The sequence below is a fragment of the Strix aluco genome, chromosome 25, assembly GCF_031877795.1.
Source record: "Strix aluco isolate bStrAlu1 chromosome 25, bStrAlu1.hap1, whole genome shotgun sequence".
NCBI classification, from domain to species: Eukaryota; Metazoa; Chordata; class Aves; order Strigiformes; family Strigidae; genus Strix; species Strix aluco.
In genome coordinates this window covers 1,524,211-1,662,990 of record NC_133955.1, presented here as the reverse complement: position 1 = coordinate 1,662,990, position 138,780 = coordinate 1,524,211, and the positions used below count along the sequence as shown (strand labels likewise).

The 138,780-nt window shown below is 56.5% G+C and overlaps 4 protein-coding genes across 9 annotated transcripts; all 4 read right to left on the bottom strand.

The window, feature by feature from the left end:
* Positions 1-11,794: 11,794 nt before the first annotated feature.
* Positions 11,795-16,786, bottom strand: ELF3 (E74 like ETS transcription factor 3). Its single transcript, XM_074850406.1, has 9 exons — positions 16,685-16,786; positions 15,737-15,905; positions 15,017-15,238; positions 14,675-14,761; positions 14,463-14,582; positions 14,176-14,265; positions 13,413-13,529; positions 13,037-13,232; positions 11,795-12,892 (listed from the first exon to the last, which is right to left on the bottom strand). The coding sequence occupies exons 2-9, from the start codon at positions 15,897-15,899 to the stop codon at positions 12,772-12,774; spliced, it is 1,116 nt and encodes a 371-aa protein (XP_074706507.1). The 5' UTR covers positions 15,900-15,905; positions 16,685-16,786; the 3' UTR covers positions 11,795-12,771.
* A 4,402-nt stretch (positions 16,787-21,188) lies between these two features.
* KIF21B (kinesin family member 21B) lies at positions 21,189-64,224 on the bottom strand. 2 transcript variants are annotated; one of them, XM_074850157.1, is made up of 35 exons: positions 64,150-64,224; positions 49,547-49,769; positions 49,004-49,186; positions 45,833-45,982; positions 45,477-45,611; positions 44,927-45,094; positions 44,308-44,423; positions 43,494-43,689; positions 42,899-43,088; positions 42,717-42,780; positions 42,016-42,240; positions 41,633-41,714; positions 41,019-41,136; positions 40,527-40,718; positions 39,698-39,897; positions 39,414-39,521; positions 38,914-38,982; positions 38,303-38,532; positions 37,743-37,890; positions 37,451-37,645; positions 36,518-36,619; positions 36,215-36,380; positions 35,855-35,915; positions 35,478-35,535; positions 34,754-34,959; positions 34,212-34,286; positions 33,931-34,044; positions 33,230-33,268; positions 31,320-31,456; positions 30,845-31,025; positions 29,779-29,943; positions 29,113-29,230; positions 28,192-28,362; positions 27,494-27,693; positions 21,189-26,217 (listed from the first exon to the last, which is right to left on the bottom strand). In XM_074850157.1, the coding sequence occupies exons 1-35, from the start codon at positions 64,185-64,187 to the stop codon at positions 26,163-26,165; spliced, it is 4,878 nt and encodes a 1,625-aa protein (XP_074706258.1). In that variant the 5' UTR covers positions 64,188-64,224; the 3' UTR covers positions 21,189-26,162. The 2 variants fall into 2 exon arrangements, with proteins under 2 accessions (XP_074706258.1, XP_074706259.1); XM_074850158.1 differs by lacking the exon at positions 33,230-33,268.
* Positions 64,225-68,632: 4,408 nt separating this feature from the next.
* Positions 68,633-120,369, bottom strand: CACNA1S (calcium voltage-gated channel subunit alpha1 S). Of its 5 annotated transcripts, none has more exons than XM_074850512.1 (45): positions 119,921-120,369; positions 117,844-118,160; positions 112,633-112,738; positions 103,574-103,713; positions 102,898-103,031; positions 102,156-102,308; positions 101,665-101,870; positions 101,010-101,113; positions 99,147-99,295; positions 98,062-98,143; positions 97,412-97,572; positions 96,462-96,687; positions 95,740-95,947; positions 95,303-95,423; positions 94,697-94,811; positions 94,479-94,572; positions 93,633-93,702; positions 93,292-93,424; positions 92,881-93,010; positions 92,065-92,124; positions 91,353-91,459; positions 90,834-90,921; positions 90,474-90,581; positions 89,588-89,640; positions 88,476-88,622; positions 87,994-88,195; positions 86,450-86,608; positions 85,993-86,103; positions 85,420-85,503; positions 81,961-82,017; positions 79,863-79,991; positions 79,185-79,250; positions 78,572-78,663; positions 77,927-78,086; positions 77,272-77,381; positions 76,731-76,827; positions 75,269-75,371; positions 74,114-74,215; positions 73,874-73,998; positions 72,376-72,504; positions 71,436-71,635; positions 70,653-70,717; positions 70,086-70,195; positions 69,330-69,446; positions 68,633-69,093 (listed from the first exon to the last, which is right to left on the bottom strand). In XM_074850512.1, exons 2-45 carry the CDS (start codon positions 118,002-118,004, stop codon positions 68,845-68,847), a joined length of 5,523 nt encoding a protein of 1,840 aa, XP_074706613.1. In that variant the 5' UTR covers positions 118,005-118,160; positions 119,921-120,369; the 3' UTR covers positions 68,633-68,844. The 5 variants fall into 5 exon arrangements, with proteins under 5 accessions (XP_074706613.1, XP_074706612.1, XP_074706614.1 ...); XM_074850511.1 differs by having other exon boundaries at positions 77,254-77,381; positions 119,921-120,336; XM_074850513.1 differs by lacking the exon at positions 81,961-82,017 and having other exon boundaries at positions 77,254-77,381; positions 119,921-120,335.
* A 2,794-nt stretch (positions 120,370-123,163) lies between these two features.
* On the bottom strand, positions 123,164-124,593 carry LYZ (lysozyme). Its single transcript, XM_074850424.1, has 4 exons — positions 124,440-124,593; positions 123,940-124,098; positions 123,625-123,700; positions 123,164-123,224 (listed from the first exon to the last, which is right to left on the bottom strand). The coding sequence occupies exons 1-4, from the start codon at positions 124,591-124,593 to the stop codon at positions 123,164-123,166; spliced, it is 450 nt and encodes a 149-aa protein (XP_074706525.1).
* Positions 124,594-138,780: the final 14,187 nt, after the last annotated feature.

Here is a 138,780-nt window from a genome sequence, read left to right as displayed (position 1 = left end):
AGGAAGGAGGTCCTGTCCCAGGCAGCGGAGGGATGCTTTCATGCTGCAAAACCCATCACAGAGGGTTTCTGTTGATCCCATCCAGGTCATGTCTCCTGATCTGACCCAAATGTGACCCATCCTGACCCTAACCCGCCTTTTCCGGCCTTGATGATAATTATGCCCTGCAGACTGTTCAGCCTCTCTGCCGCACCTTGTAGGCGGGGGCAAAGTCTACCGCTCCCCCAGTCCATGCCCCATGGCTATAGAGCAGTGCCTGGTGCTGGATTCCCCAGTCCCCACCTCCCTGGAGCTCCTGTGGGAAGAGGAGGGGGCTGCACCCTGCCCGACTGCCCTGCTCACACAACCCCAGACACCCAGCTCCCGCGCTCATCTGTGCTTGCTCTGGGCCCCCGCAGACCTTGAATAACCTGTTCCCACTCCTCCTCTTGCCTCATGACAAAGCACCTGGCATGCAGCAAGGAGGGTAACGACAGCAAAATGAGCTCATCGCCACCCGAGGGACAGTGTGGGACAATCACAGGGTCATGGGAGCTGCAGCCAAGGGCCCCTTCCCCATCCAGTTTTCTCTGTGGCACACCCTCTGTTATGTGCCCGTTTCCTCACGATAGAATGGGATTTGCTCTCACTGTTTGGGGACAGGGGGACATCAAGATAGAGATTGTTGTAGGCTCTGCATCTAGATTCCCAAAGTGCTGGTGTAGATCCAGGGTGAGCATCTGGTCTCCGCACTGCCCTGGATGTCTGCATGGTGCCAAGCGACTTCTCGCTGTGCTGCACCCTCAGCCTTCCTCAACTCCCAGCTGCAGTCATTTACTTTGAACCCTGGCCAACGTGTCTGCCTCATGGCAGACCTGATCGCTGCTTTCATTCAAGTGAACTCCATCACCCTACCCCTCCTTTCTGGGACCCACATGTCCTGCTCACCCCACAGCCCTGGGGATGCCTGGGCAAACTGAGATAAATAGCAGTAGGTTGGTCTGGTGTGTGAACACCAGCTGTAGTTGGTTTGGCTGGAGCAGAGGGGTGCCCACCTACCTCTCTGCCTGGGCAGCTGCATGGCATTGTCACCCCAGCCTGTGGGGCACCCAGGGAGCTGAAACAGCTTTGGCAGCACCCCATGGGCAGAGAAGGTGCAGTGCCAAGCAGGGGCCCCATGGGATCTTTGGGTTACATCTCACAGGCAGGAGCAGCAAGAGGACACGGGACCCTCCCTCTGCCTGGTGGAGAGAGGCAGAGCCCACACCTCTGCTTTGTTTGCAAGGGGGTTGAGATGCCTGCAGCCAGTCTGGGAGACCTTGAGCTGTTTGGCTTGTTTGCAAGTGGCTGGGCAAGATGCTGAGGCTTGTCACCTGGGGCTGGAGCAGCCTGGCTGGATTCTGGAGGTTGTTTGTGACCTTCAGTTAGCTGCTGAGATGCTGTCAGTGCTGGAGGTCTCTGACCCCAGGCGAGTCTGTCCCTGCAGCTCCTACGTCAGGTCACCAATAGGTCCCTGTGGACTGAAACTAGGAAAATAAACAGTGTGGGATCACACACCCCTTGGACACTGCCCAGCCATGCCCCGAATGGGCCCTCGTGGTCTCTGCTGGGGCCACACTGGGTGGATGGGTGCCAGAGCAGTCAGGGTGCTGGCCAGAACTCCCACAGGTACAGTCCTGGCATTGCCACTTCTTGCCAAAGTACCAGGGATGGGTGAGAGTCCACCCATAGTCTGCTTGCACCTTCACCAGGCAGGGGTGGGGGCTGGGTCCCTGCTGCCCCAAAACAGGGAGCACTTGCCCTGTATCCTCAGGTGCCCTTGCCTGTTGCTTCCAGCTGGCCTAGGGCTGGAGTAGGGCATGACACACCACCGTGAGTCCTTGGCCCCATTAGCACCCCGCAGGGGTTTCTGCCCATCCCAAAGTCCTTCCCAACCCAGGGAGCTGGGAGCAAGAAGACGGGCTGGGGCGTGAGTGGCCGGCCACAGTGGGGCTAGGGCCTGGGGACACCTGGGCACCTCTTCTGCGGGTGGTGGGAATGGGACACAAGTGTGACTTGGGTGACCACTATGCTGGGTGCGACCTGTCTGAGGGGGTGTGTGTGACCATGGGTGAGGAGTTGTGTGGGGGCTTGTGTGAGTAACTGCATGTGAGTAACCATGTGTGTAACTGCTCACATACCTGAGTAATGCAGTGTGTAACTCTGCGTGTATCTGTGTGCATGCCTTCAGCCCCCACACTGTGCATATCTGTGTGTAACTGAGCATGTCCATAACTCTGCATCTGTCGTGTGTCTGCACTTGTGACTGTTCACCAGTGTAACGCACTCTGCACCTATCTGTAGCTGGATGGCTGCAAGTGTCTGTCGCTGTGTTACCTACTGCATGTGCGGCCACGCGTGTGCAACTGAGTGTGCTTGTGGGTGCAGGATTTCCCCATGCAGCGGTGTGTTGCCTCCCGATTTCCCTCTGTGCCAGGGGCAGAGCTGTGCTGTCCCTGCAGGGTGGCACTGCTGGCCAGGGGCACCGCTCCTCATCCCTGGCAGGGCCACGGCAGGTTGGGGCAGGCATGCAGGCAGGCGTGTAGGCAGCGGGTGCCAGCAGCTGCCCCCACCCTTGCTCTACCTGTCAGACAGGTGGGGCTGGCTGCCTGCCACCGCCACCGTCACTTCTGGGAAGGGAGGATGCGGGAGGGATGGGTTTCGGCACAAAGGCTGGGGACCTGCCCATAGCCAGAGCGACCCTTGGGACCTGCTCCCTGGGATGACTTGAGAAGGGCTCCCAGCACCAGCGACCCTGGAAAACCTCATGGCTGGAGGGTGCCCAAGGAGAGGGGACTGCAGCCCACAGGCACTCAGCCCTTCTGTGTGCCCATCTCCTCTCCTGCTGTGCTCAAAGAACCCCTAAGGCACATCCCAGGACCCCCTTCCTCCCAGTCCCATGGCTGGAGTGGGGTCACCTGCGCTTGTGTCCCACCACTCTGTTGGGATGGGAAGGTGAAGGGCTTCCCCTGTGTGTCCCAGGGAAGTCAGTGCCCATCTGTCCCTATAGATCCAGCCAGACCATCCTAGCCACTGGTAGAAGCTGATTTGGGGACAGACACTTTCTGTCCATCCTTGTGGATCTGCCACCCACCGTGACCCTGGCTCCTAACGAGGGCAGCACGCCAGAAAGGCACCAGTTGGAGGCTGATGTCTTCCTGTGCTCAGCTGGACACGCTGGGAATTTCCAGGGAAGAAAACTGGGATACCCAGCAGCTCTGGCACCTCCACATCTGGAAGCCTGAGTAAATTACCTGATGGGCACTAGCCACACTGTGGCCACTGTATCAGATGCTGCTCATGCACCAGCAAGTGCTTGGTGCCACTAACGCAGATGCTGTCCTTAGTGCAGGTGCAGATTGTCCTGGTGGGGTACAGCGCTGGGGCATGCAGATCTCACTGGGACAGTGCAGCTGGTGAACATACTCTATGGTCTCATCCTGCAGGACCTGGCCTCAAAGTCCTTGTCTCCCCTCAAGCTCAGCAGCACCTCTCTATAGCTCAGGCACTGGGTTCTTATCAGTTCAGCCTGCTGGCACCCTAAAACTTGTCTTATGTAATGGCAGTGGTGAAGGTGGGTCCCACAAAGCGTGCTCTGAAACTCAGCTCATTTTGGAAAGGCCTGGAGCAATGAGATCCTCTTGTAGGACCCACCCTTCGCCTGAAAGCAGACTCAGGCCTGGACTTGCTCACCTACAGTCCTGAAGGCAAAAAACTAGAGGAGTGCCAGCTCTCTGGAGAGCCTGAAGATCTCACAGGAGCTGCCACCACATTACTCCATGATGACGGCACCTTAGCCAGCTGGATGTGCCCCAGCTGAGACTGGTGTCTGTGGCCTGGACACCATGGCCACTGGAGCTTGCCAGCAGATGGGGGTCATCTTGCCCTGGGATGTGTTGTGACAGCAAAGACTCTGCCACCCTAGGTGTCAGTCCCCTGAATGAAGAAAACCTAGATAAGGGGATTTGTCCCCCAGACAGATCAATGTGAAGGAACATCCTCAAAGGCTTTGTGTTGGGATGACCAGGACTAGATTCTCAGCTCATCTCAGCCAAGATCTTCCTGACGCACCCCATCCTTCGGAGACGGGAGCTCTGCCACCGCCACCCCAAGCAGACCTTTGCCCTGGGGCTCTGGAGGAGAGCACAGCTGACGCAAGAGCGTGTCTCGTGCTCAGCGGGTGTGCCCACAGTTCAGCAGAGCACTGCCACCCCTGTCTCTGCCGTACAGACACACCACGCAGCTGGAAATTTGATGTTTGTGGCCAATGACGGGATACATCACTTGGGCTGGCGGGGGTCACTCTGCCCTGCAGCACAGCTATGCTCTCTGGTGCTGTAGTACAGCAGCTTTGGAAGAGGTTGAGCTAGGTCATGTCCCCACTGTCCCAGCCATCAACTTCAGGGGCCAGCAGGCTGCAAAATCTGGCAAATACCATACAGCAGGCTAGACATTTCATTATACATGTCTTCCATCTCTGCTCACTGACACCTTGAGCCCTGACAGAAATAGAGACAGGAGGTGTGAGATGCTCCCGTCCATTGCCATGGCAGTCCTGACCTCCCTGGACCACCACAGCGTGACATGTGACTGTGTGATGGTTTCCATGTCCCTCCCAGGTGCTCTTGCAACATTGCTGACCATTGTCAGCTCTCATGCCACACCTGGTGCTGGAGGCCAGGAACACCCCAGAACTCTTCTTGGACCACTCAGAGAGAGATTCCACTCTCCATCCAGGCCTGATGGGCACAGTAAAATGCTCAGCAAATGGTTCCCCATGTGTCTGGCTTCTGTAGGCACCCAGGAATGTGGCATTGCAGCAGGGTGGTCAGCTCCTGTCTTCCAGCTGCCACCACTCCCTTGCATCTTCTCTCAGGTGTTTCGGACACCAGTGCTCCCCATCTTCCTTCCCTCTCCACCACCTCATTCCCCTCTTCCTTCCTCTCTGACTGCATGCGTTCCTGTGCTCTGTCACAGGGTGCTGGGGTGCTTCAGCAGGAGAAGGCGGGGAGCTGTGACAGCCTTGCTCATACACCTCCATGCTGCAGCAAGGCAGGTCAGGCCAGGAGTGTCCTGGCCACTCTGGATTTCTAAACTGTGGCTTTTGAGGAGTAGCTCAATGACCAGTGACTTCAGCAAGTCACTGAACTGGGGCCAGAATGTACCCAAAGTGGTTTGGTGGGCTCAGACACCTTAATTTACTACCTGGATTCTCAGATGAAAACTTAAAGGTGAGCACATAGCCATGGCAGGGTGGGAGGGTGAACAATGAATGGAGGAGATCAGGGCTACTGGAGACCTCACCGTGAAATGAATCTGCACAAGCTGGAGGAAAGAAAATATCAGCTGGGAGCTGCAGCCCATGAGTTAACACAGCTCTGTCCCCCATATCCCAGAGCTGGTGTCTGCAGCTGTCCCCATCCCCATGTGCTCACAGGGCTTTCAGGACCACACATTCTGATGGTTTGACAGAGGGTTTCTGGGTTTGTTTCCACAGGAAAGGAGATCCCAGATTTCCACAGGCAGGAGATCTCAGGAGGCATCGGTCCACTGAAGTGAAATGTATCTGTGATGAGAGTTGGGCTGCAGTAACCCTGGGCAGCTTCTTCAGCATCTGCCAATCTGCTGCTGATGCCGTGAGCTCGGTCGGGACCTTCAGTTCATGCCCTCTCATTCCTGGACTTTCCAGCTTGCGCTCTCTGCCCAGTGACTCCGTTTGCAAGCTGGTGCAGTGCCAGGCTCTTTGCCGTGTTTGGTGGATAACAAAGGGTAGAGTTGGCCAGGAAACAAGAATGTGATTAACATTTCTTTTTGTTTCACAATAAAACAGGACTGGGATTTTTGGTAGTAGTGGTGGAGGGAGGGGAAGGGAGGAAGCTGGGAGACATCCACCCGAGAAGACCCACCAATGCCACTGTTTTGAGGATGCCAGAGACCAAGGGCTGAACATCTGTCCTGACCTGGGCAGTCCAGGAGCTGGCAGGAGGGGAAACATCTGCACAGGGTAGACAAGCTGGGGAGGATGCAGAGATGCAGCTTTGTCAGACCTGAGTAAGAATAAAGCTTTGGGCTGGAAGCAGGTCCCCAGGTCTGTTCCTGAGGAGCAGGGACCAGCCAATGCGGCCAGCAGGAGCCACACATGTGCAGCATGGCTGAGCCACATGCAGAGCCCTGGTCCCAGAGAAGCAGCAAGCACAGCACAGGACAGATGGGGCTGGCATGATACCTCCCCATGGGTGACAGGGCAGCTTCTGCCTTGCCATGCCTGTACCATGGGGTCAACCAGGACCCAACTGTTTGGGGAGCCCAAACCCTCCAGCTGTATGCTGGATGTGCTGCAGTGCCAGGGAGGCAAGCAGAGGACCTCCTAGTACAGACCCCTGGGAGCTCAGGCTAGAGGCAAAGGATGGGTGGGATGCAGACACTTGGATGCAGTGCTGACCATGGGGAAAGGGGTAGATGGGCATGGGCAGGAGGAGGCATGTAGGTGGTACCCCCATGCCCTGGGGCTGCTCCCCAGCATGCCCGGCCTCTGGCCACCTGCTGTCTCTGGTTCCAGGCAGCCACCACAGCGGCTTCCCCGTTCCTACAGCAGGAACAGCCTCTCTCTTGTTTAACAACCAAACAGCCCAGGGTTTTAACAGATGAGTTACCATCAGTGGGTAGCTCTCCTGAACGAGCCAGACACCCCCGGGGCGGCTACTTCTGGAAGCAATTAGCAAAGAAACTGTTGGTTTGCAAGGCAGGGGGGAGCGTTGTCTGGGAGCCCAGGTAACTGCTGTTACCCTGGGGAAGAGGGACGCAGCCCTGGGGGGCCTGCCCAGCCCCGGGCATGCCTGCCCAGCCCTGAAACCAGGCTGGGCTTGAGCCTGCCGTGACAGCACCCTGCTACAAACCCCTGGCAGCACTATCCTTCCCAGCTTCTATAGATATATATCCCCTGGGCAATAACTCTGCCCTCCCTATCACACCTGAGCAACAACCCTCCCCTCATATTACTCAGCTTCCAGAAGGTACAGAACACCCCCATCTCTTACAGCATGTCCCCCAGCAGCATTCGCCTTCCTGCCCCCAGCACATCCCCTAAAGCTCCATCCACAAGACCCCTCCCAGGACCGCAACCTGCCACGCATCCTTCACTCCCCCCATAAATGCAGAGATCCCTTCCCATGCAATGCCCTTGGTCCTCAAGGTGTACCTTGTTCCCAGCTCAGTGGACGTCTGTCCACAGAGCACAGCCCCTCCTGTGACCGTGGCTGCCCTGCTCTGCCACCCCTGTGCACTAACCTCAGCTGCTCACAGGCCCACTCAGGGGTCTGCAGATGGGCTGCCCCACCAGGAGGATGCTTCTCCAGGCATATTTATGCCAGCTGATTGTTAATCTGGCCCACTGTTGGAAAAGCACCCAAAACAGTTGGGCAGTCCAAACTGCCTGACACTTTTGCTCTCTAACAACTTCCATGGCAGACTCTGGGTACTCTGGATCCTGGTTTTGTCCATGTCAAATCCTGCACACCTCCTCCAGGTACAGGCAGTCCTGAAACCTGGGATATATTAGCCTGGGTGGCATGAAGCAAACCTGGGGCTGGTCAGGGACTGGCAAGGTCAGTGCCAGGTGAAATCCAGCAGGGAGAGGGTTTCTTGTAACAGCTGCAGAACAATGCTGCAATAAATGTCTCCCACAGGCTTCCAAGACTTTTTCCACCTGGATGTTTTTAGGAGGACCAGACCCAAAAATTCACACACCTTTCTTTCTTTCTGTAAGCTTCTTCCCAGAGTCTGAAGGGCTGATTCCCACCTTGACCAGGTACCCCAGGGAGAAACACAGCAAAGAAATGTCCAACCAAAGAAATGTTTCCCCTGAGGAAAGAAGACACTGGATATTTTGAGTCAACCTTCCTTTTGGGTCAGGTGCTGCCTTGATCCCAGACCTGGGCTCTGTCTTCCTGCCCTCTCTGTGAAACTAGGGCTAGTCTCCATTCTTGTGCTACTGGGAGCTCCCTTACACAGGACAGTGGGAAGGCAGCTGGGACCCCACATCCCCAGTCACTCCCAGTAGGGGGTTCAGTCGTGGTCCCCCACTGTACTGAGCCAGAGGCAGGAGGGTAAGAAAGGGTGAAAGCCCGTAGGGACAGCAGGGAGCTTGAAGAAAAGGCAGTGGGAGTGTAAGGGAGAGTGGGGCATCCCAGGGAGGTGGTCTCTGCCTCCTGCAGGCTGCCCCTGTTCCCACCCCATTCCTGTCCAGCCTGGTCCGCTGCAAGGATGGCCACAGTCCTGCTCAGCTGGAAAATCAGGTCATGCTGTTGTGCTCAGGGGCAGTTCATGATCTGACATGTGGGATATTGGACACCTTCTTGCTGGCCCAGTCAAAACCTCTCCCCTTGCCCCATTTCTCTGCTCCCATGTTTGACACGTTTCAGCTGCAGCAGCTTTCTTTGGGTCCACGGGTCACAGACAAGCACTGGCCAGGGCAAACTGCCCTCCTCTTCCCTAACTGGGACCAGGGATCAGCAATGGCCCCTGTGTCCCTGAAGGGGGGGGGGGGGGTCTTGAGGGACAGAAAACCCACTTTAATGCTCAGACTTGAAAGGCGACCAAAATATTTCCATGGGAACTGTGTACCAGAAATATGTTCAGCCTGGGATCACCCAGTGGGGAAAGTCCCCCAGCAGACCCCAGTGTATGTGTCTTAAGGGAGGTTGTTTTTGAAGAAAATCCTCTTTTTCTCCATTTTCTATTATCACTTGCCACAGCCATAAAATCCAGGCACCTTCAGGGAGATTAAAAAACCAATTAAATCATCTCTTTTTTGTGCCAGCATGCTGGGAGGCTCTGCTGGATTGGCTTAATACAGGCCTGGAGGTCACTGTAGGGGTTACCCTGAGTGTGTGTCGACGTGTGCACATGTGCATGTGTGTGTGTCTGGCCTTGCTTGCCCTCCTTCAGCCCTCCCTGGCTCTTCGTGCCACAGACCCACGCAGACTCCATGGAAGGCTGCAGGATCTGGTCCCCCAGCCCATGCCTGCACACCCCTACCTCTTTCTCCTCCTCTGGCCCAGGGTGCCCATACAGCTGAGGGGTCTATGGACTGCACACCTCTGCCCCAAGCCTCCCAGCTGGTGTGCCCCCCACTTGGCAATGGCAGTGGGGTGGTAGTAGCGGGTGCTGGGAACACCAGGGGCATGGGAGAAGAGGCAGACAGGTTCCCTGCTGCTGCCGGAGCTGGTTAAACATTGTCCCAGGCCAGTTAAGTAACACAAACCACAGCGAGAAAGAAATTAAACTGCTTGAGCAAACAAGGTGCGCTTGGCAGGGCAGCAGGCTGCGTGACAAAGTGCTCCCCTCTCCCTGCCAACCTGCCAGGTTTATCTATTGATGAAGAATAAACACCTCGCCCACAACCCCAAAGTTGGAAGCACAGCAGCCAGAAGAACAGACCACTCCTGTGAGACCTAGGCTTGTCCTGCTCAGTGTCCTCTCCCTGGACATGCTGATTGCCACCAAGCACTCTCCCAGCCCCCTGCCACATATGCTTCTTCCATGGGCAGCCTGAGAACCTGGGCCTTGTCCCTCCTGCCAGCTGTCCAGGTCCAGCCTGCTCCTTGCAGCAGCTCCAGGAGGTCGGGGATGGACCTGGAGCACTCTCCACCCGCTGGAGCCAGCAGACGCCAGCTGGGAAAACCTGTTCCCTGGGGAAGGTTATGCAAGGAACGTGACGGAGATCTGGCTGCAGCCCAGACCACGGACTAGCTCCTGGTTCACACCCAGGGACTGGGACCTCTTCTTGCACCACAGGGCAACCTTGATGGCCTTATCTCAGCAGGTGGATCTGGGAGCAGTACAACTTCATCCCAGCACACTAGAAGGCAAGAGATGGAGGTCTTCCATATGATTTTGTCATCCCTGGGATTCTGCATGACTGCAGACCCCCTCTTATGTCTTGCTGAATTGCAAGGGTGAGCATGGCAAGGGATGGCATGGCATGGCATGACCACAGGAGACCAGGCATCCCAGCTGGACCAGCAAGGCAACTCCTCATATAAACAGCAGTTGAACCCAGAAGAGGTTGGATCTGGCCCATGGCAAGGCAAGGGGGCCATGCCCTTGATGCTACTGCAGCGTCTCCAGGAGGTCCTTCAGCCTCCACTAAGTCCACAACTTGGGTGCTGCTGGCAGAGAAGTAGGGTGCCCAGGGCCATGGCCACTGGGAGTTTGAAAGCAAGATGGGAGACTTGAAGCAGGGTCTGTGGTTCCCCCAGCCCTTGGACCCATCTCTTGTTATCCACATCCTGGTGAAGCAGGAGCCTGGGCTTCCCCCAGCAGCATAGTGGCTCGGCAGTGGGGATGCTCTAAGCCACCAGCCTCACCCTCAAGTTGGGGCCAGGCAGACTGTGGGTAATTCCAGCTGTTGCAGCCAGGACAGCTCAGGGGAGACAGCACAGATGGTCCATGTGAGACCTTGCTTTGAAGGACTTCTATTTCTCTCTTTTGCATCAGGTCACTCTTGCAAGTGTGGGATGGGTGATTGTTAACTGCACCATGTCTCCGGCACTAATGAAGGGCAGTCAGGGAACAATACCTGGGTCCTCCTGCCAAAAAATCATCTCAGGCTTTGCAAGGCACCCTTATTGCCTAGGGGCATTCCAAAAACTCCCCTCACCCCCACCACTGGTGGGCTGGCTCCCCTCCTTAGTCACTCCAGAAGGATATGGCATTGCTTTAGCCTGGGCATCCCAGACCTGGTCAAACTCCCAGCTCAGAGCATGAATAGGAGCTGAGCAGTGCTCCCCCTGCATGGCCACATTCAGCAGGGTCCTGTACACCAGCAAGAGGTTGGGGTGGCAACAAGACCCTCTGGTGCCCAGCAGCATTGAGAAAGACTCGTCATGAAATGCAGGTGATGCATGCCAACTGGGAGCGATGCATGGACCACTGCTTGCCAAGCTCATGGTAGGAACATACCTGAGCACCTGCTTGGCCCCCAACCCCATGAATTCCCTCTTGCAACCCCACAGACATCCTGTGGGTCAGAGGTATCCTCCCAGCACCCCTGGGGCACCCTCCCTGCCTCCTCATGGCTGGGCTAGCTGGGGAAGTCTGGTGTTGCTGTTGAGCAAGAAGGGGCAGATGGTGTGTTTGGGCTGTCCACACTGTCAGGCCTTAGCAGTCCCCCCTCCTGAAGATGTGGTCTTTGAGAGGCACCCAGGTCCTAGGAGAGGCTCCCAAATAGCCAGACTGGAAGATGAGCAAGCCTTAAACATATTGTAGTGACTGTGCTATTTCTTTATGTCCCTTCACGCCTCAGAAGAGAGCACTGGCCAGACGGGGGCTGGAGGTCCTACCGCAGCCTGTGATCCCCAGCCAGTCTGGGGACCTTAATGTGGAAGGAGCTGAGAGACCTGCCCCCACCAGACCACAGCAGACTGGGCTCTGGGACCAGGAATTTGCTTCTGGCTTGGAGCTGGTGCTCCAGGAAAACCCTCCTGCAAAGATGAGTGCCATGGCTGAATTTCTGGAGGGTCCTCAGGAGGACCAGGGTTTGAGAGTGGGTGTAAGATGCCCCTGCATGGCTGGCTTTGAGACAAGGCCTCCAGACCTCACTCCCACCAGCCCAGGGACAAGCAGCCCACCTCATCCAAAGGAAGATCCTGTGACCCCGTACCAGGATGACCAGGCAAGTCCAGGCCACAGCAGGCAGGAGGGATGGTAGCAGATGGGGTTCCCGCATGAGTTTGGTCCCCACTATGTCTTTAAGAACAAGCAAAATGACAGGAGGTACAAAAAACCCAACCAAACAACAATTTATTCCTCTTATGTTCCCATTTGAAAAGGAGGAAACCACATGCACCTGCTGGGTGCGTGGCTGGGCTGGCATCCCCCTCCTGTGGCTGACACAGAGCCAGTCTGTGCCCCTGTGACACTGCTTCAGTCCAGCTGAGCATCACCACCTGCTATGAGACACGTGCGTGCCCTACAATGCACATTCTCACACGGGAACATCTTACAAATGAAAAAATATATCTGTACATTCATTCTGTGGTTTTTTTTGGTCTTACATAAATTAGAAGCTACTTTTGGGGAAAAGGCCTGTTTTCAGATACAGGCAGCTGGGCTGGAAATGCAGAGCGGTCCTGCTGTCCCTGGTCCCCTCCCCCCTGAGGGCTCTCCAGGGCCAGGTGAAGCTCCACAATGTTCCCGTCTTCTCTCAGCAGGTGCCAAACTGAGAAGCTGCTGCATGGGGGGGGCTCACCCATCGCACGCAGAGCAAACAGGACGGTGGGCACCTTCAGCACGGTGCAAGCAGTGACAGGGGAGGACCCCATAGCTGGGACAAGGTCCGTCCGATCACAGGTGAGACGGTGGTGCTGCCCCTCTGCCCAGGCAGTAGGTGGGTGACAGCAGGAGACCTGCTGGGCTCTCCCTGCCGTGCCAGCTGCCAGTCGAACTTCTCTTCCCCTTTCTGTTTGTCCAGGCTTTGAAACAGCCAAAGTCACTGCGACTCCAGTCGGAGGTACAAATCCAGCGAGGGAAATAATGGTTTACAATAACCTACTGGAGCCAAAATATTAGCTTTAAACAGCTCTGTGACGGCAGTCACCATCACGCACGAGTGTGCCCATGCAAGGGTCAGCATTTCACACGCTGCACAGGGCATCAGCTTCCAGATACAGCTGCAGGCAAAGTTTCTTGCCAAGGAGCCCAGCTTGGGGCTGGCCCCAAGGGGCTTGTCAGTCCCTGGCTCATCCAGATGTCCTACAGCTCCTTGTTCCGGTTGAGCACCTCTTCCTCCTTCCAGCCACTGGAGTTCTTCCCAAACTTGTACACCAGCCGTCGCCCATCGACTCTCTCCAGGATCTCTCGTTTGTAATAATATCTGGAGGAGTTGGAGGTGGAATCAGGGCTCTGGATGCAGCCCCACATGCTGGGGAGCTGCTGTGGGGGATTGAGGGTGAGCCCTGGTGGGTCTGACCCAGCCCTGTGGGGCAGGTCCCCTTTGGGGGCAGGGGAGGGCACTTACCGCATGGCTCGGCTCAGCTTCTCATAGGTCATGCTGCTGTTTTTCTTCTTCTGCCCCCAGAGCTGAGCAACCGCCTCTGAGCGCAGGAACTTGAAAACGCCCTCCCGTCGGTCCTCCCACTTCATCAGCCCCTCGTTCAGCTCGGGGTGGATCAGGATGTCTCGGATGAACTCCCACAGGTGGGTACCTCTTGGGGCTGGAAGAGGAAAGCAAGCTGTATAGCAGGGAAGATGCTGTGGGTCCCTGCACTTTGGACCTCCCTAAACCCCCCTGCCAAGGGGCATGGCCAGTGGACATGGCCCTTCCTCCCATTTCCCCACCACGGAGCCAAGCTGGTGGAGGCAGTCCCCGCTCCTGGGCTGGAGGGTCCACGTACAGTGCTTGCTCTTCCGGCTCTCCAGGCAGTCTCTGCTCTCCTTGCTGAGTTTTCGGGGCCGTCCCCGTTTCCGCTTGCCATGTTTGCTGTCCCCTTTCTTGCTCCCTGCAAAGCCATCTGTGCACACAGACAAGGGGACATGTTATGGTCTGCCGAGCCTGCTGGGTTGCAGCTCCCCTCTCCCTGGGCACAGAGATGTTGACCTCAGGAGCAGCACAGGGGAGAGCTGGCTGGGGCATGGGGAGAGATCAGGGGCTGCACCCTCTTTTGAGGCCCAGGTACCAGCGAATGATCCCCCTGTGAGCAAGGTCTCCCCATTCCCTCCAGCCTCATCCCACCCTCATCCGTGCCACCACGCTTAGGGCAGCAGCATGCTGTTTGTTCCCCAAACCTTGCTGCTTCTTTGCATCCCCAACATCCCCAGTATCATCACCAGCTGAGATCAAAACTGAAAACACAGCTTTCAGTGCCCAGGATCTCTGGCTGCAGCCTTCACCCTACCACTTACCCCTTCCCACCAAGCTCCCTGCTGCCCTGCCTACCCCAGCTCTGCCCCAGAGCCTGCACCATTGCCATGTTCAACAGAGAGAAACAGACCCACGGTGCACAGAAAATCAACGCCCCCCCCTCCTTGACAGCATGGGGATGGGTGTTCGGGTGTTGTCCCTAAATCACTGCCAGACAGGATGTTCTCTGCAGTTGCTGGAAGTGCCTGGGAGCAAGCCCTCCTTTCCCAGCTCCCAGTGGGAAGCCAACAACTCACCATCAGGGAAAAGCTTTGCTTCTGTTGGATCGAGGTCGAGGTCACTTCCACCGGAGTCCTGGGAGTTGGGGCTGTGGGACATCACAGGCCCTAGGAGGCAAAGGGACAGGGCTCGGGCCACCATCCGCTGGAATCTGGAAATGCTTCCCCCGGGTTCCCCCCTGCCCCCCTGCCCCAGGCCCTGCAGGTAGTCTGCTGCAAACCTGCCCTTAGTGGTGGGGCAGTTCCCCACTGATCTCCCAGATCAGGGCAAGCAAAGGGAGCTTGTTGCAGGGCAAAACACTGACCTGAGACATCAGAGCTGCCTGGGGACATGGCACCAGGCAAGCAGGTGAAGTCTGTGGATAGGAAAGGGTTTGTGGGCTTCATGTCCTCAAGGAATTCCTTGGCACAGGGATTTCCCAGCTCTGGAAGGGGCAGAGAAGGGAAGAAGGGGTTAGCCCAGCCTGCCCAGCACGTGGTCCCTGGCGAAAAGGCTTGGCTGGAGCCTCTCTCTTACCCAGGTGGCTGGAGTCCAGGAAGGTCTCTTGGGAAGTCGCATCCTCTTTTTCCAGCAAGTCAATGATCCAGTTCAGCTCATCAGAGGCTGCAGGGGTGGGGGGACTGGGATTAGCGATGCTTATTCAGTATGGAGGGGAATGGTGCATACTGGGAGCTGAGCCCAGCCCTGCCCTGGACTCTGGTCTGTGCCCTCACATCCCTCTGCACAGTCTTCCCAGTGCAGCCTTCCCCGGGCAGCCTCTGCAGTGCCCTGGAAGCACGGGGTCCTGGGCTGGGGAGGTCCCAGCCTCAAGCTTCAAGTTGCCAGGCCTGGAGCTGAAGGGGACTTTGGGACACTCACTGATCTCATGCAGGCGGTCATAGAGCTCGTCCCCCAGGGGCCCGAAAATGAGGCGCATCTGGTCCCTGGTGCAGTGGCAGAGTGCGTGCCCGTCCATGTTGCAGCAGGAGAAGTCAATGGAGCTGGCATCGTACTTATTCTTCTCCACGTGGTAGCTGATCCATTCCAGCACCTGCACCTTGGTCCAGAAGTACGGGAGCTCACTGAACCACTCCGGCTTGTCTGCAAGAGACAGAGAGCAGGGCTGAGGGACAGGGCGGCCGTGCCAACGCTGTGTGCCGTGTGCTGGTTTTGGTGCAATTTGTCCCCTCTGTGCTGGCATTCACCCTGCTCTGCTGGTGTGTTCCCCCGTGCCTCCCCTGGGGCCATCCCATGACGGTCCCACTGGCAGAGGGAGACCCCCGGCACAAGGACTGTACTTCCGAAATGCTCTCCTGGTGAGCCCGGGCAGCCCATCCCCTGGGGTGTGCTTGAGGAGGAGGGCAAGGAGTCCCTCATCCCCCATATGCATCCAAGAAGCTGCACCTTGTGCCACTCAGGGTCTCCTCCAGCAGCCTTTTAGCCAACACACCCCTTGGGAAGCTGAGGCATGGTGCAAGCTGTTGAACTGCCCCAGTGGCACCTGGACCTTACAGTGCTCACCCAAGCCAGCGGCACTGCCTTGCTGCTGCCCTGCATGCTGCCTCCCCTGCGCAGTCACCACCTCTCCCCCAGCCCTACCTGTGCTCTGTGCCGGGGGCTGGCTGGCGGGGAGGCTCAGCCCCAGGGCACTGTCATCCTCAAGGTGTCCCAGCACATCCAGGGTCGGCTGTGCCTCGTCTGGCTGGTACATGGCGCTGATGTAGTTAGAGAAGATGTTGCTGATCTCACAAGATCCCGCCATCAAGCTCTGTGCCAAGAGACCACAGTGAGCCCCGGCCCGAGGAGGCGGCGGGGGACCTGAGCCCGCAGCACCTGCAGCATCCCTGGGGCTGGGCTGGGTGAGGCCAGGCTCTCCCTCCCTCCACCCATCGTCACCTCTCAGGTCACTTCTGCAGAAACACCTACCCAGCACCCGCCGGCCGGGGCTGGGGCCTGACTCACCACCGCCCCGGGGGCCGGGAGCGAGGGAGGCTGAGCTGGAGCAAACCGGGGACACAGCGTCAAGGTGCTTGCAGAGAAGCCCCAGTCCCCAGCAGCCTGGCCTCACCAGCCAACACAAAGGGACAGCAAGTGGGTGGCTGGCAGAGAATGGTGTTGCAGGGCACCCAGCCGCCGAGCACTCCCCAGCCCCACGGCCAGCAGTGCTGGGGCTGGCACACCCGCTGCCCCACCGCCCGCTGCAGGGACTGTGGCGCTGGCAGCTCCAGTCCTCTCAACCAGTCGCAAGAAGCACATCCCAGTAACTCTGCAGCCAGGAGGGGACCAAGTCCCTGCCTGGCCCTCGTGGAAGAGCCAAATCTTGCTGTTCGCTTGACAAAACCTGGGGGCTGGAGCGAGGGAGGGCCTCCAGACGGCTGTCTCGCTGGGCCCCTGAAAGGGTGCGCAGCTGCGGTGCGAGAACAGGCGCGCAGTGAGGAACGACCAAGCGCATCCCCCGGTGAGAGCAAAGATGCACAGGGAGGGGAGCAAAGCAGCCGTCCTGGGCTGGCGGACATCAACAGGCCCCGGACGAAAAAGCTTTGGTACCTTCTGCGATGGCAATCCTGGGGGGGGGCAGCTAATCCAGAGAGCAGCGAGGGGAGACGAAGTGCACCCTGCCCGGCCGCTAGCCACTGCTCATGGGCCCGGGGAGGCTGGTGCCGATGGGCAAGCCCAGCGCGTCTCCTCTTTTATAGAGCGGGCGGGGTAACGCGATCTGGCGGCCCGAGGGGAATTCCAGCCCGAAACGTTCATGCTTCCAGATCCAGGTGATTTGCATAATATGAACCACCGGGTCCCAGCCCAGCACTGCCTTGCCGGGAAATCTGGGTTGGCCAGTTTAATCATTGTCAGAGCCCTTGCCCTGCTGGTGCCCAGAGTTTCACCCACACCAGCTTCGTGGGGTGTTTTCTTCACTGCTGTTTGCCCGGCTCGTGTTTGTTTGCTCGCAGCAGCAGGTTCACTCGGCTGCCGCTGCCAAGCAAACACACCCAGCAAGTCCAGAGCGGGCCCCGGGGGCTGTGCATCCCTCCCTGGGGCTCTGCCCGCGGCAAAGGGGCCAGGAGTGCTGCCGTGGGTGCCCACCCCGCCGTGTGGCATCCCCCTGCTGCGGAGGGCAGCCCAGCCCTCATACGGAGCGACTGCTCGCATGGGTGCCCTGGCCACGTTTGGAGAACAGGCTCAGTTGCTCCCCAGTCTGGCACAGGCCCAGCTTCTCCCAGAGGGGGAGGAAGGACCCAGTGACCAAGCCAGGCAGATGCTGGAAGCAGCACTCAGGTGTGGATGGGTGGTCTGTGTGGGGATGGAGCAAAGACCAGGCAGATGCCTGAATATTGCTGCTCCCTCTGTTAGGATGGGTCTATTTTTGCCTGTGGGGAGGTCTGGGACAGTCTGCAGAGCTGTGACGGCCCATTCCTTGCCATTTCACAAGCGCCTGGCACAGGCAGACACGTACACTCACCAGGGACACGTGCCAAGGGGACAAGGCAAGGTTGTGGGATGCATTTGGGGAATTACCTTCTGGTGGCTCTCACCCCTCTGGCTCTTGGGCAGGGGTACTTGGGACCCTGTCTGGATAGGTTCATGCTGGTTTTAGCCCTGTGCTGGCACAGAAGCCCCAGGCCAGTCCAAGTCAACAACTTGGCACCCATTTGCCTGGTGCTGGTGCTTCGCCAAGCCAGTAACATCCATGCCACAGACGAGCTGGCGCAAACCCAGGGCACTGTGTGAGCAGGGCAGACCCTGGCACCACACAGCCACCTCTAGGTCCTTGTCACTTCAAACCGGTGCCTGGTAGCAAACCATCCTGTGACAAGGTGGTGACAGACTGTCACAAACATGGATGCTCTAGCTCAGCCCATGGGACAGCAAGGGTAGGGTGGCTGTGGGCCCCATCCCCCTTGTCACGTCACCCTGGCTGCCATGCCGTGCTGTGGCCCCAGGGCAGGCAGGGCCAGCGTGCCAGCCAGGAGGCACCAGGTCACGCTAGCTGATCACCTGCCCCAGCTTCATTCCTCCACGGCACAGTCACGAGTGCTGGGTGCTGCCAGGCCCTTTTGTTTCCCGGGCACAGCATCCCACAGCGCATAGGGACGTCCCCACACCCAGGAGCAGCCCCTGCCATGTCTCCCACAGGGCAAGCCAAGACCATGGGGGGAAACATGGGTGCCGGGCAGACATAGAGCCTTAAGCCTGTGTTCAGGCGGGAACTGAGCCCAGGGCTCCACTGTGCCTGGGGACTTGGCTGCCTGACTGGACTTCCAGTGCTTGTGGTTAGAAACCTGCCCCTGGGGAAGCATTTTCCACCCACTGCTGAAATGCAGGTGTCTCTGGAGCAGAGTGGGACATGGCAGCTCTGCACCATGCCCTGGACCACAGGCTAAGGAGTCTCCTGCCCAAGGCCTGCCCAGCCCGCCCACAGCTTTCCCCACCCTGGGGGATCTGATGGCGCTCTCTGGCATGGACCACACTGAGCATCCCCTGTCCCAGGTGTCCCTTCTTTGCAGGCCCATAGCAGACCCTGGGGAAGTGCCACAGTCAGTCCACGCACCTGGGCTATGGCACCGATGGGAGAGGTGACCTCAGCAGGTGACATCCCCCATGTGTGCCTGACATACTGGGAGCCCTCTGAGTCCTCCTGGGGCCCAGCCTGCCCCCTTCCTTCTGCTTGTGTTTGGGAGCCAGGAGGTCAGCAGAACCTGAGCAATCCTTCCCAACACCCTGCAGGCACCCTCTGCTTTTCTGACCTGGAGAAATGGCCTTCCCTGCCCATCTGCTCAACTGATGTGCCACAACCCAGGCCCTATAACAGGCCGTGGGTAGAAGATGACAGTGGGGGAGTGTCCACCAGGGACAGGGACATGGGAGAGCATAAGCTTCTCTTGGGGTGTCCCCATGCCCTCCCCAGAGCCGCAGGGCAGCATCAAGCTGCTGGACAGTGCCCGTGGGACCCTCCACTGCTGAGGAGCAGCTGCAGCACTGATGGGCTCAGGGTAACTTCTCCTGGCTGGCAGAGGGCTGCCACAATCTCCTTGCCAGAGCTGGTGGCTCCCAGGGATGTGTCCCTGCTGACCCCTTGCTGCTTGTCCAAGCTGCCAGGGCACCTTCAGGCATGTGGGAAGCATGGCACAGGGTGCTGCCAGCCTAGGCTTGGTGTCTTGCCTCAGTGAGAAAGAGGTGATCGTGAGTTTGAAGTGAGTTGATGACACAAGAACCAGCAAGAAAAAGTGCCTGTGGTGCAGAGAGTGGCTGGGACATCAGATGGGAGGGGGATGCTACTGCTGTTACCTGCCCATGTAATTTGGCCCATGATAACACCATATTTGTTGCCCCACAGATCCTGTTTGCCCTTGCAGCACCGTGGTGCGGCTGTGGGTATGGAGATTCACACCAAGATAAGCCATGACACGGGCTGAGGGTGACACAGGATGCGGTGCTGGGGACAGGTGTGGCTCCAGGTGCCACCAGCCCTCCACAGACACCGTTAGGGCCGGGCTGGTCCTGCGCTCGGGATGAGCACCCCAAGGTGTGTTTTGAGCCCAGGGCTGGGGGGCCCCCAGCTCTCACCCTGCGGCGGCAGCAGGGTGTGGGGTGCCCCACATGTGGGGCGGGGTGTGTGCCTGGAGGAACCACATCCGGGGTGGTCAGTGAGGACACGGCCCCTGGCTGGCAGCTCCCTGCTCAGCTGCTCCGTCCAACCAGTTTAACCAGTGCTGGCTGAATGGGAAAGAGAAAGTGGAGGTTGCTGGGGCCGAGGCCCTGCCCTGCGGAGTTGGGGGTACAGCTTGCTGCCCCCGTCCGCGCCCTGCAGCACCTGGGGCTGAGGCAGGTGAGTGTCCAGTGTCTTGGGGGGCACAGGCCGGTGCCTACACAGGTCACCTCTGGGTGCGCAGCGAGCACCACACGCTGGCACCGGGTCCCCCCCGCCCTGGCCAGCGCGGGGGGGGGTCCCTGCTGCCCCCCAGCCCCAGCAGCTCTGCCGAGCCCCGGGCACCGCCGTGCCGCGGCCGCCGCTGCCACCTGCCGGCTGTCCCCAGGGCCGCCACCCGGCCCCTGCGCCCCCGAGCCCGGCCCGGGGGATCCGGCTGCCCCCCGAGCCCGGGCAGGGCTGTGGGCAACCGACCCCCTGCCCCGCAGCACCTCCCGCAGCCCAGGGCGCTGCCAGCGCGGGGACATGGGGACGCCTCGGGGGAGCGATGCGATGCTGCGGGAGGGGGATGCTCTGAGTTCTGCGGGGGGTGGCGGCCACTCTGGCTTGAACTACCTGGTTGGACCCTTCCTCCCCTCCTCCTCCTCGGCAGGAGAGATGGGCAGAGCCAGGCGGGCTGGGTCTATGCTTCCTCCACCTCAGCCCCTTAAGTACGCCCCTGCGGACTCAGGGCCTGTGAGGATTGTGTCCGGTTCTGGGCACCTCAATATGAGAGATCTCGAGGGGCTGGAGCGAGGGCAGAGGAGGGCAACGAGGTGGGGAAGGGCCTGGAGAATAAATCCTGTGAGGAGCCATTGAAGGAGCTGGGACTGTTCAGTGTGAGGAGGAGAAGGCTGAGGGGAGACCTCATCACTCTCTACAGCTCCCTGAAAGGACGTTGTGGAGAGGTTGGTGCTGGTCTCTTCTCACAGGGAATTAGTGACAGAACAAGAGGGAACGGCTTTAAACTGCAACAGGGGAGGTTCAGACTGGACATGAGGAACAAATGTTTCCCAGCAAGAGTGGTCAGAGAGTGGAATAGGCTGCCCAGGGAGGGGGTGGAGTCCCCATCCCTGGGTGTGTTTAAGGGCCGTTTGGATGAGCTGTGGGGGGATGTGGGGTAGGGGAGAACTTTGTAGAGTCGGGCTGAGGGTTGGACTTGATGATCGCGAGCGTCTTTTCCAACCTGAATGAAAAAAAAGAAAAAAGAAAAGAAAGAAAGGATGCAGGCCACCTTCTCACAACACCTGGGCTGCAGCAGCATCGGCTCACCCAGCCTTTCCCCGAGCCCCACTGCCACCAGGATGGGATGGGCGGTTCCCAGCTGTGCTCTTCCCCTCTCCAAAGCCATCACCACTCAGTCACTTCATCTCAGTACATTTTATTTGTGAAGACAAAAAGGCAAAGAACAAACACAGCCATTGAAAAAACATGTACATCATGAGACCAAAATAACTTACACTATTTACAGGAACACATCGAGGTATAAAATATACGTACACACCTTGTCCTCTGACAAACCCAGACCGTGGGGCTGGGCTGCACAACCCAGCAGAGAAAAAAAAAGCCTTCACAAGAGCTGGCCTCTAGAAAACAGCTCCGAGCAAGAAAAGGCACCTGCTATTTGCGATACTTGTGCAGCGGGAAGGGGTGACGGAGCAGGTGACGCAACGCTGCAGCTGCCCAAGCCCTGCCACAGGGCTGGACTGGAGGGTACTGGGTGGTTCAAAGATGTGGGGGATGCAGAACAGCTGGCAGGTACCGGGGCAGAGCTGGTATGGACAAGGGGACAAGCCCTTGGGGGCAGGAGGAAGGTGCAGGCCTGTGCTTTTCTGGGTATGGGGTCCAGGCAGCCAGAACAGGCCTGGGGGGTCAGGGCTGTGCTGGGCTCCCTCCCAGTTTCAGCTGGAGCACCATGCAGCATGTGGAGGGGCCAGGGCCCCCATTCCCTCCCCAGAAGGGTGAAGGGGGGTCCGGAGGGCGTGCAGCCTGTGGAATGGAGTAAAGCTCCAGTGAGCTTGTGAAAAGCAAGTGGGAGCCCTGTGCTCTGCAGGGTTTGTACCTGGACCCCATCCAGCATGGGGCAGGGGAAGGACTGGGACAGGGGCTCTGGGCAAGCGCCTGGGGGAGCAGCACCAAGGTAGGAGGCAGCATCCCAGACCCCACAGCAGCTGAGCTCGAAGGTGCTGGGGAGGAACAACGTACCTGGCGGAGACAGGCCCCTGGTGCTCCGGCTCCTTGCAGCTGGCCAGGCTGAGAGGCACCGCCAGCCCGTCCTTTTGTGCCGTGAGAGCTGGGGGTGCCAGGGCGCGGGCAGTGCCCAGCTCCCTGGGGGGGCTCACAGTGGTTTGAGGGCCCAGTGCTTTTGGGCTCCTGAGTCATCTCCACCCCTTGTGTGCAAAGCTCAGCTCTGGGCCAGCACTACGCCCTCAGCAGAGGCTGGAGCTGGCCCCTGTGTGCCGGAGGGAGGAGACCCACGGAGCAAGAGTCAGGACCCAGGGACAAAAGCATCACCCAGCGATCTGAGGAAGGGAAGGACCTCCCTGGACTGCAGGTACCATCACACCCTTGGCACAAACCAAGGCACCCAAGGGTGAAGGAAAACGAGGTGCATGGTGTGAAGGCAGCTCCAAACTGCCCCTGCAATGGAGGGGCTGGCCAAGGGGCTCAGAGACCACAAGAAGGGACTTAAGCTATGCAGCAGTGCAAGTCCTGAGCCCCAAGGGAGCAGCCCAGCTCAGTGCAAAAGGATGAAACAGCTCACCTGCTTCCTCCAGCAAACAGCCCTCACCATCATCCCCAGCCCCACCTCCACCTTGGTTGTCCAAGCCCACAGCCCCAGTCTGAGCTCTGAAGGACCAGAGTCCAAGGGGCCACCCTTGCCAGACCACCCACATGTTGGGACCTTGTGCTTTAATGTTTGGGGGAACCTGCCCCTCCAAACTGACAGCGTGGCTCAGAGCTGTGAACCCCCTCCCAAACCCCACTGTGCCAGGGGAGCAGGGTACAGCCCTGTGTCACCTCCCCAGCCCCGAGCAGGGGGGTAAAGTGGGGGGTCCAGTGTTACCCTGGTTTCTGTTCAGTGCCTAGGACAGGATTTAGATTCAACTACATTTTGGGGGTGAAAAATCAAACATCACACACAAGAATCAGCTTCTCTCACAGACTACCCCCACCCTGGACGGAGGCTTTTACAGCACCAGTTCCCTGCTGCTTCAGGCTGCCACCGAATTACAGCAGGGTCTGGAAAATGGGGCCTAGGACCAGCCCATTCCAGCGATGTGCTTTGCATGGACATTACTCAGACAAGAAGGGCTTCATTGCATCCACAGAGAGTATCTGTGAGAGCAGAAGCAGGAATACAAGCTGAGCTGAGCCTTTCAGAGGTCCCTTTCTATCCTTCAAAGGGACAAGAGGGACCAATGCCAGGCTGCAAATCAACCCAATAGCTAACGGCAACAACGCCGAGCCTCAGTCCAAGCATCCCACCAGCAATGGGAGCAAAATACCAGTGTTGTGACAGCTGGGGGATGTGACTCACCACTGCAAAGGTGAGAGCTGGGAGCACAGGGGAGAGCAGGATGCTGGTCCTGTTGCACTACCCAGGAGGAGGCGGGGAGGGGGACACAAGGGGCGGCTCAGACATGCAGTGAGGTGGGGGTGAGGCCACGTGTCCCCAGGACGAATTCAAGTGTCAAAACCATAACAATAATTAAGAGAAGAAAAAACTAAAAACATAAACTCCCCAAAACAAAACCCAATGATGACAGCACCCAGCTTGCACCGTGAGGTAGCTAAACCAGATCAACACTTGAGAAACGCTCTCCAGTATGGGAAATACCAACCCACACAGATACTAAGACATACACACAGACACAGAGGGATCACAGTCACCCCTTGCTTCAAAGACCCCCCCCCTCTCTGGACACTTGCTGCTCCCTCCACCTGCAGGCTGTGAAAGCCTTGAAGCCACCGCAATGTGCTGCTGGATGTAGCACTGAGGGGGATGCTCAGCATCATCCCAACACTGGCCACTCAGCCCTGGGAAATTAAGGAGGACTTGTGGCCTACACACAGGAAGAAACTGGTGGCAAAAGGCAAGTCAGGTCTGACCCCAACCCCCCCAAGAGCAGGTCCCTTCACCGACTTCAGCAGGGAGCAGCGAGAGGTTTCAGGTCAGGCACTGGAGATCTTGGTGCAGACACAGATGCACATGGTACACCTGGCTACAGACAAACACGCCCCCACCTCCAGGCAAGCAAAGGTTAAATTGGCTGAGGAATGAGCAGGGAAACCCTCTCCAAGACAGGCTTGGAGGGCAACACCTCCTCCAGCCCCTACATCTGTGCGTTACTCTGGCAGACGTGGTGCCCTGTGCAGTTTTGTTTCCCCCTCCAGTCCCGCCGGGCACGCAGCCCAGAGCTGCCAGCACTGGCACCACTTCTCCACCGTCCTGGGTGGATCACAAGGGACCGGTCACTGTCCTGGGCAGTGTCACACCCACACACGCCATCATGCCCTCCACCAAGGCAAGCCAGTAGGATCGTTTTTTTCCCCCTCAAAAGGCAATCCCCCCCCATCAAATCAATAGCGATACTCCTGTCTTTCAGGATGCAGAGGCATTCTCACACTCCGCTTGGAATGGTTTTAACAAGGGCTGGTGGCAAATGATCTGGGGCTGGTCCACGAGTCACCATGGTTGGAGAAAGCAAAGGGAAACTGGTCTGTGCTTTATGGGACAGGTCCCAGAGCCTCTGGCCATTGAGATTCCAGTTCAGTGCTGGTGGGATCATGTGGAGAAATCCTTATATTTGAGTTCAAACGCTGCTGCTTCTGTGACAGAGGGGAAGTGAGAGTGTGTGAGGCAAGAGCACCAATCCCAGGGTCTCCTTGGTCATCCCACGAGAAGCCCTGCCTGGCCCAGGGCAGGACAGAGCCAGGGATGGTCCAACAGGCCACAGGAGAGATGGAGGAAAGCTTCAGTGTGAGACCAGGGCCTTGCCAGCCCCTTGAATAGGAGAGAGGGAGGAGGGACCCTGGAGAAGCTGCATCCTTGTGGAAACACTCCTGGACGAAGCCCCCAGCCTTTCATGGAGATTGGACTGTGCGAGATCTTCCACTGCAGGATTGTCCTTCAAACACGGGGTGAATCAGGGGACTTGTGCAAGACCAGTGTGTGCAACCCCTTCCTCACCCTGCTCCTGACATAGCTGACTCCAACCTGGTCCGTCCTCCGGCTCCTCCAGGCCTTGCTGGGCCCTCTCGGCTCCTGGATCCACAGGGGCTGACGGGCCAAACCTGAGCTACCCCCTCCCAGGTAGAGGGCTGAGAGCAGAGCCTGGGGGAAGGATTTACAGCTTCCAGCTCCCAGTGATGGCAAAACAAGATGGGCCACAGGGGTGGGGGTGACAAATCCAGCCTTGGCTTCTTTGCCCTGAACCTCTGTTCTTGCTTCATTTCTCCATCTGAAGGGGGTTAACATGCTGCAGGAACCCACCACAACACCCTGCTGAGGGCCAAGGTGTCAAGAGCAGGGTTAAGCAGCCCTTCCCTTCCCCACTGCAGAGCAGGGTGGGCACACAGGGAAGAGCCTGAGAGCCATGGGTCAGCTGTGTTTATGACTGGGGTTTGGAGAATGTCCAAGGGAACTGCAGTGGGTTTGTCTGAAAGCTGCTGGACAGAGATCTTCCCAGGCTTGCCATGCCTCCAGAGTTGGGATATGGCAAAGGAGCTCAGAGGTGCACACCGCCAACCACTGGGAACAGCCAGACAGAGGATGGGAAACAATGGGATTACCTGGAAATCCTTCTGCAGACCCTCCACAGCAGAGAGGCTGTCCCACGAGTAACATCTCCAAAGAAGCAGCAGACACCAAATGTTCTTGTGGCCATGGAGTGGAGAAAGACTCCTGCAGGAACCAGCCCCGGAGCCAACAGGAACAGAAGCAGCACATCTCGGTGGAGGCCACATGAGCCCATGGTGGCAGGAGGGAGTTGGGTGTCTCAGAAGGAGCCAAGGAGCATTGACCCCCAGAAGTCCTGGCAGGTGTTACAGCAGTGTGGGTGAGAAGAAAGATGAAACGTTTCCTGGTCACTGGAAAACCATCAAGAAACCTCAGCAGGAGGGAAGGTGGAGCTGTCGGTGCTCCACAGAGCTGCCTCCTCACAGGAGCTGGCAGTGCTCAAAGTACCAGATGGGACATCATCCACCCCGTTGGGTCAGGCACAAAGAAATCCCTATCCCTGGGCTGAGCTCCTGTAGATGACCAAGTCTTGATAGCGAGGGAGAGGTACCCTGACCTTCACCCTCCTGTCATGTCTTCCCATCTTTTTGCAGTTCCTAGTTTGACCCCGCGGGTAGCCTCCTACCGCTCCAGAGCTTCACGGTCAAGTCGCTGAGAAACAAAGGTGAGAGGGACGGCATGACCCAGGGGTTCCCGCAGGAGCCCTGCAGACACGCTGCAGAGAGGGACTGCAAGGAGAAACACTCCCCACCCCCAGCCCATGGCAGCATGCAGCCCACAAGACTCCCCGGCCCTTTTCTCTTGTCAGGAGGTTGCCCAATCCGTTCTGGGGAGCAGGCAGGCCCAATGGGGCTCAGCCTCCAGCTCACCCCACCAGCAGCAGCTGGGGACAAAGGGAAATGGTGACCTCCAGGGCTGACCCTGACAACAGGACTCTTGTACCCCTTGAATGAGCTCTAACTAGGTCAAAGCAGTGATACCACAGGGAGCTGCTCTGCTTGGTCTCCCCAGAGCATGGGCTGCTTCAGGGGTGGCTGCTGACTCCCGCCCCACCATCCATGCAAGGGTGCGGGCAGGCCATGGCTTCCACAGTAGATGTGGGCACTTGGCAAGGAAAAAAAAAAGGCAAACCAAAACAATGCAGGGGTATGGCTGGGACAAAGGGGCAAGTCACTTCTAGCAAAGTTTTATCAAGTGAGGAAAAACGCAAAATAGTTTCATACCGTGAAGAAGCAGCTCAGACCAGAGAAAAAGAAAGAAAAAGAGAGGAGCAAAAGCAAGCAACAGAGAGAAAGACAGAGGGAGAAAGAGATGGAGAGAAAGAGACAAGGAAAGAAAAGACAGAAGAAGAGTGCATGAGCAAGAGAGTCAGAAAGAGCAGAAGGGTCAAGGCAGACTAGTAGCACGGCCCTTTATGGCAAGGACGCGTCGTGGAAGGCAAGGGGTGAGCCCAGGCACGTAATTCCATAACTTTACCCGGCAGTCACTGTGGCACAGATGGGAGGTGGGGAGGAGGAGAGACAGAGAGAGACAGAGAAAAAGGAAGGGAGAAAAGGGACATGGTGGAAAAGAGGATATCAGAGTCTTGCTGCCAAAGAGCTCCCCAAGAGCAGCAGAGGATGCCCAGCCCCAGGGGAGAGGGGTCCCTGCATGGGGAATAACCCGGGGCATCACCGGAGTGTGGGCAGGGGACAGCCGGGGGAACAGCTCTTGGCACTGCAGGGGCAGGCCGTGTCACGGGGCAGGCTAAGGTGGGCAAGATGAGATGAAGGAGAGGAGGGACTAGAACACTGTGAGATTCCCCCCTTCCCTCCCTCCCTGCTCCCTGTCCACTCAGCACAAACCCACCCAGGCCCAGGGATGACTGTTCAATCCAGGGGTCTCCCACCTCCCAGGGGCTCTGGGGAGCAGAAAGCCCAGGGCTCACCTGGAGGCGGTGAAGATGTGCTTTGAGTTGGTGCAGATGGCGTTGATGGGGCTGTCATGCCCTTTGATCTCCCCAACCGGGGTGAAGGTGTCCACGTTCCAAACTTTGATCATGCCTCCTCGGCAAGCACTCAGCACCATGGGGCGGCCGGGGATGAAAGCCAGGGCACAGACCCAGTCTTTGTGGGCATTGGGGATTTGCTGTAGGTATGAACACAGAGCAGAGCTGATCACCAACCTCATCTGCAGCACCACCAGCAGCCTCAGGCACCCAACCTGGGAGGCTCAGATTCTCACTGTCACCCCAGGGCTGATCTGGACTGTGGGGCTAGTGATGCAAAGTTGGGAGGCCAAGGGGATGGATTCAGAAGTTGCGGCTTGGTTTGTCCCCTGGGCAGGAGACAACAATCCTGTCTTTAGAGAGGAACACAACACCCAGCACTGCAATTGGTGCTGCAGCAGGCTGTGTGCCCAGAGGAGCTGGCAATCCTGAGTGCCGTACAGCACGAACTTACAGGGGTACAGAGCCACCTCACACAGGCACTGCCAGATTCCCAGGAATGGGAGTGCCCTCCCTGGTTAGCTCGACGCAGAACATGGGCACCAGCTCCCTGAACAAAGGTCCCCCCACACCCCCAGCAGCAACACTTTTCTGCCCCATGTTACCCCGAGGACCTGTGCTCTATCTCCCCTTCAGACCTGGATAAGTTCCTGCTGCTCCAGATCCCACTTCTTTATGCCGTTGTCCCTGGAGCCACTGAAGAGGATGTCTCCCTGGATGGCCAGGCACTCGATGCCATCATAGTGAGGGGGCTCAAAGTTGTGAGTGGGGCCAATATTGCCCACCGTGCCCTCAGCAATCTCAAACACCTGGGGGAAAAACAGTGAGTGGAAGACCCCAGATGGCACTGGAAACAGAGTTGACCCTCCCTTGGAGAACTTGGACATCACCCTCTGTTTTCTAGGCCCAGGGGACCCAGAGTGATCCTGGAAAGGGGAGTGGGCATTGGCCAGTGGAGGCTTTCTTGGGGCTGAGGTCTCTCCAGGGGTCCTGCCACCATCAGGGGAGGTCTGCCAGCAGAGGCAGCCCCCATTCTGCTGCATTTTACTCATGGTGAGCTTTCGCACACCTCCATGAGCCAAGCTAACAGCTTGCAGCTGTCAGAAGAGTGGGATCCTGCCTCCCTCATTATCTCACCATCCCTCTTCACTCCCCCTGGTGCCAGCTTCAATTTAACCTGCTAAAAATCAACAAAAAACTAAAAGGAAGGAACAAGCTCTTGCTCTGCTGGAGCTGTGAACAAGCAGGTGCAAAGCATCTGTATCGGGGAGGAGAATTGAGCAGAACAGGGTAAGCTGCTCATCTGGGTCAGCCATAACATGCACGTACCACCAGAGCCTGAGGGATGAGAAATGCAAATCCATCTCCAAAGGTGCATTTGTATTGTGGATCAAGCAAAAGGCAAGATCTGGGGTGAGGAGATATGCAAAAACCTCACATGCAGAGGTGAAAACAGAATCTGGGCTCAGATTTCAGGAGGAGAGAAGAGACCTTAGGGGTCGCTAACATCTGGGCTTCCCTATAGGACACAGAGCTTTGCCCTCCCCAGGGGAGAGTACCTTGACGTAGTGATCTTTGGAGCCTGTGACCACCAGGTCGTGGTTGCTCGCCGTCTGGTTTACCGTGAGACACATCACAGGTCCGATGTGGCCACTCAGCTTCCCGATGGGCTGCAACCTGAGGTCAATATCATGGGTCAGCCAGCCCCTTCCCAGGTGGCCAAAGCTCCTCCAAGGGACTCCCCCAGGCAAAGACCCCCACAGCCCTGGAGCACCCCAGTAGGGATTGTTCCCTCCTTTGAGGGATTGTGAGCAGGGACACCCCTCTTCTTAGTGATGCCAGGAGAGGAAGGCAGCCTTGGGGCACGCCAGCATCTGGCTACAGAGCCTAGGCTGCAGCAAGGGGTCAGCAGCACAGTGCCCGCCCAGCAAGGAGGGGGGCAAGGGCAAAAGCAGGGGGGTACTGCTGCTCATCACACATGTCTTCCCTCTCCTTCTAAGCTCTTCCCAGCTCACAGACAATCCCCCCATCCCAAGTAGTTCCATTGCTCCTCATCACCCCTTGAGACGAATAGGAAAGGGTCCTGAAAGTCCTTACTCCAGGCAACTTCCATTGCTAAAAAGGCTTTCACTTTCCCTAGGAGGTGTCTTTCAGGCCCCTCTGAGCCAACAGTGTCCAATCAACATCTGTAAGCTGTCCTGCCCACCCCAGTACTACCCACTCACCTGCTCAGCTCCCAGATGCGGACAGAGTTACCAGTGGCAGCGTAGAGCATGGTGCCAGTGGGGTTGAGAGCAATCTGGTTGATCTGGTGTTCCCCCTGCACACTGGTGACAGTGCGGGTGGTGGTCCCGGCACATGCATCCCCAGAGATCACCTGTCCAGAAGATCTACGGGAGAGAGAGGTCAAGGGGGGAGGATGAGCAGAGATCAGAGCCACTGAGGCCACACGGGTGAACCTCGTGGGGCTGTTGGCTCCAGGCTGGCCCAGGTGGGTCTCACATCAGGGAAAGGCCATAGAGTTATCACCATCTCTCTGGCCCCAATGGGATCAACAAGACCTCTGTGCCCTAGGCCAGTGCCCTGCTTGCAGAGGGAGCCAAGGATGTCAGGTGTGTGCCTGACACAGGAGCACCCTGCCCTGGTTTCCATTTGAGAGCTGCTCTTCTCTCCTCCCATTCCTCTTTGCTTCCTGCAGGAAGAGCTGGCTAGTGCTGGCAGTCACCACAGGGAGCCAGAAGTATTTGGCCTCTGCACCAAGGAAGAAGCACCTTCAGGCCAAGGCAGATGAGCCAAGGCTGGATGGAGAAAGGAGCTGTATGCTGGATCAAGCTGGTAACCCTGCCCTGCCATATTCCCCTAACATTCGAGCCCTGCTCCAGACTGGCAGACCACAGCCAGCCTGTCCCATGCTCCTTTCTGGTCCTCAAAGTCCTCATAATGATCCAAGTTTCCCACTGGAAAGCCTGTGCTTTACTCAGCCATGATGCTGTTAGGGGCTGTGCCTCCTCTACGGAGCTGCTAGCGCTCTTGGCCACCCCCAGAAGGAGCTGCAAATCTCTTCAAAGCTCTTTATCCTGAGCTTTTGCTGCAGGAGGTCCCCAGGGGTCCACTCACCCCAAGCTCTCTCCCAACTCTCCAGTCTAAGGATGTAGTACTGCAAACTGGCACTAAAGCAGCTGGTACTTGGCCCTGTCCCCAGCCCCAGCAGGTCCTGGGACTGGCTTCCGCAAAGCCAGAGATGCCCAAAGTGCCCAGGTTCCCCCACAACTGCTCCTGCCTGCCACGTACGTGAGGGTGCGGATGCACCGGGCTGAGTCCCGGATGTCCCACACTTTGATGTATGATGTCGACACAGTGAACACCAGCCCTGTGTGGCTGCAGTACTTGATGGAAACCACGTTGTTTGGGTGACCCTTGAGGGAAGCAATTTCTTGGCCCGTCACCAGGTTCCACATTTTGCAGCTCCGGTCTACGGGAGAAAGAACACGCGCAAGAGTGTCAGGCTGGGGCAGCGGTGGGCACGGTGGCTTGTGGGCCATACCCCTTCTGAGCATTGCCTCCCACCACCCACAGGGCCAGCGGAAAGGAGCCAGCCAGCCCCACCACCAGGGCAGTGCAGGACAAGGCTCAACACTGAGGACAGAAAAGAGGCCCAGGAGGAACCATCCCCATGGTGCCCAGCACTTCACGTATTCCCCCGTGCCGACCTGCTCCCATAGCGTCTGCAGGCCAGCGATCCCCACATCCTCTGTCCATCACACACCTTTGGACCCAGTGAAAAGCAGCTCATCGGTGGCATCCAGGCAGAGCACAGGCTTGGTGTGTCCTTCTGCCACAGAGACACACTGCAGCGGGGCTGTCCGGGCATTCTTGGTGCCACCCACCGGGTTAATGATGCCCCTTGCGTGGGAAAGAAAGAACAAGCACGGTGGGGTGTGTGTGGAAAGGTACCACGCTACAGTCTCAGGGGCATGGGAGAGCAAGAGCTGCCTCACCCCAACCATCTTCCACCGCCTGGCAGTGTGATGGCCCCTCCATCTGAAGCTGGCATGTCTGAGCACAGGTCTTCATGGAAACCCCAGGAATCTCCCCAGGAGCAGTCCCTGCCTACTGCCTCTGCCCCAGCAGTACGGACTGGGAAAGGGGGTCTGCCCAGTGGCCTCTGCTCTCCTGCTGAACCTCTCATGCTTGGCCAGCAGACCCAAGGAGCCAGCTTATCGGTCCTCAGGTCAGTTTGGGACAAACCGCACCTTCTCCAGCCTTAAGCTCTGCCGGGATAAATGTTTCAGGGTACCAATATCCAGCACCCCAGTTCCTTGGGGGCTGTCAACCTGTGGCTGGTGACATTTGGAGACAGGGCCCTACCCCTTCACATAAGACCAGAAGGGTGACAAAGGACAGCACAGGCATTTGCACCCAGCATCCCTGTGGAAGCCCTGCACCCACCGCTGGCTCTGGGCAGGAGAGGACCTATCCCTGCCAAACCTCCCTCCAAGGGACGTCTGCTGCCTGTCCCTCTGGACACAGCATCTGTCAGTCCCCTCCACTTCAGCAGCGCTCGGGGTGCTGAGGACCAACCGCCCAGCCCTATCCACCCAGTGTGCATGGCCACCAACAGCTCTCCCCAGCTGGCATCCCAAAGCACAGCCTCCCCATGGCCATGGGGCCCTGGGTTGTACTAGCCTCTTCTTATAGGCAGGGAAACTGAGGCACAGGGCTGGAGAAGGGCACGCCCAAGGCCACATAAGGTCGCATTAGTCATGAGGACAAACACAGGCTCATTAATTTGGGTTTGGAAATCACATGCATGTGAGCTTTCTTTCTCAGTAAGCAAACTCAAATTAAACAGCCCTCCCCTGACCCCTAGTGTTCTAATCTAAATGGGAACCCTGGCTCCTCGGGGCGAGATGTTATCGATGGACTTTGTGTTGCTGCCTGACTGCAAAGTGCCCAAGGTGATACAGCACAGACTTGTCTGGTGCCACCTCCCCAGTGACTGGGTGCCTGCGGGATCTCAGGGCATGGTCAAGGGAGGGACAACCAGGTGCTGGAGGGCTGATGTTCCTCAAGGATGGGGGAAAGGTGGCCTTCATGTTGGGAAACCTCTGCAGGCGGGATGGTGCAGTGGGACAAGCCCAGGAGCACCTTAACCCCAAGGCTGAGCTCTGCACCACAATCTGACTTGGTTTCTTTGGGAGAGAGATCTACCTACCCACAGGGAAGCACAACCAGGTGTGGGGAGCACCTGGAGATATCTGCCTGGAAGATGCTTGCAAGAAGGACACACTGGGAGTGCCCAGGGTTGCTTGCCCCCTTCCTCAGCATCACACCATCCTGCTGGAGAGCTGGGCAACGGGATGGGACATGGTGGCATCATACTGACGAGAACCCATCAGAGGTGGAGGAGAACATGCTGCCACCCCAAATCAGCCAGTGCCCATAGGTGAGCCCAGCATCACGCTTCCAAGGGCTAATCAGAGAAGGAACAAACTTGCAACCGAGGGGACAGCATCAGACACCAGAGGTGGCATGCCAACAGAGGACAGCACACACAAGCTGGGAGTTGGGGGAGAGCAGCAAGGTGCGGGTGGAGCATGCAGGGACAAGGGAGAGAGGACTTGTGAGACAGAGAGGAGGAGGAGAAAGGGATAATAAATAGAAAGTTGTCTATACCTCAGCACCTCCGAGACAGAGGAATCGCTGTCATCAGACCTAGGGGCAGAAAATTAGCAGGATTATGGGAGAGAAAACCCAGACTAGGAGAGGCAGCAGAGGAGTCAGAGATGGAGGATTGTTATTGCATCCAAGCCAGTGTAGGACAGAGAGGAGGAAGGGAGAGAGGGAGAAAGAGAAGCACACATGGACAACCAGGGGAGAGAGCAGAGGAGCAGGAGGGCATGTGAGGATCAGACAGCAGGTCTCCATCAGGGAACGTCAGCGCTGCTAGCAATGCTCCGAGCTGAGGGCAGCTGCCTGACCTGCTGCAGGGGGAGGCTGGGAGGCTGGAGCAGCATTTGTGGGTTGGTGCCAGTCTGTCGGCATCCCACTTCATCCCATTCTGCTCCATAGCTTTTTCCAGTGGTCTGTCTGGCACCGCTCTTTCTCCCAGTAGGGCTTAGCCAGAGGCCAGGACTGCGAGCTCCTGCAAGTGGCCAGGTTGGAGGGGACACACAGCAGGCAGGGTCCAGCATAGCCCTTGAAGAGCATCTGCTCCCTCACAGAAAAGAGCAGGGAGTGAAAATGGTGGCAGAAGGCTGGCTGGAGCCGACCCAGGTCCTGTGCTCCTACACCCCACTGTGGAACCCAGTACATGCCATTTGCTGTTATGTTATGGGTCCCCCTCACTCCGACCCTCCCACCCCACCAGGACTTACTTATCCAAGGCAGACCCCTGGCTCTGGTTGCTTGTGAGACGGGAGAAGACATTGCGGTCGTTGCGTGGACGGGTGGGGGGGGATGAGGGAGGTGTGAAGCCAACATCTGGAGGCCTGAAACAGGAAGGATTAGAGGGACACATGATTTGGGAACTGCTCACCTGGCAGCTGCCTGGCACAGCAGGGCCCAGCAAGAGCTGGTCCAGCCAGCACTGGACCACTTGTCTGGGCCACCCAGTTTCCCCCTGCCCATGTTGCCATTTCTCCAGCTTCAAGCTCACCTGGCAGGTTGCCCACGGTCATAGGATTTCCTCCTTGTCAGAGGCGAAGTGTCTGAGCCACGAGATTGCCTGGGACTAAAGCAAGTGAAACAGAGCACAGCTGGGATCCCTCCGTGATGAACACCCACATCCTTCCCCAGGAGAGGAAATGGAGAAGTTGGGCTGCCCTGGAGTCACAATCACAAGATCAGAGGATGCCTCAAGTCATCGCATGAGCGCGGAGGCTTTTGACAACTCAAGAAGCCTTCAAGAAGGCCGATAACCCAGGGCAGTGAGTCAGGGAACCTTGCATGCCCCCCTTCTTTCCCTCCTTCTGAAGTACCCTTCTCTTAATCTGCAGGGGATACCAACACACTCCTAGACACTCTCCAAGTCCCGCTGGAGAAATCCACCACTGCTTGCTGCAAACAAGTCTGGATAGATGCAGGATTGGGCTCACCCTCACTGCTCTGCAAGTCCACAGCCAGAGCACAGCTTCCCACCTGATGGCCCATGACTCCATGAGCCTCCCAATGCCCAGAGACCCATCACCCCATGCTCACAAGGTACTTCCTCGCGTGGGCAGGCTGATGGTGCGTGACACCTTCTCCTTGTAATAGGGGTCTCGGATGGAGAAGCTGATCCCATCCTCTTTGATCTCCATGAGGGATGCCAAGGACTTGGTGATGTTCTTGGTGGAGACGTCCAGTGTGGGTCCTAGACACTCAGCCGACACTGCCTTCATCTGCCCTGAGAGCTTGGGCTCTCCCTAGAGCAGGGCAGAGTGCTCAGGCACAGGCAGCACAGGGGGAGGACAGCAGCAGCAGCCAGAGAGCTGTGGGGTGGAAGAGCTCATGCTCTCTGGCCACAGGAGGTTGAGTTCCCCCTGTATCATGCTGGGATGCTCATCACAGTGCCAGCTCTCCATACTCTAAGCAGATGTGACAGCCTGTGCAGAACAACAGACATTTTCCTCCACCTTTGCCCACAATGGATGCAGCATTGCACAAGGACCTCCTTGGTGCCCACTCAAATCTGCAGGGTATTAGCTGATGTGGTGGATGTTTCCCAAGTTTTTGGTGCTTCAGAGGACCACAGCACCAGCAGGCCTTGGTTCCCCCTTGCCTAGAGTAGCCCCACCCAGAGACTAGCCATACTGCCTTATGCCAGTCCTGGCTCTGCAAGAGTCAGATTACAGAGCAGAGGCCTGGAGCATCACTGAACAACATGCCCCTCCATCCCTCCTCCCATTCCCTGTGACGAGGCCACACAGAAAAGCCAACTAACCTTGAACTTAAAGTCATCCTGGCTTGCTGAGCCCTTCATGGTGAAAGACTGGGAGATACTGCAAGGAGAAGGGAGCAAAGATGGATCTTCAGTGCCAAACTCCTTTCAAAGAGCTGATTGCCACCAGCCCACCAGACTCCTTGGGTCGCTCCCTGCTTCCCAGCACCCTTTCTCCAAGGGATGACCTAGTCTTCACTCCCTGCTGGAGTCTAAGAGACATCTCTGCTTCCCTCCCCAAGGGCTGGGCACCACAGGAAAGCTTAGGCTTGTCCATCCATGTCCATCTGCGAGGTCCCACAGGTGGCACCAGACATCCTACCCCACCCCTGGCCTCCTCAGCCACCACCAGCTCAGGCAGGGCTGGACTGGGTGCTCACCTCCCATCTGAAGCCAGGCTGAACTCTGAGACCTCCTCGTCCGTGCTCGTGTAGCCATTCTCTGTGCAGGGGGAGACAGTGCATCAGCAGTGCAGAGGGGACCCCATCGTGCCAAGCCCTGTCTGAACTGGTGGCAGAGGGGGCAGCCCAGGCAGTTGGCAGGGGGGACCCAGTCCTTGTCCCTGTTGTGTGGTGGCTAGAGCACACATCCCACCCCTGTCATCGCCCTCAGGGCAGCCCTGAGCATGCAGGTCCCAGCTATGGCACCTCCAGGTGCTCCTTGGGGGGCTGGCATGAGTGGGGCACCTTGCCCTGCAGGCAGCATGCCTTGTCTGAGGATGCACCAGCCCACGGTCCCACCTTGCTGGACATTGTGGATCAGGGCCTGCAGCTCAGGGTGCAACTCGGCCTTCTCCCGCAGGGCATCCAGAATAGCGTGGTTCTGCGAGGAGCTGGTCATGTCCGTCTGCCTCAGGCGCCCCTCCAGCAGGCGGATCTGGGCCTCCTTCTGTGCCACCTGCAGCCCCTGGGGAAGGATGGCCATGCCGGGCCTCAGGCGGGTGCTTCGGGTCCCCGCCACCATGTCTCTACCCTGGCACCCTGCTCCCCTCCCCAGCTGCGAGAAATCCTGTCACGCATCTGGGTCCCGACGTGGCCCCGCACCTTGTCAATGGAGGCCTTCAGGAAGTTGTCCAGCAGGAGTCGGGCTTCAGCCAGGGAGCAGGAGCTGATCACCACTGAGGTGTCCGTGGAGTCCAGCTCCTCCTGAAATGTGGAGGGACGGGCATTGGATGCAGTGGGGAAGCTTTGCCGTTTGGGGTAGGACGGGTTCTGTGGCCAGCTCAGCACACCCACTGCCCTGCCCGCACTGCCCAGTGCTGACGCTCGCCCTCCTCAGTCTGCCCAAGTGACTACTGGGGAGATCTGGCCATGGAGATGGCCAACGCAACCTGAAGGGCTCCTGTGTTGCTACAGAAATCCTGGTGCCAACACTTAATTAGACACCAATCTGCAGACACCAGCCTCACCCAAATCCACAGCAGATCAAGTCACTGTCCCAAAGGTTAGTGTGAACTAACAACAGCCCCTTCTTCCCCATCAATCTACGTGACAGCTAGGGACAAGCCAGGGACAGTACACAGCCTCCAGCCCAGGCCGCAGCCACTAGAGGGGAGTTGGGAGCTGCACGGCATCTCTGCAACATGCCCAGTGTCAAAACTGGACACAAAACCTGCAGGATTTCTGTTGGAAGAAAAGCCAGTCCTCTCTGAGATGTTACCACCACACAAAACTCCCACAGGGACAAGTGACCGCCAGCCCCACGGGCCAGACAGGGGATGCAGCTTCCCTGCAATCCGAGGGTGGTGAGGTGCAGGGCACCGGCAGCCTGTCCATGGACATGCAAGAACCTGGCAGCACTCTGCTCCACAATTAACCACCTAATGAGAAGTGACTATGCAGGTGCAGCCCCATCGAGTGTGTGACACAGCTCAGAGGACTGCGGGACACCCAGCCTGGCCGTATCCAAAGCCACTCTCACCTCCCAGGGATGCTCCTGCTCTCTCCCTGCCAGCTGGGCCCAGTCCAGCCACCTACCTTGGTCTCCTCGATCTGCATGATGGTGGCCTGGCAGTCAGAAATGCTGTCGTTGATATAGTCAATGTTGGCTCCCAGCACCTCAATCTCTTCGTTCAGCTCCTGCAGCCCCTTCTGCTCCTTGGGGCTCTCTGCCTGCAGTTTCGCCCTCTTGCCCAGCAATGCTTCCTGCAGTAGCGCCAGCTCCTCGCGTTTCTGGGGGAAAAGGGAGGGGGATTGGCACTGTTGGCATGGCAGTCCCCCTGCCCCGCACCCACCACCCAGCACTTTCTGTCCCAAGTGCCATGGTCACCTTGATGAGCCGCTCCATGTCAGCCTCCAGGTTGACGATGGTCATCCTCTGCATGACAATGTCAAAGATGCGCCGCTCCAGCGACTGCCACTTGAGGCGGGCGGCTTTGCTGAAGGTCTGGCTTGTCCCCTTCTTGGGGAACTTCTTCCTACAGCCAGAGGGGAGAAGAGGCACATATGGGCAACTGGCCACACCACGCCTGGAAAGCTGTGCTTGCTCCAAAAGGATGCCTGGTCTCTGGCTGGCCAGGAGCGGAGGAGGCATCTGCACCATTTCTGGATTGGCCAACTTTTCCATTGCCCCTTAGCAAAAAGAGGAACGAAAGATGAGCCCAGCAGGGTTTGTGCTGTGGCATTTAACACTAATGGAAGGCCAGCACTGGGCTCAAGCCCAGGTGACAGTCAGTCACACGCTGCCAGCACAGCCTGTCACTGGTCAGTGATTTAACACCGGCCAAACGCACAATAAGAAGCTGGCCTTCAAACTCCGCCACCAGCCAAAAGCCAGACGTGGGAGTCCTGGGATGCCTCATCACTCATCCACACAGTCCCTGCCCTGACCTGGTGGGCCGAGCCCCATTCACGGAGGACGAGGGGTCTCCCAGGAAGTTGTTGATTTTCCTGTTCCACTGGCGCACGATGCTGGAGACGGACCGAGCACCAGACTCAGGCTCGGAGGAGGTGGTGCTGGCCGAGACCTCTGCGCCTGAATCCAGCATGGCCGACTTCTGGCTCGTCCTGCCGGCAACCCGGTCTGACATGGGCTTGGCGAGACGGCGCAGTGCTGAGACCTGCCCAGGGAAGGGGCGGAGGAAGGGGTGTCAGACGGGTGTCCCCAGTCCAAACCTGTCGCAGTCACCCCCAGGTCCCTGTGGGACCAAGAGCAGGAGCTCTGGAGATCCAAAGCCCCAGGTCATTTGTGCCTCATGGGTTTCCCCCTTCTCCCTCACAGCCGCCGGGCTCAGCTATCCCAGGAGATGGGTAATTCCTCTGCTGCCTGCAACCATCTCCCACCAGGTTACTGAGCTGTAAAAATCCTCCCACCCTTTTGGAAAACCCACTCCCAGAGCTGGCTCTGTCTGGAGCACAGGGTGTCTCTGAGCCAAGCACTGGGGCCAGGACCCCCACGGGGACTGGAGGCTACATGGAAGCAAATCCCCCCCGCCTCTCACCTCCTGGGTTTTCCTCCTCAGCACTATTTCCTGCTGCCGCTTCTGAGACTCCAGAGCCCGGATCTGAAACTGCATGAGAGAGAGATCCCTGGGGTCCTGCCCAGACACCCCAGCGATGGTTGGAGTCCTGGGGCTCCCACCACCAAAGTCTGGGGCAGTTAATTTGGCACTAACAGTCTCACTCCTGATTTTAACAGTGAGCAGGTTTCCAGCCTCGAGGCTGGCCCTGATGGCACATTGCCCCTTACGCACGGTGGGGAGCTCCCAGCATCTCCCACAGCCACGCTGGGAGCTGTGGGAAGCCCTTGGGAGCCATTCAGCCAGGTGTGCTCTGCTGGGGCTGCACAGCCCCTGGCCAGGCCATGGCTGCAGCAGGGCCCCAAGCTTCACCAACTGATATTTATGAGCACCTCAGAGCAGGACAAACATCCATTCCCAGCCAGCCCAGTTTCCGTCTGCACAGGGACATCCAGCAGCACGTGTGTGGGCTGGGCTCTCACCTCCTGCCGGCGCTGCTCCTTCTTGAGCTGTGCAATCTCCCGATTCCTCTTTGTCTCTGCCAGCCGCCTCCGCTGCTGCTCCTCCCGCATCTGCTTCATCAGCGCAACCTGGAACGGGAAGGTACCGCACGTCAGTGCGGGCACCCAACTGTCCCAGGGCACCCACCCACCCGACAGAGAGACAGATGTCCTGCACTTGCCACCAGGAGTGGGAAACATCACTTCTGAGCAGAGAGACAGACTTGACCAGGGGATGTCCTCCCTGCCCTGGCATGTCCAGGTACCTTTGCCTTCTTCATCTCGGCCACCTCCGCCTGCAGCTTCCTCAGCTCCCGCTCGTAGCGGGACTGGTTCTTGAGCAGGCGAGCATGCTCCTTCTGGGCTGCCTGGAGCTTCTGCAGGTCCCGGTTCATCTCTTTCAGCCGCTTCTCGTAGTCTGCTTTGATCTTGTTGGCTTTCTCCTCCGTGTAGCACTCCATAGTGCCTGGGGGAGAGAGAAGAGGACTTGAGATGGCCACGCACCCCGGGCTCCTCCTTCACCTACACACCCTGCCTGGAGGCACCCACCACTCCTCCCTCCCCATCCCACCAGACCTCTCCCTCACCCCTCTGCTTTGACCCCATCACAGCCGGGGGACTGTCTGGGGGAACCTGCTGGAAGAGATGAGTTAGGGCTCAGCGCAGGGTGGGGACAGTGGGTTAAAGCACAGTCGCTGGGCTGAGAGGAGCTGCAGATCTAGATCTACAGCCATGTGCATGGGTGATCCTGCCCTGCTGAGCCTAGAGATCAGCTATAACACCCGGTTTTTGGGGTCTTCATGTGCCACTCAGCACATCAGTTTCCCCAAGTACTCCCACATCTCATGTTCTGTTCACCACTTCAAGGTTAGAAGAGGCTTTGCCTCAGCATCCTTTCCAGCCATGTCTCCAGCTGACTAGTCCCGCTCCCATGGTAAGACAAGAAGGGTCTTGCGGGTCCCAGGGGCTCAAGCAGAGACAGAGAGATGGCAAAGCTCTACCAGGGCAAGTGTGGCGTGCAGGGGGTGGATGCTTTAACTCTGAGTCAGCTGGGCAGGAGAAGGGACTGGGGCCCAACACTGCGGGGATTCTCACTGAGGTTCTGCAGGACCCGGTCCCGCTCCAGCTGTGTGTCCCGAATCTTGTTCTGCAGCAGGATCAGCTTCTCCTCGTACTGGTGCTTGAGGGTCTGCAGGCGCCGCTGGCTGTTCTCCAGCTCATCAATCAGCTTCTGCTTGATCTCTATCTCACAAGTCAGATCTGCCAGGTCGGCCTGGAAATTCACAGCTGGAGGCAGGTGGGGGACAGTCAGGCTGGGAGGGATGGGGGACCATCTCTCTTATGGCCTCACTGAGCCACAGCACAAGCAGAGGGAGCCAATGGGAACCCACATCGCTGGGGAGTGGCAGCACCCCAAAAAGTGTTGGAGACTCCCTGCAGCAACCCTCATGCTTTTCCAAGCCCCCCAGAGGAGATGTGGCTGCAGCATCCCAGCGGATCCCTTCCCAGGACCAGAGCTCAGTGCCAGGAGACACCAGCAAATACACCCCCATACCCTGGGGCTGCACATGTAGCTCCACACTTTACCCTTCTCCTCTGCATCCGAGTCCGAGTCCACCAGGCTCTCTTCACTGCCTGAGTCCTCATCTTCATCCTCACGTCCATCCTCTTCCTCACAGCCACTCTCATCCTGTTCCTCCTCCTCCTAAGACACAAGTGCCTAACCTCAGCTTGCAGCATGGCCTTGCCCTTCTCTCTGCAGCTCTTCCCTCCTCTAAACCTGAGTTCACCCCACAGTGATGGACTGTAGCCCCCACAACAGGACTCAGCCTCCCACACAGGATGTCCAGGGGCTGCAGCACCATTTCTGGACGCCCAGCGTACACTATTGAAAGGAGCAGCTCTGTGCCCCATCTATACTTGCATTCATCCCCTCCCAGCTGACCAGCAACTGCATCACCCAACCCCCTTTCACCTACACTTATTGAAACCAAGCGCAAAAAGATGTGGGCTCCTCGCTCCACAGCAGGGCTGGCTGGGGAGCATCCAGCTCCCTGCTCCTGCAGCATAGAGTCCTCAGCTCCATGACCTCTCCAGCCTGCTTGCAGCGCTAGGCTGGGCTTGGTCCCTCTCCCACATGGGGCGATGATAATGCTCCACACCCAAACACCCTGCTCGGTATAAGCACGAAGCCCGCTCACCTCTTCCACCTCATTTTCATCTGTCTCCTCCCCATTGTCCTGCTGCAGTTTCTGCCGCTTCTTAAATGCTTCCTTCTCTGGGCTGGGGGAGAACAGGGTGCTGGTGAGTCCCAGTGTGGGGGAGCCCAGGGATGGGTCCTTCCAGGGCCCCCCTTGCCTCCTGCTTTTGGACCCTTTGGGAAAAACAGCCTCCAGGATTGTGTGGTTGGGGAAAAGGAGACCAAGGGCAAGGCAGTGTTGGGAAGGGAACCCAGGCATCTGGGTTCTGCCTTGGTGCTCTGACTTTAGCATGGATGGGGGAGTCAGGATACCTGATCCCACAAGGACAGATGGACCAACATGCAGCCTCCCCCTTCCCAACACTGCACAGCAGCTGCCTTCACCTTTTCCTCCGTTGCCTCCTCTCTTTCTTTTTCAGGCGCTCCAGGTCCTGCTTGGCCCGTCGGAGGACATCAGAGGCCTCCGTCTCCACTGGAGCAGCAGGGCTGCACAGGCCAGCCAAGCCAGATGCTGGGGATGAGCCCATGGAGTACGGGGGACGGGCAGAGACACGCGAGAGGCTGCGGCGCAGAGACTCGTTCATGGACTCACTCTCCAGGAGCTTCGTCCTAGGGAGTGGAGATGGGATGTGGTCAAAGAGGAGACATCCCACTGTCCCCAGAGGGTTTTAGGATGGTGTGAGCCAGGGACAGAGTCACCACAAAACCATTCCCATTCATACTGGGTCAGAATGTCAGGATGCTGCAAGACAGGGTCCCAGGATCACACAAGAGATTGGGATGAATGCAGCTCTGGGGGGCCAGCAGTCCCTAGGAGACACTAGGCACTCCCGCCAAGATCTCCCCCTCCATCAGTGGCCACACAAAGCATGACAACGGCCAAAGCACTGTCTGGCACCAAGGCCAGGACTCCTACAGCCCCAGTGTAGCAGCAGTGTAGTCAGCTGCTACTCCATCAGGGCTTACAACTCACCCCAGTGATGCTGGAGGCATGGAGCTGTGAGCCACACCTGGGCTCAGATCCAACCACAGCACCCACCAGCCCAGGAACCCAGGTGACTTACCAGCTCCCATGCCCAGCTCACCTCAGCTCTTCAATCTCCCGGATGTAGTTCTGGATGAGAGCACCAATGGCTTCGTTACCATCACCTGGAGGAGCAGAGGCGCAGGTGGATCAAGGCAAGACATGGGCTGTACCACAGCACCAATCCCAGCTACGCTGGCTGGGCTGACCCGCCGTGCCATGCACTCGCTAACCCAGCCTCACCTGCCTTGGCCAGCATCAGATTGGCCTCCTGGCTCATGAGGTGGGTGACCCTGCTGTTGATAGCATCGATAGCCTCCTGCATGGCCTTCACCCGCATGCGCAGAGCGCTATTCTCCTTCTGCAGCATGGCGTTCTCACGAAAAAGGTCGCTGTAGCCCTCTGTGCCATCCTCCCCAATGACCCGCTTGCCCTGTGGGGACAGGAGGGGAGTCCCTGAGTGCAGAGCGAGCTGGGATATGGGGGCCCACGACTGCATCCTGGGGGGGAAGCCTCAGCCACCAAAGCAGGGGCAGGGACAAATCTAAGGACCAGGAAGGCCTGAGCTCAACAGGCAGGGGGTGAGAGATGCTTCAAGGCTTCTCCCTGCATTAGCATCCCCAAGAGACTTGCCCAAGGTCCTGCCTGTGGCAGGGCAGGAGCTGAGCTCCCATCTCTTAAGCCTCCTGACCTCTCCTAGCAATCACGCCTATCAATAGGGGCAGAGCATGGTAGGCAGGAGGGTCTTTCCCACTAAAATCACCCCAATTCAAACACAAGGAGGTGGCTTTCTTCTCCTGCCTCCATCACACCTCTGCAGGCTCGCTCAACCACTCACCGCCTTGTACTCCATCAGTTCCATCTGCAGGCGGGCGATCTCAGCCCGCAGCGCACTGATCTGCTGACTTGTCTTGTCCTGGTTCACCACCACCTTGTTCTTGATGTTGCGAGCCCGGTTGGCATACTTGAGCGTGTTCAGGGTCTCCATGAAGTCCCGGTCAGATGGGCTCACGCAGGCAATCATGATGGTTTGGCTTGGGGAGGTGAAGTTCAGGGTGAAAGGACAGTTTCCCTCACCCTGTGCCAACTCAGCAACTGGAAACCTGGGACCCAGCACAGGCCACGTGCCCCCAGACACCCATCCTAGGCCCTTCTGTGATTTATAACCAAGGTATAAAATGGGTTCAGTCCCTCCCAGAGCCAGAGCACCAGCAAGACCACACGAGCAACACATCACACAGCACGGAGCAAAGCCACCCTCCGCCAGCCAGCCCACACATGCCAGGATTGCTGAGGAAGAATGGGCTCTTGGGAGAAATACCCCCAAAGCAGGCAGGGAATTCAATCCATCCCATACTGGGCAACACCACCTGCCAAGTCCCAGATCTGCAAGGGCTCCAGAGAGTTTTGCACCAGCTAATTCTGCCAAAGCTGGATAATTGTGTCTGGGACTCTTGAGGAGCCAAGGTCTTTACATCTGCAAAGTCACGCACTGCCTGCCAAGAGGCATCCCCTCGCCACCGGGCAAGACACGGGGCATTTGAGTCCTGAAATAGCTCCTCCATGGCTTCACAGACCTTCGGCCCTATTTGCAGGGGGACAGCCCCTGCAGTCCTCTCCCAGGGCTCAGCCCCCACCTTGGACCCCCTTACCTGTTGCCCCCAAGTGAATCCTGCAGCAGGCGGGTGAGCTTGGAGTCACGGTAGGGCACATGCACAACTTTCTTGCTCTGGTCTCCAAGAGCACTAATGACGTTCCCCAAGGCCAGCTACCAACACAAAGGAAAGCCCCCCCCCAATTCAGCCCCTACTGAGAATACAGTTGTCACATAGCCAGCACATCAGGCCTAGGGCATGTGCTGTGGCACAGGTCTGGGGTGCAAGAGGTTGAGGCATGGAGCTTCCCTTGGCAGTCTCAGCATTCGCCCCCCTTCCCTGGGTTGTGCCTCTCTCCCACATGCACTGAGGAACACGAGCCCTGGAGTTTTTTTTAAGCTCAAGTGAACAGACTTTGACCTTTTGGGGACTTGCACCCTTGTGCCCAGCTGTACCCCTCCCCACAGTCCTGCCCTCACAGAGCTGTGCCCTCACCACTGGCATTTTGGATTGGGCATATTCCTGCCCACAGGGCCAGGTAGCATGAATGCCAGCAGAGACAGCAGCAACCCCAAAAGCCCAGAGCAGCTCCAAGCAGGACCCAAAGATGTTGCAGGCTCCCCTAGGCAGGCCCTGCCTCCCCCCTCCCCTTGCACGCGGGTGCCCGGGGCCGTACCAGCCCACAGTTGATGGAGATGCCTTCCTTTGCTCTCTCGCCGGTAGCACCCGTTCTCTTCAGCCTCTCCGAGCCAGCCAGGTCTACGAAGTGAAACTTGGCCGTGAGGGTCTCATACTCGGTAGTGGGCTGGGCTCCATCCAGGAGGCTGGTCACCTCCCCGTTTACCTGCAGCCAGGCACACATGGAGAGGGTCAATGCCACAGATCCAGAGCGAGCAGGAGCCCCCTTGACCATGCTCAGACATCAGCAAAAGCCTGAGCGTTCACCCTCCGCATCCCGCCCCTAAGTATGGGGGAGAGGATCCTAACAGCACCTTGGTCTGGGCCACTCCTTGGGCCAGACCATTCCTGCCTTGGATGGGGCTGCTCCAGGGCAGACCTCAGCTCCCATTAAATGCTAATGCTTGGCTATGACTGGAAAGAAGAAAGACAAAGCCCTGCCTCTCTTTGCAAGACTTCAAACCCTCTCCCTTTCCAAGGGACCCGCACACATTGCCTGGGTATCAGATCCAGAAACAGCCCAGCCACGAGGCAGGAGCACATCTCACCAGCTCTGGACGGGTGCACACTCTCATCTGGCACAGGTGAATGGTGAAGATGGCGTGGGACCGGGAGCTCTGCACATTCATCTGAGTGCTGGCAGTGGTGCGGGAAAGAGCCCCCTGTTTTAGGCACTGGATCAGCTACAATGACATGGGGCAGGGAAGAAAAAAACCTTGAAGGACCCTTCTAGGGAGCCAGGAGAGCACCCTGCCGCAGCCCAGTGGGCACAGCAACCTCTCCCTGCATCACCCCGGGACTGCTCTGTCCCATCCTGGGTGAGATCCCCACCTCGCCTGGCTGTCCCCAGGTAGAACATCCCAGCTGCCATCCCTCCTCCATGTCTGCCCTGTCCTGCACCCACCTCGTCCTGTGAGTTGATGAGGCGTGACGTGACCCCCGTGGTGTAGATGCCTCCACTGGCATCCTCGTGGATTTTGATGTTGGATTTGCGGTGGCGTGCGTCAGGGTCGCGGGCACTGTCAAACAGGTCCAGGATCTCCTCGTTGTAGAGCTGAGTGGGGCAGAAGCAAGTACAGGGTGAGTAATAGGAAGCAGGAGGCTGCTAGATCCTGGCACAGTGGGACTGACATCCCGCTGCTGCAGTCCTGAGAGCCAGGAGGCCAGGCCGCACCGCTGGGGGTGCGCAGGTGCTCACACATACATGTGCTCACACATGTATGCTTAGGCAAGGTTGACCAGGAGAGCCGGTGTGCCTGCAAGTGTCAGACAGGACACACAAGCAGATGGATAATGTACAGGCAAGCTCCAACCTGCAGGTGTGGGTACCCAGCCAGGACAGGACACCCAGAAGGAACGGTGCGTGTGCGCAGGTGTGTGCGCAGGCACGGATACTTGTGCCTGTCTGTCGCGCGAAGCTCTGAGCTGCAGTCTGGGTTGGTTCCCGCTGCCCGACCCTGTCCTGGCCCTGGCCCACACAAGCAGCTGTGCGTGAACCAGGACACTTTCAGAGCCCTGTCCCCAGAGTCTGAGTGGACACCTGGGAGCTACGTGTCCCCCCAGCCTTCCCTGCTTACCCAGGGAGCCCCTGGCCACACGAGCCAGCAGAGCCCCTCTCCCACCACAGCTCCTTGAGGTCACTGCTGCTGGGTGGAAAGGGGACAAGGGGGACCAGGGAGTGCAGGACAAGCAGGAAAAACCCTGAGGACCCAGAGCTGACAGAGGATGGCCCCATTCATATCTTGACAGCATTCTCTCTCACCCTGGGGTGGAGGGACACCCCTGCCTGTCTGTCCCCCTGTCACCAGCACTCAATGCCACGTCACCCTCATCCCAGCGCAGAGAGCAGGGTCACCCAAGGACCACAGGCTCCTGGCCAGCAGAGCGGATCAGTCTAATCCATCCCAGGCCGCCCCAGGTGCAGACGGGCTCCCCAAGGGCTAAAACCCTGCTCTGACAGCCTGTTCCCAGGACGAGAGTCACAGGACAGGGATCAGCAAGGCCAAATCCTGTACCACTGCTGGCACAGCAGGGTTGGTAACCAGCACCTGATGTGGCCATGTGCCCACGTTGGCACAGGAGATCCATTATCTCCCCAAAACGTTCCCTGGGTTGCCTGGATAAGGGTGGCTGTAGACAGGTCTTGGCACAGTGGCACAAGAGCTTTTGGTTTGATGTCTATGCCTGCATGGTGGACTAGTGGGCAAAGCCCTCGACAAGCTCCAACAATGGCCTTGGTCACCGGGCCATCAGGCAACGGGTTTTTACTCTCCCCGCCATGTAACAGGGCCCTTGGAAAGCCTTCAATCCCCTCACTGTGGGGCTGGCAGTGTCCCACTGGGCACAGCTAGCCTGGGAAGCACGACCATGAGCAGCTCTGAAACACAGCAGAGGAAGCCTTGTTCCCATCCTCCACTGCAGTCACCGGAAAAACATCTCTGAGTCTATTTTGAGAGTCAAAACCACCAGGGGTCAGAGGTGGTGAAGAGAGAGAAAGACTACAGGAAATCCCCAGGGCAGCTGGTGTGACCCCATACAGGACCACCGCTCTGTCACCCCCAGGTGCCCCTGGGGTCGCACTGGAACTCTTGGTCTGCAGAGACGCTTCCAGGATCGCCTGGGACAGAAGCAGCACAGCTGTCCCCTCCCCAGGGTTCACATGTTCCAACCCCAGGTAACAGGTCACCCAGCTCCTTGGGGCAGCGTTGTGTCATCCCAAACTGGGAGAAACTGAGGCAAGGAAAACTATAGCTGGACAGCAGAGGATCTCCTAGAGGGCAGATATGGGGGGCTGAAAGAGAAGGGAAAGTGTGTTGCATGGGGTGAGGGGACACATGTTGGGCTGAAGGCCAGTATCCAATCCTATAGCCCAGGGAAGGCAGGACTATGCCCCAGCCCCAACAGCGATAGGGGACTCTTCAGCAGGGAGAAAGCCTGACAAGGTTCACCCCAGAAGGACTTCAGCACAGGCAGGCATTTCATCCATTTCATTTCCATCCCAGCCCACAGGTTCCCCAGAGCAGAGCCCCACGAGGCTGAGGATGTGTGGGAAGGCAGCCAGAAGCTCAGACAGGCCAAGTGGTGGGGAGGGAAGTATGTGGCTGGACACAACAGCTCCATGGGAGTTAACAAGGTGGAAAGCTGGTAGAGAGGATATCTCCAGCAAGAAGGTCAGCCCTCCAGGCTAGGTGGTGTCTTTGGGCACTTGCTTCCCCTCTCCAGGCCATCGACATGTGGAGGAACCCATATGGGATGTCCACCAAAGCCACGCGGTGGCAAGCTCACAGCACAGGGCCTTTCTCTCTGCCTGCTTGTCTCCTCTGGGATGTACCCCAGATCAGGACATCAACCAGATGAAGTTTGTTCAGGAGCTCAGCTTTGCTCAACACCACCCTATGTTTTCTCACCAGGGCCTTAAAACAGTTCCCATCTTGAGCTTCTTTGCACTTTCACCCCAGGGCCAGCCCACAGGGAAACCACTGCAGACACAAAAGGTCCACAGGCTTCCTGGGACAAACTTCTTCAGGGAAAGAAGTGGTTAATAGAAGAGGCTTTTGAAATGGGGACGCCAAAGCAGAGGCGGGAGAGGATGCAATGAAGCACTCTCAAGGTCAAAGGTGCAGCAAAGGACATGGGAAATAATGCAGCTCTTCCTCCAATCCCCACAAGAGTGGCACTTTTCCCTCTCCTTGTTTCACTGGGAACACTGGTCCAGAGCCAGGGGAGCAGGTATGCCGCTACCCGTGACCTCAAACAGGAATAAGCAAGCCCAGAGCCCCCTGAATCTCCAGGGAACCAAGGCACAAGCCCCTTCCCCATGGCGCGGAGGGGGGGGGGGGGGGCGTCCCTGCAGCCAAGAAAGTGCCACCCCAGTTTGTGGCCATCATGGAGTCAACAACATTCAGGTGCTTTGAGTCTCCTCTGCCCTGGCATGCATCCCCAACCACACGCCTGCTGTGGGGACCTGCTCAGCTGGGGAGCAGACAGGACATGAGGACTCAAGTAGCCCAGGACAGGGAAACCGAGCAAAGATCAGGACAGGGCCACAGTGTCACCCAGACCTGCTGTCACCCACCTCCAGGAACTGGGCACTGACTTTGAACTCAGGTGCTGCCACACCCTGACTCTGTGCCTCCCGCTTGCGCTCCTCGATGCCACTGAAGAGGTGGCCAATGGCCCGTGGGATGATGCCCTGTTCATCCTCGGAGATGTTCATGTCGAAGCCGGTGCCCATGGTGTATGTCTTCCCCGCACCAGTCTGTGGAAAGGCAGCAATGGGAGAGCTGGCTGGGCCCTCCCAGGCTCAGCTTTGCCCACTGTGCCCCACACCTCCCCCTGCCACCCCAGGCTCCCCAGACACCTTTGGGAGCCCCTCTGATCCCCACCGCCACACAGGCTCCCATGCTCGCACCCCAGCCCTGCCTCCCTCTCCTTCCACCCAAGGCCAGACCCTGCCCCAGCTCTCACCCAGCCCAGGGACAACTCTGTCCCATCCACACCCAGAGGTTTATACACCCCCCACCTTCCCTAACCTCTGCAGGGGCCATCTCAGCATCCCCAGCACCCAGCGCAGCAGGAGAGCCCAAGCCAGAGCCCAAGGAGCAGGCAGAGCACATACCTGCCCGTATGCCAGCACGGTGGCATTGTAGCCCTCGAAGCAGCCTTCAATGAGCTTGCCCACACACGTCGTGTAGATCTGCTCCTGCCATGTGTCCAGGTCAAAGACAAAGTCATAGGTGAAGGCCTTGTCCTTCCCCAGCAGCACCTGGGGCTCGCCAGGCGTCACCGAGGTGCAGATGTGGCATCCCTCTATTTTCTCTTTGGACAGTTGGGGACGGATCCTGCAGGAAGAGAAGTGGGCTGAGGGCAGCCTCGGGGCTCACCCCGGTCCCAGGGACACGAGCCTGGTCCTGAGGATGCGAGTGTGGCCCACGCTGGGGCCATGGCCACTGCGGGCAGGGCACCAGCAGCACCTCTGCCTGTGGAGCAAACCGTGCAGGGGATGCTTCAGCTCCTGCACCCAGAGACAACCTTGGTCCATTTGGGTTGAGAAAAGAGGTCGGCACATCGCAGTGATACCACCAGCCACCTCTGCAGCTGGTGACAGTCAGGTCTGGGTACCACAGCACGGGCAGACCCGGTAACAACACGCAGCCTGCACTTAAAACTGCCCTTGCAGCAACAGCTGAATGCAGCCCAGCGTGGCCTACACAGGGCCAGCCAGGCTCCCCACGGGGCCAGCCAGGCTCCCCATGCCTGTGCCGGCTCATTCACCGCGACGCCCCCAGCCAGGAGCGAGCTTTGGGCTGCACACTGACACTGAGCAACACATCGAAGCAGCCCTGACAGGGACTGCCAGGGTACGGGTGGGCAGCGGGATGCACTGCAGCCAGCCACGCTCGCTTGAGAGGCAGCGAGATCAAACTGCAGCTACAAAGGCTGGAAATGCAAAATGCAGAAACACAACAAAACAGTCCCAGCGCCAAAACAACCGCCTAAACCAAACCACCGCCCAGCCCGATGGCTGTCCCCAGCCGTGGACTCGGCAGACGGGAAGAGGACAGGCAAGGCTGTGCTGGGCTCCTGGCTCTGGCTGCATGCGCGACTGACCCGCTGCATCCCCACCCGCCACACTCAACCCCACCCCGAGAAATCTGGGTACAGAACGGGTGGACCCAGCCCTGCTTCGGCGCAGGCACATTACAGCTGCAGCAGCTCCGACTTTCGGTGGATGTGGCGGCCGCGGGAAGCTGCCTGGTCCCGGGGGACTCATGGAGAAAGCGGGAGCGCAGAGCCAAGCGCCACGGAAAACAGTTCTCATTAGAGCTAATGACTGCACATCTCCCCTCCCTGGGTGCTTCATAAACACAGCTATTAATTCCTCCGAAGCCGCATCGCTGGCAAGCCGGCACAGTGACCGCAGCAGACGCGTTGCAGACTGGGGCTCTGCACGAGACACGGCTCCTTGCCAGCCTGGCCATGGGCAAGCAAAGCCCAGGAGGGCCAAAACCCACTGTGTTTGGGGGGACAGGGTGTCCCTGGTGGGGGGAGGCAGCGCGAGCACCCCGCTCACCCCGCCAGGAGCCTGCGCAGCAGACATGTGGGAACAGCTATGGGCGCCCGTGGGTATATTTAGCTCAGCAGCCACAATAGAAAGCAGCTTCTGATGTGCTCAGCCCTAGACTCGCTCCCGTCGCCTTCCCAGGGTCCCACCCTCCTTCAGGAAAATTAACCCCAGCTTTAATTACTTTTTGACCAGCATAATGCGCTTCCCCCTCTCCCCACCCCAGACATGCACAGCGACAGTGTCCCCAGGGAACAGGCAGAGGAACAAACTGGAACCACGGTATTTTTGGAAAACATTTTTCCTCGCAAGAAGAACGAGAACAGGGTTTTCAGCAAAAGATTTCTTTCTTTTCTTCCCCCCACTCTCCCCAGGTGATAAAATATGTGCACATGGGTTTGGAAGAGAGGATGAGCAGCAGCACTGGGGGGAGGTGAGCACATAGGGCATTTGGGGACCCGCCCCGAGCCTGGCCATGCTGGGCTGTTCCAGCTGTCCACACGCCAACACCGATGTCTCCCACACTCCTGCTCCCCAAACCTCGCTGCCCAGATGGCTCCAAGCACCCGAGGGTCCCATCACTCATCCTGGCTCTCACAACCAGGGGACCTATGGGGGCTGGAGGGGACCCAGGGGCCAGTCCTCAACATGCTCCCCCATGCCGTCCTGCCTCCCCTGAGTGACTAGAGATGTGGAGGGTTCTGCTCTCCAGGCAACTGGCCAAGCATCACCCAGAGATGTCCTTGGGAGCTGCTGCCAACTGGTGTGTGAATACTATGGACCCCCCACTACAAGAGGAGAACAAATGAAGCAGGAAGATGGGAACGAGCACCAGCAGCCACAGCCCCACACAGAACAGCACAGAGATGCCACCCAGCAACACAGGAGATTTACATGGCCACCAAGAGACATCACAAAGGGTTTCTCTAGGCCAGTGCAGCTGCTCCTCCTGCTCCCCAACATTCAACTGTCCTAGCTCTCCCATACTGGGGTGTCCCATCCCTGCCCTCCCAGGAGGAACATCACCACGCCAGGCACTGGGCAACACGAGATCCTCGTTGGGCCAAGTAGGTGTTCATGTGTTGTTCAAGTCATGCCCAGGCACCACAATACCTCCTCCAAACATGACATAAGCATCTGCAGAGCCAGCACGGGCTCTCTCCTTGGCCCTTGTCCTCAACCCCACCAGGTGACACTGGGGGAGTTGGCAGTGCTTGCTGTGCTCTGCCTCAGCTGCCCTGCTCTGCAACAGAAACTTTGGTGGTCATAAAGTCACCATCTGAGAGCATTCTGGCACTCCTTGTCCCTACCTCTGCCAAAAAAGATGCTGGCCATGTCCTGTCTGTCTGTGGGTCCACAAGAACTGGGTGTGATGCTGTTAGGGCCCAACCTGCAGGACAATGGAGCTGCTCCCTCACCTGCATCTGGACATAGCCAGCCACCCTGCTATGTGCCTGGTCATGGGCCACCAGCCAGAAGGACAGCTTGTGCCCAGCACCAGGACCCACTGCAGAGCCAAACACACTGGTGTGCCCTGTCCTAAATGGCTGGGACACCCACTGAGAGCCCAGCTGGTCTCCTGTGTGCCCGTGGCACAGGCTCCTATGCTTCCGTGGCAATTATGGACTTCTCTGCTAAGCAGCAACCAAAATAAACCAGCACTTAACCAGCGGGGTGCTGCCTCACCACCCCCCGGCTCAGGCAGGAGCGGATCAGAGCCCCAGCTCCATCAAGCAGCCTGTGCCCGGCTGTCCCCATGCTGGCACAGGTGACTGCTTCTCCTGCTCAAAGCTGGCCTGGGGAAGACACAGACTGTCCCGGGGCCAGAAAAATGATCAGCGCCAGACCCACCTCCCTCCAGCCCATGCTGATAAACCAACCAACAGGCAACACACCAGGGAGGAGAGACCCATCAGGACCACAGCAGCACCACGAGCCTGGCCACCACCTCCAGTCCCTCCACACCCCGATCACTTCGAAGGGATGGTGACAAGGGACTGAGCACCAGGACGGAGCTGCACAGTCCCAGCTGAGTGTTCCTGCCAAGCAAATCTGGCTGCTTCCCAGCCCCAGGCACCCCACACGCCGGGCTGGGAGACAGATGGACGCGCAGACAGAGACGGAGGCGCAGGCAGGGGTGGAGACCGCTCCTTCCCGAACCAGCAACTCTTGCTGGGGTGATGATGGGTGGCACAGCAGGAGCCTGCCTGCTCCAGCATCAGCATCCAAACCCGGTAGCAGAAGCAGTGTGTATGCCAGGCAGAGCCCGCAGTCACATGGGGACACAAAGGGGACCTTGGCTGGGAGCCTCCCCGTTTCTCTCCTTCCCTTCCCTGCCGCGCTGGCAGGCTGTGAAAGCGCCGTCTCCACGGCGGGGCTGCCAGGACAACCGAGCATCTGGGAGGAAGGGGGGAGCGGGTCCTGCTCCCCGAGGGACAAGGAGCTTCGGTGTGCACACGGGTGTGCTCGGCGGTAAGCACAAAGGCCGAGTTGTTCAGGGCCACTGCCCTGTGCCAGCGTTTGGCTGGGCAGGGGGTGTGAGCGAGGCTGGGAGCCAAGTGCCGGATGGGCACCACGGGGCAGGCAGCTCCCGCAGGCAGCCCTTGTGGGGTTGACTTGAGGGTCCCTCCACCCTGGCAGGAGCAGCCCCCCTGGGGAGAGACCTGCCCGTCCCCACATTTCAATCCCTGAACCAGTGGAGCAGATGGGGTTCACCACACCGGGCACAGCTGGTATCCCCATGTCAGGGCTGCGTCTACCAGCAGACACCACCCAGGCCCCGCTGTGCACCAAGGGGAGGCTGTTTCCTTGCACAGGAAGGCACAATTCCGCTGACATGGGCTGCTGGGTTCATGTCCTCATCTCACCCTGTCTCCTTACATGACTGCCTCAGTTTCCCCCTTCCCAGCCCACCGCTATGGCAACCCCCCAGGGCTCCAGAGCATCCTTTGGCCCCCAGCACCTTGCCAAAGCTGTGGCAGCACACTCCCACAGCCCTGCTGCCCGTGGTGAGAGCCACAACACCCCCACACTGCAAACTGCCTGCACCCGCAGCCAGGCACAGGGTAAGCGACCCCCCGGGCCGCACCCCCCTGGGGCAGGGCAGCCATCCCACCGGGCAGGAGACCATGGGCAGGGGAGCAAAGGGAATCCCCCAGACCCATCACCCAGCATCATCCACCTCAAGCAGGGGCTGTCCCAGCTCCCCAGGGAGGCCGAGCACACACCCATTCACCAACATTTCTCAGTGCTGGCAGGGGGCTGCAGGGCAGCCGCTCCAGACTGGGGGTGTGGGCAACCCCCCAGCTCCAAATGCCTTTCACAACCTTGCAACTGCAGACGGGCAGAGCCTGCTCCCAGACAGGGAGCTCCTGTCCCTCCGAGACCCTCTGGGAGGGAGGTTGGCTACCTGCAGACCCCCTGCAAGGGGCTGTTCCTCCCCCCTCCCCAGGCCGGATCCGAGGAGGCTGCCCAGTCAGGCAGGGCTGGTTTCCCAGGGAGCCAAGCCAAAGAGCCGGGGAGCGGCGGGTGGAAGAGCTCCACGGCATTTTCCCTCTCTGTGCTAGGCCCCAGAGGCTCAGAGCCACTTGCTCTTGTCCACCTCATCTCCAGAGGGGCACGACTGCCCGCTGCGATGCTGGCAGCGCTGGCACCTGCCGAGGGTCTGGGGCGCTGCCCCCCACCTGACCACGGGCACTTCTGCCGGTGTGGGCTGGCAGGGGTTGGAGCGGGCAGACCCCTACCAGCCACAGCGCCCGGCTGCTGCGGATGAGCCTGCCAGGACAGGCGGCTGGGCAAGCCCGGGCAGCGCCTGGCGCTGCTCCCCACATTGCCTGCATTCATCCTGCTCCCATCCCCACTCCTGGCATCACCTGCGTTCACCCTGCTCCTGTCCCCGCATCACCCCGCTCCCCACATCGCCTGCATTTGCCCCATCTCCCCTCCCCACGTGACCTTGCATTCACCCCACTCCCATCCCCGCATCACCTGCATTCGCCCTGCTCCCGTCCCCACTCCCCCCACTGCCCCATCCCCGCTCCCTGCGCCACCCGTGTTCGCCCTGCTTGTGCTCCCTCCAGCCTCCCCAGCATCGGAGCTGCAGGAGCATCTGCAGACAGCCCAGACTCACACACAGCCCATCTGCCAGCCTCGCTGCCCTCTCTGCTCCCCCCACGCTTTGCTCTCCTCTGCCCCAAACCTGCCCTCCATGCTCTGCTGCTGCCCTGAATCCCAGGCAGCCAGGAGAAGAGCATCTCTAACACAGTCCTGTGCTCCCCTCGGCCATCCTATGGGTCAACCCCGGGCATTGCAGATCCAACGGGCAAGGCAGTGTGAGCCCCGTGGGGTGCAGCGTGGCTGTGTATGGGGCACTCAGCCCGGCCAAGCAGCTCTCCAGGCAGCTGGGTGCTGCCAGCCATCACGAGGGTGAGGTCAAAGCGGAGTGCTCCAGGTTTTCCCGTATCTCCAGACCAGCACAGCAAGCGGGGGGCTGCCCGCCTGCATCAGCAGACTCCCCAGGCCTCAGCTCAGCGTGGCTCAATCCCACGGCGGGATCTGCCCCCTTGCCCAGGAAGGGACGTCCCCGGCCCCATTCCCCCCTGAGCTGGGGTCGCAGGAGAGGGCTGGCTGCCAAGGGCTGGCTGTTTGCACACAGGTTGCTTTGGACCCAAATCAAGACAAAGTTAAGCATTTAATTACCACAGCAGGGAAGTGGCTCAGCAATGAGAGAAAATTGAATCAGGCTCCCTGGGGACTGCCAGGTCTGGTCAGCAAACGCTCCAATTAAGAGATATAGCAAGCCCCCTCCTAGCAGAAGCAAGCACAACACGGGAAAGCGCCGGGCTCAGCTCGCCCGGAGCCACCCACGCTGCCCGATCGCTGCCTGTGCTCCAGCCAAACGCCGCCAAAGCAGAGGGTGGACCAGCACCAGGGGCAAGATGGAGCTCCCCGGCTGCTGGGTCCCCACCCCCCCGCAAAACCAGGCAGCCTGGGGACAGGCTGGTCCCCACAGCGCATGGGGGCAGCCTGGACACGGCTCAGCGCCATGACCTGCCTCCACCCCACACCCAGTACAGCTCCTCCACGTGCTGGCTGTGCCCAGCCTGCTCTCCTGAGGGGCAAACCCTGCCTTGGACCCCAGAACCCCGCCAGGCCTCCCCTAATCCTCCTGCTCCAGGCTTTCCCAGGCTTAGGGAAACCTTTAAATCAGGCTTTGGCAGCTGCCATGTGCTGCTCATTAGCTCTGGCAGGAGCACACCGGTGCTGAGCCCTGCCATCTGCTCTGCTCCAAGACCCACCGCGGGTCAGGGGTAAGGGATGCACTGCCTGCACGGGGACTCAGCACCCGGGGACAGCCAGCCCAAGGCAGGGCCCAGGGAATGCACAGGATCATGCGTTACCCAGCCTAGAGGGGAGCAGCAGCAGACCAAGCCTGTGATCTCCCTGGACTTGTCCTTCACCCCCGTAAGTGACTGGCAATGCCATCAGCCATCAGCTCCATGCTGGACCTGCCCAAAAGAGGCTGGGAAACACCACAAGGATATTTGCAAACAACAGACCCACGACAGTCACTCACAAAGGGCTGCAGCGCCCCAGAACCCCATGCAGGGTGGGCAGCGCAAGGGAACACGTGTGGCAGCACACATGACTTGACGCACACCCCGGCAGGGCCCCCGCTCCCCTCCGACCACGCGGGAAGGGCCATGAAACCACCGGCTCAGCCGCAGCGTCAGCAGTTACCAAAGAGCAATAGGAAACCATCGTTCACCAAGAGACTCTGGGCCTGGAGGGCCATCGGCCTGACCCTGCAGGGGCACAGAGGTGCCGCAGGTCCAACGGGGACAGACAGACATGCTCCCCCTCCCAATTCTGCACCATGGTACTAAGGCTCCCATCTCCTCCCAAGTCAGTGAATCATACCCACAGGGTCTCTCCCTTTCCCAAGTGTCCCTGTGAGGTCCCCATGTCCCAGTCCCACCCCAGTACTGGTGCACCCACACTGGACATAAGGCTTTCCTGGCCCCCCGAAAGCAGGCATGCCTGCAGCCCCCCGACACGCTCTGATTGCCACTGAGGAAACCACCTGATCTTGGCAGAAGATGCTGCAACCCCAGAACCCAGAGGGGACAGAGAGCCAGTGGCACAAAAGAGGTGCCTCTACACTTCCACCCCCGCCAAAATCCCAAGTCCTTGGCCAGCAGGATGGGGGATGCTACAAAGCACCCAGGAGCAAACCTGGTCTCACAGCTGGGAAGGGAACAGACACATTTTGCCCTAACGTCCTCCTCGGGTGGGTGCAGCATCAAATAATAGATGAGCAGAGACCACAGTGACATGGCCCGAGAGAACCCCCTGTCCTAACGCAGGCAGGGGCTGGGTTGTGCCTCCCAGCAACAGGGAAGTGCCTGGAGGGCAGAGAGGAAGGCAAGGACCCAGCCTTTCTCCCCCAACACAACGTTTTTCCTTTTTTCCCAGCATTGCTCATCTCCCCCCAGCAAGGATGGAGACATCCCACTCCTGCCATCCAAGCAGCATGCCCCCAGCACACCCACAACGCCAGTGGGTTACTGGGGTTATTATACCCACCAGCACAGAAGTTCACATGAAGCTCACAGGACCCTTGAGACTTCTGGGGAAGAGTGTGCAGAACAGACCCAGCACATCCCACACTGCCCCACTGAGCCTCCTGCCCCTGCCCCTCCATCCCCCACCCCCGAGCATCCACCTGGGTCCTGGGGCTCCAGCACCCAGATGTGCCCCAGCCTGTGGCGGAGGAGGAAGGAAGAGCCTGGAGAAGTGAGAAGCGGTTTTGTGCCTGGTGCTAAAGGTCAGGCTGTGCTGCTCTCCAGGGAGGGGGCTGAGAGCCTGTAGGGCCCTGGCTGCAGCAAAGCCCAGGGGCAGAAGAACCTTCATTAAATCTTTCAGCCCTGGGGATGGCCAGATTGGTGCAGGAATGCCCCCGGGCTGCCCCAGTGCCAGCATCCAGAGCTTTGCCCTCCGCGCTGGCCCAGATGTGAGGCTGGTGACACTGGGAGAACAGACCCAGAGTTTGGAGGGGGGCTGCTGAGCCACCCCCCAGGACACCACAGAGGCGCCCACTAAGAACTAGAGGCAGGCAGGAGCGGATGGGCTGGGAGGTGTTTACAGCCCCATGGGGTTACGTGGGGTGGGGGCACCATGGGACAGGGGCGCTTGGGGCCAGGCCTGGCTACAGCAAGCTGTGACAAGAAACCTCCCCACCACGTCCTGGCACCAGGGAGCTGCAAAGAAGGGGAAGGGATTTCACTGGGATCCCTGGGAGCTCGGGCTCAGCCGTGAGCCCTCACTTAGAAATGGGGACGATGACCGTGTTGTGTCACGGAGCAGGGCAGAGCGGCAGATGCCAGGCGGGGTAAGGCTGCCAGCCAGCCCTGGCCTCACAGCAGTGCAGAGCCAGCAGGGACATGGGGATATGCCAGGACATCCCTGGACCAGCTCCTGCTCTGCCTGGAGGGGAAGGGGTGGTGGGAGGCCCGTTGCCTTCCCTCCCACCGAGCCAAAGCAGAAACCCATCAGCATTCGACCTGGGTGGGAAGTCACCCTGCAGCGTGCTGATCCTCTGCAGCAGAGCCCGGCAGCAGCTGCCCTCACAATCCCCCACATCCCAAACCTGTCGGCTGTTTAACCACCGACAGGGACTGTTTTGACAGTCTTCATCAGGAAACAGCTCCATGGGACCACTGGGGCCAGCCCCACTCCCCGCAGCACCAGCCCGACAGCTGCCTGGCGGGGCTGGCTCCTCGGTTAGCACCGGGCTCAGTGGGGGTATCACCTTCCCTCTCAGGGGGCCAGGAGCCATGTTCCCGACAGCTTTGTTTAGGGCTTCATCTCCTGTAATTTTCTCCTGCCCCCAATTTCACTGCTGGTGCAGGAAAGCCGCAGCTGGCTGCGTCCTCTGACTTAGAGACAGCCCCAGCCTCCCAAATTCCTGAGACTTCATAGCATGGCACATTTAAATCCCTTGCTGACGGGTGATGGGTGCAGGCAGCAAAAGCCTCTTAAAGCTGCTTTGCTCCGAGCTGTGCCGCAGGCGATGGCGTGTCTGCGTGGGGTGCGGCCGTGCTCCCCCTTCGCACCGGCACCATCTCCATCCCCTTTCTAACATTTCCGCTGTAAAAGCCAGCCAATACATGCCTGATTGAAGCCAGGTGCAGAAAAACCCTCGCGCCCACACACCTGGGCTCAGCACTTCCCTCTGAGACCCCATGGGGCCCCGCCACCCACCACAGACCCCAACATCTCTCTCCAGGCTGGGGAGGCCAATGTCACCCCGCTCGCTGGCAGCCCAGAGCACGCACACCCCTGAAGCGCACCGGGGCTGGCGAGAGCCAAAGTGAAACCCAAGTGCAGCAGCTCACCCGGATGGGTTCAGCACAGCAGCAAAACAGCCCCGGGACATGGCGGGGGTGCCACTGCCAGGGCTGAGCTGCCCTCGGTAGAGGCAAAGGATGGGGAAAGCAGCTGGAGGTGCCCACGCTGGTGCTCTGCCTGTCCAGCACCCCCAGGCTATAGCAGCCCCCTGAGATATTTCCTTCCTGGGATCAAGGCTGCTCGCCATGGAGCCTCCCAGCCCCCACAGATGGGAGATGGGGCACCCCAGGGCTGGGCTGTGCCACCACACCAGGACAGGCTGTCTCCCATCCATCCCACCAGTGAGGTGGGTTTGCCCCATCTCTCCCCCGTGCAACCCTGTGACATCTGAGCAAAACCAGCCCAACACCAGCCAGACATGGCAGGAGACAGTGTCCCATGAGAGACTCCACAGTGTCCCCCTGGGACCACACCGAAGGGGCTCAGAGCTGCAGCAGCACTGTGGTGACGGTGGGCAGTGGGTACCAGGCTGTACCCCCCCTCTCCACACCGGAGCCCTTGGGCAGCACGTGCACCAGTGTGGCACAAGTTGGGCTCACACCACCTCCCCATCCAGACCCAGAACTACTCCTGGGAGGAGCTGGTTTGGAAAGGCTACAACAACTCTGCCTCCTCGGGGAGTGACCCCAGCTGGTCCTGGAGGCTCCAGGTTCACAGAAACCATCCCAGCAGGGCCAGGAGCCCAGATGATCCCAGCACCTGGCCTTTGCCAGCCCACTCCCAGTGAACCAAGGCCCTCCAGGGCACATGGCGATGGGTGCACAAGTCTGTCCTGTCCCAAGTGGCACATCCCATCCTTCTTCCCGAAGAGGAGGGGGGAGCAGCTCCCGGGGGCAGGAGACAGCTAGCACTGGGTTGCCCGTGTGGAGCACGGAGCATCACGGCAGGAGTGTTTATGAAAGCAGCAGAGCACTGGAGGTTGCAGGGTTTAAATAAACTTGAAATCCGACTCAACTTCCTTCCCCAATTTCACAAGCTCCGTTTCCTGAGTCTCCGCAGCCAGCCAGGCGCGCTCGGGTGCCACGGGCAGCTCTGGCACAGGGGGTGCGATGAGCTGGGCGGTTTGAAAGTGCCCTTAGGGAGCATTTCTGCAGCCAGCCTGGCTTCTCAGACCTCCCCGGGCCAAGGAGTTTAATGGCCTCTGGGTCAATACGTGCCATCAGCTCTTCCTGACACAGCAAAACCACCGGCGTGCAGCGAGTCTGGGCTCCACCTCCTGCAACCAGCACCGCAAGCCCCGCTCCCCCCGCTGCACCCCTGGCTCGCTGCGGCTGCAGGAGCCGACAGCACCTGACTGGGAGCTGGGGTGCTGCAGGGAGGGTGCTGATGAAGCTCAAGGGGAGGCCGGAGCCTCAAATCAAGGATGGAGGGCACGAGCAGGGAGCTGCCGAGCTGGCTGCACTTCAGCCACCCGTTTGAAGGTCACCTACAGAAGGGAACAGCAGTTGCTGCCTTCCCCAGGCTCTGAGGAAAACCCCCCCAGCAGCAAGGAGAGGGCTCCCGGGCCGCCCCGCTCAGCACCATCGTGGCAGGCAGCTGCTTCCCAGCTGAGACCGTTACACCGGCGCAGGGCACGCGGGCGCCCAACCCGACCGCTGCCGGCAGCTCGGCCCTGTCGCTTCCTCCCCAGCAGCATCCGCCAGAGCCAGCAAGCTGAGACGCGCCCACGAAGCGACACACCAGGCTTAATGCTGGTGGGCAAGTGAAGGCAGACCCTGCCTGCAGGGAGGGCGGGAGTCAGGGCAGGATCCAGCCCTGCCTTTGCGAACGGTGCAGGTCTGAGTTGCAGGTACAAATCAGCCCCTGAGCCAGGAGCAGCCCTTGGGCCTGCATTTCCCTCTGCCAACAGCAGTGCTGCAGCAGGTACCGGCCATCTCACTCCTGGCACGCAGGAAGCCTAAATAACGTGCCCCAGTCAGTGGCTCAGCACCCGCGTCCTTTGGACCAGCACTGCCAAAGGGGCAGCCAGGGCTCTGCTGAGAGGGAGATGGAACCCGTGAAGCTGACAGTGAAACCACAGCGCCTGTCATGCGTCCTCCTGCCAGGCCGGGAGAACCAGGAAGAACTTGGGGTCCCCCCAACAGCCCCACCACCCCTGCTCCTCAGTCCCTGCTCCTCCCACCCCGAAGGCTCTGTGAGGCCGCAGTTACAGTCCAGGTGGCTGCAGCACCACCTCTGGACCATCCCCATCACGCAGCCATTTAACCCCAGCAGAACACGGTGCCTTCCCCCAAAGCCCCCATCACCTCCCAGCGTGCCCAGCCCTTCCCCAGGTTCCACTGTGCGACCAGCAGCACAGACACAGAGACCCTGAAGAAATGGCACAGCTGGCACATTCATGTTGCTATAAAGGGACAAAAGGGGAGCTTTGATCCATGTCCTGCTGCACTCTAGAGGCGTTCAACCTCCTCCCTGCTCTGGTGGCCGAGGGAGGTGGAATCTGTGGGCAGGTCTGCTCGGAGGGTGAGAGGTCTCAGAGACTCGGGCAGCCTGGCTGCTCCACCAGTGGGGTGTCACAAGCGCTCACAAAGGAAAACCTCGCTCTGCTCCCAGCCCAGTGCAGGAGGGGACCCATCATCAGCCCCCTGGGTCTGCTTTGGCAGAAGAGCCGGGTGGTTAGTCCGCAGGAGAGCGGCTCGGCCCTTGCGCACTCAGCGCATCCTCGGGAGCCACCTTCCCACATGACGCTGCAACCTGCCTGCTTTGTCTCGCAGCATCCCTGCTCCCAGCCTTCCTCCTCCTTTGTCCTGCCAGCTCACCTTCGCTACCGCATCACCCCAGCTGCCCCGCACCCACTGGCTGCACCAAGTGGGGTGCCAGCTCGCTCCCTCAAGGAGGGGGTGGGACAGAGTTGGACCTCCCCCCGCTTCCCAGATCCTCACCACGGGCACCCCACCACCGCAATGCTGCATGTTCAAGTCACCTCCCAGTTGTGATCCCCACCCTGTGCACTGGACAGGCCTCGAGCCCATCGCTGGCAGAGGCCGAAGGGACGGGGTGGGAAGAGCCCAGCAGAAACGACTCCACAGCCGTCATCCCCAGCGGCACCCGCTCCATCTCCTGGGCAAAACTGACCCCCGGCCTTGAGCCGGGCTTTTGTTACAAGGCTTCATCCTGAGAGAAATGCAGGATGGAGGACGGGAAGAGTCCGGCATGCAGGAAATCTCCACCCCCAGCATCACTCGGTTCCTGGGTCAGTATCCTGGCACGGACACCCCTGCCTTGGCACAGCCCAGCCCAGGCACCCCAGCAGCACCCGCACGAGAGGGATGCTGTCACCTCCCCCATCCTTTAAAACCAGTCTGGCCCCGATTCAAACGGAGAAAGGCAGAAAATCACCACCGCCTGCTTCCAAGACAGGAAGAGTGGACGGGCAGGCAGCGCTGGGAGGTGTCCTGGTGCACACACACGCGTGCACACGCACACAGACGTGCACACTCGCAGCGCACAGCCCCACACCCCTCCCCTCTCCCTCCATCACTGGCGCATCTTTTGTGCTCTCGCTCTGCCCAGGCAGGGACCGGCCGGCATCGCGCCCTCCGCAAATCCTCCTCCGGGGACTAACGCAGCCCCCCCGCAGCCATCAGCACCCCCATCTGCCTCGTGCCCTGAGGGGTGCGGGCAGGGGGAGCCGGCACGCCCTGTCCCCCCCCCCGGGTGACCCTGCGGCCCCCCGGTGGGACACAAGGCAGGCGGGGAGCGCGGTGTCACCGCGTGGGGCTGGGCCAGGTGGGCCCGATCCCCCCCTCGCGCCGAGGCCGGGCTCACGCTTGCCCGGGGCGAGCAGGGGGGAGCGGCACGGCCGGTCCCTTCCCCACGCGGGGACGGCAGCTCCGGCCGTGGCAGCGGGCAGGGCCCCCCCTGCCTCTCCCGCTGGCTTCGGCGGGGCTCGGCCCCCCCCTTCCCCCGGGGGCTCCTTCCCCCCCCCAGGCAGAGGGAAGCGCCGGTGGCGGGACCCCAGCGGCGGTGCACGGAACACACCCAGCCTGGCACGGCGCTAACAAAGACCCCCCCGGTCCCACCCGCCCCCGGGGGGCTCTGCAGACGATGCGCGATCTGCCCCGCCGGCTGCCGACGCCCCCCGAGCTCCCCCCCGAGTCGTCGTCCCCCCCCCGAGCCCCCCCATGAATTAGATGCCGCCGGCATCTCCGTTACTGAGGTGCCCGGGCTGGAGGGCGCATTGTTCCCCGCCCGGAGTCAGCACAAAGGACCCCGAGATGCCGCATCGTTCCCGACCACCTAGCGGGGGGGGGGGCGAAGGAAGGGGGGGGGCAGGCAGAGACCCCCCCCACCCCCCAACATCTTGCCTGACACCCCCGGGGGGTCAAACCCACCCGCGAGGCAGCCAGGAGCTGCAGAGCCGCAAGGGCTGGCGCCAGCCCCGCTGTCCAGGTGAGGGGGCCGGGGGGGTCCCCACCTCGCCACCCCCCCGCCGCAGGGGAGGGGAGTTGGGCATCGCGGGGCTGGGCAGGGGGGGGCCGGGGGGGGAGGCAGCCCCGAAACGATGCGGAGTGGGGGGTGGGGAGGATAGCGGCGGCAGTGGGGCTGGGGGGGGGCAAAACCCGATCCGGGGAGGGGGGGAGGAACTCAGTGCCCTGGGGATGGGCAGCGACACCCCCCCCCCCCCCCTACCCCGCCGCGGGGCACCGGGCCCCCCGAGCCCTCTGTGCTGCGGGGGGTGCCCTGAGCCCCCTGCGCCCCCCGGGCGTGCGCGGTCCCCCCGGCCCCCCCGGCCCCCCGGCACCCACCTCACGGCCACCTTGACGCAGCTGTCCGGGGCCGCCATCCCCCGGCACCGGCACCGGCCGCCGCTGCCCGAGAGCACCCAGGGGCGGGGGAGGGGGCGGGGGGCGGGGCGGGGGGCGGCCCCAGGTGGGGGGCGGGGCCTCGGGGACACGCCCCGCCCCCACTGCCGGCAGCGCACACGCTGGGGGGGGAGCGCGGGGAGACCCGAACCCACCCCCCGGCACCGGGACAGGAGGCACAGGAACGGACCCCCGTGTCACACAGACACACACACACACACACTGACACACACACACACACACACTGACACACACACACACAGACACACACACACACACTCACACAGACACACACACACACACACACACACACTGACACTCACACACACAGACACACACACAGACACACACACACACACACTGACACACACACACACAGACACACACAGACACACACACTCACACTCTCACACACACACACACACAGACACACACACACACACACAGAGACACACACACTCACACTCTCACACACACACACTGACACACACACTGACACTCACACACACACATGCACACACACGCACTGACACACACTCACACGCTCACACATGCACTCACACACACACACACACTGACACAGACACACTCACACTCACACTCACACTCACACTCTCACCCGTCGGTCCCTGCCGCCTGCCGTCCCAGCAGCCCCGCTCCCGCCTGCGCACGGCTGTACCGAGCACCACGGAGCACCCAGGTCCCACACAGGATCTTGTTCCCCCCGGCCTCCTGCCTGCTCCCCTGCCTGCTCCCCTGCCTGCTCCCCTGCCTGCCCTCCCCTGCCTGTTCCCCTGCCTGCTCCCCTGCCTGCTCCCCTGCCTGCTCCCCTGCCTGCTCCCCTGCCTGCCCTCCCCTGCCTGTTCCCCTGCCTGCTCCCCTGCCTGCTCCCCTGCCTGCCCTCCCCTGCCTGTTCCCCTGCCTGTTCCCCTGCCCTGACCCGTCCCTGAGCCTCTGCCTGTCCCCCAGCTCCTCTGCCCCCGGGTGCACAAGGCAGATGCTCACAGCCAGCCCCGCTGGTTTGGGAGCTGCCGGGGGGACACACGGGAGCTCTGCCCGCTCCTGCCCACGAGTGGACACAAGGGAGGGGATCATGCCCCGGGGACAGCCCACCCCCCTCGGCAGCAGCGGCAGGAGCGGGGCAGCCTGCAACAGCCCCCCGCGTGGAGACGGGGGCGCCGGGGCTGCTGGGTGTGCGCACACAGGCGGGGGCACCCCGCTGTCACCCCACACGCTGTCCCCAGCCACCCACCACTGATGAGGCCACTTTACACTTGGCACTGAGGAGGGAAACGCCTCCCTGCGAGAGCATCAGTGACAGTCCCGAGGGGTCCTCGGACCAACCCCTCCAGCCCGCGGTGCCCATGAAGGATGTTTCCAGCCTGCTCTGGTTTGGGACAGGGGACAGAGAGCAGGACCCTGCAGGTCCCTGCCCCTGCGAGCAGCAGAGCCTGGAGGAGGACGGAGGTGAACTACCACCCCCAGGACTTTTCTCCCCACATGCTTGGCACCACTCAGACACCTCCACGGCTTCACCTGGTCCCCTCCGTGGCTCTGGGGTGCGGGGAGGGGTGAGACCACTGAGCAGTGGGAGCCAGCGCAGGGCAGTGGGGACCTGGGTCCTCCCACCAAGAGCCACTGGCACTGGGGGGGGGCAGGGTTGGTGGCCCTGCGGGTTGCCTAAGGCCGTGTCAAGAGCCCATCCCCAGAGGACAGGGGCTGAGGCTGATGGTGTGGGCATGACATGGCCCTCCAGCATGCCCAGTCTGTGGGGGCCAAGCAGCATGCCCACAGGGCCATTGGCTCCATCCTTTGAGCTGCTCCTGGGTGGCTAGTGAGGGGCACATGTCCAGGGCCCATCAGGGAGCGGGACTGGGGACAGGCAGGCACCGAGGAGCTGAAGGAGGTGGCTGGTTTCCCTGTCTGTTGCCTTCACATTGCTGGGGCTGGTGCCGGGCGGACGTGCTGCCCTGTGCCAGGGACACGGGGAGCCTCTGGCTTGACAGGAAAAAGTATCTCCCAGCCTGAGGCGGGTGTGGGACCTACAGTGGAACCCCAGCTCTGCAGGTTGGTGCTGGTGTATTTCTTTGCAGAAGGGGTTGTTGGGCGTTGGAATGGGCTGCCCAGGGCAGGGGGGGAGTCCCCATCCCTGGAGGGGTTGAAGAGTCGGGTTGACCCAGCGCTGAGGGATCTGGTGGAGTTGGGAACGGTCAGTGTGAGGTTCATGGTGGGGCTGGAGGAGCTTCAAGGGCTTTTCCAGCCGAGAGGATTCTGTGATGTCAGGGTGAACAGCAATGGAGCGTGAGGGGAAACTGAGGCACACTGAGGTTTACCTTGAGGAGCCCAGGCTGTGTCCTGGGAGAGGTGCCCGTCTGCTCTGGGACAGCCAGGACATGCCAGCACCAGTGGCTGACAGCTAAGGAGGTCAGAACTGTGCCCAGCGCGGAGCCCAGCACCCGCCCTCTGCTCTGGTGTCTGGATGCCTTCACCTGAACAGCACCGTCCCTTCGCTGCGGCTGCTCGTGCTCCCGGGGCTCCCAAGGTGCCAGGGCCACGCGCCACCTGCGGCGCTGGCTTGGCCTCTGCTGGGATGGGGAAGATCCAGGGGACCTCATGCTGGTACAGCATCGGGGGATGAGCAGTGAACAGCCTGTCTGTGGTCCTGCGAGGATGTGAGGAGCTGGGTTTTATCTTCCTTTGTCCCTGGGGGCCACGTTTGCAAGGACACCTGGGGTGGGGGAGACTTCCCACCCTAAACTGCCATTTTTTCTGAGGCTGGACCCTTCCCCGTTAAAGCTCCAGGCAGAGAGGGGCAGTGACTGTGCCGTGGTGCTTCTGCCCCACCTTCCTGCTTCACCCTTGTGCCAACCACGTCACAAGCCAGATCCATTCATCTAGAAATCAACTCAAGAAAGATCCCCCAGATGCTAGCTTGGGGCAAATCAGCCCTTGTGCAGTCCCAGACCCCAGGGGAGGGTGCAGAGGCACTGACCCATCACTGCAGCATGTCCCCACCAGTGTCACCCTTCGTATCTGAGTCCCTGGTGAGCACCCACCTGCCTTGGGAAGTGGCCCAGGCAGTCCCCCCCTCACCGAAGGGAGCAGGAAACCATCGCCATTCACCTTGTAACTAATGAAGCACGTCCTTGACCTCCCCTTGGCAGAGCAGATGCCAGAGCCTCATTGGCAACCACCCCCCGCCCCTGCCTCAGGAGGGGGCGATGTGTCTGTGTGTCTGTGAGGGGGGGTATGTCCTGCCCGGGGCAGTGAAGCAAGAGCGAGTGATGCAGCGGCTGCCCCTACCCCATCCCTGCTGATCGCCTGCATCCCCTCGGGGGAAAAATGTTTGTGCTGCCATGTCCCCTGTACAAGATGGGCTCTCCGGAGCTCGGGCTGCAGCTGGAGCTCAGCCACAGCCATTTCCCTTTTATTGAGTTAACAAATAAATGCCCTGCTGGAGAGCAGGCAAGCTCTATTGATTCAGCACCTCCCCTGGGACCCATCCGTTTGCTGCATTTTAATATATATTAGACAAGGCAGAGCCCTGCATTGCCCAGTTGGCTGGAGGCCCTCTGGGGAGGGTCCCCTGGGAGAGGCTACCCCAGGGCTTGGCACCCAGACCCCGCCTGGGGCACTGAGGTGAAACCCCTGGGCAGCCCCATTCCCCAAGAGGAATAACCTCAGCTGCTACTCGATTGCAGGCAGCAACAGGCAGCGCGCAGGCAGCGCTGGCACGGGCAGGCAGCAAGCGCCGCGCTCCCTGCACTCTCCTGGCTGTGGCACCCCTGTCCCCTGCGGAGCACTGGGGATGTCTGGGGCTGGATGAGACCCTCCTGCGGGCTGGGCTGAGCGGTGGGTGCCTGAGCCCGAGAGCTGGGTTTGGAGATAGCTGAGGTGACAGAAATCGCACAGCAGTGCCCAACTCTCCTCATGGTTAGACCCAGGGCTGCTGCACCGACCCGGACATGCTTTCACTCCCCTGTCCCATCCCGTTTCTTACCCAGCTGGGATTGAGCCAAGAAGCCCCCAGGCCTCACTGTGGTGCAGAGCCTGGGCCTGCCTGCTGCCCTGGCCTAAGGCAGATCTGCCCAAGCCACTTGTCCTCCTCCCCGAGGGACAGGTTTGGCTGCAAGCTGGAGGAATAGGCTCCTGCAGAGACATAAGGACGCTGGGTCCAGCTGCTGGGATATCAGGAGACCCCCAGAGCTCGGCACCCTCAAAATGGCTGGTTGAGGCATGAGCACTGGGAAGCAGGGACAGACCTCCCTCAGCATGGGGACTGGAGGCGGCCACGTGAATCTCTGCCACCTCTGGTTAATGTGGTCTCATGTGTGCAGCCCAGGCTGGGCTGGGCAGCGAGCAGCATGAGCACGGGCTGCGCAGGCTGGGTGCCAAGAGGAAGGAGGGGACAAGGGGGTCCACGGAGTCACACAGCAGGAACACTTTAATGACTGTCCAGCTCTTGCAAGACCTCTTGTCCTGCACCAGCATCCTGGAGACCCGGCCCAAAAATCCTCCTGCAGCTGGACAGAGCCCACCAGGACCCCAGGCAGAGAGGGGGAGCAGTGTGGCCTTGCTCCAGTAACCCCCTGCCAGCTCCTGAGGGGACGTGTCTGCTGGGCTGCCCTGGCAGGCGGCTCACAGGCGAGTGGCAGCGATGGTCTTTTGGGAGGGGGCTGGGGAGCTGCCTGGTGATGCAGCTGAGGTGTCCTGGGGGGCAGAGCCACTTTTTGTGTCCTGCAGTGTTTCTCTTCCTTTTAGCATCTCTATGGCTGCTTTCTCCACTTCGTCCATCTCCAACTGGCTGCTGGCTGCCATCTCGTCCCTGGTCACTGCTACGAAGGCTGGGTCACGGGCCAGAGCCGCAAGGCCCCCAGAGATCAGAGCCTGCAGCAGAGGATGGGGTCACAGCCCGGTGTGTGCTCAGTCTGTACAAGTGTCGCTGGCTGCACCCACCCTCATCTCCTTTTCCCTGTTGCCATCTGTGCTGGCACATACCTGCTGCTCACTCTTGTAGCTAAGCTTTGCCCCCCTCCTCCCAGACTGGCATGAGCATGGCACCCCTGCCCGCCCCCTTCACTCCCTGGCAGCCCCATCTTTCCCTCTGCCAGGCTGTGCCTTACCTCCTGAATGAGGAAGGTGATGGCCGGGGTGGAGGATGTACTTGGGTGACCGCTGTCACCCCGCTGGCAGCCCGAGCTGGATGCTGTTCCCGTCACAGTGCCATCCTCTCCGCGCAGCTGGGTGAGAGGAGCAGAGCTGCTGACTGGGTCTGGGCAATGCCCATGGAAGATCTCTCCCGTGTTAACGCGGGAGCTGCAGGTGCTGTCCCCAGCCTGGACACACGCTCCCATCCTGCTGGAGCTCCTGGGTCCGGGGCACCACCCGCAATGGGACCAGCAGGGCCACGGGGGCAGAGAGAGCTGGGAGCCAGCCCTTATCTCCATCTCCTGGCCTGGCACTGGCCGGGTGATGAGGCACTGTGGCCAGCCAAGGGCAGCCAGGGCAGTGTGGGAGCAAACCTGACGTACCCCTTTTTTCTGCCCTGACTCTGGAGGCAGCCGGGGAGCCAGAGAGATGCTGCTTCGAGCTGTCCCAGCTTGGATGAGCACCCCGTGCCCACTGTAGCAGCGGGGAGGGGCCCCCACTCCTTCCCTGAGCTGATCAGAAAGGGAAGCTCCAGCAAATGACTGTCCAGCTCTTGCAAGACCTCTTGTCCTGTCCTGCCCCAGCATCCTGGAGACCCGGCCAAAAAATCCTGGCTTCATGGCGGGGACCAGCTCCTCCTCAGCACAGCTGTGACAGCCTTTCCCAGGAGGGGAGGGAGGTTCACCCATGTCCCCTGCACGCTGCCTCTGGACATACATTTCCCCCTTTACCTCCTCGGGGAGAAGGTGCAGCCCTGATGATGGGTGACCCCCAGAGGTGGCCTCTCGCCTCCTGCTCAGCCTCCACTGCAGCCTCTCCATGGGTAAGGGGTGGTTGTGCTCTGGGAAGAGAAAAAGGTGGGGACATCAGATGGGCACAAAAGCAAGGACATCACTGCCACCCAGAGTTGGGAATGGGTTAACTAGACTGGGGGAACAAAAGGGTTTAGGAGTTCAGGACCAAGCAGAGTCCCAGCGCCTGCCCACTGCCCTGCGCTGGCTCCTCACTCATGGTTGGGAAGGAGAAGTCCCTGTTTGTGGAAATGAACACGGTCTTGTGGCCAGTCCTCCCCCAGCCCGAGGCACTGGTTCCATGCTCCATCACCCCGAGGGTGGGGAGGTGGGAGGAGGGTCTCCTGGAGCTCCCCAGACAGGTCCCACTGTGCTCAGGGTTCTCAGCTGACCTCCAAGGTGTTGGGGTCTGCGTCTCCTCCTCCTGCCTGCCAACATCAGTCCCTTCCCCCTGTGCTAGTCCTTGGGCTGGTCGAGATCCCCCAGAAGAACAATGCTGAGGCTCACCCTGCGCTGGATGCCTGGGTGCTGCTGGTACCTTCTTCCTCAGCACCTCATCCTCGTACTCCATCCTGGCAAGGGCAGGCAAGTGGTCAGCCTGATCAGGGACAATGTTCCAAGACCAACCCCACCCCACCTTCCCCACCCTGAGGGATGCAGCTGGGGGGGCAGATCAGGAGGGGCACCTGGGATGGAGGAACAGAGTGGAGACCCCAAGAAGTAGGATTAAGTACATCCTCTTACACTGGTGACCCTTGTCCCTTGTACCCACGCCAGGCAGGTGCTGGTGGCCCCTGCCTGGGCCTTGGCACTCAGAGTGGTGGGGAAGGGGGAAGGCTCGTTCCTGCCATCGCCGGAGCCCTGCTGTCCACCTCGAGCCTCACAGCACAAGGACGGCAGGAAGGGCATCACACATGCTGATGTGCAGAGACACATGGAGCCACTCTGCATGTTCTGGCAACATCTCTGGGAGTGCTAGGTTGGGGTTTGGGGACCAGTGAGGGGTGTCTGCCCTCCCTGTCCCCTTGCTTGGGCCCTGGATCACACCCCAAGGGCTGAATTTCTGCACAAAGCTCCTGTGTCCATGGAGCCACTTCCACAGCCAGAGCTCAATGCCTCCCAGTCTGCAGGGACCTCCCTGCTGAACTCATCCACTTCTCCAGACCTTTCCCATCCATGAAGAACCCCTGGGCAAAACCAACGTGCAGCCAGCTGCCAGCACAGCCCCGCCGGGGCACGGCCCAGCTCTGCCCCCCCTTGCCTGCCCACGCGAGGCTCACCAGCCCTTACCCCTCCAACCAGTCGCTGCTGTTGGCGTTGTTGACGTTGGTGTTGCCTTCCTGGGGGAAGTCATCGAGGAAGACAGGGGAATCGAGGTCCTCGCTGCCCACCTCTGTGAACTGCAGAGGCCTCTGGCTGGCCACCTGGGGCTGCAGAGGGCTGCTGGGCTCCAGAAAGCTGTCGACCTGGCCAAACAAGCCACCTGTCCTCTGCAACCAACAGGGAGGGCATCAGGGCAGGCCTGGAGCTCTGGGCTGCTCTGGGGCCATTCCCATGGCAGGAGACACGTGGGGGTGCCCATGGGAACTGCAGTCTCTCTGCTTGTCTCTCTGCTCAGGCCTCGCAGACCACAGGGTTTCAAAAGCCTCACTGCCCAGGTGGGGAAACTGAGGCACTGAGGGGTGATGGTCACACAACAGCGCTGGGATGACAGCCAGCCCTGTGCATGACAAACCCTGCCACCTCTGTGGGACAGCCCCAGCCGGTGGCATATCTGGACACAGCAGGAGGTGCAACCCTGCAACACCAACAGCTGCCCAGGCTGTCTCAGAGACTCCCAGGGAGCAGAAAGTGAATCTGTTCCTGCTCTGGTGATGATGACACCTGGGCTGTCTTGCCTTAGCCTGGCAGAAGGTGTGAGTGGGGCCCTCCAAACCTGCGGGTAAACATTCAGCACACCCCTGCCAGGCATATGAGCAGGGTCCTTTTACAGAGGGGAAACTGAGGCAGAGTGCAGGTTGCCCAGGATAACTCAACCAGGATGTCCTGATACTCAGGGAGAGGAAAGAAGTGCTTGCTGATCCACCTTGTGCTCCACGCTGTCTTTCATGGTCAGGCTCACCTCTGGACTGTCTGCCAGGTGCTGCCAGCCATGCTGACCCACCAACACATCAAAATGGGGGCTGGGTGGGACCACCATCACCTGGGGTGCCCTGAGGGCTGCACTCACCCTGTATATCCCTTCCTCCATGGCAGCCTCCACCATTGCTCTTTCCAGCTCCTCCTCAGCAGTCAAGTCCCCAGAAATGGCCCGATGGATTTCAGGAGCAGCTTCTTCTTCAATGCTCCTCAGCCCAGCCTGGTGAGGACAAGAGGCACAGCTGGATGTGGCCTGCCCCCCCCCCCCCCCCCCCCCCCCCCCCCCCACTTTGGGCTTTGAGAGGAAAGGTGATGAAGCATGCTCACCTGGTAAGGCACGCTGCCCTGCCAGGACTCCTACCAGTGACAGGTCATGGGTCATCCTGCGACTGCTTGGGGAAACAGCTTCTGGGCTAATGCTGTCCCACAAAGGGTTATGCTAAGGGCAACCTGGCAAAGGGTTGGGCTGGTGACGCCCAAGGGGTAGCTGTGCCTTTGACCCTGATCTGGAGTTACCGATCTGGGGCCTGGCTCTTTTCCTTGTTTTGCACCTTTGGGGCCCGGTCTTTTAACCCTACAAGTGATTTCCTCCCTATAAGGTCAGGAGAGGCTGGGGACATCCCAGCTGCTCTGGCCAGGCATATAAATCTTATAAATCATATAAATTTGGTCTCTTCTCCCAGGGAATTAGTGACAGAACAAGAGGGAACGGCTTTAAACTGCAACAGGGGAGGTTCAGACTGGACATGAGGAACAAATGTTTCCCAGAAAGAGTGGTCAGAGAGTGGAACAGGCTGCCCAGGGAGGGGGTGGAGTCCCCATCCCTGGGTGTGTTTAAGGGCCGTTTGGATGAGCTGTGGGGGGATGTGGGGCAGGGGAGAACTTTGTAGAGTCAGGCTGAGGGTTGGACTCGATGATCCCAAGGGTCTTTTACAACCTGAATGATTCTGTGATTCTATGAAATCCTCTCCCATCCCACCCTGACAGCATCCTTCAGGGCTGCTGTGCAGGCTTCTCTGACTGCAGTAATCCTGCTTGAGATCAGCCACCTCAGCCCTTCTCCACCTGATGTTGCACTGGGCAATGAGATGCTACAGACAGCACCATGCACACAGAATGATCCGCAACACTGCTAAGGTGAGAAAAGGGAGAAGACCCTGGGAATGGAGAAAAGCAGGTGGATAAGGGCCTGGATGGGCAGCATTTGGTCCAAACATCGGTCTGTGGTTTCCAGGTCTTAAAACTGCTTGGTGAGATATCAGACCCTGCTGAGCCCTCTCTGGGGCTGAAGTCAGTGGGTAGAGTCAAAAATCTCCTTTGCTTCCAGAGTCACCTGCACCCTGGAGACTAAGGTCACCCTCAGCGGTGAAGTGCTTGTTGCCAATTCAGCGCTGGTTCACTTGGGGCCACCCCATTTCCAGAGCCTGAGGCACAGCAGTCCCTATGTGTCACTGCAGCTCTGCCTCTCTAAGTCACCCTGGACTTCCCTGAGCTGGGGGAAGCCTCTTCCCTGATCTGCAGAGCTCCCACCACACCCTGCCTGTCTCCAGGACGGGTCACCCCTCCAACGCCACCCACATGCTACCAACCTGGATCTCCACAGGGTTCTTTTTGGGCCGGTACCCATAATACTCCTCCTGGCGCTTCATGAACTTCCTGAAATGCTCTTGGATGAGGAAAGTAGCATAGAATTTGCCCACTGTCACCTCATCATCTGGAGGGGAGGAAACCAAATTGATACGCCCATTGTAAGGCCCCAGGTTGTCGGAGCATGAGGCTCCGGGCAGGTGTCACTCTGCCCCTCTGGGAAGTACCAGCAGGTGACACACCTCCAATAGGTGGGATGACCTGGTCCAAAAGCTTCATACTCGTTCGCTTCCAGATTTTTTTGATAATGGCTCTGAGCTCCTCGTTGGCCTGTTCAAAGTTACCTGCGAGAAAAGCGAGCAGGACAGAGCAGTTCAATCCTAGGGAAATGTGAACATGAGTGAAGACAAAGCATGTGAAAACCTGGCCAGACTTCTCCAGGGCGTGACAGCTCCTCTCCAGCCTCCCACCCAGCAAAAATGAGCTTTGTAAGGATGAGACTTTGATTTTAGCAAAAAGACTTTAACTGTAGAGTGAGACAGACCTGGCAAATGGGTGGAGTGTTAGTGCCACCTCTCTGTTCTGGTGATCAACAACATTTCAACCTCCCCTTTGGTGCTCTCACAGGCTTTAACATTCCTGCTCGCCTGCAATCCCCATCTGTCCCCAGGCATGCTCGGAGACCTCCTGTGCTCCTCCCAGGGCTGCCCCCACTGTGAGGCCATGTTCCCTGCCCCAGCTGAGGGAGGACACCCATGCCACGCTGCCCCAGGGCTGACCGCTGCCCAGCCTCCCCTGCTGCCAGAGCTGCCTGCCCCAGCCTGGCCACAGAGCTGCCCGTGTGACACGGCCTAACCCAGAGCCTGGAAACCAGCTGCTGCGGCATCTTCCCAAAGCAGGGCTTTGCAACCCATGCTGCTGGCAAGGAAAGGGGGGAAAGCAACTCCTCCCCAGCACAGCTAAATTCAAAGAGAATCCGTCCCCTTCCATTCCAGTCTGAGATTGTAAATACGAGGGGAAATGCAGCGCTGGAGCAGGTGGTGCTATGCTGGGGGCAGGGGGAGATCAGGCCACACTCCAGTGTGGGAAGGGAGGCCAGTGGCTGCGCATTGTGGCATGGATGGGAATTCAGCCAGAACTGCTCTTGAGCTGTTCAGGGTGAAGTTACGCAGCTGGGGCCGCACTGGTTCACTCTTCAGGGCTGCAATGCACGTGCCTGCAACTAATAACGTCCTGCAGGCTTGGCCTGAGCAGCCCCATCATGTGTCCACGGTCTCTGGTCCGATGAGATAATTCATAGCATGAAGCCGAGGGTGGCACCACAGGCTCCAGCCCCACGGGCAACTCCCTGAGGGTCCCCCCATCCGGCCGTAGGGGCAGACAGCAGCAGCACTTACCTTCTGTCTTGATCTTGAGGGCTGTCCTCACCAGCGCAAAGAGGGTTGCATTGAAGGTGACAGTGCCATCGCTGTTGAGGGGCATGTTCATGCACACGAGACGCTGCACAGCAAACCCACAGTGTGAGCCCAGGCAGCAGCTCCCCACAAACACACGGCCTGTCCTGGCCGCAGGGCAGCCACGCTGCCTGGGGAGAGGCTCCGCTCCTGGCACTGAGCCCTCCCAGCTCTGCCAGCTCCACCCAGGCCCACGGGGCTCTGCACCACTGCTTGGCAGCACAGGGGCCAGGGGCAGCAACATCCCCCACGCTAACCAGCCAGCTAAACCAGACCAGGCTTCAAGGAGAGCGAGCTCAGATCTGTGGAAATAACCCCACCTACGGGGCACCGGTGCCATGGGAGGAAACCATAGAATCATTTAGGCTGGAAAAGACCTTTAAGATCATCGAGTCCAACCATAAACCTAACACTGTCAAGTCCACTACTAAACCATGTCCCAAGTGCCACATCTACACGTCTTTTAAATACCTCCAGGGATGGTGACTAATCGCTTCCCTGGGCAGCCTGTTGCAGTGCTTAACAACCCTTTCAGTGAAGAAATATTTCCTAATATCCAAACTAAAACTCTCCTGGTGCAACTCAAGGCCATTTCCTCTTATCCTATCACTTGCTGCTTGGGAAAAAGAGACCAACACCCCACCTCAATACAACCTCCTTTCAGGTAGTTGTAGAGAGAGATAAGGTCTCCCCTGAGCTTCCTTTTCTCCAGACTAAACCACCAGCCAGTGAGAGACACAGCACTGCTCTCAGGGAAATGGGAGTCATTCTGTGTTTTGTTCCACACTCCAAAAAGTGCCCCCAGGCTGCTGTGAGGGATCTGGGAATCAAACCTCCAGTGAATCTGCCCAAGAGCCATGAGGGGGGGTTACACCAGTCCCTGAGCCCCTGCCCATGTCGTTTTACACATCAGCCTCACACAGGTCCTGGATTTGTGCAGAATGAGCTAAGCCAGGAAAAGCGTACTCATGCCGATGTCTCCAGCTCCCTCAGTGCTATCAGCCCTTGGAAACAAACTTTTACAGCCCACTCGACGTGGCCAGATACTCAGGCCCAGCATTGCCCTCCTGTATGAGATGCAGGTGTGGGGCACCCCAGCATGGCTTGGGAGTCCCTCTGCACTGAGGGCTCCAGGCACAGACCAGCCCACTGGTGCCATCCTCCTTGGTGTGGGCGTGAGCACAGGCAAGTCTGAAACACATCAGCTCCATGCAGGTTAACAGCATCTCTCCAGGCCCCCAGAATACTCCCCTCCATTAAACACAAGAGGTCAGAGCACATGTATAAACCAGGACCCTGGGAATCTGGCTGCACTGCCACCCTCAGCCTCCCCGGGGAGGATGCACAGACAGCTTGGGAAAGATGCCCCTGTGCCCACAGACCCTGCCACCCCCTTGGCTCTTACCTTACAAGCTACACGGTGAGGGCAGAACTTCCCGAAGCCCAGGGGAGGCTGGATACGTCTCAGCAGAGTCACTACATCCAAGTGTTTGATTCTGCCCCTGCAGAGGCAACAAACTGCATCAGCAGTGTGGTGGCAGATGTGGGGGACAGTGGTTTGGGCAGGGGCTGGGTGGGTTCATCCTTGTGGCCTGTCCTGTGCTCCTGTGGTGGGCAAATCCCTAGACTTTCTTATTCTCTTCTTGGGAAAAGCAGTTGTTCCCTGTGGCACCAGACAGCAGATAAAGGTGCACAGTGGCATGGGAAGAGTTGGCAGCGTCACCAGGGCTGGATGAAGAGAGGACTGGAAGTCCCGTGTCCCCAAACATCCTGACGGCTTGTACCAGCCCTGGAATGCCACCTCTGAGACGCTGGGATCTAATTCTTAGACAGTGCCACAGCTCACGCTGCCGTGTGTGTCTCAGGGCAGCCCATCCCAGGCTCCCCATGGCCCACCCGCTCTGTGCCGCTCACCCCCTGTCACTCACTTGGCCTCAGGGTCATACTCAGCCCAGATCCGTTTGAACTCGTCCAGGTGATGGGGCCCAAGGATGGACCAGTCGCGTGTGAGGTAGTCAAAGTTGTCCATGATGACGGCCACGAAGAGGTTGATGATCTGAGGGCAGAGAAGCGGGTGTGAAGGACCCAAGTTAGGGCAGGGCCAAGCACTCAGTAGGTCCCTGGGCAGAAGGACAGTGACAACCCTCACAGCTGGCAGCGTGGAGCAGAGCAGTGCTGCCCGCAGGCCCCGGCCATGGCCATGGGAAAACGCAGGCAGATGTGTTTAGGAGAAGGGGTTTGGGTTCCCCTGGAGCCAGGGGATGCTGCGGGTCACCCCATGCAGGGCTGGGCTCCCACCCAAGGAGATCATGTGAACGACTGCAGCAGACACAGGGCATCTCTTCCCTCTTCACCCTTGCAAGAGTCAACACAGACAGATCTGGACAGCAGCGCACGGGGGCAATGGGAAGGGACTAACGGGGGATGCTGGGCCCCACAGGAGCGCGGTGTCAGGTTCACAGCATGGCTGGGTGGATGGGCCGGAGGATGATGCCCCTAGGAAGAGGGTGCTGTGGGCTCAGCCCCACGAGATGCAAGGCTAACTCAACACCAGGCACTGCCCAGGGCCAGCACCAGGGTGCCAAAGGGAGCCCTGCATACCAGGAAGGCGCAGAGCATGTAGAAGCTGATGAAGTAGAAGTAGGCGAAGCCCGTGCCGCAGGTGTATTCCTCGCCCTCGGCAAAGTCTGACTCGGGGTCGCACAGCTTGCCGTAGCTGCAATCCAGCAGGATCTCCTGCCAGGCCTCACCGGTCGCACACCTGGGGAGAGGGGATGCCGGCTGGTCCCTGCCTGTCCTGGGCACGCAGGGAGGGCTGCGGCCAGCCCAGCGCACAGGGAAACAGGGAGCCACTGGGAAAGGAGCTGCCAGGATCCTGGGCTTGCTGTGCTGCTGTGGAGAGTCTGTTATTGAAAGCTCCAAAGTGAAGTGTTTGGAGTCAAGGACTGCCTTGGGATGAGCTCTTGCTTCCCCTTGAGTTTCCTCACAATTCACAAACTAAAATCCAGTCTGAAACATTCAGAATAGAAACCCCAAAGTGCCCCTCTCTCCTGCAGCTCAGCTACACCAGGCAAACCAACAGCCACTCCTAAAATGCTTCCACCGCTGCAAGAAATTTTTCTGTAGGGCAAAAAAGAAATCGTCTACAGAAATGCTGGTCTCCCTCACTCCAAGCTGGTAGGCTCCCATGCCAACTCTGAGCCCAGTTCCCTTCTGGAGCTGCTTGCTCGCCAAGACAAAACTGACCTGAAGAGCAGCAGCACAGCTTGTGGAAAGGTTTGGAAGTTGTTGTTTCGGTTGATCTGGGTCCCGTCCACCATGGCGATCTTCCCAAACATCTGTAAATCACATTGTCAGGTCCCCAGCACCCTTTCTCAGGCACTGACCACCCTCCAGAGCATCCCTGCCCCTGAGCAGCATCCTTCTCCTCTTGTTTACTCAGCTTTGGGTGTCCCCAAAAGAGACTGAGACTGGGGTGTGGGTGCTCAGGGGCTCATGAGCTCCTTGGACATTCCTGCCTACGCTGAAAATGCCCCTGTCTACGCTGCACTTCATCTGGGCCAAGGAGACAAGGTCTTATGAACCAGGCACAAGCACTTGTGACTGTGTCTAGGTTGTGCTGTTGACTCCAAAACTACTATTTGCTGCGTGTCTCTGTTGCCCTAGCTGCAGCCCAGTGATGGGAGGAGGCTGCTGGGGCTGTAAACATCCCTGGAGACCAGGGTAAAATGGTCCCACTGTGTTCAAAGACTCAGGGAGTGCCCAGCAGAGCACCTAGTTCCTCTCCATTCCATCTCCCCAGATGCTATCAGGCTCAGGGCATCTGTTCAAAACCAGATCCCACCCCTGTGCCTCTCACCTGCATCCCGATCACAGCATAGATGAAAAAAAGCATCACAATCAGCAGGGCTACGTAGGGCAGAGCCTGTGACAAAAGGACCATGGCTTGTGTGAGATACCAGCCCAGCATCAAGGCAACCCAGGGACAGGAGGTTGGGTCTGGAGCTACTGCGTGACACCAGCACCCAGACCTCCATGTGGGGAGGGGACAGCTTGTTGTCTGCCTGTTCCTCTACCCACCCTCCCACAAACCCCACTCCCCAGTTCTCATGCATGAGAGGCTTATGCCAACCCCAGGGAGCACTGGGTCTGTGCAGCTGGGACGAAGGCTGAGCACAACCCACGGATACCCAGGGCTGAGGGAGCTGCCCAGGCTCAACAGCTGCGTGCTGAGATGCTGCAGCACACCCTTCAGCTCCCCACTCGGTGCAGAGCCCAGCCTTGTTGGGACCAGGGCTGACAGTCCAGCTCTGACATGTGGTGGTGTCAGCCAGGGAGACTCCCGACATCTTCCCACTGTGTTCTCCTACACAGCACAAGCCCTGGTCCAGTCTGAGGCCAGCAGCCTGCCAGCAGGGGAGCTTTCCTCCTCTGCCTGGTGAGGACATGCTGCTCGCCCCCCTAGCCTGAGGATCAGAGCTTGCTGCCAGCACAGGGCATGTGCTTGTCTGGGAGGGGAGCACTGTTCCTCACAGACCTGGAAGGACTTGATGAAGGTCCACAGGAGGGTCCTGACACCCTCCCCCCGGCTCAGCAGCTTCACCAGCCGCATCACCCGGAACAGGCGGAAGAAAGTGATGGAGACGCGGGAGTTGTCGTCAGAGTCCTGCAGGCAGAGCACAACACTTGGAGGGCAGCAGCTGCTGATGCCTCCAGGCAGACAAGGTGGGGTCCAGGTCCTGGGGGGGAAGAGTAACAAGATTCCCCCCGCCAGGCACCAGCCATGGTCCCCACAGCCCTTGCCTGCACGGAGGACCAGACTGCGGAGGGGATGTGCTGGCACTTTCCCTCCAGACTTCCCAGTGAGTTCCTCTCCCCAGCCCCACTGTCTCACATCTCTGCCCTCCCCCAGCTGCTCAGGATGCCTGGTTATGGGTACAAGAGCACTCCCGTTAGCTCGGGGGGTGGGACACTGCAGGGGATGGCATGCTGTAATGCGGACGGGGAGAGCTGTGCTGTTCACCCCACGCCAGACAGGGCCACCCAAGGACAGGCTCTCCAGGTTCTCACCAAGCAGGTATCGTATGGGATGCTCCCACCTCAGGGCCTATTTGTAAGGCCAGGCACTAGGCACATGAAGGGTTAATGCTGGGTGTTTAAGCACAGAAAGGGTGGTTTGAGAGTTCCCAGCAGGGCCTTCATGGACCAAAAAAGGGACTGAAGGCAGGGCAGCTCTGGGGCAGTGCTGCCCAGTGTCAGCCCTACCTGCAGTGATGCCTACTCTCTTGGGGTGGCTGCAGATCCCACCCTGGAGGGGCAAAGAGCCATGTCCCAGGGCTGGGGACTCCTGCGTTCAGGACAAAACGGGTAGGCAGGAGGGGACCCAGCAGGCACAGCTCCTGGGCTCAAAGGGCCAGGTTTTGTCCAGGAGCACCTGGGACACTGGCAGCTGGGAGATGCTGGGGGCTCAGTCACCTGCTCCCTTGGTTGCTGCAGCGCGGCACAGCCTCAGCCCCAGCCTTGGCCACCAGGAACCATGAGCAGACCCTCCCGGCCTCCACCAGGCACTGTCCATCCTGCCTCCACCACCGCTTGGGACGCCTTTCCTACTGCCCCTCGGCCTCCCAGAGCTTGGCTGCTGCCACTGGATCCCACTCACCCCCGTCACCCAGCCCCCCCACTCCCAGCTATTTCAGGGCAACAAAACCCAGCTGTAACCACCCCTCCCAGCAGCTCCGTCTTCCCCAGTCTGGCATTTTTGAGTTCCCAGGGCTACACTGGGAAACACCATTCCCTCTCTCCACCTCTCTTTCCTTTGCCTTTTGCTCTCCTAGTGCCCAGCGAGCACAGTGGTCAAGAAACTTCCCATCAGCTCCAGTGCACCATGTCCCCACCGCCAGGACCTGGGCAGTGCCCACCGAAGGCCAGCTTGCCCTCCACAGTTCCCAGCACCAGGGCCCTGGGAAGAGGCTCCAGCGCATGGGGCCCTGCAGCCAGCCCCTCCCCATTTTCAGAGCCCCTACAATAGCTCCTGCGTGCCAACCCAGGGCACCCCCACCCCACTGCAACCCCATGGTGGTCTCAGCCACCAGTGCAAGGCTTGTCCCACTCAGCCCCCAGCACATCAGGCCAGCAGCCACGGGCCACAGCCTGGGGGAAGGCACCGGGCAACAGCCGCCTCTCTAACCACTTCTCTGGCTACGAGTGTCAGAGGCTGCATTCACCCAGGCAAATCCCCTCAGCCCTTATACAGACAGAGTGATGGTCAGAGGAACCAAGGCCAACTGTCCTGCCCTCAGCAGCCAGGGACACCTTTGTTAGATGCTGTGTTCAGGTCAGATATCACGGCGCTGGGGGGTGGGATGGTTGGAGGGCAGGGCTGGGGTAGCACATGGACCCAGGAGGGCTGGGGAACAGCCCAGCACATCTCAGGGTGGGAAGGGGTGTCTGTGTGGGGGGTGTCTCACCCCAACTCCCTCTCAGCAAGGGGAGAGCTACACCCCAGAGAGCAGCTGGGTCTGGCGTGTCTTAGTAACATGCAGGACACATGCAAACACTGGCCACAGGCAGGCTGGCAGGGCCATGGGCAGCAAAGGGGAGGGGGCGCACGGCAAGCACATGCAGCTGGTATTTACAATGCTATCACAGCCTCCGCCCAGGCAGTACAATCCACCACTGGATGCAAGAACAGTCTGTCGAGAGAACAAGAGAGTCAGCAGAAGTGAGGCAGGAGTGAGAGGGAGGGAGGGATGGGTGGTTGCAGAAGATGACACAGACACAGAAGAAAGAGTAAGATGGAAACTGAGGACAAGAGGAGGAGCATAGGGGAAGGGCAGGCAGAGACCCCCCATCACCTGGGCTCATGGACAAAGACTTCTGAGGGGCAGAGGCAGCAGATGGCTAGCCAGGGAAACACACTGATCACAAGGGACTTACCACTTCTGTGCCCCACTGCACCTCACCTGCTGTGACACGTGTGTCTGGGGCAGGGGTGTATGGGCCAGGAAATCTGAGCCAAATCTCAGGACTGTATAATTTTGCTGCCTCTCACAGACACCCCCAGGTCAGGCCCAGGGCTGTGGCAGGTGGGATCAGGAGGGAAGGTGACCAGCTCGAGCCAACCCATGGCTCCTCTGCAGCAAGCCAGGCTGCTCTCAGCACGGCTGCTCCGACACCAAGACAAAACTGGTGCAGGTTTGCTGGGACTGAGCTCCGAGACTGGTAGTCCCATGTGTTGGTAGGAGGCAAACCATGGCCTGGCACCGTTCACCCACTAACCAAGAGGCAGGAACTGCTGGTCTGCACACACACAGGGCACACACAGGGCACACACATTCACACGCAGAGGAGTGCTCGCTCACACACACACACACACACACACAAACCCTGAGACTTCTCAAAGCTGGCTGGAGACACACTCCTCTGCAGAGAGCCTAGGATACTCTGGAGCAGGGAGACTCCTTCCCAGTGCAGACACCAACACCTGACCCTTGGTGGGGTGGCCCAGCCCCAGCACCCCCTGCACAGACCAGCCTCAGTCCTGCGGGCCCAGCAGGAGGCTTTGGGTAGGCTGGGAGGGCCGGGCCTTGCGAAGGGGCTGAGCTTCCAGGGCAGGCAGTGGCAGGAGTTACAGAGCAGCACGGATGCTGCCAGCCCCCTACACCTCAGAGCCTGGGGTAGCACTGCCAGCGAGGCCCCATCCCTACTTCCCTCCTGCCCCAGACCCCTCAATACCCCTTGGGATCTGGGGGAACTCGATGACCATGAGGATCTGGCTGTGGTGGCTAGCAGAGGGCTCCTGACAGCACAACTGTCCCCACCGCCTCACCCTGACAGCCACACACAGAGACATGAGGGAGGAGAAAAGAGGCAGAATGGAAAGAGAGAGGAGGAGAGGACAGACTTTGCAAACCAGAGTCGCGTGCCTGGGTGCCACTAGGAATGGCTCGGCTGCTGTGAGCTGTCACCCACCATCCCTGCACCACGGGGCAGGCCTGTTTTGTGAAGGACACCCTCCTGAAAACACTGTAGCCCCAAGGTCTGCCTGTGCCTGCAAGGTGATCTATGATGGGCGCAGTGGTGACAAACAGCTCCTGGGGACCAGAGGTAACAGACCCACCTTGCAGTGACCTCTCAGCGGGGAGGAGACTTACTGGAAGGAGAGGTGAGGTTGCCCCCCGCCCCCCCCCAATCCTAATCCCTCTGCACATCACCAGATGGCTGGGAAAAACTTGGCGATGCTGGGAGAGATGTGGCTGTGGTGGAGAAGAAAGCACATAGAGGAAGGTTGGGGCAGGCATGAGGGGCTCTGCTCTCAGGAGGGGACATAGGTGGTCACTGGGGCACCAGGCCTGCCAGAGCAGGACTGCCTGTGACAGGGGTCCCTGAAGAGCTTGGGGATGGGGAGGGGAGGCCAGTGCTCTTAGTGCCCCAGCACCCAGACCTGGGGGAGAGGACCAGTGAAGCTCAGGCCATATAGGATCATTCTTGAAATCCTGCCTGGCCCTTCTGCACAGCCCTGTCACTGCCAACAGCGTTGTGGCACACAGAGCACAGGGCCTGGGTCAGTCCCTGCCAGACCAGCCAGGGCACCAGGCTCCTCCGGGTGCCTGTGACCTGTGTCCCTGGGCATCCTCATGGAGCCACGGCCAAGCCCGGCAGTACCCTGGCACCTGGGCCAATTGACCTGCTTCCTCGCTCCATGGGCACTGAAAATCTCTGCCCAGTGCAGGGCCTTGAGCACCCTTTGAACTTCATTTCTGAGTGACAACAGGATGGGGAAGGAGGTAGAGCACTAGGAAATGATACCCTACAGGCAATAGGAAACCAGATCACAGGTACAGAGAACTGGTGGTCCAAGGATGGGGTCCTGGAGGACCTGGTGACAGATGAAAGCTGCTGGCACTGGCATGAAATCTGGGAGCTTGTCAAGGCTCAGAGGCTAGAGGACGGCAGTACTGACGTGCAGGTTGTGCAGGGAGGAGCATGTTGCTGTCACGGGAGGATGGTGGATGGTTTTGCTCATTCCAGCTCTGTGAGGCCTGGGCCACCCTCCAGAGAAGAAGGTGACTGCCACCAAGGGCCCCTGATCATCCTCTTTTCCCTGGCACAGAGAACAGCTGAAGGTCACCCTGTGCAGGAGTGGCAGTGACAGCAGCTCTGCCAGACAGCCCTGCAGTGCACTGGAGCTGGCAAGCCCTGCTCCCGAGAGGAGACAGCATGCGAATTCACTAGAGAGGGTTAATCTATAATCTACCCGATCCTACAGCTCCTTCTAGAGTTACCATCAGATCTGCTAAACGCAGCACACCATCTCCTGGTGCAGAGGGGCATTTTCAGTGCTAGGCACGGGCTGCGGATGTCCCAGTGCTATGAAAGGCAGTGGCATGCTGGCTTCCTAGCACTGCTCTGAAAATGCTCCCAGCAGAGCACTTACCATATAGCCACTGCCTGCAGCCACCCAGCCACGCAGCTTATATGGTGTAGAGCTTCTGAAATAGTGTATCGCTTATAGACACGCACACATATACAGTCAGTGTGTGTATATGTATGGGTCACTGTATGAAGGGACACATGCAAAGCAAATGCCTTGAAATTTGATGTGTCTGATCTTCCCCCGGCATGGGACAGGAGTGTCTTGTAGGTACAGGGAGCTGTGGGAACCCTTTTTTCTTCCCACCTGCACTGATCTGAGGCTGGACACGGTGACTGCCTGTCCAGGTGCACGCACGGGGAAGACAGGCAGGGTGAGTGGGCAGGGGCTGGCATTGCTGCTCATGGTCCAGTCCTGAGCGACTGGACTGTTTTCCATCGGATCCCAGTGCCTATAGATTCAGGGGATGGGAGGGGGCAGTGTCTCACGCTGGCTGGCTAGGGATGGTCCCCTCTGTTTAAACAGTGCTTTAAGGTCCACAGGGCCACAGCTGTGATCTCCACATGCTCATGCCACGGGATGATCCTGGCTTGTCCCTCCTCAGCGAGGAGAGGACACCAGCACTCTGCAGAGCCACACTGGCATCTCTGTCTTGCCTCAGGCAGTGCTGGCAGCGGTGCTCTGCAAGGACACCTTCATGCCTGAGCAGCCTGACACTTACGTCAATCTCGCTGAGGATGACATCAATGATGCTGCCAATCACTATGAGGAAGTCGAAGACGTTCCAGGGGTCCCCGAAGTAGCCCTGCCAGGGAAGAGCCAGAGAAAAGGAACAAACATTCAAGAGTTAAATCAAGAAGAGAGATGCTGGAGCCCAAAGGAAGGAGTGCCAGAAGGATCACCAGTGATCTCTGGCACCTCAGGGAGAGCCAGAAGGAGGGATGATGGTCAGACCTTGTACCCTCTGGTCAATTGTTTGGTCCTGTATTGCCATGGGGTGAATCGAAGTGGCTAGACCTATGTCCCCACCAGTGACAGATGACCCTGAAGATGGGAACAATGGCCGGCTGGATTGGCTTGGACTTGGCTAGCAAGGGTAGCCCTGACAAACAGTAGTCCTTCCAGAAACTAATAGGACCTGCGCACGGGGGTCCCCAAGGGTGTCACAAGAAGTTCTCTGGAGTTGCAGGGCTGGGGGTGCTTGTACTCCAGAGATGCGAAATGCAGTGTAAAAGGACTCCCCGAGCCTCACCTGAGGCCCTCTCCTGCTCTCCAGACCATGCCCTCCTCTCACCTTGACTTTAAAGGCCATGAGCTTGAGGATCATCTCCAGGGTGAAGAGGACGGTGAAAGCCACATTGAGGATGTCTGAGACGTGGTTCATTTCTGCAGACTGATTGTAATGCTGAGGAGAAGACAGAAGGAGCTTTGTTAGCCCACGGCAAATCCAGCCTCCGTTGTGAGCTCAGAGGCCTGTGCTGGATACAGAACCCACCCCGCCTCCCCCAGACCTATGGCTCAGCAGTGGTCAGCAAGAAGGAAATTTGCCCCCTGCAGCCCCTTCTCTGGGGTCCCCACATCCAACCAGTCCCACTTGGCCCCTGTCCCCAGGAGCACACACCACAAGCTTTGCTGTGTAGGAAAGACCTCCTTCCTCCCCAGAAGTTCTCTTGGAGGTGGCAGGGCTGAGCTAGCCCATCCACTGCCCTGCACAACCCCCCATCACCCGTGGTGGGCACTGTACCCCTTACCTGCATGCCCAGGCAGATGGTGTTCAGCAGGATCAGGAAGAACATGAGGTACTCAAAGTAGGAGGAGGTGACCACATACCAGATCTGGTACTGGTAGGGGTTCTTGGGGATGTAGCGCCGCAGCGGGCGAGCCTTCAGTGCATACTGCACACACTGGCGCTGGGGAGGGGAGCACAGGTGTGACCCCATGGCGGGGCACAGGGCAGGGCCAGGGGCACAGGCCCAGAATCAGCACCACTGGCAACACTGCACATCCCCAGACACGAGTTGGATCCCCCCTTCTCTCCCAGCCCAGCCACAGCGATGGTTCAAGTATCTGCTGTGCTTCCTACAAACAAACCCCAGGGCACTCACATGGGACCAAGTTTCCAAAGCCACTGCTTGCCTCCAAAAACTGCCACGCTGCCCTTGTACCAACCTCTCCAGTCCTGAGCATGCCTGGTTATCACAGCACTTCCCCAAGGTCTCTCAGGGCTGACCAAGAGCCTCCTGAAGACATCACATGAACCAGAGGTGAAGAGGGCACTGAGTTTTCTCTCTGCACCTGAGAGGTGCTGAGCAGGCCCCTCCTTCCCCAGCAGGCCAGGTCCACCTCTGCTGGGTTCACGTGCAGCTCACATCACCCCGGCACCCCCAGCTCACGGTGCCCGTGCTGCCTCCGCAGGCTCACTCAGCACAGGAGCGTGCCAGCACCTCCTTCGGGCCAGCAAGCATCCCGGTCTAGCTGTCCTCCCCAGCGTGTGCCATGTCCTCTGCCAATGCCAGTCTCACTTCTGCTGCCTTCAACCTTGATGTCCCCAGTCCGAATCACAGCATGACAGCATCACAGAAGGGCTGGGAGTGGAAGGTTCCTCTGGAGGTGGTCCAGTCACAGTTCCCTGCCCAGCTAGCACATGCTGCCCAGGACTGCGTCCAGTTGGGTTTTGAATACCTCCGAAGATGGAGACTTCACAACCTCTCTGGGCAACCTGTTCCAGTGCTTGACCACACTCACCATAAAAAAGGGGTTTTTCTAATGTTGAAGTGGAATTTCTTGTTTTCTTCAGTTTGTGCCCACTGCCTTTTGTCCTGTCACTGGGCACAACTGAAAAGAGCCTGGCTCCATCTTCCTTACAGCCTCCCAGTGCGTATTTATACACATAGGTAAGATCCCTATGTGCCTTCTCAACACCACTCAGCTCTCAGCCTCTTCTTATATGACAGATGCTCCAGACTCTCAATCATCTCAGTGGCCCTTTGCTGGACTCAATCCAGTACGTCCATGTCGCTTCTGTACTGGGGAGCCCAGAACCAGACTGAACCCTCTGCCCCAGCTCAGTCTGGGCACCCTACCCGCACCAGAACACCCGCTCCCTGGTCCACTCTGCCTTCCCCTTGCGAGGCCTGCGCTGTGCCAGGCCTGGGTCCAGCAGCGAACAGACCTGGGGCAAGTTCAACTCGTCTGTGCCTGCAGTACCACCACTATGGGCTGCCCCAAAGCAGCCAGGCTCAGCTGGGCCAGATCCTGGGCCCTCCATCTTGGCCTATCCCAGCAGTCTCATTACCTGGTTCTTGTCCAGCTCACAGTTCTTGTACTCGCTCTCTCCCTGCTCCTGGAAGGTGACAATGACAAAGCCCACAAAGATATTCATCATGAAGAAGGCAATGAGGATGATGTAGATGATGAAGAACATTGCAATCTCCACCCGGTAGTTGTAGATAGGGCCTGTATCCTCGGCGTTAGTGTCAATGGCCATGTATAGCAGCCTACAGGAGGGAAAGCAAGGCAACAGAGATCCTAATTAGGTGGGAAAGACCATCTTTCCCCTTGAAGGTTATGGAGACCTCTGGGGACATCCCAAATCCAACACCGGTGGGACAGGGCTGCTGAGATGACCTTGTCAGCTCCATAGCCACTGCCAGGATGGCCAGCCCTGCTCCTCCGCCTGGGCAGCTCTTCTTTCTTTACCATGGTAAAGGCCTGCTGCAGTGACCTGCTCCCAGCACAGACCCATCCCTCGGAGGCCCCGCGCGCAGCCAGACTCACTGTGGCCAGCCCTCGAAGGTGGAGACAGTGAAAAGCGACATCATGGCTGAGAAGACGTTGTCAAAGTGGAAGTTGCTGTGCAACCAGACACGCTCCTGTAGCTCAATCTGCGTGGGGTCCCCGTCCACGTAGTTGATGAAATAACCCCTGCAGCAGAAGGGATGCGGTGCTTACCAGGCAGGGCCCCCTCCAGCCCACCCGCTGCGGTGCTGGCCCAGGGTTCTTTCACAGAATCCCAGAATCATTCAGGTTGGAAAAGCCCCTCGGGATCATCAAGTCCAACCCTCAGCCCGACTCTACAAAGTTCTCCCCTACCCCACATCCCCCCACAGCTCATCCAAACGGCCCTTAAACACACCCAGGGATGGGGACTCCACCCCCTCCCTGGGCAGCCTATTCCACTCTCTGACCACTCTCTCTAGGAAAAATTTTTTCCTCCTGTCCAGTCTGAACCTCCCCTGTTGCAGTTTAAAGCCGTTCCCTCTTGTTCTGTCACTAATTCCCTGTGAGAAGAGACCAGCACCAACCTCTCCACAACGTCCTTTCAGGGAGCTGTAGAGAGTGATGAGTCTCCCCTCCCCTTCTCCTCCTCACACTGAACAGTCCCAGCTCCTTCAATGGCTCCTCACAGGATTTATTCTCCAGGCCCTTCCCCAGCCTCGTTGCCCTCCTCTGCCCTCGCTCCAGCCCCTCGAGATCTCTCTCGGATTGAGGTGCCCAAAACTGGACACAACACTCCAGGTGTGGCCTCACCAGTGCAGAGCACAGGGGGACTGTCACCTCCCTGCTTCTGCTAGTCACACTATTTCTAGCACAAGCCAGGATGCCGTTGGCTTTCTTGGCCACCCGGGCACACTGCTGGCTCATGTTCAGCTGCTTGTCCATTAGAACCCCCAGATCCTTTTCTTCCAAACAGCTTTGGTCCCTGGGAGGGCAGGATAGCCCTGTGCTTGCTTCTGATTTATTTCAGGGTGAGGGAGAACAGCACGAGACCTCAGCTCTGCTTTTTGGATGCAACATCCCCATGCAGGAACACAAGTGGCCCCTGCCACACCCCCCCCTCCCATCCCTGGCCACTGCCCTGCTGGGGCTGAGCTGCAGCGAGCTCTTACCTGCATTCCTTCTCCGTCATCTTGGATGGATCTGTGCATCTATAGAACTTGCCCTGCATTTAACAGAGATCAGAAGAAGCTATGATTTTGCTGTGACTTCAGAAGCCCTGGGGAGTTTTGACTTTTTCACAGCCCACCATCAGTCCCTACCCTGCCTCCACGCTGACTCTGACCCCTGCCTCACCCCACCGCTGGCTTCCCCACTGGGCATGCCAATGCAACCCAGTTCACAGGGTGTTTCAGGAGCCATAGCAGACCCTGGGGTCAATCCCAGGCTGAGATAAGTTGCCTAGTGATGGATACAAATCTTCCAGGGCCCTGAGCTGAGACCTATCTAAGTCATCCTATCTGGGAACCAACTATTTGGAAAATAGGGAAGAAAGCAGTAACCACAGAATTAACTAAAAGTTAAGGTATGCTGACAGGTCTGCTCAGTCTGCAGGGTGTCCCGAAAGCTCCTCCCATGGCTGGGAATTTAAGCTCAATTATTATAACAAAGCTGAATTCAGCCAGGGCCAGCTCTTGCCAAGGCCCAGAGAGCAAGAGTGGTGCTGTGAAAAAGGAAACACTTTACATCCAAAGTGCAGAGGAAGTCAGAAGCACTTGCTGCCTTAGAAAGGGGAAACTGAGGCACTAAGTGAGGTGAGGCAGCTGGTCCCTTTATGTGTGCTGCCTGGATGTGGCAGTATCCTGAGTGTTTCCTGCTCTCCTTCCACTACCAGGCGGTCTGCTTCAGGCAGGTCGGTCTTCTTGCAGAGCACAGAGAGTATGGCCTGTGCTGACCTCAACACTGGGAGACACCATCCCCAAGAGCTACGACTAGAAGAGCCTGTCCAGGATGTGCCTGAGCAGGACGTCTCTCCTGCCCCTTTGAGACACCTCTCACCTTGAAGAGCTGGACCCCAATGCAGGCAAACATGAACTGCAGCAACGTCGTGACGACCACAATGTTACCAATAGTCTTGATGGCCACGAACACGCACTGGACCACGTGCTGAGAGAGTCAAGGACAGCACACACGTGAGCACAGCTGGGGCCAGTCCCTGCTGCGTGTCCCACACCCTCTCACTGCAGGGATGGGCCCCACGAAGACGGGAGCCTGCTGAGAGCAGCGGGGCGGGGCAGATCCCTTCCACAGATGGGGAGTGGGAACGGGGCTCCCAGTCCCCCAAACCCCACAGGGCACGACACCTGCCACATAACCTCATGTGAGGCCGAGGACCCCCAGCCCCAGCCTCCTTCTTACCTTCAGCCCCTTTGCCCTGTTAATGGCTCGCAGAGGCCTCAGCACTCTCAGCACCCGGAGGATCTTCACCACTGAGATGGTACTGGACCTGAGGAGGAAGGCAGAGCTGACATGGGGAGATTCCCCTGCCCAGGCCAGCCTGGCACAGCCTCACCAAGAAGCCACAGAGGCCAGGCTGGGACCAGGGATGAGGGGCAAAGGGATGGCAGAGACATGCAGGTGTCACTAAGCCATCACCCCACATAAGGCCAAGGGACACTGGCAGCTGGAGAAAGCAGCTCCAAATTTAATTCCTACCCAGATCTTCACCTTTGCCACTCAAGGAGTTTGCCTCCCTGCCTCCCAGTTGTCTGTGCCCTGTCCCCCTCAGCATGATTTGATGGACACTAACACATGGAGTAGTGCCCAGCCCTTGAGCTGGCTGCTCCTCCTCCATCCAGCACAGAGAGCTGCAGCAACCAGCGGCCCTGCCAGGTTAAACAAACTAGTGCCCACCCTGCGAAGCATGGAGGTGCTTACTCGATTCCCATGGAGATGAGGGAGACAGCGACCACCAGCAAGTCGAGGATATTGAAAGAGTTCCTGCAGAAGGAGCCTTTGTGCAGGAAAGCACCATAGGCTGTCATCTGGGGAGCACAAGGAGTTAGAAGAGAGGCCAGGCAGGGGTCAGGGCCATGGTCCCTCCACAGCACTGGGGTGGACAACGCACGAGGGGCTTCCCACAGCTCCATGGCCTGAGGACCCTGTCCTGCTCAGACCTCTACCTCTGCAGTCAGGCTTCAGCTAGAAATCCTCTGAACTGTACCGGCTGGAGACAAAACCCTTCCCAGTCATTCAGCAAATTAAAGAGGAAACGAGTAAAGAGACTTGGAGTAAAGAGACACACAGAAGCTGCTTGAATTGCTGTTTTACTCCACAGATTTCCATTGCTTTCTCTTTCTCAGAGTTTTTAAGCGCGTGTCAGAACGAAAACGCTGGTGCCGTGGCCCATCTGTGTCACAGCACAGCTGACTTGGCTGCCTGACCTCACTGGAGGGGACACGCAGCCTCTGGCACAGGTCACGTACCACCTAGACTGCACGAACTCTGGGGCTGTGAGGATCAGCCGGCAGCTTCTCCTCACTGAGACCTCCAGCTTGTGCCCAAACAGCATGAGTGCTCACAGCCAGAACAGTCCAGACCTGTGTGCTGGTCATGTGCATGGCCAGGACCAGAGGGCAGAGGGACTCACCTTCAAGACAATTTCGACTGTGAAGACAGAGGTGAAGCCAATGTCAAAGTATCCGAGAATCTGGGGACAGAAGCACCAGAACTGGATGAGATTTGGGTGACATGGGAAATGCTCCAGTGTGTTCAAACAACCAACATTGTAGTTTTGCTCTCCACTCTGCAGACTGGGGAGCCCATCTAGCTCAACAGAGCCTGCAAACCCAGTGCCAAGAAGACTCCTGAACTTCCCTCAGCTTTGCTGATTTTCCCCAGTGCATGACCCAACCTGCAGCCTGGGACCAAGCTCTCAGTTTCCAAGTGAGTGAGGCTTGACCTGATTCACCCGAAAGCATCTGATCCCCCAAAGCACTGAGTGCTCTGGGAATCTGTCTCATGTGGGACCCCTCAGTCCCTGCCAGACACTGCAGGGGTGCAGACCTGTTTGTGCCTCGTGTGGCTACTACTGCTCCACGCCAGCAGCATTTCAGGGTGCTAAACACACCGGTGGTCCAGTTTGCCACCACACAGGATGTTCCCACCCTCAATAAGCCACAACAGCCTTGGACCAAGGTACCTCACACACACTGTCAGGTGGATCTCTTCACCCAGAAGTAAACTGAGACATGGAGCAGTAAAAACTCATCCCAGCTATGCCGTGAATGGAAAAACACAACCAGCCTCTCCTCCCAGAGTGTACTGCCCTCCCAGAGGCAGGGATGAAATCACAGCCACCTGCCTAGGCATGACCTCTGGCAAGCAGGTCTCTGCTTACTAGGGAGTTGGGCATCTCCATGAGGTCTCCCCTACCCATCCCAACCCTCCACAGCTACACGGGCACCTGGTTGCGGAAGGACTCAGCCCGGATGGGATCCTCAGCTGCCAGCGAGATGCTGCTGAGCAGGATGAAGAGCAGGATGAAGTTAGTGAACCAGGTGGCATTGACAATTCTGTGACACAGCATCCGAAACCTGCCAGGGACAGAAACAGCACGAGAAGTTCCATGGGGCCAGAGGGACATCAGATAGGGCCATGGTAGCCTGGAAGAGTTATGGCTAAACCTGGAGGACAGGAAAGCCCTAGGCATGAAGGGGTGTCCACGCCAGCCCTTCCACAGAGACTTGTCCCAGGGAGCTGGCTCCCTTCAGAGCTGGCTGTTACACACTAGTAGGACCCCACTGGGAAGGGCTGGTGCCAGAGGTATTTGGGCCAGGCCTGCCTCCACAAGACAGGGAGAGGGGTCACTGCCTACTTGTTGGTTGGGCTGAAGATGAAGAAGGAGCTGGCTTCAGGCATGGGCACGGCTTTCTCTTTCAGCTGTAGCTCTGCGAGCGGACGTGGCCGAGGACTCAGGGGGATTTCAGGCTCATCTTCCTCATCGTCACCTGCAGGGTGGCCATGAGGAGGGAAAAGGAAAGAATCACCCAGAGAGGGAGAGGGAATGTGACCTTATGGACAATTCTCTGACCCTGTGATCCCGGTCTGGCATCTGTGCCAGAAGGACCCTCAGACCCTGCGGCTGGCAGAGGGTCACCACATCCTGAGCTCCTCACACAGCCAGGGTTCTCTCTGCCTGCCAGGGACAAGTCTTACCTGGGAAGTCTGCAGAAGGGTAGGGGTCTTTGATCTCATTGACATTGGATTCAAATTCATCCACTTTTAACTGAAACAAGGGAGAGACAGAGAGGAGGACATGCAGCTGTGTGTGCCACTATTGCTGTCAAATTTGCATGTTGGCCAGACCCTCTCATCTTGGAAGCCATGTGGGGCAAGCAGTGCCTCTGCATTTGGCCTGTACAGCACCAAGCACAAGGAGTCCTGGCCCAGGATGGAGCAGGATGAGGGGAAACACCACAGGGATCCTGCAATCTGAGCAAAGGGTAATACCAAGAGGACAGGACATGGGAACGTGTGCTGGGGAAGAGCCTGGGGCCATGCACCTATACCACGGGTGGAATAAGACAGAGGGTGACTCCTGGGTGAGCTCCCATGGGGCATCTCTGGAAGGTGGATAGGGAAGTAGCTGCTGGCCAGATGCTTATGAAGCAGCTGGGCACACAGTCAACACAGCTGAATAGAGGGTTTTCATACAGGGTGTGCTGGTGTGGACATAACGAAGGTCTAGGATGCTGCTGACCTGCTCTGCTCCCCTCCACACTGGTGCGCACCAGCCCACCTCAACCACTGACAACTGGCTGTGGCCAAGGAAATGAATCAGAGGAAGAGGATCCTCAGCAATGGGCCTGTTTCATCAGGCAGCATGTCCTGCCTGGGCCCAGAGAGCCCCCATCACCAGAGGATGCTGAGGTGAGGCGTGATTCTGGCCCAGAAGAGTCCAGACCCAGGCTGGCTCCAAGTCTTTGTCACTCCTGGCTGGTGGGGAGAGGAGCCTGGTCCCTCACCAGGAGCTCCACAAAGCCCAGCCCCACCAGCACTGACCTTGGCTGTTGTGGGAATCCCTTCTCCCTTTGGTTTCTGCTCAAGCTTCTTTGCCAGCATCTGCTTCTCATCTTCAGACTTCTCTGGGTAAGCTCTGAGTGGAGAGGAGGGGAGAGCAGGAACTGAACTCTGGGTAGGGGCACGGGCAATGCCATTCTGTGCCCTCACACCAAAGCACCTGTTTGGGAGCTCCCACTGCCAGGGACTGCAGCACTCACCTGGACATCTTCCGCCGCTTGCGTTCCTCTGCTTTGGCCTTCTGGGCTAAGGTCAGGCTCTCGGCCTCGGCCAGGTTATCGACTGCGATAGCCAGGAAGACATTGAGGAGGATATCTGGAGGGACAGTGCTAAGGACGTGAACGTGGTTACTGTTTGGAGGATGTGGCCAGAGCTGTCCATGGTTTCCAGGGTGCCCTGAGAAACCTTCCTGGAGTTGAGCCCATGAGATAACCCTGGCTGGCGATCCCTAACCCTGCACCCGTCCCTGCGAGTACTCAGCTCTGGGCTGGCTGCCCTCTCTCTGCCTTGGCTCAGTCTGTCCAGCTCAGATTTGTTACTGCACTGACTGATGGCTGAATCTACACCTGCCAGTCATCCAAACCTGCCCCGTGGTGTGCTTTCCTCCAGACTCCAGATCCCAGCCACCACCGATGCAAGTCCAGAAGCCTGTGTTTTGTTCCCCTGCTATTCAGAACTGACAAGCTTAAAGCAAGCACTGAAAAGCTTAAGGAAGCCCCCGTTTCCCCACCTTCACAGTCCTGTGTAGCTGATGTTATGGGGCTGGGTACAGAGAGCCTGGGCCTGGCTTTGCAGGCAGAGGATACAGTTCCCACAAACGAAGAGGATGATGAAGTAGATGCAGACCAGCATGCCAGGAAAGGATGGGCCCCCGTAGGCCATGATCCCATTGTACATGATTGAATTCCAGTCCTCCCCGGTCAGGATCTGGGAGCAGAGCAGAAATGGGGACTCAAGAGCTCCCACAGCAGAGCACAGAACTCCACAGCTTGATCCTGCCCTCCTGGCTCCAGCACCAAACCCTCACAGCCTAGGGGCCAAACCCCACCTCCCTGCTTAGCCCTGAACCTGCACTACTGCTTGTGACCCCAATCACATTTCCCTGTTCCTGCCTCAAAGTTACATCACCTCCCACAAACCCACATCTCTCTGAGCCCCACCTCTTGCCAGGAGAGCCACAGCCCAGGTGAGGCTCCCAGCAGCTTGTCCTCCAGCCCCCGCAGCACGTCCCACAGCCTCATACCTGGAAGACACTGATGAGGGCCTGGGGGAAGTTGTCGAATGTGCTGCGCCGCACTTCCATGTCCTCGAAGTCAAACATGCCCCCAAAGAGCTGCATGCCCAGCAGTGCAAAGACAATGATGAAGAGGAAGAGGAGGAGAAGCAGAGAGGCAATGGAGCGGACCGAGTTGAGCAGGGAAGCCACCAGGTTGCTCAGGGATGTCCAGTACCTGGGAAGAGGAGAAACAGGAGTGTGAAGGAGTGGGGAAAGCTGTGGGCAGGCTGCAGGGAACAGATCACCTGGCCCAGGGGGGATGTACCCAGCAAGGGGGGCTCTGCACCAGCACCCAGCCAGGCCCAGGAGGTGGAACTGAAGCTCCAGGTGTGGTGTGACAGGCGAGACACCCTGCTGCCCGCACAGGGCACCAGCAGGCAGGATGGGGAAGGGGGGAGAACACACAGCGGGTTGGTGCCAGAAACAGAAGCCAGGAGTCCCGACCCACAGCAACCCCGTTTACAACACCCCAGAACACAAAGCAAGAGGGACCCCAGGAGATTTCCAGCAAGCCCTGCTCTGTCCTCCTCAACGCTCCCAGACCCTGTACCGGAGACAGAAATCCCCAGCTTGGCCTTGCTCCTCCATCCAGGAGCTACCAGCTCTGCTCATGCTGCAGCCTTCCGCGGGGACAAGGCCAGTGATGCCTGAGGACCGTGAGCCACCAGCACCCAGAGCTCCCTCCCCACCTGGTGATCTTGAAGATGCGGAGGAGTCGGATGCAACGCAGCACAGAGATACCCAGGGGCGACAAGGTGCCGAGCTCCACCAGGATGGTCTCCAAGATCCCCGCACACACCACGAAGCAGTCAAAGCGGTTGAAGAGCGACATGAAGTACTGGCGCAGGCCCAGTGCATACATCTTCAGCAGCATCTCAGCCACAAAGAGGGCTAGCAGCACCCGGTTGGCATTGTCTGGGGCAGGAGAACCAACCCATCAGAGCATGAACCTCTTAATCTCAGCGTGGGACAGCAGGAAGGGGAGGAGGGCAGTGCTCTCACCTCCCTTCTCTGCCGACCGTGACCTGAGCTGCAGCTGCAGCAAATGCTGCTGTTCAGGGAACACACAGGAGAGGAAGACGAGGAGAAGGGTGACGTGCAACCGCGTGCTTGTACGTGAGAGAGTGGCTGTACTGGCACGTGAGTCCGTGCAGTGGGTGCATGTGTACTGAGCTGTGTGCGTGTACACGCGCGGCTGAGCTGTGCACGCGAGTGCACTGCTGTACTCCACGGGAGTCTGTGTGTGTGTGTGTGCAGGCAGTGTGACTGCTGCATAAATGTGTGCGGCTGCACTGCGTGAGTGCGTGCAGTGTGTGTTTGTGTGTACTATGAGTGTACAGGTATAAATGTATACGCTCTGTGTGTGTTCACCACGCAAACCCATGTCCCTGGGAATATATACACTGTGCAGCTATAACTGTATGCACTGTGTTCAATGTGCAGTTGTGTGCCAGTGCAGTGGGGGTGGTGTACACACACTTGTGTGCAAGCTGTGTTTGTGTGCGTGAGCAACTCTGAAGGTGTCTACCAGCCCCTGTGCCGTGCTGGTGTGGCTGCGCATGCACAGTAAGAGTTCACACACGTTTCCAGGGCAGCAGGGTGTCCCCAGCCCTCCCTCTCCCTCAGGCTCTTTGCTCACCTTGCACCCGCGTCAACCATTCTGGCTGGAGGTGGTGCTCAGAGGCGATGGAGAGGGTGTTCAGTGCCACCAGCAGGATGACAAGCCAGTAGAAGAACTTGGACTTCACCACATCCCTGCACTTCCTACGAAACATTCGGTTCCAACGCCTCCACTGACGGCTGCAGAGATGGCCAAAGGGTCAGCCTGGGGCTGTGCCTGCAGACTGCAGAGCAAAGCCACCCCTGCTCCCTTCTCCGGGGGCTGTCCCTGAAAAGTGCTGCGAAACACAACCCTGCCCCTGGCACTCGGTGCGTTCACTCAGCATTGCAGTTCATTCACACAAAGACCTCCTGGTTCTTTTGGCCTATGGTCACCTCTGGGTGGCTGCTACAGGCCCAGTTCCTAAATCACAAGACATGGGCCATGAGAGGATGCTTGGAGCCTGGTCCCAAAATGAAGAGGTTGATCACCTTGAAGTGGCTTTTTGCCAGTACCAGAGCAAAATTCCGTTTGCTCCCTGCAATATTTGCATCTCCTGAGTACACAGTCCCTAGCTCTCCCCCAGAAGCTGGTGGGTGACAGGAAAGCCTGGCCCAGCCAGGACAGCAAGCGAGAGACTGTGCAGCCCACACGCTGTGCAGCAGATGGTTCAACCAGAACATACTTACAAGTAGAGAATCCACTTGTTCATGCCCTCAATTTCATACAAGCTCTCTGTCTCTGATCCTCCTTCATCTGACGGCATCATACCTAAGGAGGAAACGACATCCCAGGCTTTCCTTGGAGCCCTTGGGAAGAACAGGTAGGAGGGAATCTCTCCCAGCAGCACATCAGAAAGAGCCTCCCCATCAGAAGTGAAATCAAGAAACGCCATCCCAGGGAGACAGCAGCAAGAGTTGGGGCAGAAGATTTTGAGTGTCAGGTGCAAATCAAGTAGGAGGCACCAGGAACACCTGCCCTGCAGCAAGAGCAGCAGCAAGCCAGAGAGGCAGCCTGAGGAGACAGCAGCTGTACGTAGGCTGCGAGACACTCCCAGCACGGAGAAAACTGGGGACAGTTGTGATCTGAGTAAATGCTGAACAGGAGGTTTATAAGAGCACTGGCAACAGGCGTGGAAGAGGTGTTTTGACTTTCCCACTGTTTCCCAAGGATCTCTGCACACATGTATCACTCAGCTTGAGGCACCACAAGTTATTTCAGTAGGCAGGGTTGCAATAGCAGATCCAGCAGCTCAGTGGCAGAGCTCCCCAGGCCTTGCTGAGCCTTTAGCTGGATGCCTGTGTATCCACCTCCTTCCCTGAGCCACTTCTAATTCCTTAAAATTGTCAAGCAATGGCAAGAAATTCATGCATGTTAAGAGTGTGAGCTAGCAACCCTGCAGTCTGCCTCTGCACACAAAAGTGCACGTGCTCCTCATGGCTTCTCATGGCCACTGCAAGTGCATTTTGCCAAAGGAGACCCAGACCTTGCTGGCAGTCTGCAAATATTAAATACAGTGATTGAGGTGGAGATTTAGCATGAGGGCAAAGTTATTGCTACTTTGGGTCAGATTCAACAAAATGATTCAGGAAAGAAAAAAAAAAACAGAGAAAGGAAACTGTTCTGCAGAAGTCAAAGCATTTTGTTTCATAGGTTTTCAAGCAAAACGAGTCTTTGTGACTTCTCCAGAGGTCTCTACCCTGCCTCGCTAGGATGGTCAGTGCTAGGAACCCAACCCTGATGCTAAGGGTCTTTGACCAAGCAGAGCTGGTACCTTCTCCCCTGGCTCGGTCACTGTCCATGACCTCAGCATGGGTGATCCAGTCCATGTAGCCCTTCAGATCCTCCTCCAGCTGCTGCTTCTCCCGCAGCTTCTGAAACGTGCCCCGCGACTTGGCCTTCTCACGCTCCTTGGTGAACTCGCTGGGACAAGGCAAGCAGCAGAGTGAGACTCAGGAGGGGGACAGTGTGGGGGGCAGGTACCACAGCCCTGTGCCAGGCCAGTCCTTGTAGAAAGAGAAAAGCCTGGAATACCCCACCACCTAGTGCTACCACTAGATTTAGTGACTTTCCTCTTTCTTGGCCCTGTTCCATGATGCAAGATCACGGGGAATCATTACCTAACACACGATAGCAGGCAGGGTTTCTTCCCCACCACTGGCTGTTCTGTGGAAGCTCCTTGCTGCAGGATGCTAATGCTAAATGTTGGAGGCTGTGGGATTCTCCAGCCCTGCTAAGGATTAGAGCAAGTGGGGTCTCACCCATCTTGGGGACAGAAGGCTGCCCCAAGCTTTCCATGTGGGGAAGGTGAGCTCATCACATAGCAAGTAGACAAGACACTCTTTTCACAGTAACATAGAAAAGACAAGTCTGCCTTCTCTTCTCATCCTTTTTTAATTAATTTATTTTCTCTCCTGGTATCTGGCAGGACTGTAGATCTGTTGTCCAGCCAATCTGGTGCTGCCACATGTTAGCAATAGGTCTCAGACATTATAACAATAATTAGACATACTAAGCCTCAGGACTTGTCAGGCCTCGTCTGGATTTTCCTGATCTCAAGCATATTTTAACTGTATTTGCAAAAATATTTCAGAAACTTTTGCTGTGCCTGCAACTTGCTCCAGGATCAGACGGCTACTGTCCACCTCACCCTGCTGTTACAGCCAGCTTCATACAAGGGTCAGGTGCCACTGGTCTGTCTTGTGGTTTTAAGCTTATTTTAATTATATTAACACCAAATTTGTTTTAACCTTGTGCAGTTGTATGGTTCTTGCCATAGAAGAGGACTAACAAATCCGAGTAATTTGGGTATAACTAACCCTGTGAACTAACAGAGATGATGAGTGCGATCCACTTGCACACACAGGACTGAAACATAAAAAACGACCCTGAGCCTACACAGAACTGAGGAGAAAAGCCCCCCTCACTCCCCAGGACAACACACACTTCCCAGCAACAAAATCAGGATGTTGGCACCTCACCACAGCAATGCACCAGAGCGCTGAGCGCTGCACCAGAGAAATTTTGTGCAAAGCAGCTTTAACTGTACTCCTATGGGAATGAGCACTACTTGAGTCATTTGGCACAGAAGTGTTATGATCACTGTAACCAGGCTGATGATAGCTCATTGTTGTATTTGGGTGAGACTGTTGAAGAATTAATTAGACTAACAATAATTCTCTTGGCTTCCTTGCGTTCACATCAAAGGTGTTAGGTTGGCCATAAGGACATCGTGTGTGCTCACAACAGGACGGCAGCACTGTGGGTACCGGTGTGAACGGGTGTCTCAACCCACAGCAGTGGGGTAAGGACTGATACTCTGAGCTCCCTGCTCAGCTTTTGCTGTGAGTGATGGCAGACCACACTCCAGACACCTAATAATGTGCTCCATGGCTGTGTTTGCTGACAGCTGCTTGTGCAACAGAAAAAAGATTTCTGTGTTAGGTGTTGAGCTAAAATCTCAGTCATGAACACTGACACAAGAAGTAACTCAAGGCTCAGGGTTTCTAAGCATGCAAAAAAAAGGGAGAGGAATGGGAGAGGAAAATGAACAGAAACTTTTCCAGGCTTTCTTCTTGTATCCACACTCTGATCACGCTCACTGATCTGCTGGCAGAAAGGACAGGGTGGCACTTACCCACTGAGCACCCCCAGCACCAGGTTGAGAACGAAGAACGAGCCAAGCAAGATGAGGCTGACGAAGTAGATCCAGGGCCATTCGTTCCCAATGGCATCATTTACCTGGCAAGGAGAGAGGCAGATGAAGCATTCTGAACACACTGTCTGCTGTCTTAGGGCCCCCTGAACGGCCTCTGGGAGCCTTGCCCCCTCTAAAGTGAGTGCTTGCAATGGCAGCAGATAAACCTGACTCTGAGCTCTGGCTCCTTATGACTCTGCATCTGGTTTTAGTGGAGGTAAAGCCAGACCCAAGCATTTTGGGAGCAGATTTCAACATCAGCCCCATGCCTAAGCCTCAGCAAAACAGTCTACCAAGGACTGCAAAACATGGGGTCTTGCTGGAGAAGCATCACCAGCCAGCCATTGTCTGTGCCCTTCACAGAGGTGGGAGCTGGAGCACCCTCCTGTCTATCTGGAGAGTGAGGACAGCTGGGCAGTGCCTGCAGAGGTGCAGAGGACGTGCCTGGTACACTATGGGATGTGCTGGGTGGGGACAGGATGCTTTTCACTGGTGGAGAGACCTGGTCCTGATATGGGGTCCTGTGTCCTGGAGGGAATTCCCCAGCAGTCGCCTCTGCCGCACTGGGCACCGAGCCCAAGCTGCTGGAGCCTACCCAGTAAAGGACTTCAGTCCAGCCCTCCATGGTGATGCACTGATAGACAGTCAGCATGGCAAAGCCGAAGTTATCGAAGTGAGTGATGCCGTCGTTGGGCCCCGGCCAGCCGCTTCGGCACTCGGTGCCGTTGATGCTGCAGTGTCGCCCGTGCCCAGAGCTGGTGCATGGGGCTGGCTTCTCTGTTCCCACCGTGGCAATCACATCTGAGGGGGAAAGCCGTGGTGTGACCAGCAGGTCAGGCCAAGTACAGCAGGTCCCAGCACCTCCCAGCCTCCTGCAGAAGCTTTCCAAAAGGGGCCCCTTTCACCACCTCCTCACACCACGCACCATCACCAAGCTGCGTGCTGTACCAAACCTCCTTCAGTCCTGCCACACTCCCAGGCCTGACGCTGGGAAGACCAGACTTTCTGCTACCCACAGAACCTCTGTGCTCCCCACAGCAGCCACAGAGACATCTCTGCCATATCCCCCCCCCGCCACAGCCCCACCTGTCCCGAGGTAGTAGCAGGTCTTGTGCATCTTGCCCTTGAAGAGCTCTTGCCCGACAATGGCATAGATGATGATCATGAAGAGGACCAGCAGGGCGATGTGGAGCAGGGGCACCATGGCCTTGATGATGGAGTTCAGGACGACCTGAAGGCCTGCACCAAGAAGAAGGGAGAGGAGGTTAACCACTTCCAAAACAACTTCGGGTGCACCTTGCATTCCTGCCAGCCCCTCTGCCAAACAGCCTCTGAAATGCCCCGTGCCAAGGGAAGAGGGGCACAGATAGGTTGGGACTGAAATCTCTGAAGCAAGAAACCCTTTCTCTACCCACCATGCAAACATGTGGAAGACTCCAGCAGAGCCAGGCACCAGGCAGTGCTGGAGGCTGCTTCGTGCCCCTCCATTTGTTCTGTTGCTCTTATCCTGGCTGTATTCACATGAGTTATGGGAGAAGGAGATCCCTGCCCTGAGAACCCAGAGTGAGGTCCTGGCTCCTTTCACAGTGGCCACCCAAAGGTGCTGACACTGAGCCACAGAGGGAGCTCTATGTGTGCCAACCTGCAGATCCCCAGTGTTGACAACTGCAAGCTGTAGGGATGAGCAAGAACCTGTGGCTCCTCCACACCCACCCTGTGGTTGGGCTTGATCCAGCAGCAACAAGAAACCTGCCCCATGGCCCCCCACCCCGGCCAGGGTTCAATCCACCCGCCAGCCCTTCATGCTGGCAGAGCACCCAGCACCCACTTGGCACTCCAGACACCAGGCGCAGGGGTCTCAGCACACGAAACGCTCGCAGGGCCTTCACGTCAAAGCCGCCTTTTCCACCCGAAGTCCCTCCCTGCTTCGCATTGACCTGCTCCAGGGTCATGGTGATAAGCCTGAAAGAGCCAGGGCACAGAGCAGGGAAGGAAGGGGGAGAAGCAGAAGGAAGGACAGGGAGAAAGAGAAGGGCATGAGGACGGAGGCCAAGAAATCTGTGCTAAGGATTCAGAGCTCTGCGGGCAGGAAAGCAAGGGACAGGACTCTGCCAGCCGTGGTCAGCCTGACCCAGGGAACAGCTCTTGGCTGTTCAACTCCTGGGTGAACTTGTGGCTGGGCACCCCTCTGCTGGGTGCCACCTCCACTGCTGAGCAGTCGGGGTCCTCCCATGCCCTGGTGCCCAGTGGACCCTCTCCCTGTGTGCCAAACCCCAGAGGACCCCCATGCCATTCCCATTCTCCAGGGAAAGGAGACCTAGGAGGTGTTAAGGAGTCAGACAGGAAGAAAGAAACAGGAGTTAGAGAGGATCCGCGGGGATGTCAGGGCATGGAAAAGGGGCCCGTGGGAAAAGGCCATGAACTGAGTCTACAAGTTACCCCCAAACCCACTGCAGTCACTAGAAAAATCGATGTTGCCCAGCAGCTTCCCCTCCTTGCATTACCCTAAAGACACGATGGAGAAGTCGAGCACGTTCCAGCCGTTTCGGAGATAGGCATCCGTATGGAAAAGGAACCCGTAGGCAATTATCTTGAGCATCGCCTCAATGGCAAAGAAGATGAGGAAGGCGTATTCGATCTTTTCCTGGGGATTAGGAAGGCAAGCAGGAGACGATAGGCCATTAGAGCAGACTGTCACCTCCCTTGGCATCACCACCATGCATGGTGGCCCCTTGCATCTCTGGATCAGCCCCCGCTGTCAACCCATCTGTGATCCCCCCCACAGCAGGCAGCGCTGTGGCTACCCGGGGCAGGAAGGGGTGGCATGATGAGCCACCACATGCCACTCTCTGGCTTGCAGCATGATCCCCCGCATCCCTTCAACAGCACGCTGCCAGGACCGTGCCCCTGGACGATGGCTGTTCTTACAAACTACACTGGCAAAGCCACCACTTCCCAACCCAGCACCCAAAGGTGCCTGGCGCAGGGCACTGCACTTCTCTGGTTCTCCTGCCTTCTGCCTCACCCTCCCATTCTCCCACAGCCTTCCTCCCAGAGGCAGCACTGACACCTTCTCCTCATCCTCTCCAGCTGAGGGCTTGCTGGGTCTGTCCTGGAGACACCACACAGTCACCACGGGACAACCAGCTGCATTATGGCTTCCCTTGTGCCCTGGGCTCCCACAGAAGCGAGGCCGTGGGCTCAAGAGCTCCTGCCTAATGCCAGATGTCTGCCTGCCAGACTGAGCTGCTAGAAACTGGTCTGGGGGCTCTGCTGGGCAGAGGCGTTGCACCCACTTCTGGTGGGACCTGGCACCCCACTGCAGGGGCTCGGCACAGCCCTGCAGCCACAGGGCCCAGAACAACTCATCTTTCCCTGGACCGCAGCCAAGAGCTGCCTGTGCCCACCTGGTTCTGCCTGTCACTGCGATCACTGCCCTTGCTGCTGATGGCCCTTTCCAGACTGGGATTAAAATCCCTCCGAAGCAGCCAGATGGATGGGGCTATTTATAGTTCTGGTTTTCCATGGCCCCTCTCCTCCATCTGCACCCCATGAAGGGCAAGGAGCATCCCTGCTCGGGCTCTGCAGGGAATTGCACCCAGAAAGGCAGAAATGCCTCTCTGAGACCAAACTGGGGGCGGGTCTCCACTGTGGAAGGCTGCAGTGCTGTGAGCACATCTTCCTTCCATGGTCCCTCTGCCTTGCCAAGTGGAAAATGATGTCCATTTAAGAAACCAGGGCCAGGACTCAGACAGCAGCATTGCTTGCTCAATTACCATGTCCAAAAGCAGTGGTCACACCAAGTGTCCCTGTATGACTGTCACCCATGTAAGTGCCAGTTCCTTGCTGGACCTGAGGGCAGCAATGGTAAGAGTAAAGACCTAAGCATTGTAATTATTGGTGTTATCAGGGCTCTGTCTTCAAGGTTTTAGCTAAGGCAACTCAACACCACTCGCCTCCCCCCCTTATCAGTGACAGATCACCTCTAGGCTGTCCCAAAAGCCTGTCCTGGCAATCCCAGACATGTAAATACAATATCGTGAGGGTCATTTCAGGTACAGAGGGACTGCAGAGCTGCACCAGCAGCCAGTGGTGCGGTGAGGCATCACCCCTGCTGAAAATGGAGGAGAAATGGGGGAGCCCACTGCAAGCTACAGCAGCCCTGCAGCTGCCAAGGCCCAGGCGGTGAGTGTCAGGCCCCAGCACTGCAAAAATTTATTCCTTGACCCGCTTCATCCAGCAGGACAGAATCAGGTTTTAGGGTCTCCAACTAGCAGGGATCTCCCTCTAAAAACCCCCTGCCCAGAATCGAAAGGTGACTTGCTACTCCTTGGAGGTCCCTTTGAGAAGCCCAAACCACATGAATGGTGCTTTGGCCAGATCCAACAGTGTTTGCCCACCATGTACAGCCAGTGAGCTGCAAGGTTCAAACCTGGGCAAGTGCAGGCCAGCAGGCAACCCCCTGTAACCTGGCTACATTCCCTCCATCCTGGGAGAGGCAGTAATTGCAAATTTCCTTGCAGTACCAGCTCACTGTTGTGCTTTGCAGACCCAGCATACACGGAGCTGGATCACCCTGATCTGTCCTGCTGGTATCACCCCTCTAGCACAAGGAAAAGTCTTGGCATGGCCAGTATGAAGGCTCTATGCAGCAGTACAGCTGGACAGGGATCTGGCTATAGGGATCCCCCATCACCCGTCCTACAGCTGTGGGTCCAGTGCCCCCAGCTAATCTGGCTGTAAACTGTGGGCAACTGTTGATGTTTGCGGAGCAAGAGAAGACAGGCCCCTGACTATGAAGACATCTCACAAGTGCTGCTGCCAGTGGACTGAAGTGGTGTGGGCTTTCAGTGGGGCAGGTCATGGCAAACCCCCTCTGGATCGTCCAAGTGGTAGGTGTAGCTGCAGGAAACATACTGGCAATGAAACTCATGCGGCTACAAAGCCAAGTCTTGAGCCAGGGCAAACTTACTGCCACCTCCAGGTACCAGCAGCAGGAAGCTAAGCGATATTTTGTCCTGGGAGACAGGTCAAGGACGGCATGTCCTGCACCTGGTGCAGACCCTACTTCATGTGCCCGGGCTGATTTGAGAAGAAATCAGTCATGCACCTCCCCCAGCTCTGGTGCTGCCCATGCTGCAGGTCAGCACAGAGACTGAACTCATGCCCCACGTGGCCACCCCGTGCCTGGGCCATGGCAGACCCTGCGAGCCAGGCACACACCATGTACAGGCACAACTCCGCTGGCTTCATTGAAGCCCTGGGCAGCTTCTAGCAGCTGAGGACCCACTCTATGCCACCACCACCCACCGTCCCCTCATCACCCCCAGAATTCAGAGCTGGCGACCCATGATGGCAGAGCTGGGATTGGGTGTATGAAGATCACAGCCTTCAAAAAGCCACTATAAAGAGAGGCAGGTCTTTATAACACTGGGCTGCTACACACATACATGCTTCAGCCATGTTAGGGGACACAGAGTAACCTCACCTGCGGGTGCTGAACGAGCCCCAGAGCAGCAGGAATAACAGTGTGCATCATGCTAATGCAATGCAACATGACACAGCTCCAGCCTGCTCAGCAGTGTCAGCTCCCAGCCCCTGTGGCCACACAGGGCTCTCCAGAATGAGTCCCAGCTCCATGTCCCACGGAACAGGGGGAGCAGGGCTTGGATAAAGCCTCCCAGCTGGACAAAGTTGGGGATACATGGTGAGGGGACAGTGTGACCAAAACACAGCCAGATAGCCACCCCTGCTTCCCCCATGTGCACACTCACAGCACTCACACTCCTCCCTGACCCCTCCAAACTGTCCCCAGCCTCCTGCCCTCCTCCGTGCCCTCTGTTCCTGCTCCTGCACCATCAGCCCCTGCACCTCTCCTAGAGCCCCTCAGTCGCAGTCAGGCCCTGCTCCCCTTTCCCCCTGCAGCTCCAGCCCCCATCACCTCCGCTGTCTCACACCACCCTTCACTGCTAGGCTGAGGGGTGGTCCTTGCCATGGCTGAGGCAGTGTCACAGGTCACAGGAGGTCTGAGGCTGGCAGAGATCTCTGGAGACCACCTAGTCCAAGCCCTCACTGCTCAAAGGAGGGCCAGCTTATAGTGGCTTGCTCAGAAATTTGTCCATGCAGGTTCTGAATATCTCCACAGACTCCAGAACCTCCCTGGGCAACCCATGCCAGTGTCTGACCATCCTCCCCAGTAAAAATGGTTTTTGTATGTGCACCAATGGGGCACCCAGAATGCACACGTGGACTGTCTGTACCCAGACATGCAGGGCAGGTAGCTGTTCTACCGAAGTCTTTCATAAGGGCTTTTTAAACATAAAACACCCATAAGGGTGTTCTCCAGAGGCTTGCAGCAACCATGCTTTGCAAAACAGAGTAGCTCTGTGTCTTCCTCCCCTTCCCCTGAATGCAGATGAGACAGGGAGAAGGGGACAGGACAGATAACGAATGTATGGGAACACAGTTACAGCAATCTCATAGGCTCCCCTTCCTTTGGAAATCAAGATAAAAATGAAGGCTGGAGCAAGGCTCCTTTGAGTCCGTGGTGGGAAACCCTGGTACCTGGCATGGGAAGGGCACAGGGGAAGGCAGGCAGGCCCCTTAGGGCTGCTCTGAACCATGGCCAGGAACAGACATGGAGAGAAACATCTCTGCTTCTCACAGTGGCCTCTGGCATAGCAGGGGGAGAGCTTGGGATGGGGAGACACGCAGGAAAGAATTTGGGAGAGTTTTTGAACCGTTTGCACAAATGTTTTAGAGCAGGTGGTTGGATTTGATGATCTCCAGAGGTCCCTCCACCCTCAGCTGCTCTGTGATGCTTTTCCTGCCATATGCTCCAGCCACAGCTCCTCCTTTCCCATAAACAAGTGACAGACAAACCCCAGGGCTGCAGAGGCAGGAACCAAAAAAGCAATAAACCTCTCCAGCAGCTATGCAAGCACAGAGGGGCCAGGCCCTACAACAAGTTGTTCCCCATTGTGTCTCTCTCACTCACTGTCCACAGCTCCTCATTGCTCCATGTCCCTTCTCTGTCACACCAGCTGCCTCACGCCTGGTCAGGTGTCTGTGGGACACCTTGGTGGCATTCTTGAGGGTTATCCCTGGACTGCTTGGTTTGAAAAGGTTTTGCTGGGTGCTACTACCTCAGTCAGCAAAACCATGGACAGGAAAATGATTTGGACACAGTACAGCTGACACCTGTCAGCCCCAGGGTGTGGAGAGCCCAGCTAGAGGAAGAGAAACCCAGAGGAGCTGCAGCTAATCCACCCTCCTCCAGGGCTGGGAGCAGACAGTCAGCAAGGTCCCTTCAGAGGAAGCCTTGCTGTGGAGCTGGGGACCATGGGGCATCCTGCTTGGTGGAGCAGGCTTGGGAAACTGCTGTATTTTTACTGGCATTCAGGACAAGTGGTCAGCTCTGCAGGCCCAACTGGAGGGTGAGAGCTGTGCACCAGCAACAGGCAGCAAAAGTCACAGCTGGGATCTGTGCAAAGGGGAGGTGAAATCCTCTCACCAGCTCTGTCCACAGGGGAAGGGAGCCTGAAAGAGTGCAACCTTGTGATGGTGGGGCTGTATATGAAAAGGCTCCCAGGGTGGCCAAGCACCCATAAGCAGGGCCAGGAAGGGATGGCAACGGAGAGATCAGGGCGCCTGGCTCAGCTGCCTACCCAGGCAGGAGCCAGGGAGGCTGCTGGGTTTGCCAAGCCACAAGCTGGGCAGGGTGCCGGCCCTTGACAGCGGCCCCAGCCCAGAGTGAAGGGGAAGACTGAGGCAGGGGAAGCTCAAACAGCTCCATCCTTATGGGCATCCCTCAAGTTGCTGGGTGAAAGAGCAACAATAGGTTCTGAAGTCCCATGTACCGAGTCTGTGCATGGAGATGTGCAGCTGTGTGGTCTATTCTCACAGCTATTAGAGGATGATCAAGGGTGATCCTAAGCTCTACGAAAGCCACATGTAATCAGGACTGTTCTGCAGTGAGAAACCCATGTCAGCCTCACGGGACAGACACCCAACAGCAGGTACTTGTTCTTCAAAACCAGCCCTGAGCCAGCAATCTCTGCTCCAGGACTGCTAGACAGAGTCAGCTGCCCAAACAGCTGTTTTCAGTGCCACTGGAGATACCCCAGGCTACAGGAGACAGTCCTGGGGTGGCAGATGTTACACAGGACCCACAAGCAAGTCACACCCCTCCAGAGCAGCAGATAGAGGTCTAGGACACCTGCAACAGCATCAGATGCCCATATTCCTGTAACAGAATTGTGTCTGGGGCTGTGTTCAGGCTTTAAAACACAAGGGTCCCCTGACCCCTGTGGCTGAGATACAACCCAATGCAACCCAAAATGGTGGGATTGTCAGAAACTTGCTCCTTTATATTAAACACCTACCTGAACACAAAGCCATTATCTGTGATACTAACAGAGTGCCTACACACAGGCCATTACCTGTGTTAAGAGTGTCTTCTGTACATCTTGAGCTTCAGCTCTGTCCCCGACTCACCAGGCCGCATGTTCTACCCAATATTCTTACAAAGCACATGGGACTCAGCCCAGCTGCTTTTGGATGCTCTGAAAGGGTGGCCTTCCTCTAAGCAGTCACCCTTGGGTCCCATTAGTGGGGGAAAAATAGGTTCTTTAGTGTGTGCAGCATGTCAAACACCACCCCCCAGAAATGCAGGAGATCAACTGCCCTAGGAGACAAACCCTACTCTAAATTTGCCCTTACTTCTCCATTGACCATAAACAAAGTCCAGGCAGCCAGCTCACATGCAGACATCTGTATTTTCTTGGGTGAATCCCCTTGAATAACTTGCCTTGCTAAACACTTCCTTTCTGAACTTTCTTGCTCCTGAAGCAAGACTTCCAGTGAAAGACAAACAGTGTAATTTGGAGCTCACTGATAATTTTGGAAACTCAAGTCAAAGTGAAAATAAATGCTGTGAATTTTTGATCAAGTTGAAAAGTCTAAATCATTTCATCAAGGTCAAAGAAAATATTTTGATTTCATTAGAATTAAACAAAAACAGTATTACAAAAAAAATATCTTCCGGACCAGAAGAAATCGAATCTAAAAAGAATAATAATGAAATATGTTGAAATTAAACAACAGTATTTCTTCCAGGATAAGGTGAAACGGATTCATAAAAGATTTGCAGGTTATTAAATATACTTTTTTCACAGCCCAAAATGAGTTCTGGTTAACAAAGTTTTCATGAGAGTAATTTTAAATCTAGCGTAAACTCTGCGTGCAGATCTTCCCCGGGTGATCCTGGAAAGACTGAGTCACAAGTGTGGCTGCTCACCAGCTTTTCCAACCTTGAGGGAAGAAAGGGGCAGCAGAAGTCTCCCAGGAGATCCTCCCTTCCCGAGACTCTCCTTGCTGGAGACCCTCAGCTTTAGAGCAGCCCGGCTTTCACTGCATTAAGAACCTGGGATGCAGGAGGCTTCTCTGAAGGAGGCTTGGGCTGGACAGGCTCCCGCACACCCATCAGCAGTGAGCTCTGGTGAGAGTGAGCCCCGGTCCTGCCCCCGCAGATAACATGGGGCAATGTCCCCACTGCTCTGACTCAGTTTCCCCTCACATGTTTTTGCCTCCTCAACACTTTAAACAGACTCAATCCTCTCCGGAGAGGATTGGGCAATGAAGAGAGGCGGTTTAAAAAGTGACAGGGAGAGATTAAATGCTTTGCAGCACCTCTCTGCTGCAGGAAGAAACACCTCCAACAAGCCTTTGTTGCACTACCTGTGCGCCCTGTGGAGAGCACAGCCTGACACCTGAGGTGATGAAGGTCTGGCTCAGGTCTTAGCTGGGATTGCTCCTACAAAGCCACCAGAACATGATGACAAAGGGGCATGCAGAGCAGGGATGAAAGAACAGAAGCCTGGGGCTGTCATGCTCCTGATATAGAGGGCTGTTGGCATGGTAACAGGCTGAAAAATCCCCCAATAGGATATAGCATAAGTAGTCTAATATACAATAAATACAAGTAGATGAAATTTCATTTATACATGACTTTACTCAGTACACACCTGCCTGCCCCCCATTAATGGGAGAGGCTGTTGGTCCTTCTTGGGCAGCCCCAGGCCCTGCCCAGGAGGGCCCAGGAGCACTGCGGGGGGGGTTGCTGCCCCATCCCGGCACACGGCCGTACACTGCTGGGCTTTCTCCAGTTCTTCCCTCACAGACATCCCGGCCCCAGCCAAATCCCAAACCCCCTCCCAGCAGGAAGCCCACACCCCCACTGTGCTCTCCTCCTGCTTTCCATGCTTAACCTGCCCCAGTTTTGCTTTGCCTCTTTAATCTCTCAGCTGTGGTAACTGCACCTTTCAAGTCCCCTTATGCCCCCTTGGGCAGGGAACAAACCAAAACCAGCGTCTTGAGATTAACTCTGCCCCAAGCTCACAGGGGTTGAAGAAGCTGGTCAGACAGTGCACCGGGAGGCTGAATGAACACCCCAGGAATTAACTCTCTGTGGGTATTTTTAATTCCCCTCCTCTGTGGGCCTATCATGGTTTTATTTTTAAAAGACATAACAACACACTGTCAAGTGACTCCTTTTCTTCTTTTTCCAAGGAAATGAGAAGTAAACATTATCCTCACTGCCACTAAAAGCTCGTTGAGAGGGAAAGAGACAAAAGCAGTTCAAGGAACTAAAAACTGCACAAGTAAAATCTTACTTCGTATTTTGTATCTCAGATTCTTTGACTGCTTTAGTGTTTTTCCCCGTGGAGTCTCTAAGGAACAGACAAAAACCAGACAGGTGTTTTTTTAAGTCCCAAGCTGCCAGCAATACCTGCACCCAACACCCCAACACAGAGGAGTCCTGAAATTAGTTACAAATTAATTTCAAAAGGATGTATACAGATGCTTTGATTGAGTCACCAAACTCAGACTCTCAATGGAAATCAATGTGGATTGAACCACAATGGGGATCTGAAGAGGGGAAAGAGTGGCAAACTAAAAATAGTGCAAACTATTGATCTGGATCACATCAAAACATCTTGTTCCAGGCAAAATGGAGTGACTGGGGAAAAAAATGGAATAACTGATTGGAAAGGAGCAACCTCTCTGCTTAACAGAAATGATTTTTTCCCTCTTAAATAAAAAGTACCAAAATTAAAATACAGTTTTGAAATGAAAGGTCAGAAAATTTTATTCCAAAAATGCTGAAACAAAACATTTCAGCCTTTCTGGAACAGGATGTTTCCTTTTGAAAGTGTCATGATAAAATTTGAGGGAATTCATTTATTTTTTGGCATCAATTCTTCCTTCCTGGGTACTTCATACACCAATCTGCTGCCTTTGATCTCAACCTAAGGGTGGTTTCAGCCCCTCTGAAAACTCATTTTGCCACAGTTTCTCCACCACTTTGCCTCCCTCTGACTTTGCAGCATCTCTCACTGGACCGATGACGCCTGGCTGCGCCCCGCAGGTCAGCAGCAGATGAGATGCCCCCACTACAGTTACCACCCTCTTGCACCCCACCACACTGAGCGGCCAGTTCCGCAGAGCCCTCGCAGGCGAGCGTCTGGCTGTCCAGGAGGACACGAGGAGGGCTGAGCCTTACCAGGCTGGAGTTGGCGACGTTGGTGTCATCCTCGGGCATCGGCAGGTATATGGCCAGTGCAACACAGTTGGCAAAGATGGTCAGGAGGATGATGATCTCGAAGGGTCTAAGGGGAAGCGTTAAGGAGTAGAGACAGGAACAAAAAAGCAGGTACAGCCCTGCCCCTGCCCCCTCTGGGTATGTGTGGGGAATGGAGAAACAATCTGCCACTCGGGCAGAGCACCAGAGAGAGCAGTCAGACTTCACCCTCTGCACATCCTCAGTTGCTGCCCCAGGGAGGGAGGGAATGGGCCAGGATGAGACACAGGGCCTGGACACTCAGCACACGGCTGCTGGAGAGGGGCAGCTTTGGCACAGGACTTATGGGGAGGAGGCATGAAGTAAAAGGCTGCACTGAAGGAATAAAGAATGGATGGGAGGTCACAGTTTCCCCCTCCTCATCCTTCCTAAATTATCCTGAAGGGTCAGGACCCTTTTGCATAATGTAGGCATTTAATCAAAGCATCACCCTTTGCTGGCCCCGGCTCCCTCTGTACTCAGCATCCGTGAGGGAGACACTGTTGAGCAGCAGATCTCAGGTGGGCCGTGTCTCCCTGGCTAGAAGGTATATAGGGGCAAGACAGCTCAGCCAGGGTCTCCTCTAGCAGAACATCCAGCTGCTAACATCCCCAGGTGTCCTACAGCCTCAGTGCCCCAGCGCAGGCAGCGCTTCTGTGACCATCTCCAGGAGTGCCATGGGCTAGGAGCAACCGGAGCGCTCAGCCTGAACTCTGTCCCACTCCCTAGAAGGTGGAATTGTGCTGTTTGGGCCCTATGACATCTCTGAACAAATGGGTTAACTTGCTATTTCCCCCTGAAGGCCCTAGGATGGACACTTGGTCACTCCCAGGCTCCTGCTACTGTCACTGCTCTGTTGGGCCAATGAAACTTCATGGTCAAGCTTCAGCAATCATGTCACTGAAGCCCCAAAAGAGCTCAAACTCTGGCTCTAGGACCTTGTCCACAGCCAGGCTCTCACCCCAGGGACCCCACTTTCTCTTCCTTCCAGCATGGTCCAAACCTGCCACCCTATAGTACCCTGGGAGGGCAGCAGACACCAGCACAGTAGGTCAGAAGACAACAGCCGTCACGTTTTGCTTCCCCTATGCTGGTCACATCCAGGCCCTTGCTGCAGCTCTGAAGTGCTCGTGCCTGGCCAGCACACCACGCAGCTATGCTCATACCTAAAAGCAAAGGGGTCTTTTCCACTCATCTAGTGGCCTTGTGACACCAGAAGACAGCTGGATACAGCATGATGCAAAAACCTCCAAGAAACATTTTTGGTCACAATGCTGATCTCAAAGTTTCCTGGCCAATAATGTTTCTTGACGAGTACATCTCATTGGCCCCTGATCCACTTGCCTTGCCTGTACCCCTGGAAGCCACTGAAACTAAAAGCAGATGGAGGGAATTAAAATGTTGCTCCAGCTGCCCACTGGGCCAGACCCACCTACAGTGTAAATCAACAAATAGTGACATAAATCATCACACTCCCCTCCAGCCACTCTCCATTGCCCTACCAGCCAACACCCACACTCATGGCCACCCCCATGAACTGTTTGGAGATCTCCCATCCCCACCTCCACATGTAGCTAACAATCTGCCATCACAGGCAAACTGGAAAATCTCATCCAGCAGGTACAGAGGTTCCAGTACAAGCCAGGACTTCCCAGCATCCCCATCTCACTTGGTGTAGACCATGCAAAGGAGAACAGCTCCCAGGAACACGCTCTGTGGGAACACCTGTGGAATCGCTGGAGAACAACGAACGTGTTATGAGCGATCCAGACCGAGTGGCCTCACTGTAACAAGAGGCTGCAGCTGTGTTCAAGGACATAAGCAAGGCTGAGATAGACTGAGAAACTACATTCCTGGCCAAAAGAGAAGTTGGACTGTTGAAAATAGGAGGCCTACCTAGTGGGAGAGCAGTGCGTGGACACCACACTGGGACCAATCAGAGAGGGCAAAAGGGCCCATGAACAAGTCGCTTTAGCCTATTGGCAATAAGATAGCGGTGCGTGAAGCTTGTGATAGTGTATAAACTGCTGTGTATCCTGTAATAAAGTGGCATCAACTTGATCACATTGGTCGTCTAAGTTGTGTCCAGGACTTCCGCGTCAGCGAACACCTACAGCTCAGCCATGCAGACTGATGTCACTGCAGAGCCCAGCACAGGCCTCAAAACTCAGTACTCCAGCAGAGAGACCCTGCAGCCATCCTGATGCTTCCTTACACCAGGGTTAATCAACTAATTAGCTCTGCTTTCCAGATAATTATGCTGAGGCCTGCCTTGGGCTGCCGTGGCCAATACCACTGTCCAATCCAGTGTGACAGGGCAAGGGGCACCTAGGGTGCTGAGCTGGCTGAGTGCTGTCAGTCATGTCCTATGCTCGTCACAGGTTATTTTGCCTTTTCTGGATCCTTCTATCCATCAACTTGATGACACTTTAAAACCTAAAGTCAGCTGGAAAAGCTGTTTCCCTTCTGTGTTCCGGTAATGGGGCAGAGCCCAGGGGTTAGAGGCTTCCCAACAGGGTGAGATGAGCAGCCCTCCTCGAAGGGTGACCTATCTTGTAACTGGAGCTGGAATCAGCTTGCTGCTTGCAATCTGGCACTGTTATTAGGTAGAAATGCAGTGGCACAGGTTGAACCAAAAAAAGAGGCATGTAGTCTCACTGGGCACAGTGTCTCTGCCTCTCACCACGTAGCCGGAACCTCAGCATCACTCTCATCTCCCTGCCCTGCAAGGTCGCTTCTTTCTCTCCAGCAGCCTCCTGCCACACAGCACCCAAGGGTCCCAACATCTGCCTTGCAACAGGAATTAAGCCCTTAGTGCCTTACAGTTCTGTGGTTCCCCAGGGTCCCCAGACACCACACCCATCTGCCTTGAAGTCCTCCTGACTGCAAAACAACCTGGAACACCAGGGTGAAACCACAAAGCTAGACGTGTCCCAGCAACCATCAACATGCTGGGCTAGCTGTCAAGCACACAAGATCCAGCAATCTGCAGTGCACCCAGATTCCCTTGTGCTAACAAACATGGGTTTTGAGATGTGAGCAAATTTCAGCATAAAAACTCCTCTGCCTCAAGCCAGCCTGACTTTCACCCACCCTAGGCTGAGTGCAGGGATCCTCCCCACTCTCCAGCTGCACAGAAAAGACCCTGTCCCACGCCTGTGGCTCAGCTTTGTGCTCTGACAGCAGAAGCTGTACAGCAGAGACGGGCCCAAGGAACAGCAGTGTGTGCTGCCATACTGAACCCAGATGGCAGGTATCCCCACAGAAAATGGTCACAGCTAATCTGCCCTTGGCAGCCTGCCTGGCCCTGAAGACCATAACAACCCACAGGATCTGGAATGACCCTGTCAGGCCTTGCAAACACTGATCCCTGAACAAGGGCAGCCAGGTGCACTGGGTATAAATACAGCCAGGAGCAAGAGAGGTGCTGGGGAAACCCGATGCCCTGGATCATTTGTCCTGCACAGGTCGGAACCACCTGCAACCTTCCTGGTGGGAAACCCACCTCCCCCCTCCACACACCCTGTCCAGGGCACCAGTGTGGGAAAAGACCCCCGCTGTGCTACACACTCTCTCTGGCATTCGTTGGCCCAGGAGGAGGAATGTGTTTGAGCATGTTGGAAGATGTAAGTCCTATTTCCAGCTTTTCCCCTGCCACTAGGGTGTATGCACAAGTTTCTTCCATACTCAGTGCCTATTTAAGACACAGACACAGTTCCCTTCCATGTGCCTGTAGAACAACTCAGGCCACAGGCCAGAGAAGCAGAAATGGAGCGTTCCCCAATTTTAGCTCTGCTCCCTCTCCTCAAAGGACAGCGAGCTCCTTCGTAGGAAAGCAACAAGGGCTCAAAATCCATGGCCAGCACAGCATCACCAGAGCTGTGAGCACGCCTGGACTGCCTGCAAACAGGCACACTGGGCTTTGAACAAGTTGGCATCTCTGGCAGTGCAGGGGATGGCTTTGGTGTCCCCACATGTACAACACCACAGCCAGTCTAAGGCCATCAAGCCACCTCCAAGAGGAGCAGAGTCTTCCCGGGGCTGGGGTGATCCTGCCAAGGTCAGGAACATGCGGATAGCTTCAACTGAAATGAGAAAAGTTGGGGTGGAAGAACTGGATTTACTGGAAACATCCCCAAATTCCATCATTCTTGCTTGAGCCCAAATGTTTTACTGAAGCCAGAGTGAAATGTTTCATCTCCCATCCTCTTCTGTTCTATAAAATACAGGTGAACAAAGCAAATCTAATGGCCTAAAATAGTTCCTGGATGGGTGGCAGGAACATGACATTTTGGTATTTCTGAGCTACAACGCCCCAATGAAAAGATAACAAATCAAAGAGCCAAAACTCATCCTTAAATTAAGCCAGAGGCACAGAGAGATACTGTCCCTCTGAACATTATCACTCACAAATCTTTCACCTGTGACAGCAGTGCCAAGGAGGGATGGGAAAGGGGGGCTGAGAGGACAACGGTGTCAGCAAGGATTTGGGGGATGCTGGCCAGCCCCCCCAGCAGGGCAGGGAGCAGCTGCAGGGTGAGGCAAGCAGTGACACTCACAGAGAGCTATCCCAAGCAGCTCGCCACAGTCTCACTACCCACCTCCAAACCTCTCCCCTGGGCCAGCCTTTTGTCCCCAGCTCCATCCTCAGCTCCTGCTGCCCCACCCTGGCCCTCCTCCTCTGCCTGGCCCCATCCCCACCCCAGGATGGGCACTGTGCCCCCTCCTCACACATCAAACCCTCTCCCCTCCCAGCAGGCTGTCCCCTCTTTCTCCCCAGCACAGCTCCAGCCAGCACAGAACATGTTCCCTCCCACAAGTCCCTTGCCACCCAGGCTGTCCCTGCCTGTCCCTGCACCACCCTACCAAAGGTCCCCATGGCCTGACCCACTTCCCAGCCCCAGCTCCCCCCACAAGCCTATTCATGACCCCAGTCTGCACAGCCATTGCCTTTGCCAACGCATCCTACCAGGGCTCCCCAAGTGCCTTGTTGCCTTTTACAGACCCGATGAGACAACCAGCACAGGCTTAAAGCGGGCTGACAGCTCTCCTGCTGGCAGCCCACGGGGTGCTGCTCCCCAGCCCCCCTCCCCAGCCCCCCTGCTCGCAGTCACACACACGGGTGCTCCCAAGCCCACGCAGTCAGAAGGATACTTCCACTCCACGATGCTGATGCATGCCTTCCGCAGCGGGTTTTGCAGAGTTAAGCAGAACAGAGCCCTGGCTGGCCGGGGTGCTACTGGTGGCACTGGCTTCTTGGACTTCTCCTTCTGTTGCCTCTTCTTCATGTCATCCTGGGGAGAAGGCGGCTCCATGGTGTTTCTCCCCTAGCTGTTTCTGCTCCTCCTGTCCCACCGTTGAGTCCCCCTTCCCCGGGTCCCAGCCAGCTGGAGCTCCTCTGGATCTCCCTTCTTGCGGAGTCTGTCTCCTCCGTGCACCGGGGGACGTGGTGGGGGAGTGGGGACTGAAGCCTGCACTCGCACGTACAAACACACAAAGCATGAGTTTAAATTTAGATCCCGGCCTGGCTCCCGGGTGCTGTCACAGCTTCTGAGGCAGCAAAAGGGCCCCTGCAGCTGTTGCTTCTTTCCCAGCGCATTGGGAGGCAGGGGAGTGCTTCGCATGCCACTGACCCGGGCTGGGGGTGGGAAGACGGGCACATGGAAAGAAAAGAGCCTTTGTCCCAGGTCAGCTCCTTCCCCAGCTCCCCCAGCCTCCCTTGCCCAGACTGGGCTGCCTCAGGCAACACTTGCAGCCCCATTTGCTGAATTTTTCGGGTGAGATGGAGAATTCGACTCTGGCCAGTTCCCAAAGGTTACCCCACAAACTGATCAGTCCCCTCCCTCTGCAGGATTTCACCTTCATTTGGTGCAAACTGTTCAGTTGAGCCCTGGGCCCTGTGATCCTGGGGCTGTAGGGCCTCTGGGACTGGGTCCATCTCACTGACAGGGACTTTGACTTCAAGCTCAGAGCTCCAGGGAATCATGGTGAGTCCAAAAAGTGCTCTGGCTTGCTTTTCTGGAAGGGCAGAAGAAACTCTTGGCTGGCACTGCTCGCTCAAACAACCCCTGGCTCAGCCTCACCTCCCCAGTCCTGCTTGCAGGGTCTGGAGGATGCCTGGGGATGCAGGAATCCAACAAGACTAGGCTGGATTGTGTCCTGGCAAGTCCAGCCGGGCTTGGGAAAGCCCAAGTTGACAAATGATATGAACAGTTATGGTAACTCCTGAGCTGAAAGGCAGGCAGAGAGAGGGGCTGGTTATCAGCACCTCGTCACAGGAGGGGAAACTGAGGCACCAGGAAGAGTTGCTCTTGGGGTTTTCCTGGGGTTTCCTGGACTGAGTCAGTAAAATAACTGCAGTGATGTTGTTACTTACAGTTACAGCCCATGGCAATGGTATCCCTGTCCTACAGGGATGTTACAGTCTAATGTGACTGACCAGCTGTGCCCCAGTCAGCCCCATGCACCCCAGGGAGCTGCTGCCCACTGTTCCACACTGCCTTGCTCCAAGCCTTCTCTCCTCTGCTGCGCAGGGTCACTCCACCGTAGAGGGAAGTGGCTTTGCAGCTGTGCAGCAGGCTGTGCCCAGGGCCAGGAGGGCCACAGTGCCGAGGGAACTCATCACCCCCTGCGCACAGCAGGGAGACAGCCCGGGGGGGCAACTCTTGCAGCTGCTTCAGCCGGTTTTGCTGCACTTTGGAGGAGGGACCCCTCAACTGCAAAGGGGCTAAATGAGTAACCTGCCCCCTCCTACACCACCCCATCGCATTCTGTGCAAATCAAGAATGAAACCGTTCCTGCTGAGGGCTCCAGCCCTGTCTTCATATGAGGCAGGTCCACGCACGTTCCCATTTCTCATTTAGACCTCATTCCTCCTCCACAACCCCAGTGAAAGCCAGGAGCTGTTATTTCTGCTGCTGCCTGTGCAGGAGAACCTGTCCCAGGGACAGCAAAGGACGTGGGGCCCATCTAGTGGTGAGCCTGAGGAGAGACACCTGCCTTTGACTCACCCTGGAGAGGTCTCAGAGGAAGAGGGCAGGCTGAGCAAGCCAGGGCAGAGGCCCCTGGAGAGGACACCCAAGGCCTCTGCGGTCTCCTCTACATCCCTTCGCTCACACCCCCTGCGCGCTGCTGCTGGCAGCCACTCGCCACCTCGCTGTGCACGGGGCCGTGCTGGCAACCACCAGCCCGCTCGGCTTTAAGGGAATACGCTCTGCTCAGCGCTTCCTACCTGCCCGGCGGGGAGAGGCTCCCTCCTCCTGAAACCTCTTCACGCCCATCCTCGTCTTCCTCACGCACCTCGCGGGCCTTCACGTTCATCTCCCGCCGTCACTGCACAAAGCCCCGGGCTCCGCCGGGCCCCGGAGGCAGGCGGGGAGCGGGTGGCGAGGCCGTGCCCCCCCGGAGGGGCTCCTCCAGCCGCTGCGAAGCGCGGGGTGTTCCCGCCGCCCGCGCTCCAGCCCCGGCGGCGCCAGCAAACGTCTCCCGGCGGGCCCGGGTGTGTCCGCGCACCCCCACAGCTCCCCCCGGCCCCGGGCCCGGCCCTCGGGGCTGCCCAGACGGCGGCAGCCGGCCCGGCCCGGCCCGGCCCGCGCCCCCCGCGCCCCGTCCCGCACCGGGCACCAGCCAAAGGCCGCGACTGCCCGCGAGGCCCATCGGCCGGGGCTGGAGCCCTCCCGCGCCCGCGGTGCCCGGGGCGGGGCGAGGCAGCCGGACCGGAACTGCCCCGGCCCGGACTCTGCCCCGGCCGCACCGCGGGGCCGGGCCGGGCCGGACCGAGCTCAGTCCCGCTTCCGGATCTCGGCCGGCCGCGGCCCCGCTCCCGCCCCCGGCTCGGGCCCCGCTCCCGCCTCCGACTCAGCCCCGGCCCCGCCTCCGCCCCAGTCCCGCTCCCGCCCCCAGCTCCGTCCCGCTCCCGACTCAGCCCCGGCCCCGGCCCCGCTCCCGCCCCCGGCTCCGCCCCGCTCCCGGCTCTGTCCCTCTCCCGCTCCCCTTCCGGCTCCCACCCCCGGCCCTGTCCTCGCTCCCGGCCCCGGGCGGACCCGTCCCTGAAGCCCCCCCGCCTCGCCCCGGGAGCGGGAGCAGCGCTCCGGGCCACCTTCGGGATGGGGGTGAGCGGCCCCGCCGGGGCCGCAGGTGGCTGCTGGAGGGACCGGGGGAGCTCGCGAGGTGGCGGGGGGGCGCTGAGACCCCGTGTGCGGGTGGGGGGCTCTGAGCATCGGGGGGCTGCGGCCTCGGGCCGGTGTGTCCCGGTGCCAGCGACTGGGGAGACCGGGTGGGGTCCAGGGGCAGCTGCCGCACCGGCGGAGGGAGCTGCGTGGCCTCGGTCCGCGTGCATCTCCATACGTGTGTGTGTGTGTGTGTGTGTGTGTGTGTGTGTGTCTGTGTCTGTGTGTGTGTCTGTGTCTGGGTGTGTCTGTGTGTGGTGTGTCTGTGTGTGTGTCTGTGTGTGTGTGTCTGTGTGTGTGTGTCTGTGTTTCCCACTTAAGGACTAAGGCACCTTCATTCTGATCAGCCAGAGACAGGAACAGGATGGGGCCGTTTGTGCTGTTTCTGAGTGTGGAGTGTGTGTGTCTGTGTGTGGCCAGTCACAGAATCCCAGAATCATTCAGGTTGAAAAGCCCCTCGGGATCATCGAGTCCAACCCTCAGCCCGACTCTACACAGTTCTCCCCTACCCCACATCCCCCCACAGCTCATCCAAACGGCCCTTAAACACACCCAGGGATGGGGACTCCACCCCCTCCCTGGGCAGCCTATTCCACTCTCTGACCACTCTTTCTGGGAAACATTTGTTCCTCATGTCCAGTCTGAACCTCCCCTGTTGCAGTTTAAAGCCGTTCCCTCTTGTTCTGTCACTAATTCCCTGGGAGAAGAGACCAGCACCAACCTCTCCACAACGTCCTTTCAGGGAGCTGTAGAGAGTGACGAGGTCTCCCCTCACCTTCTCCTCCTCACACTGAACAGCCGTACATACATGTGTATATATGTGCGTATGCATACACATGTACCTGCGCGTTGGCCTCTGTGTGTATGTGTATGTGTGCGTATACTGGGAGCCCCATTACTGGTTGGACCCGGGCTTATGGAGCTGTGGCAGGATTCAGCAGCTCCTAGCAAGGAGACGTTTCATTTGCAGAGAGTTGCCTTCCACAGCCCCTGATCTTTTCTTGTAGAGCACATCCCTTGGAGATGCACACATGGTCTTAATTTTTAGGTAGACACAAAGCATCCCTTTACCGGGGTTGAACCCACAAGCCAAAACCCAGAAGGTTTGTTCAGATCCCTGAATAGATGGAAAGTACCTGCAGTGAAGACAATGACAAGTTTTTTTGAGATTTTGCAAAAAACTCTTGCAAGCCAGCATGTAAGATAGCTCTGCCTTGAGTTACTTAATGAGAGAATGAAGTCTCCTGGGTCATGGGGGGAGAAAGAACCACTGTCTGCCCTGTAGCTGGGAAGAGGGTCTTCTGACTAGGCTACTTTGAGCATATTTTCTTTCTCAGATTCAGCCATTAAACAAATATGCCTTTCATAGTTAGTTTATACATTCACGTAAGACAAGAGTTAGCATCCCTTTATTGCATGAACATAAAAGCAGGCACTGCTCACCAAGCAGCAAAACAAAGCCTATGAAGAAGCAAACACGGTTTCAGTGCCGTGACCTTCCATTTGTGCACTGTTTCTGGATTCAGCCTTTGTTTGGAAAAAGGGCTCATGTCCTAAATGGCAAAAATTTCTCTTTCCTAATTGGCTTCCCAACCCATTATTTCATCACAGAGATGCTGCCTACATCTTTCCTAGACTGTGTTTGATCTGATACTTCAAAGAATTATAAGAAAAGTCATATTCAGCCTGGCCAGATGTCCATACATTTCAGTGCTCTATCTCTCCCACCAGCCAGGAGCAGATGCTCGGATAAATTTAAGGAGCAAGCATAGTTATGTGTCTCTGTCAGCCAGCTGTACTACCCACCTCAGTCAGGGACTGTGTCCTAGTTACAAGGCAACTGCAGTCATGCAGGTCTCACAACTATTACAACATTCATTCACATTCATATTTTCTACACTCAGGAAAGAACAAAAGAATGAAAGAAGGTAAGGGAGGGAGGGAAAGAGGATGGGAGAAGGGAGGGATGAATAAAAGAGAAAGAGACAGAGAAACCCTGAACGTTGGCAAGCCCTCTTAGTCAGGACAACAAAACCTTGATTATGCAAGTAAATGGCTGAAACTCCACCTGTAATGCACTTCTGCTAAGTTTTGTTTCTACTAAACCATCAACCTTTAAGTTCTTTACTTGCATTGCAGTAGCACGAAGTCCTCATAGTGTTAACAATACCCAGCACCCTTTCTACCTCAATAATACACTGTTTTTAATTCCCCACACCCACCCATTTTCCCAGCCTTTGCTTCATACAGCCCCACTCTTCACCACTGGCGATCCTGAGAGAACAGTCACTTCTTTGTGTGGTGATTTAGCAACCCTTGACGTAGGAACGCAGGTTTCTGCCCTTGCAATGGTTTCTCCAGCCGTACCTGGAAAATAGATACATGATGTAATTTGAGGAGTTAGATGATGTTTGAATTGGTTATAAAAACAAACTTGGTTAGTCTTTGAGAGTCTTGGCTGAAGAAAACTGGGCATGAAAGATATGAATCAATGAAAATTCTGATGAGTGCAGTCTAGGCAGCCAGGGGAAGGGGAAGAAAACAAAAGGGAGAACTCTGGGAGGGGAGGGAAATTTAGGGAGTTAGAGCAGATGCTATGAGCCAGGACTCCTCAGTTCTCCTTTCAGCTCTAGGAGGAGGACTGTGCTAAACTTTACCAAACACAGCTTCTCACCCATTGCCCCCACTACCACCACCAGTCAATAGCAGGATTTTCTTTTGTCTCTTCTGCCCCCTTTCCCCCAGTGCCCACTGCAGATATCCTTACCAGGGACTGAGGCCATGAGCCTCTCGAGCAATCTTCTTGGCACACCGAATAGAATCCTCAATATTATCTTGAAGTTCTGTAGAGAAGGGAGAAGAGGTCAGTATGGAGAAAAGAGGGGTAGAGGGAGAGCAGGGGTAGATGGGCAGACGGAAAGGTATTCATCAGGAAGGGCAGTGGGATAGTGAGGAGGTGGATGAATAGAAGGACCCAGGGAGAGAAGTGCTCAGATGAGCTGCTACACAGTTGTCATGGACATATGAGGGTGCTTTCATAGAGTGGATGAAGAAAGTCTCTTTGTTCTGTCCCGCCACTTACTTGAGCAACGGATATGGCAGGCATTCTTGGATCCACGAGTCTTCCCATCGTCACACCAGTACTGGCTGTTGATCTGAAAGATCCCATAGTCCCTGCTCGCACCATTGTTATGAAATGCTTCAGTGTTGTAACCGCTCTCATGTTGCACCAGGCAGACCCCTGCAGGAGGAAGAGCCCAAAGAAGGAACAGTAAGGTATGCTTAGGGTAAGTAAGAGGAAAGAGATGAAGGGCTCAAGGATGAATGAAGAGCTAGAGAAGTTATTAAACTGGTGATATTTTAAGTCTGAGAAATGGATGGATAAATGCTTAGAAGAATAAAGCTCTGGATGGGTGTTTGTTGTGTAAGCAATAGAAGGGGGCAAGGAAGGGGATGAGGAAGAGAGATGGTGAAATCAAAGGAATGGAGGGACAGAATAGTACTGCTGAAAGATTACAAAGAATCTGAGAGGGACAAGGGTGGTATAGGCAGAGAGATGCAATGGAAGCTCATTATACTCACAGTCAGCTACTGTTGTGCCCTCAAAGCCCTCAAAGCCATGCTTACGAAGGATCTTCACCAAGTCACATCGGCGGATGATTTTTCCTTGGGTGCCTGGCAGAGCCAGACCAAAGAAGACAAGAAGAAAGCCAAAAAAGAGCACTGACTTTCTCATAATGCAGTCCTCAGCAAGGAAGTGCCAAAGCAACTTGAGCTGTCTGTCTGTCAGGACTGCCTTCAATGCCAGCCTTTTATCCCTGCTCCCAGGAGGAGGCCCAAGTGGCTAGCCAAACATGCCATGGGTAGTGTGGGAGGCCTTTACGGTAACGAGCCAATGAGGAAATGGGCCAAAAGCCAAAGACAGTTCCTGGAGGATGCCAGCCCTGCAAGGGTGGGACATGTGCATGCCACAGACAATCCAGCAATCCCCAGTTCGAAATTCCGAAGGCCAGAAGCCAGGGACAGAGTTGCTCCAGGAAAGAAATTTAGGGATAGCATTGAGATTGTGGTTATGGTTGTCACAGGAGTTGAGCTGGGATTTACCTAGGAGTAAAGGAAAGCTCCAAGAGTCACATTTACAGTAATGTAAAAGACTGAGTTTGCAATTAAATGATAGTCACCTATGGGTTAGGACCAGCCTTAGTTTTATTCTACTGATACAATTTAGAATTGTGCTATGATTTGAGGGTAGGGTTGCTATAGGTCTGGCTTGGCGTGATTGCAAGAACTGAGATCACCCCAGATTGCTCTGTATGAGGGTTTGGCTACACATCCATTAATTTTAGGATACTGTAGTTACCAAATCTGGAGGCAATCACCAACTTGGTGGTTGGCGTTATGGACACTTAATGGATCAAAGGCTGTAGTTACCTTGTGTGGGTGTCGTGGTTTAACCCCAGTAGACTGTTAAGTCACTTGATCTCTCTCCCCCAGTGAGATGAGGGAGAGAATCAAAAGGGTAAAAGTGAGAAAACTTGTGGGTTGAGATAAAGACAGTTTAATAGGTAAAACAAAAGCTGTGCTCACAGGCAAAACAAAATAAAGAATTAATACGCTACCTCCCATCAGCAGGGAATACCCCACAGGTATTTCAGCAGGAAGATATTTAGCCACCTCCAGGAAAGCAAGTCTTCATCACATGTAACAGTTACTTGGGAAGGCAAATGCCATCGCTCCAAATGTCCTCCCCTTCCTTCTTCTTCCCCCCATTTTGTTGTTGAACATGGCATCATATGGTCTGAAATATGCCATGGTCAGTTGTCCCAGCTGTGTCCCCTCCCATGCACCCCCAGCCCTGTCACTGGTGGGGCGGGGTGAGGAGCAGAAAAGGCCTCGACACTGTGCAAGAGCTGCTCAGCAATAGTGAAAACATCCCTGTGTTACCCACACTGTCTTCAGCACAAATCCAAACCACAGCCCCATACAAGCTGCTGTGAAGAACTGTAACTCTATCCCGGCCAAAACCAGTACAGTGACTTACTGTGAGCCTGGGGCTGGGAACGATGTCCCGCAGGCTAGGCTAAGCTGGAGGCTTCTCAAGGGCCACATTTCAAGGTATACTCAGTGGCACTGAGACTGGTAAAAAAGACCTTGTGTTTGCATAGTGAGCTCAGGGAAGGGCACATTAGTAGTTTAGAAGGCAGGACTGGGAGCCATCCTGGACCATGTTTGTTCCCATTGTGGCAAGTAGCAGTTTACAAGCTGGGGTTCTGGCTTTCAGACACCTACTAAATTAGTCATACAAAGCTTTTTAAGACATTAGTACTCTGGTTCACAAACCATTTGCATCTCCAGTGGCAGACATGTGGACATAGCAAAACATCAAAGTGCCAGAACACCTCTCTTTGCAGATGCCTGAAGTGCTAAGGCTTGGACAACAGGCCCAAGCCAGAGTTGACCTATAGATGAATCCTGTACATTTTATAACTAATAATCATTGTACTAATAGGTATTATACTAAGTTATAACAAACCACCTATTTTGATGTAAAAGGTGGAAATACTGAAGCCTGAGCAACAGGCCTTGAACTGAAACTGCTAACTCTGTATGTAGTCATTAGTGAAATATGCATAGAAGATGTAGTTTAAACAGCATAAAACATGTCTATCCTGAATGTATCCTTATATTTCTTTATGTGTGAGCAAGATAACAAGGCCACAGAAACAGTTGTCTGGCCTTGTGACCTTGCTCATAAATTAACTCGATAAGCAGGGAAACTCCCTTAGCTTCTCCCTTAAGCCCTGGCCAGGCTCTGGGGGGATCCTAACGTGAGATGAAAACCAGATATTTCCGCTTAAAACAAAGGTGTCAGCTATTCTGGCTTACTGATTTTTAGGTATATAAGGCTGGGCCCGCTCACAGCGACTTTGGAAGCCTCACCTACGGGTGGACGCACCGCGTAGGATTTCCCACTTGCAGGGAAAGGCTCTCCAAATCCTCGCTGTAACCGGGGCTCCCCAGCGACTGCGGATCTGGATGATGGTAAAGTATGCAAGTGGTGATGGATCTTTCTTAATCACTATTCTCTCTCTCAGGCAGTAATGATTTGATGCATTACCCTGTATTTTCCTATTTGTTTAAGTGCACTATTCTGCCTTTTCTTACTGTATGTTTTCTGTATTATTCTGTTACATTATTTAGTTATTTCTAGTAAAATACGCCTGCTCTTTTCACTCTGGTGTCTGAGTTTAATTGATATCCCTGATCAGCAAAACAATGCCTCAAAAGAAACTGTAATTTTTAAATGGTACATGAGACACTTTCCAAAGTGGATAGTGATGGTGGATGCCTCATTCTAGAGGTGTCTTCCTTCCTAATTTTTTATGCAGCGCAACTTATCAAAAAGGTCTAAATGTGTCAACCTGAAAACCAATCTTTCAGTTTCTTCATGAAGGAAGCAATACCTCTGGTCAAACTTAACCTAGAGACGTGTTTGAGTCAAAAGCAGCTGTCACAGGGTGCAGGACACATTCTCACGATCGTAAAGCAACTTTCTCCTGTGCGTAATTGCATTGCCTATTTGCTTCCTTTTTGGAGAGAATCCTAGTCTCACAGATGTTCCTAGCAAATGTGGAGGGGAGGAGGACAAATCTTCTAGCTGATGGCTAGTTCCTGACTGGTACTGGGCCAAGGTCAGTCTGAACCTGACACAGAGAGGAAGAAACTACCAAAAGATGAGTCTGCGCATCCCAGAGCACGTCCCTTGCAGCCAGGGAGATGCCAAGACAGTGTCAGGTAAGAATTTGTTTAGGTACTGGGAATTCAATTGTGCCAGGGCACAAGTGTACAAGAATTAATACAATTAGCAGGATAATTGCAACAGAACGTCTCCTTCATACGAGCAGGTGCGAAACACCAATTGTGCTTATGTGCGCAGCAAAAGCTGAGAAGCAAGGATAATGCATTATGGAGTCTGGCAGGGTACAATTCTGTTTATTTCTGTGTGTGAGAAGGTGATGAGAAGGTACAGTTCCAACTGTTTTCACATCCTGAGCTTTTGACCACCAAGGCAGGGGTCCAAAGATCCCCTTGCAGTCACTTCTGTGGGACCCAGTGCCTTTTCACTGAAAAGCAAACTTCCCATTGGGCTGGAGACATGGAGAGAGTCTGGGTGGGATTCAGCTACCACAATGCATGTGTCAAGTGTCTTTTGAGATGTCCTAGGTATCTGACAGTGGCCTCCAGTCACCGATTCAGATATACTCAGGTTTCCTGTAAGTACTGGTTCATATCTGACAGATCCACACAGATGTTGCAGATATCCTGAGCCTTCCCTAGATGTCCTGCCTCCAAGGCCCTGCCAGTCTGATCTCTAACATCCCACTTCTGCTCTAGACACAGGAAATCCAGTGTTTAGCTCTCCCTGCTTGTGGTGGGTTAGCTAATGGCCAAACTGTCACCCAGCCGCTCACTCACTGACCTTCTCAGTGGAACGGGGGAGGCAATAGGAACAATGTGAACAAGGAAGTTCATGGATTGAGATAAAGACAGGGAGGTCACTCACCAGTCATTGTTGCAGGCAGAACGGACAGCTAGGGGAAAATTAGCCTTATTTATTTATTTCTTCTGCCCTTTCCCAGGCTCAGCTTCACTCCTTCACTGCCGATAACTCTACCCACCCTGAGCAGCACAGGAGGGATGGGGGGAGTACACTTGGCACATAGTGGTTCCTCTCTGCTGCTCCTTCCTCCTCACACTTTTCCTCTGTTCTGGCATGGGTTGTACTTGGGCTGCAAGAGTATCTGCTCCACCATGAGGCACCTCCTCCTTTCCTTTCTTCTCTGACCTTGGTGTTTCCCCTGTTTTTTCTGGCTTTTTTTTTTTTTTTTTTTCTCTCTCCTCCTCTCCCTGTGTGGCATTTTCTGCCTTTTCTCAAATATGTTATCACAGAGGTGCCACCAGCTTTGCTGATGGGCTCAGCTTTGACCAGTCCATTACTTTGGGTCCATTTTGGAGCTGGCTAGAACCAGCTGTCCCCAACACAGAGGCAACCCCTGGCCTCTTCTCACAGAGAACCGCCTGCAGCCCCTCCTGCCGATACCTTGCCATGTAAATCCAATGCACTGCTTAACGCAGCAAATTCAAGTGCTCTCACAAGAGGCGATAATACCCACTTGCTTCTGTAATATATTCCATTCCCCTCCTGTTATGAGGAACAGAAACTGCCCGTCACATTTAATTAGTTCTAAAAATAATATTAGCAGAATCATTGCCATTGGAGAGGACCCTTGAAGATCTTTCTTTCAGTTGTTCAATACTGTTCTAAGTATTTCTACCTTCAAAATGAGGACAGGTAGCTCAGCAGCTTGACTGGTGAAGGCTTGAAAGTCTCCAAGGATTTTCATTATGTTCTGTTGGTATTTCTCCATTTGCAGCTTGTGCCTGTTCTCTCTTGGCCTTTCACTGTGCCCCTCTGAGAAGAGTCTGGCTCCATCTTTACCACACTTCAGGGTTTCAAAGTCTGCTATTGCATCCTCTCTTCAGCCTCTCTTCTCAAAGCTAAATAAGCCCAGTTCCTGCAGCCTCTTCACAAATGTTTGGGTTCCATTTCTCTGACCATTGTGGACACATGCTGTTGGACTCTCCAGATTTTGTTGGCACCTTGCCTTCCCTGGGTGGCTCAGCAGGGGTTATAGTATCCAGATACAGCAGCACAGGTGACAGATAGAGCTGAACCATCACTTCCCTCAATCAGCTGGCTACCCTCCTATTAGTGAAGCCCACCCTGAGGTTCATTACTAAAAGTGCACATGCTAATTCATGTTCAACTTCTTGTTCATCAGGATCTCCAGCTCCCTTTCCACAGAGCTACTCCTTGGGTGGTCAATTCTCAGCCTGCCTTGCTGCATGAGGCTATTCTGTACCAGGAAAAAAGCAGGACTTTACGTTCGCTTTTGCTAAATTTCATGAGACTTCTGACAGTTTCTACCAAGTAACTGGCAGCTTGTAGGCATCCCTCTAGATGGCCACCGTGACTCCAGTATTTTAACCATTCATCCCTTAATTTGTTTTTCTCTACAAACTAAATGAAGATGTGCTCTGTCCAATCTCCATTCTGTTCATGAACATGCAAGCAGTTATTAGCTCCAGTATCAGCCCCTGAGGAAAATGGCTCTGAAGTCACTACCATTAAAACTTAGAATCATCAACCACTGCACTTGGAGGTTCATTTTGTTTTCACCCACCTTGCAGTTCATCCATCCAGCCCTTATAACCTGAGTTTCTCATCCAGGATATTGTGTTGGAAGCCTTAGGAAGAGGGAAGGTGCATAAGCACTGCTTTCCCTTCAGTCACAGAACCAGCCATTTCATCTTAGAGGACAATCAGGTTGCTCAGCCACAATTTGCCCTTGGTCAATCCATGGTAATTGTTTCTACTCCCTTCTTGTCCTTCATGTATCTGGCAGTGGCTTCTGGGAGAACTGAACCCATGATCCCCCCAAGAACTGAGGTGAAACTGACTGCCTTGTAGTTCCCTGGATCCTTTTCCCCTCCCACCTTTTTGAGGATGGGCATCACATTTGGTTTTTTTACCAGCGACCAAGTACATCTCAAAGTGTCACTGCTTTCCAGAGATGGTAGAGAGTAGCCACAATGATATTGGCTGTATCCTGTAGCACCTTCAGAGGCATCCCATGGGGTATTATGGACTGGTGAGTGTCCAGTATCTCTAAGTCATTCCTACATGGAGCTTCCGCTACTGTGAATAGAATAGACTAGAATGAAATGGAATGGAATAGACTATTTCAGTTGAAAGGGACCTACAACAATCATCTAATCCAACTGCCTGACCGCTTCAGGGCTGACTGAAAGCTAAAGCATGTTATTAAGGGCATTGTCCAAATGCCTCTTAAACACTGACAGACTCGGGATATTGACCACCACTCCAAGAAGCTTGTTCCAGGGTTTGATACCCTCTTGTTAAAGAAAAGCTTCCTAATGTCAACTCTACAGCGTGTGTAGCCCTCTGAATCTCACTGGCAGGTGGAGACCTGCAAGCAGCTCTTGCCATTGAAGGCTAAGGTACAGGTGGCATGAAGTACTTCAGCCCATCCCATGTCCTAAAAAAATACTGGCACTCTAACTATATATTATATCTAATAGTTCTATTATGATTGTGTTTATTCTGTATTAGAATAATAAAAGTGTCATTGTCTATTATACAAATTCCACTACTGTAGAGTTATCTTATCACAATGTTTTTTCCAGTAATGCAATTTCCTTTAGGTCAGCCATCTAACTAACCATTCCTTTAAAAATTGGCTTGTGAATTGACATAAATCTTTACCTCCTTCCTGTAAGGAGTGACTTTTTGCTTGGAGCCTCACCCAAACATTGCCCATGTCCACCCTGTGCCTGGCACAACCAAGTCCCGCTCAAAGCTGGGAACTTTCCACCCTTCCCAGCACTCCATGTTTCTTCCTGAGTCATGGTGGAGTGTCTCGGTGCACCTGGCAGGAGCTGTGGTAGAAACTCTTCCTCCATGCACTTGTCTGGGGTTGTCAAATCACTGAGCAACCCTATGGGAAGGAGACCCCAGACCCCAAGATGAAAAATGTTGGAGACGAGAAGTGTTGATGCCATGGGACGTTGCCTCGGGGAGAAATTACTCAGGTGTCTACCTCACACTGGGCTTTTCATGTCTTTAGGGAAATTCTAGTTGTATCATTGCTTGTAAAGAGTTCTCCCTTTTCAGTTTTACTGATAGAAGTAGAATGAGGCAAACCAAAGAAATAACGATGGTTATCTCTGCTTGCTGGGAGAGTATTGTTTGGGTGGGCAGCTCACAGACATAGTTAGAGAAATGACAGAGCAGAGAGTCACACAAAGGCAGAAATGTCACCCCAAAACTGTCAGTTGTACTCTAGCAAATCAGTGAATGCTTCTCCTCAAGATCTTCGCAAGTGAGCTTTTTTTCATAGATCATCTTTCATACACACTTTCCACAGTATGAGCTGATGAAGGCTGAACTGTCCTGAGACACACACCAGTGATGCACTGCATCAGCTGACCACAGTGCTAAACAGTGGGTGGCATCTCCCACATGCTATGGGACCTCTGGCCTTGGCGGGGCTATCACACATGTTTTCTCCCACTATGGACCTGGTCCAGTCTGTGCCAGAGTTGTGTGTTACAGAAAGAAGGGGAAGTTTGGACAGTCCCTAACAATATCTTCCCTACTGTGGGTAGTATTTCTCTTCTGCAGACTCTGTCATGAGGCACAAGGACCTCAGGGCAGGTTGCATCAGTAAAGCCTGAAGCCAAGAAGTCAGAGAGTAGAAGTCAGCCTTTTCCAAATCATTTGTCACTAGGTCCCCTGCCTCATTCAGCAATGGACCCACATGTCCCTTTGCCTTCCTTTTGCTGCCCATATACTTCTACCTGTTACCCTTCATATCCCTCAATAGTTCCACTTCCAACTTAGCTTTCCAAATGCCAGCTCCATTTGGGCAATGTCTCTATATTCCTCCTGGGTAGCTCATCCCTTCTTACACCCCCTGCATCCTGTTTTCATCTTTTTTTTGTGTGTGTGTGTGTGTTTGACCTCTCTCAGGATTTCCCTGTTCATCCACAGAGGCTTCCTGTCACACCTGTGCAGCTTCCCACATATCTGACTGTACCACTCATGTTCTCAGAAGGTCCTCATTTCAGTTTTAGAAGCTGTTCTGGGTGTCTTTGCCCTTCATGGCTGTTTCCCATGGGGGAAGAGAGTCTCTTGGAATCACACATTCAGACCTGTATTCTTCCTCTGCCAGAGAGGAAGTGAATTGTTAGTGGTCTGCACAAATACAGACTTGCGTGGAGAATAATCACCAAATCCTTCCCTAAACCAAGGTTTCAGCTTCCTCAGAGCTCTGCTTCCCACATAATGTTGCACCAGTCTACCATGTTTCCCACACAAATGTCATCATAGTTCAAAGTTGTGAACTAGTCACCCACTATTTTGATTTCCCTTTAGTGATAAGGTATCTGATGTTACTTCTGCTGTGTTTCTTGATTAACACTAAAGAAACTTTCAGAGGAATTGTTCAAACCGGTGCCTGTTATGACAAATAGATCGTGGTTTTGAGCATTTATGTACGCTAACGCAAGCAGCATATGGTGTAAGCTTGAGGAATCAGAAATATGCATTTCTATGGTTATGCTCTTGTTGAGATCATGGACACATGGCGAGATCGCTCACATGATTGGAGTGTTGTGATGGAGGGATACAGGCTCTTTAGGAGGGACAGGATGGGAAGACAAGGAGGGGGAGTTGCCCTTGATGTGAGGGAGAAGCTGGAGTCCCTGGAGCTCTGCTTGGGGATGGGTGATGAACCAACTGAGAGCTTATGGGTCAGGATTAAAGAGAGGACAGGTAGTGGGTATCTGCTATTGGCCACCTGACCAGGAAGAACAAGTGGATGACAGATAGGAGCAGCCTCAAATTTGCAGGCCCTGGTCCCCACGGGGGACTTCACCGCTCCTAGATCTGATGAAGGGACAACACAGCAGGACATAAGGAATCCAGGAGGTTCCTGGAGGGCATTGATAATAAGTTCCTGACACAAATGACTGAGATGCCCATGAAGAGAAGTGCTCTGCTGGAGCTTGTACTCACAAACAGGGAAGGGCTCTGGCCCTTGGCTGCAGTAACTATGAGATAGTGGAGCTCAGGATCCTGAGAGGAAGGAGCAGGGGAAAAAGCAGTATTACAGACCTGGATGTCAGGCAAGGAGACTTCGGCCTCTTCAGGGGTCTGCTTGAAAGAGGCCCATGGGATAAGACTCTGGAGTGAAGAGGGGCCCAAGAAAGTTGGTTAATATTCAGGAATCCCTTCCTCCAAGCTCAAGAGTGGTTCATCCCGACAAGTAGAAGGTCAGACAAAAAGGCCGGAAGGATGCATCAATGAACAGAGAGCTCCTGGCAAAACTCAAACATAAAAAGGGAGTATACAGAAGGTGGGACCAGGGACAGGTAACCTGGGAGGAATGTAAAAACACAATATAGTCAGCGTGGATTCCCAAGGGGGAAATAATTCTTGACCAACTTGATAACCTTCTACAATGAAAAGACTGGCTTGGTAGATGATGGAGGAACAGTGGATATTGTCTACCTTGGCTTCAGGAAGCCCTTCAACATTGTGTCCTAAAAGATTCTCAGAGAGAAGCTGATAAAGACGGACTGGATGAGCAGAGACTGAGGTGGATTGAAAAATGGCTGAATGGCTAAGCCCAAAGGGTAGTGATGAGTGGCACAAAGCCCAGTTGGAGGCCAGTAACTAGTGGTGTATCTGAGGGGACAATAATGAGTCCAGTTCTGTTCAGCATCTTCATTAATGACCTGGATGATGGGGCATAGGATACCCTGTGTTTACAGTCCCCCACTACATTATTGCCACTAAATTGGAGAGAAATGGGTTTGATAGATGGACTGTTAGATGGATAAAGAACTGGCTAGGTGGCCACATCCAATAAGTTATAGTCAATGGCTAAATGTCCAAGTGGAAACCAGTGCTGAGACTGTCCCTCAAGGGTCCATACTGGGTCCAATACTATTTAATATCTTCATCAATGACATAGTGCGATCGAGTGCACCGTCAGGAAGTTTGTGGATGACACCAAGCTGAGTGGTGCAGTCGATACACTTGAGGGAAGGGATGTCATCCAGGGGGACCTGGATGGGATGGAGGAGTGGGCCCATGCAAAGTTCATGAAGTTCAACAGGGTCAAGTGCAAGGTCCTGCACATGGGTTGGGGCAATCCCCACTGACAGAACAGACTGAGGGACTGATGGCTTGAGAGCAGCACTGCAGAGAAGGACTTGGGGATACTGGTGAGTTAAGAACTGGACATGAGCCAGAAGCGTGTGCTTGCAGCTCAGAAAGCCAACCATATTCTGGGCTGCATCAAGAGAAGTGTGGCCAGCAGGTCGAGGGAGGGGATTCTCCCTCTCTACTCCAGTCTAGTGAGACCCCACCTGCAGTGCTGTGTCCAGCTCTGGAGTCCCCAGTGCAAGAAGGACATGGTCCTGTTAGATGAGGCCCAGGGGAGGCCACGGAAATGTTCCAAGTTCTGGAACACCTTTACTGTGAAGAAAGTCTGAGAGAGTTGGGGTTGTTCAGTCTGGAGGCTCTGGGGAGACCTTAGCACAGTCTTTCAATGTATAAAGGGGGCCTATAGAAAAGACAAAGAGAGACTTTTTTACCAAGGCCTGTAGTGACAGGACAAGAGGCAAGGTTTTTAAACTGAAAAAGGGTGGGTTTAGATTGGACATAAGGAAGAAATTTTGTATGATGAGGGTGGTGAGACAGTGGAACAGGTTGCCCAGCAAAGTTGGGCATTCCCATTCCTGGAAGTGTTCAAGGTCAGTTTGGATGGGGCTTTGAGCAACCTGATCTACTGAAAGATGTCCCGTCACACGGTGGAGGGGGATTGGACCAGATGGTCCTTAAGGGTCCCTTCCAACCCAAAGTATTCTATGATTCTACCCTCATCATGCTTGCTGATGACAGAAAACTGTGAGGAATGGCTGATATGCCAGAGGGTTGTGCTGGCATCCAGAGGGACCTTGACAGGTTGGGGAAATGTGCTGAGAGGAACCTCATAAGTTCAACAAGGGGAAGTGCAAAGTCCTGCACCTGGGCAGGAACAACCCCCTCCACCAGTATATGCTGGAGGCTGGAAAGAACCTGGGGAACACCAAGCTGAACATGAGCCAGCAATGTGCCCTGGCTGCAAAGAAGGCTAATGGCATCCTGGGCTGCAGACGGAGGGCTGTTGCCAGCGGGCCGAGGGAGGTGATCCTTCCCCTCTGCAGTACTGGTGAGGCCACACCTGGAGTGTCGTGCCCAGTTCTGGGCTCTCCAGTACAAGAGAGATATGGACGTACTGGAGAGGCTGCAGTGAAAGGCCACAAAGATGATGACGGGACTGGAGCATCGCTTCTACGAGGAAAGGCTGAGACAGCTGAGAGTGTTTTATCTGAAGAAGAGAGCACTGTGATAAACCAGTGCCTGCAGGAAGGAATTAATTCCACACTCCGGTAATGAGTGAAACAGATACCCATCATAATTGATCTCACAGTGAGTGCTTCCTGCTGGCCAATCAGATTGCTGTAATAAAGTGACATCACGATACCCCAGCCCCGTCTGTCTTTACTTGCCAGTGTCTCTGCCCTCCCCCTGAACTGTCATCTCTGCCGCAGAGTCTTTGTGATTCACACTTGATGACCTCAAAAATCTACCTGACCAGGGTGCTACAAATGAAGTGACTTCACAATCGACATCCCCTGCATTGTCCTGCACTTTTAATAGCAAATCTGCAGCTTGAAGAGAGGAACCAGGGAACCACTCAAGTTTTGTGAAACACCCACCCTGTGTGATGGGAAAAGACTTCATGTACCAGCTGGGGTCAGTCAGTGGAGGCAGGGTGACACAGCCAGAAATTTTCTCCTACTAGAGATATCAGTTCAGATAATGCAGAGGGATAACTAGGGCCTGGCTTGGAGTTTAGCTGACTAAAAAGAACATGAGAAATTACTAGACTTCTGGAGGTCATTGGTTCAGCCTCTCACCCAAAATAGGATTAATTTAGACCAGGTTGCTTCGGGCCTTGGTCTAGCCAAGATTTGACTGGCTCCAGCAAAGAGATTTCACAACCACTCTGGGCCTGTTCCACTGCTGGAACACCTTTGTGTTAAAAACATTCTGCTTATACCCGATGTGAATTTCTCCTCCTCCAGCTTGTGACTGTTGCTTCTTGTCCTATCACTGTACACCTCCAAGCATTTGAATCGATCTTGTCTATGCCCTTCTAGTGAGCAGCTGTAGGTAGCAACAAAATCTCTAGAGCCTTCTCTAGGCCTGAATGAAGCCATTTCTCTCAATTTCTCCTAGTACATCATGTACTCCCAGTCCTAATCATTTTGGACTTGCTCTAGCATATCCCTGTCTTATATGGGGGATACCTAAAGCCAGATACAATGCTCCAGATGCAGTCTGGTAGGGGCCCTTAGACAGATCTCCATATTTTAACCACAATATTAGATTAAATTAAAGATTCCACATTTGTCTGGCACACAGTTAATCCTTCTCTTGGTGCTTTCAGCCTTACTGCTCTACTTGAACACTGAGGTTCTGCCTTCAGCCACTGATGGAGATGAAAAGAACAGAGTTCTACCTAAACCCAGTAGCATGAGGTGTTTATTTCTGCTGTTCCCTCTTCATTGAAGAGCCTCTGAAATTCTGAAAAAGGATCTGGCCAGTTCTTTATTATTTTTTGTATATGAAGTTTCAAGCATTCATTTGCATGTTGCTTTAACTGTATTTACTGGATAGAAAAAGATGTATTTCAAAGTGAGGAGATCAGCCAGAGGTGGCTCATGAAGATATTGCTCAATATGAACAGCAAGATATATTTTTCTGAGGGAATAGCCTAATGCTTATTTAATTGGAGAAGCATGTAAAGATTTAAAAAGATATCTTCTTGCCAGAAACACTGACAGCTATGACACTGATCTTCAGAACAGACTGAAGGCCATGAGCAATTCATGTTTCCTACTCTTTTAGTGTGTCCCTCAAAGAAACCAGAAAATAGTTTGAGATTCTGTGTTTCTTCCCTTTTTCTTCCAGTTGTTTTTGTTAACATCTTGCTGTGTGCTGGAATGAGAAGGTCCACATTACCTGTTGGTTACAAAGACTGGATAATTGACCATATTCAGAGGCATTGTCAGCTCTTTTCAATTTTTCCTGGCGTCTCAAGCACCTTCTGTGTTCCACTGCAGTTCTTGCCCCAACGAGGAACTCACCAGATGAACTGTTCCCTCTGCTTTTGAGAAAATGTCCCTTTATACCCACTGTGTAGAAGAGCTCTCAATGCAGCGCCAGTAGTGATCCAGGAACTTCCAACATTTCTTTTATGCCACCATTGTTCAGTCTGCCCACATATACTCTACTTTTCTGCACTTGCATATGTCTCACTACACAACAATGTCACACACTAAATGAACTTTCTACTTTCTACTCTTTCCTGTCCCCTGGGACTGGGCATGAGTACAGGAGAAGACAGTGGGACTGAGAGGAATCTGGTAACTTGCCTTGGGAAAAGCTTTCTAAAGGAAAATCACCACTCCAGACTTTGGCCAAGTACATAAGGTAATGAGATGTTCCTGTTAACAGATTTTCAAGAGCATAAACTAAACTGCAACTGCAAAATTAAGTCTAGGAATGGGGAAAAGGCACTGGTTCTTCAGAATTGCAGAGAATTGTGCCAACCATAGAATGTCTCTATGCTGATAGTTGGACAAAACTGGATGAACTTGACACACTGGAGTGTCTCACAAAAATCCTTCAGAAAAGCAGGAGAGGGAGTCGTGCAGTGAGAGCCACCATAGGAAGGAGAAGGAATTTAAGCAGAGATCAAAGGAGTGCCAGGAAGAAGGGCAATGCAGTAAATCAGCTGGGTAAGATTAGTTCCTAGAGAACTGTGCAACTCTTCACTTTTGTATGTCTCCTTCAGATAACTCCCTCTATCTGAAAGGGTAAAGTATACCAAACCCTTAGAGATAAGTGCAGATCTCCAGCTAAAGAGGGCTAGGCACAGGTAGACAGGCCTTAAACCCAGAATTGTCTAGAAGTTAGGTTTGGCACAATTAAACTGCTGGAAAGGAATAGGCTTCTTTAGGCTCTTTTCTAGAAACCATTTACATAAATAATTAGTTCAGAGCTGTCAGAATTATAACACATCAAATTTGATGCAATCAAACCTGTATGCGGCTGAAAAGCCCAACCCAACATTTCGATTCAGAGAAGAAAACATCCTCCTACAGTCCTCCTGAAGGCCTCTTTCACCTCCTCGTTCCTCAGGCTGGAGATCAAGGGATT

Excerpts from the sequence above, each read along its gene's own strand:
- ELF3 (XM_074850406.1), bottom strand. The coding sequence starts at position 15,899 with ATGGCGGGATCTTGTGAGATCAGCAACATCTTCTCTAACTACATCAGC. Across the intron at positions 14,266-14,462 it reads AGGCAGCTCTGATGTCTCAG|GGCCTGTGATGTCCCACAGC; the intron begins GTCAGTGTTTTG and ends TTTGCCTCCTAG. Across the intron at positions 13,530-14,175 it reads AGCAAAGCTTTTCCCTGATG|ATGGCTTTGCAGGGAGCAAG; the intron begins GTGAGTTGTTGG and ends CTGTGTGCACAG.
- KIF21B (XM_074850157.1), bottom strand. The coding sequence starts at position 64,187 with ATGGCGGCCCCGGACAGCTGCGTCAAGGTGGCCGTGAG. Across the intron at positions 38,983-39,413 it reads AGGAGCAGCGCCGGCAGGAG|TTTCAGATCCGGGCTCTGGA; the intron begins GTGAGAGCCCAG and ends TCTCTCATGCAG. Across the intron at positions 36,381-36,517 it reads TGAAGGCCTCCATTGACAAG|GGGCTGCAGGTGGCACAGAA; the intron begins GTGCGGGGCCAC and ends ATCCTTCCCCAG.
- CACNA1S (XM_074850511.1), bottom strand. The coding sequence starts at position 118,004 with ATGGAGCCGCCTTCTCCCCAGGATGACATGAAGAAGAGGCAACAGAAG. Across the intron at positions 90,582-90,833 it reads ACAGGGCAAAGGGGCTGAAG|CACGTGGTCCAGTGCGTGTT; the intron begins GTAAGAAGGAGG and ends TGACTCTCTCAG. Across the intron at positions 88,623-89,587 it reads ATGACGGAGAAGGAATGCAG|GGGTTATTTCATCAACTACG; the intron begins GTAAGAGCTCGC and ends CTTCTGCTGCAG.
- LYZ (XM_074850424.1), bottom strand. The coding sequence starts at position 124,593 with ATGAGAAAGTCAGTGCTCTTTTTTGGCTTTCTTCTTGTCTTCTTTGGT. Across the intron at positions 123,701-123,939 it reads CTGCCATATCCGTTGCTCAA|AACTTCAAGATAATATTGAG; the intron begins GTAAGTGGCGGG and ends CCTTCTCTACAG. Across the intron at positions 123,225-123,624 it reads GCTCATGGCCTCAGTCCCTG|GTACGGCTGGAGAAACCATT; the intron begins GTAAGGATATCT and ends TCTATTTTCCAG.